The following is a 144,179-nucleotide window of genomic DNA, read 5'->3' on the forward strand; positions in this document are numbered from 1 at the left end:
AGGCTGCTGTGCTGGCCAGTGGGGATTCCAAGCCAGTAGGTCATAGCTTGCAGGGTTCTGTGGGAGTGTGATCCGCTGAGGAAGGCTATTTGGCCCTCTGGCTTCAGTTTCCTTCCCACAGTAGTGGACGAATCTCTTGCCTCACTGGAGTTCCAGCAGCTGCTGGAGTATACAAAAACTCCTGCAGCTCAGTGCCTGCCTGAGCGGCTGCTGCCCTGAGCAGCTGTCATGAGTCTGCAAAGCTTTGTGCTTGGGACCCAAGGCCCTTGTGGTGTGGGCTCATGAAGTAATCTCCTGTTCTGTGGGTTGTAAAAATCCGTGGGAAAAGTGTAGCTCTCCGGATGGGTAGCACAATCTCTCACCACCTCCCTTGACTGGGGGAGGGACGGCCCTTTTCCTTGTGCAGCTCCTGGGTGAACCATCACCCCACCCTGCTTTTTCTTGCTCTCTGTGGGTTGTACCAACCGCCTAGTCAGTCCCAATAAGAGAATCTGGGTACCTCAGTTGGAAATGCAGAATTCACTTACCATTTATTTCCATCACGGCGGGAGCTGCAGACTGGAGCTGTTTCTACTTGGCCTTCTTGGCCTCTCCTCTGCTCCACTTCTATTTGTTGGGAGATTTTGTGAAGCACTGGTTCTAATTCTTTTTTTACATGTTTGATAGAATTGAGTAGTGGAGCCTGGTGGTGCCTGGACTTTCTTTGTGGGTAGTTTTTGATTACTAATCCAATCTCTTTACTTGTTTTATATAGGTCTATTCCTTTTGAGCACATTCAGAGTCAAGTCAAATAACCAGGATTTCAGGAAAAGTAAAAAAAAAAAAAAAAAAAAAATGACAGTTCTCTGAAGATGGGGCTTTTGAGGAGCTCCAAACCATCTGTTTCCTCTGGATCCTGCTAGGCTGTTGGCTTTCATAGATACTGTGTACTGGGAAGAGGGAACTTGAAATAGAACAAGTTAAAATGCCAAAAAGCTATCATTCTTACTGAGATTCTATCATTTTTTCCTTGAATAAATGCTCCTTGAATTGTTGCAAGACTTAGGATCATATTCAGAGTCTTGATAATGGCAGAATTTGATAATTTCTGCCATTTTCTTATTGTTTTATGAAGAAGTGGATTTTTTGGTGGTCTTTAGTTTGCATACTAGAAATCACTATTGAATACATAATTACCAAGAGAAATAAGGAGCATATAATATCTATTTTCCCCACTTTAGATACAATTTATATACTCAACTAAAATAACCTTCAATAGCAATACAATGGGAAAATAATCATGTTATTGAATTCTATATTTCTATTCATTATTTTTGGAAAAATTTTATTTCTATGAGAATATTTATTGCGTTATTTAACAGGCTGAAAAATAGTAATTCAGTAAGACATTTTTGTAAAAATCATCAATAGAAAAACATATACCTAAACGTATTTACAGAAGTTATTCCTGTGTTAAGATTATGAGTCTTTGACCATAACCATAGTGGCTTTTTTTTTTTTTTTTTTTCTGACAGAGTCTTGTTCTGTCATCAAGGCTGGAGTGCAGTGGCATGATTACAGCATGATCACAGCTCACTGCAGCCTCCACCTCCTGTACTCAAGTGATCCTCCCATCTCAGCCTCCTGAGTGGCTTGGAACCACTCAACCCGGTTGACTGTTTTTTGATTTTTGGTAGAGATGAGGTCTTGCTATATTGTCCAGGCTGGTCTCCTGAGCTCAAGCAATCCTCCTGCTCCTGCCTCACCTTCCAAAAGTGATGGGATTACAGGTGTGAGCCACCATGCTGGACCAACATAGTGTTTTTGACATCTCCACAACGAGCATGCGTTAGGAAAACACAAATCTCCAATTGGTTCAATATTTTCAGACATCTGGGATACAGCACTGTGATAATGTTTAAGGGCCAAATATCAGAAAAAAAAAATTGTTAAGTAGAAGCTGTAGCCCTTGTTCCTAGTCTGGCAATTCAAGATTACAATCTTGTTATTTTATTTCCACACATATTAACTGATTGCGCTGATGATCAAAAGCCTCGGATGGTGTTTTTTAAAAATTTTTCTGGTGAATCAGTTTTCTTTTTCCAGCACTGTGCAGAGAGACCTTGGTGCAGTATAAAGAGCTTACATCTTATCTTGATCTGTTCATTGTTCAAATGTCTTTAAAACTCCTGCATGACATGACATCAACTTATAAAGTCTTTTTGTCCCATTAGGTTTTCTCATATGTAACAGTTTTTTATTCAGCACTCCACTGTAATGTAATGCACAAAGGAGTCACTGGCAAAATTCCTTTGATGTGTATTGTATACGGGTGAGTATAATGAAACAGATGGTTCACAGTTTACCCTCTAAGAACTAATGAAAAGGAAAACATTTGGAATATGAAGCTTTACATCATTAGAACCCTGGAGCGAGGTTGGTTTGCATAGTTTCTCTGTGCAATGATGAGGTATTTATCAATGCCATTTGGCCATTACAGATGCTCTGCTCAAATCCCCTGGGACCCCCCTTACTATTTCTGTTTGCCCCTCTCCCTGCTTGTGTGTGATGTGGCTTTCAGTGATACCAATTGGGCTTGGAAATTTAACAAATACTTCCCACTCTCATGATTGAGTGATTTGGGCGCATGAAAAGCCAGCTGTGTTTCTTGAGTCAGGGAAAAACTTGGAGGCAGGATTTAACTTTGGAGCTCACTTGAGGGTCCTACTGAGGCTAAGACTCTACCTTAAATAGCATTCCTGCTTGCTGTCTTTACCTTCTATGTCCTGCTTTTCTCCCATTCTCTTACTAGGAACACTTCTATAATAAATCACCTGCACATAAGTATCCTTGCAAAGTCCTGCTTTTGGGAAATCCAAGTAAGACATGGTAAAATGAGTTAAACAGAGCTCAGAGGTGATTGTCCCCATGATCATGTAGCTAGGGAACGGCAAGTCAGGACTTGAACACACCTTCTCACCTAATTGCCACCCCGCAGATCAGGGAATGCTTGCAGAAACAGGAATAGTAGCCAAATTACTCAGTTTTCAACTCTTTAAGATCAAATTAAAAAAATCTTAGCCTAAGTTGTTCTTTATTCTACATAACACCTAACTCTTCCCCCCTAATTTTGATAGCTTATATAAATCAAAGGGCTTGAATGGGCATAATTGTATTAAAATATTTTTTAAAAAGCAATAATTTAGATGTTTTCTTAATATACTATGGCCCTATGACTTTTGGGGAAATCCCTGAAACTTTGCTATATCTTCAGGATCAATGGATGGACGCTGTTCATCTTTTAGTAGTTTATGAATGACAACTTTTAAAAGAGCCAGGATTCTCAGTTTATACTTGTAAGAGATTGTCTTGGGGATTTTATTTAGCTTATCAGAGCTGACGTTTTCTGTTTAGAATACATTTTCCTATGGTAGGACTTTTTTTTTTTTGGACTAACACCCCTAAATGGAGGTTTGTTAATCCTTAAAAAAAAAGTCAAGTAGAAGGCAGAGAGGTAGCAGTGGTAGTAAGTCTACTACTGCTAAAGTAGAAGGAAAAAAATGAATTCAGACAAAATGAGACTTACTGGTTTGTTTATTTTTAAATGTAATCTGATGTGCAAATTGTGTCTTCTTTAAAACTTTCAGCTCATCATCTTTGGATACCACTTCAAGCACTATCCATAACAATCTTACAGAATTCCAGAATGACCCTCCCTCTACCAATTCTCTTTCTCCCTGGAACTTAACCAATGCTAGCTTATTTGGATTGACTCGGATTCCATATTTTCAAGACTCCTCGGTGAGGATCCTTAGAAGAGACAAAACATGGCAGTGTCCACATAGAAATGATCGTATTGACATAAGGAAGTAAAAGCTCAAATCTCTACTAAGGAGGGTATTTGTTGTTTAAATAGTGTCTAACTATATGAGGGGTCTCACATTACATTTCAATTCTGTTTAGAAAAAATGCTACTTCCATGTGTCTACATATATCCTGGTCTTGTCAATAAGTCTCCCTTTACCCTAGTTATAACAAATAAAAAAAATCTCTAGTATAGTTTAAACATAATCTGAGTCGATAAACCACTCACTTTAAATAGTACTCAGACACTTGAATAAAAATTTTCAACTCTTTCAACCCTTCCCGCTAATCTCTGGCACATAGTAGGTCCTCCATGTTCACCGGTCAATATATTAGTCAATGTGTTTATGTGCCAAGTTTATCGAGTGGTTACATTGGAAACTTTTTATTAACTACCTTTATTTTTTCTCTGTAGGTAGAGGCATCTCATCAGTCACTTCTACTTAATATGTCTCATCCATTAGTCCATGAGAGTGCAAATGTAGCTATATTCTAGGTTCTTCCATGGCTGTTGCTACAGCTTACTTAAAATTTAATTTTTGAACCACTCACTACAGATTTATCACTTTTTAGTGCCACTTCCTGAGAGGACATTGGGTTGGGATAGTGCCCAGTGCTTCATATGTTTTTAAAAAGTGTTCCTTTTAAACACAGGCCATGATGCCCTTGCATAGTCTCTTATAATACGATGTCTATGTCTAATTTGTATGTGGAGTTGATCTTACAAATAAAATGTGCTGTGCCTTTGGCTATACTTCTTGATGACTGGATTATAATCTCAAAACAGAACCTAGGCTGGGATGTTGGCATGGAAGGGTCTCTGTCCTCCACCTGCTGTTAGTGTACAAGTCATGTTTCAAATACAGTAGACTGATAATAATCCTACATAGTTGTTTAATTCCTTTAACAAAAATTTAGTATCCATGATAGAAATGAACACCATCAGATCAACCAGGAAATAGAGTAGAAAGTTTGACCTCCTGTAGGCCCATGGCTTTGGGAAACAGTGACAGCAGAATATTTCTGTATCTTTCTTCAAGATCAATAGGGTGAGACTAGTTTTTATTCTTGGCACTCTAGGAACTAAACCTTTAGTGATCCCTTAGGACCATCCTTCTTTATTTCAATGACCACTTTCCAGTTAGTAAGAACATCATTCTGAAACATGCCCATGAGGATCTTGAGATGTTTCTAACAAAACCTTTAGCTCAAGGTCCTGCCTGTGTGGTCCTATTCTTCATAGTGGGAAACCTTAGGCAATAGGGTTTATTGACTAGATATTTGTTATTTGAAAATAACTGGTTGAAGATAGACATCTTTTAATCTCCATCAGTGTTTCCTGCTGGCAGAACCTAAAGGTGAGGCTTGAAAATCTAATTTTTGAACTCTTGGCTCCAACATTGTAGGGCAGAGAGAGGCACACGTGGTAGTGAGACAACAGGTAAGCAACACACATAGGCTTGCTGCACCAACAGAGCTACTGCTTTCTATTTTAGTAAGGGGACCAGTAAGGATTTGTGTGTTAATTAGGACTAAAGTTGGTTACAGTTCATTTATTCATTCTCCCTTTCTTCCTCCCTGCCTCTCTCTCTTTCATATCTAGTATTCATTTGAAATGAACGAATCCCTGTTACTTTCGTAGAAAACATTACTTGACATTTTCATCATCCTTTAAATATAAACAGTATATTCAGACTCCTCCTGTCCTTCTTCAAAAAACCCCAGTAATTTAAGAATGCAAACAAGCTGGAAAACTCAGAAAATGGTGATAAAAGTGGGTAGTTTCCATTTCAGCAATGAAGACATGCAAGAATTTTTGTATTAATTAGTACAAAGAGTGGATAGAGTTTGCGTATTTAATCTCTGTCTTTCATACATAGCATTCATTTGGAATGAACTTATTACTTTCATTCATAAAATAATTCTTGTTTTTCCATTGTCCCTTAAAGTCAAAAGCCCACCAAGTCCAGAATGGGAGCCAGCGGTGGTAAAGGCAGACAGAGAGTGATAACCCTAATCACTGTCCTAAAGCTGTGATGCTTCATTCTTGAAAGGAGGATTCCCAGGCGTAATGGCTCACGCTTGTAATCCCAGCACTTTGGGAGGCCAAGGCGGGCGGATCACCTGAGGTCGGGAATTAGAGACCAGTCTGATCAACATGGAGAGACCGCGCCTCTACTAAAAATACAAAATTAGCCGGGAGTGGTGGTGCATGCCTGTAATCTTAGCTACTTGGGAAGCTGAGGCAGGAGAATCGCTTGAACCCGGGAGGCGGAGGTTGCGGTGAGTCGAGATCGCGCCATTGCACTCCAGCCTGGGCAACAAGAGTGAAACTCCTTCTAAAAAAAAAAATAAAAGATTTAAAGTTCTAAAGAGAGAGGCTAAGACGGGCGCAGGGCGCGCCAGCGGCCACTACTCTGCGGGCTGACGGTGGCGGCGCCGGCAGTGCGGAACGCGGGCGCCGTAAGCCATGGCTTCCTCAGGGAGAGCCGAGCTCTGGGCGCTGAACCCCTTGCGCTCGCTGTGGCTCACACTGGCCACCGCCTTCCTGCTGACCCTGCTGCTGCAGCTTCTGCCGCCCGGCCTGCTCCTGGGCCTCGCGCCCTTCCAGGACCTGATCCGCTTTGGGAAAACCAAGTGTTGGGGGGCCGCCGCGCCTCGCTGCCTGCCGCGCCTTTGATGTCCCCAAGAGATATTTTTTCCTACTTTTCCCACTTCTATATCATCTCAGTGCTGTGGAATGGCTTCCTGCTTTGGTGCCTTACTCTATCTCTGTTCCTGGGAGCATCTTTTCCATGCTGGCTTTATGGTTTGCTCAGAATTCTCAGGGCAGCACAGTTCCAGGGAGGGAAGCTGGCGCTGTCTGCATTCTTAGTGCTGGTATTTCCATGGCTGCACAGCTTACGAAAAGTGCTTCTACGTCAGTGTCTTCTCTAATGGCATGACTCACGTCGTGCAATACTGTTTTGGACTTGTCTACTATGTCCTTGTCGGCCTACCTGTGCTGAGCCAAGTGCCAGTGGATGGCAGGAATGCCTATGTAATAGGGGAAAACGCTATTGATGCAAGTGCGGTGGTTCCATATTCTCGGGATGATGATAGTCATCTGGCCATCTGCCCATCAGTATAAGTGCCATGTCATTCTTGGCAATCTCAGGGTAAATAAAGCAGGGGTGGTTATTCACTGTAACCACAGAATCCCATTTGGAGACTAGTTTAAATGTTTTCTTTCCTTACCTACTTAGCAGAGCTGATGATCTACATTTCCGTGGCTGTTACCTTTGGGTTCCACAACTTGGTGAATAGTGGTGACATATGTCTTTTTCAATCCTGCCCTGGCTGCCTTTCTCAGCCACAAATTCTACAGAAGTAGATTTGTCTCCTACCCGAAGCACAGGAAAGCTTTCCTATCATTTTTGTTTTAAGTTAACCTCAGTCATGAAGAATGCAAACTAGGTGATGGTTTCCATGCCTAAGGACAGTGAAGTCTGGAGTCCAAGGTACAGTTTCTGCAGAACTGCTTGAAACTCTCTGTTCCATTTCTATACCCCACAAGTTTTCACTGAATGAGCAGGGCAATGCCACTCAAGAAAATGAATCTCCAGTGTCTTCAAAGAAGAAATACTAATGGCAGATCTGCGATTTCTGTGTCTACTTTCTGAGATGCTGTATAAAAACCAACTGATAAAAAGTAGATGAGACTTCTCCAAGCTGCTTCACAAGCAAACTAACTAAAAATATACAAACAGTGTCACACATGCACACACACACACATACACAAAGGAAGAGATAGTGCAAGGCTCTTGTATTGGTTTGAAACCCAAGAACGTGCCAACAAACACCACAAGGCGGTGTGGAGCAACAGGCTGTTTTAATGAGCACCTGGGTGAAGACGGGCTGAGGCCTAAAATGGCGTCAGCCCCAAGTGAGGACGGGGCAGAGGTTTTATAGTTTCCTATAAACAGGAAGTGTCCCAGTTTGACGTAACTGCTACGTGATACCGGGATAGCCTCTCTCTCCAACTCCAGGAGGTACGTGTCTTCGGGCCAGCTCACTTCCTGCTTCTGCTATCTTACTGAGGTACACTGCTGGCGCAAGTCGCCTTGCACCTTGGGACTGGGCCTGAGGAGGGAGGAGTTACTCATCCCCCAAAGCTTTCAGGCCCTGGGGAGAATCTTTCAGTAAGATCATCAATGGCTGTAACAGCCTGGTAGGAATGGACTATATAATAATATAGCAGGTGCTCAATAAATATTTGTTGCATTTCAGTAAAAGCAGAATAAACTTTCAAAATAATAAAAGGCTGAGTGCGGCGACAGAAACCTGTAATCCCAGCGTTTTGGGAGGCCGAGGTGGGCAGATCGCTTGGGTCCAGGAGTTCGAGACCAACCTGGGCAACATGGCAAAATCCTGTCTCCATCAAAAAATGTAAAAATTCGCCAAGAGCGGTGGCACGCACCTGTAGTCCCAGCTACTTGCGGGTAGGCTGAGGTGGAAGGATCGCTTGAGCCTGGGAGGTCAAGCATGCAGTGAGTCAAGATCACACCACTGCACTCCAGCCTGGGCAACAGAGCAAGACACTGTCTCAAAATAATACATAATTTTACACCAAAAGTTTCAGGGAAAAATGAGTTGCTGGAGTTAGTTTATACTTTCATGCGTTACCACAAAGATCTCCAGTTATATAACTATCAATAGCCATTTCCACTCATCTTCCCCTCGAATCATAGCCTAACGGAATGTTTTGAAAGCTCCTTTAATATTTTTTACGTGTTTGAAGGGAGCACTTCAAAAGTGAAAGCATCAGAACATAAAATATTTTTATATTTATGCATAGCAAGCCTTCTTGAATGGAAATGACACACTCTGGATTGAATAATACTGTAGCCTCATTCATATGTAGTTATTTAAATTGGATTAATGTCTGTGTGAGTTTATTTGAACTAACAGAATGTGTCTGAAGATATTCAGGAATGAAGTTTATATTTAAAATAGCTTATGTTAAAGAAAATACCTGTGATTAATTCAGAGGGAAATAAATGCATGGTATAAAAGAAAACCCAAAACTTGAAAAATAATACTGTAGCCTGGACAACACAGTAAAAACTGCACATTTGCGCAGCATAAGATCTTCTGGCTTATTGGCTGAGGTGTTAAATTTATTCCTTTTATGCAGATATCCTATTACAGTCAGCCAAGCACTAAAGCTTTGCATTTATATGTACTTTGCTATGGGGGAAAGAACCTTATGATTAATAAGACACATATCAAATGCATACCAAATAATCCCCACCCCCATCCCTGGAGCTGTAACCCAAAACTGTTAAACTAAAAATCTTTTTAGTATATCTTTAAATACATGCATGTCAAGAACATTCAAAAGTTCTTACAGCAATTCTGATAGAACATTTTCTCTCCCAACAATTAACACCACTTAATTAAGATTAATCCATGGCCCAGTCTATTTAAATAAATCCCATATTTATTTTACTTATTTAGAATTTGCCATTCTCAGGAACAAAACTCTTTGTACACTGGAAATGAAAAGCATGTTGCAGTTTGCTCTTAATTTCCACGTGAATGTCACGCATAATTTTAAATAAATTATTTGGGGAAAAATGTATTTTATTTTTAGCATGCAATTTTATGCCCAGGTTAGACTAGGGATTTGGCTGATGTTCTGGAATCTCACTGTACTGTTAAGTAATGAGCATGCTCCATGACACACCCTGTCAGGGGTTGTGAGAAAGCTGTAGTGTTCAGTTTCCCACCCGTTTCCTTTTCCTACTGTCTCTCTCTGACTCATCCCTGCTTCTTACTTTCCCTTTTCCTTCTTTGCCCAAACATTACATTTCTAGGCAAAGATAAAAGAGGAAATAGTGATGTCCTGAAAGGGATTCAGAACAAAGAAGCATGGTGTTTGGTGAAAGCTTCACCTATGGGAAATAATTGAAAATTGTGCTGTGCTTGCAATGTCAGAATCAGTACTGTTTTTTTGTGTTGGTGAAAATATTCCATGTGCCTAAAGGGAGAGCATCAAAGAGTTTGCAAATTCTTCACAAGGATCCAGAAATAGCTTAGAGGTGGGGAGTCATGATTTTCCTGTTGGCTTAGTTGAATAGCCATAATCTTTCATTTTCTACTACCACTAAGTTAGGGGGAATGACATTGAACTACCTCATTAGCAGCCTTGCCTGGATTAACTACTGATTGGAAAAGTGTGCTGAAAATAGCCTTTGTTTTTGTTGAAGCTCATCCTACACACTAACATTTGCTTGCAGTAAGCATGGATTATTTTGTCTCTGCCAAGCTATGTTCTGTATTAGATTTTTACTTCAATGTGTGGTTATTGCTAGAATTCCTACAAAAATGCCTTTGCAGATATTTTTGTATGTAGTTTAATAGATATTTGGTTTATGGAGGCTGTTACATTTGCATAAAGTACCTGAAAACTCAAGAACCATTGATAAGTGAGATCTCTCAAAATGAGCTGATATATTAAAGAGGACCTTAAAACAGAAAAAAGTAAATATATATAAAAAAAAGTTCTAAATAGAGAAAAAAAGCACTTCCATTGATCCCCCGCCCCCCTGGATTGGTCCCATCCATGGGAAGTTATCTGTATCTTATACATTTATGTACATATCCTCCATTTTTGAAAGATAGGGTTATAAAAGAATAAAATTTCAGAAATAAATAGTGTCTAGGTAGGTAACATGAAAAAGAAAAATTATGAAAACTAAGGTAGTTTGGAAAGCCTAAACCATTTTTTGAGGGTATAGTCCATATTTAGCCAAAGCACAAATGTACATCTTCTAATTTTCAAAACAATGCAGAAGTTTAGTATAAAATTTCCAGCTTTTTAATGTTAGTTATAAAACATTTAAAAAGCAATAGTAATAGGAAAGAGTAGTCAATATTTGATCTTTGATAATGGAATAAATGAAGCAAAATGACTGTCGTATGGTAGCTGCTCAATACGTGTTACTTGGTTTACGGTTTATGGAGGCTGCAACATTTGCATAAAGTACCTGAAAACTCAAGAACCATTGATAAGTGAGATCTCTCAAAATGAGCTGATATATTAAAGAGGACCTTAAAAAAGAGGACCTTTTGCACACTAGTTCCAAAATACTTGCTGACTGCAGGACAGCTGTTTTGGTTGCTAAGCCCTGAACTTCCCTTCACACTCAGGCGGACTCTGGGAGTATTCACTTTATTGTCTGCCTTGAAGTTTCCATTTCTCTAAGGAGCTCTGTGAGTCTATGATGGCCCTTCAGAGAATATGTGACACAAAACACCACATTCTTTGCCAACTATTCATGTTGTATCTTTCTACTTTTTGACCTTTTACTCTTTTAAGAAACTGGCCATGTGTAGAAGCGGAACATGCTTTTCTTGCTTTGCCCTACCATTGCCTGATATATTCATGTAAGTAGCTCCAGACACTCCAGGGAGTTTACCTATGGAACCTTCCAGGAGAAGAGGCTCCCCCTGTGCCATTCTGGCTTGAAGCTTCCTCATATAAGGTGCTGCATCATTTGCAATGAGTAGGAAAACATGTAACAAATCTCCAGAGTCATCTGATTTCAGTATCTAATACCTCCAATCACTGGGTGACAGAGTTTAGTCACAGAAAGCCATCAGCTTATGATAGTTGAGGTAATTCAATGTCCGTCTTACATTTAAAAGAATGAGGCAAAATAATTTTTTTATGGTAATATACATATCTGGAACAGCCAAAGGGACTGGCTTTAAGTAAATTTAAAATAGTAAGAGAAATCAGTAAATTATCATTTTAAAAGTAATGACAGTCTATAGAATTAATGTGTTTAATATACATGCATATTAAACATAAAATATAGAAAATGCATGACATGTATGATATGTACTATATATAGAAACTACATACAATGATCACAAGCATAATAAGTACATTTCTTGTTCATTATAGGTTACAAATATTGCAGAAATGAAATTTTGGTCACAGTAGCAAACAAATATACAACATTTAGAAAAGAAATGTAAGACACATGCAGCACCTTTAAAGAGGAAGTCTTAAAAAATCTGGAATATAACAAGATTGAATAAAGAGAGATAATACATTGCTACTGGATAGGTAATACTATATAAATATGCCAAATTTTCTTTAGTAAATCTAAAAATTTTATGGAATTCCAATAAAAATAACAATGGGAACTTTTGGGGTAAACTAATACAATGGTTGTAAAGTTGATTCAAAAGAATAAACATAGCAGAAGTTCCAATAATTTTTTTTAAAAGGAAGTGAGACTTTTTTCTATATTAAAATATATTATAAAACTAGAGTGTTTACACACTTTGATAGTGATGCAAGAATAGATACTCAAAAGAGCAAAGAAACTTCAGGAACAGAACTAAATATATAATGAAATACTATGTAATTATTGGCTAATTAGAATCAATGGATGAGCCAGGTGCAATGGACTTTGTTCTGTGGAAACAGTTATATACATGTCCAACAAAATATATTTTAGGATATTAATGTATAATAATGAAAATATGAAAATTGCTGAAATATTCAAGAGATCATGGGTTAGTCATATATCTCTATAATATATTTTTATGCAACTTTAAAAAAGTGGTGGATACTTAGCTACTGGTTCAGAGTAGCCGTGGATCTGGAGCTTATATTCACAGTGTAAGCCTCCGCATGCTGCTCTGTCCAGAGCTGCAATCTAGTCCTGCCTCCTATTTATTTTTAATGGACAAAAATTGTATATATTTATGGTATACAAAGTGAAGTTTTGATAGATGTATACATTGTAGAATGGATAAATTGAGTTAATTAACATATTGGTAGTTCCACATACTAACCTTTATTGTAGTCATAACATTTAAAACCTCTCTTAAATTTCAAGTAGATAGGAGGAATAATTTCAAGAGATATATTATACGACATGGTGACTACAGTTAATAACAATGTATTGTATTTTGAAAATCACTGAGAGAAGGTTTTAAATGTTTTTTGCTGCAAAGCATAAGTGTATGAGGAAATGTGTATGAGGTATGTTAATTAGCTCAATTTAGTCATTCTGTATTTTAGGTTGATGCATAAGTAATCACGTTTTTTTTTTTTTTTGCCATTGAAAGTAATGGCAAAACACTGCAATTACTTCTGCACCAAACTAATGCATATTTTAGGCACGTTCAGGGTGGTGTGGCCGCAGACTACATATATGTTTTAAAACATCATGTTGTATATGATAAACATATACAATTTTTAGTTGTCAGAGAAGAAAATATAGTAAAGTGCTCGGCAATTTTCAAGAATACAATACCTTGTTATTAATAATTATATAATTGTATACAATTTTCAAGTACACAGTACATTGTGACATTGTTATAGTCATCAGGTTGTACAATAGATCTCTGGAACTTATTCCTCTTGTCTAACTGAAATTTTGTATCCTCTGACCAACGTCTCCCCAATCCCTTTCCTCCCACCCTCGACCCATGGAAACCATTATTCTACACTGTGCTTCTCTGAGTTTGACTTTTTAAGATTCTCTATATAAATGAAATCATGCAGTTTTTGTCTTTTTTAATTTTACTTTTAATTGGTAAATAATTATATATATTTGTCAGGTACAAATATATATATAATACCTGTGTACATTATGGAATGATATAATCAGGCGAATAAACATATCTATCACATACTTATCATTTCTTTGTGGTGAGAACATTTAAAATGATATTTTAGTAACTTTGAAATATACAGTACATTATTGTTAACTACAGTCATTATTGCTGTGCAAATGGATCACCTGAAATTACCCTTCCCAGCTGAAATTTTGTACCCCTTGACTAATATATCTCCCCTTTCCGTGTGTCCCTCCCCTCTAGTCTGGTAACCACTATGCTATTTCTGTGAGTTGGCATACTGACCTTTCTGGAGGGCTCACCTTAAATTTGAAATAATGACTTCAAGTGCATTATCAAAGAACTCCATTAATGAAGACAAAGCTCTATTGCATCCCTAAACTGATCCCACAAAGGGCCCTGTAAGTCAGTTGACCTGTGCATGATATCCTCTCAGGTATTTCAAAAGTCCCCAAGAAGCCTTGGGGTTCGTGGGCACCAATTCCTACTCATCCTTCAGTTAAAGAAATTGTCTTTTTTTTTTTTTTCTTTTAAATCACTTACCACTTAAAGAAGTTGTCTTTGTCCATTCAGGCTGCTATAACAGAATACCATGACTGGGTGGCTTAAACAACAAACGTTTATTTCTCACAGCTGGAGACTGGAAAGTCCAAGAGCAAGGTACCAGGACATACGGTGTCTGGTGAAGGCCCACTTCCTGGTTCATAGACAACCATCTTCTCACTGTGCCCTCACATGGCAGAAAGAGAGCAAGAAAGCTCTCTGGGCTCCCTCTTACAAGGGAACTAATCCCATTTATAAGCACTCCACTCTCATGACCTAATCACCTCCCTAAGGTCCCACCTACTAATACCATCACATTGGGGACTATAGTTTCAACATATGAATTTTGGGGAGACACAAACCTTCAGTCTAACGCACAAGTCTTGCTCTCATCTGCTCCCATCCCCACTAACAGTATAAGTACCTTTGCCTGTCCTATTGTACCCTATTCTTTTTTTTTTTTTTATACTTTAAGTTTTAGGATACATGTGCACAATGTGCAGGGTTGTTACATATGTATCCATGTGCCATGTTGGTGTGCTGCACCCATTAACTCGTCATTTAGCATTAGGTATATCTCCTAATGCTGTCCCTCCCCCCTCCCCCCACCCCACAACAGTCCCTGGAGTGTGATGTTCCCCTTCCTGTGTCCATGTGTTCTCATTGTTCAATTCCCACCTATGAGTGAGAACATGCGGTGTTTGGTTTTTTGTCCTTGTGATAGTTTACTCAGAATGATGGTTTCCAGTTTCATCCATGTCCCTACAAAGGACATGAACTCATCATTTTTTATGGCTGCATAGTATTCCATGGTGTATATGTGCCACATTTTCTTAATCCAGTCTATCGTTGTTGGACATTTGGGTTGGTTCCAAGTCTTTGCTATTGTGAATAGTGCCACAATAAACATACGTGTGCATGTGTCTTTACAGCAGCATGATTTATAGTCCTTTGGGTATATACCCAGTAATGGGATGGCTGGGTCAAATGGTATTTCTAGTTCTAGATCCCTGAGGAATCACCACACTGACTTCCACAGTGGTTGAACTAGTTTACAGTCCCACCAACAGTGTAAAAGTGTTCCTATTTCTCCACATCCTCTCCAGCACCTGTTGTTTCCTGACTTTTTAATGATGGCCATTCTAACTGGTGTGAGATGGTATCTCATTGTGGTTTTGATTTGCATTTCTCTGATGGCCAGTGATGATGAGCATTTTTTCATGTGTTTTTTGGCTGCATAAATGTCTTCTTTTGAGAAATGTCTGTTATGTCCTTCGCCCACTTTTTGATGGGGTTGTTTGTTTTTTTCTTGTAAATTTGTTTGAGTTCATTGTAGATTCTGGATATTAGCCCTTTGTCAGATGAGTAGATTGCAGATGAGTAGATGAGGCTTTGTCAGATGAGTAGATGAGTAGATTAAGAATAGGGTACAAAGGAATTGTATCAAGGACTGTATGAACAGCATTTTAAAACCATCCCTTTCTATGGGATACGTCTTGTATTCTATGACTGCAAGAAGCTCTCAGTGGCTGGGCGTGGTGGCTCACGCCTATAACCCCAGCACTTTGGGAGGCCGAAGTGGGGCAGACTGCCTGAGGTCGAGAGTTTGAGACCAGCATGGCCAGCATGGTGAAACCCTTACTAAAAATACAAAAATTAGCCGGGCATGGTGCCAGGCACCTGTAATCCCAGCTACTCGGGAAATTGAGGCAGGAGAATCGCTTGAACCCGGGAAGCAGAGGTTGCGGTGAGCCAAGATCGCGCCATTGCACTCCAGCCTGGACAACAGAGCGAGACTCCGTCTGAAAAAAAAAAAAAAAAAAAAAAAAAGTTCTAGGCTCAGTTAACCAGGCATAGAAAAATACTAGGGTGAGGTGCTGCCAAAAGACAGGGGAACTGATAAACAACCATCTCTTCCCAAGCATCTTCCATAACAATGGCAGGCAGTCTCATATGCCTAAAAAAGAGACTGAGTTTCGCCCTTGTTGCTCAGGCTGGAGTGTGGAGTGCAATGGCATGATCTCAGCTCATTGCAACCTCCACCTCCTGGGTTTAAGCAATTCTCCTGCCTCAGCCTCCCGAGTAGCTGGGACAGGCGCATGGCACCATGCCCAGCTAATTTTTTTGTATTTTTAGTAGACACGGGGTTTCACTGTGTTAGCCAGGATGGTCTCGATCTCCTGACCTCGTGATCCGCCTGCCTCAGCCTCCCAAAGTGCTGGGATTACAGGCGTGAGCCACCACCACACCTGGCCTATTATTATTATTAATTTTTTTTTTTTGAGAAGGATTCTTGCTCTGTTGCCCAGGCTGGAGTGCAGTGGCACAATCTCGGTTCACTGCAACCTCCGCCTCCCAGGTTCAAGCAATTCTCCTGCCTCAGTCTCCTGAGTAGCTGGGATTACAGGCACATGCCACAATGCCCAGCTAATTTTTTTGTATTTTTAGTAGAGATGGGGTTTCACCATGTTGGACAGGCTGGTCTTGAACTCCTGACCTCAAGTGATCCGCCTACCTCAGCCTCCCAAAGTGCTGGGATTACAGGCGTGAGCCATTGCGCCTGGCATATTATTATTATTATTTTGAGATAAAGTCTCCTCCGTCACCAAGGTTGGAGTGCAGTGGCACAATCACAGCTCAACTGCAGCCTCAACCTCCCAGACTCAAGTGATCCTCTCACCCTCAGCCCCCCAAATAGCTGGGAAAATACGTATGCACCACCACACCCAGATAATTTTTATTTTTATATTTTGGTAGAGACAGGATTTTGCCATGTTGCTCTGGATGGTCTCAAACTCCTGGGCTCAAGCAGTCCTTCTGCCTCGGTCTCCCAGGCAAGTGCTGGGATTATAGGCATGAGCCATTGTGTCTGGCCTACATTTATTATTTAATTTTTTTGAAGACAAAGTCTCTTTTGTCACCAGGCTAGAGTACAGTGGTGTGATCATAGCTCATTGTAACCACAAAACCCTGGGCCCAAGGGGTCCTCCCGCTTGGCCTCCCAAAGTGTTGGGAGTACCCCAGCGTAAGCCTCTGCACCCGGCTGTATTGAAGGTTGTTTGTTTGTTTTGCTTTTTAAATCATGATCTCCATGAAATATGCTTAAAGAAAGCTGTTTTTGGAAATAAACTGGAATAGGAATGAGACTAAAGACTGGCAGACCAATTAGTTACGCCAGCACAATAGTTCAGATGGGAGATAATGAAAATGGACCTTGGCTAGTACATGTGGAGGTAAAGAGGAGGGGCATTCAAATGAAGAGACAGAGCAGATAGTTGGAGACGAAGGTCAGAAGTGCCTATCTCATTAGGTCAAGGAGTTATTACTATTCTCTAAATAATGTGTTTCAAAAACTATCTCCACATTTTGATTTTGTAAAATTTGCACTTGTGTCTCCTAACCCCAGGCTGCCAGGCAGGATAATGACACTAGAGGCTGTGAGTGGTTTGCTAGAGTGGAATTAGGGTTTTTCTGTTTCTGTTTTCCGGTACATGTGTGATATTTGGGCCTTGGACAGCAGCAACACAAAGACCTTTTCCCTAAGAAAAGAGTTTTCTTTTGTTTTGTATTGTAGAGATGTGGGTCTCATTATAGCCCAGGCTGGTCTCAAACTTCTGGGCTCAAGCAATCCTCCTGCCTCAGCCTCCCTAAGTGCTGGGATTATAGGTGTGAGCCACCACACTTGGCCGAAAAGTTTTCTTACATTGAGTAACATGTTGGCGATAACAAGTGGTTCAGTGCAGACCAACCTGAAAGGGATGGGAAGAGGTGGATAAGGATAGCCTCTCAGGTGTCACAGTATCCCTGCTGAGATTACAGGTGTGAGCCACAGCACCCTGCCCCTTCCTGTGGGCTTCTGTGATCTTACTAAACAGTTGAGCTTCCCTCTTGTAGCCTCTTTCATCATCTTTTCACCCTCTCTCTAGGGTTAGGTAATTCCCCGTCACTCAGCCCAACCCTGCACAAGGAGAAAATTCCTGGTAAAGTTCAGGGTGGGGAGTCAGCACCATCTCTTCCTGGCTTTTCCTAGGTAGCCAGTCCTCTTCCACTTCTGGCCTTTTATATTTTTTCTTTTAAGTATGATTTTCTTTGTACCAAAATCATACCAAAAAATAGAAGCAGCAAAGTTCCACTGAAGCTAAAATAGTTTTCAGTTTGAGGTAGCTTAAGGTATATATTCTCACTTAAGCCATAGATTAGACTTTTTGGCACTATGGGAAACTTTTTATAATAGGTGACCATGGAATTATTACTTTAAAGGAAGTTTAACCAGAGATCAAACATAGTCTTTCTAAAGGGCCTCCCTTTATTCTCTTGCTCCTTAAGGCATTCTCTGATGTGGCTGTGCTGAGAACCAGGACGGGTTTTTTTTTTTGTTGTTTTTAAAACTTTAAAGGAAGGTTAGCTTGTAAAAATAAAACCAGAAAGGCAAACTACTCAATGCTTTTTTAGTGATGCAAGATCTTATAAAAATCTAAAATCCATATTTACTTCTAGGAACTTTAAAAATATTCGCACATTCATTATTTCATTCAACATTTGTTGGAGCTTCATTATGTTCTATGACCTGTGCCAAATGCTGAGGATAGAAAGAAAAATGAACAATATTCCTTTAAAAATGCTCTAGTGAATCCAGTGGAGATCTAGTGGAGAAGATACATAAGTGAACAAATAGTTACAATACATTGTGTTGACAGCATAAGAAATGAGCTGTGGAAGTGCAGACAAGGGACATTATTTCCGTGGAGTGGTTGGAAATGGCTACACAGGAAAGGTAACATTTGACTTGTGTCTGGAAAGAAGAGTAGGAGTTTTCCAGGTGAATGAGTAAAGAAAGGTCATTTCAACAGAAATATTGTAGGAGCAAAGGCAGGGAGGTGTGATAGAGAATATCATGATTGGAGAATTACAGGATTTAATATTGGCTATTGTGTTGGAAAGGGTGGAAAGGCCAGCCAGGCTCAGTGGCTCACACCTGTAATCCCAGCACTGTGGGAGGCTGAGGTGGGAGGATTGTTTGAGGCCAGGAGTTCGAGACCAGCCTGAGTAACAAAGTGAGACCCCATCTCTACAAAAATAAAAATAAAAATAATTAGCTGGGCACAATGGTATGTGCCTATAGTCCCAGCTACTTGGGAAGCTGAGGTGAGAGGATCGCTCGAGCCCAGGAGCTTGAGGTTGCAGTGAGCAAGATCACATCACTGCACTTCGGCTTGGGTGACAGAGCAAGACTCTGTCTCAAAAAAAATAAAAAAAGAAAAAAAAGGCTGGAAATAAGGCTAGATAGGTAGATGGGGATTAGATTTTTTTTTTTTTTTTTTTTTTTTCAAGACAGAGTCTCACTCTGTTGCCCAGGCTGGAGTGCAGTGGCCCGATCTCGGCTCAATGCAAGCTCCGCCTCCTGGGTTCACACCATTCTCCTGCCTCAGCCTCCCGAGTAGCTGGGACTACAGGCGCCCGCCACAATGCCCGGCTAATTTTTTGTATTTTTAGTGGAGACGGGGTTTCACCGTGTTAGCCAGGATGGTCTCGATTTCCTGACCTTGTGATCTGCCCGCCTCGGCCTCCCAAAGTGCTGGGATTACAGGTGTGAGCCACCGCACCCGGCCAAAAAAAAATTCTAGTTGTTTTGGGAATCCTTACATCTTCGTACAAAGGACTAACCGTCTCCTTCTTCCTTCTTTTTCCCTTTCCCTTCACCTTACCTACCCCAGAGAGTGTATTAATGCAAAGATGGATTTGTATTTTTTTTTTTTTTTTTTTTTGAGACGGAGTCTCGTTCTGTCGCCCAGGCTGGAGTGCAGTGGCGCCATCTCGGCTCACTGCAAGCTCTGCCTCCCAGGTTCAAGCGACTCTCCTGCCTCAGGCTCCTGAGTAGCTAGGATTACAGGCATGCACCACTACGCCCAGCTAATTTTTGTATTTTTAGTAGAGACGGAGTTTCACCATTTTGGTCAGGCTGGTCTCAAACTCCTGACCTTGTGATCCACCTGCCTTGGCCTCCCAAAGTGCTGGGATTACAGGCATGAGCCACCGCACCCGGCCATGTATCTTATTAGATTGTATTTACCTGGACTAGACAAGGAAAAAAACTCTCTGGCTGCCAACCTGCCCTTTTGCAAACCTGTAGTCACAGTCCCATAAAACAGATGAAGCACAGGTACGGAAATGAAACAGCTCACCACTTACATAACATTATGTTAACTAGGTACCTTCTTCCTGTCTCTGTTCCTCATCTATGAAATGGGTATAATGATCCTCAGCCTCATAGGGTTATTGGAAAGACTGAATGAACCCATATACCCATAAAGAACCAACCTGGCACATACTAGCATTTGATTGATTTTTTTTTCTTATTTAAAATTTCACTTCTAAAACCCCAATAGCATTTATTAGGCAATAATCCATCACTGTACTGGAGGAGGTATGGCTGGTCCATTATATTTCCAAGCATAATTAATTGTCATATCTGTGTTACCTCAGTACTTTGCACACAATTCTGGTATTTCACTTACCATACTAGATATTAATTATTTGTTACTAGATACTAATTATTTTTTGCTATTATTTTGATTGAGTTCCTCAAGGACTGAGATCCTGACTGATTAATTTATTCCAGCATCTAGCACAGGACGTGGAAATCTGACTTCTAATCTCAATTTAAGAGATGATTGGCCGGGCCTGGTGGCTCACGCTTGTAATCCCAGCACTTTAGGAGGCCGAGGCGGGCGGATCACCTGAGGTCGGAGTTTAAGACCAGCCTGACAAACATGGAGAAACCTCATCTCTAGTAAAAATACAAAAATTAGGCGGCCGTGGTGGCGGGCACCTGTAATCCCAGCTACTTGGAGACAGGAGAATTTCTTGAACCCGAGAGGCGGAGGTGGCAGTGAGCTGAGATCGTGCCACTACATTCCAGCCTGCGCAACAGAGCGAGACTCCGTCTCAAACAAACAAAAAAGTCAGATCTGTGCTAGACGCTGAAAGGAATTAGACAGGATCTCAGTCTTTTAAGAACTTTCAAATACAGAGAAGAGGTGGTAACAAATCATTAGTGTATAATATTGTAAGCGAAAAATCAGAATTGTGTGCTACGTACTGGGGTAACACAGAGATGGTAATTAATTCCGCCTGGAGAAACAGCAGTGAAAAGTGACAACCTGAGTGAGAGACGAAAGCAGGAGAATTTCTAGACGCTGAATTTCAGAAGCTTCCGCAACTAAAATGATGCAGAAGTTGAGTGAGTCTCGGTGGGATATTGTTGCTGCACCTGGTCAAGGCCGTTCCGTCAGTGTTTTCAGACGCCCTGGGAACGCGGCTGCAGGGGCGGGTCTTCGGTTTGCACAGCTAGAGGCCGCGCAGCAGCAAAGGATGAGCAGAACCTTGGAAAAGGTAACGTAGATTCCACGCACGCGGGGCGCGGGGAGGTGGCTAAGGGTGCAGAGCGGGGAGGTGGCGGCGCGCGGACATCCGGGGATGAGACACTGGGGCACCCAAGGTCCTTCCCAGCAGCACATGCGGCTGCCTGGCGTTGAAGGGGCTGAGGAGATTCCTTTCCACCAGGGGCGAACTCTGCCGAGCCAACCCGTGCCACGCCCACACCACATGCCACTCTCTGCACCCAGTGCCTGGAAAAGGGAGAGCTCTGCGATGGGAATCACGACACCAGGATACGGTCCCGATTAACTGTGTGACCTTGGGCAGGTCATTTTATATTTGCATTCAGTTATCAACTTCCAGAATTTTTTCTAAGAATACCATTTTGACTTGCTGAACTGATGAGGATGTGAAGCTACCTGGTAATAAGGAAACAGTAGTAATAAACTACGTTTTCGTTCTTTTCTTTTCTTTCTTTTCTATTTTTTTTTTTTTTTTTTGACTGATTTCGCTCTGTTGCCCAGGCTGGAGTGCAGTGGTGCGATCTCGGCTCACGGCAACCTCCGCCTCCCGGGTTCAAGCAATTCTCCTGCCTCAGCCTCCTGAGTTTAGCTGGGATAACAGGCATGCACCACCATGCCTGGCTAATTTTTTTTATTTTTTTTTTTGGAGACGGAGTCTTGCTCCATCGCCCCAGGCTGGAGTGCAATAGTGTCACCTCAGCTCACTGCAACCTCCGCCTTCTGGGTTCAAGCAATTCTCCTGCCTCAGCCTCCCGAGTAGCTGGGACTACAGGCACCCACCACCACACCCGGCTAATTTTTTTGTATTTTTTTAGTAGAGACGGGGTCTCGCCGTGTTGCCCAGGCTGGTTTTGAACTCCTGAGCTCAGCCAGTCCGCCTGCCTCGGCCTTCCAGAGTGCTAGGATTACAGGCATGAGCCACCGCACCTGGCCTCATGCCCGGCTAATTTTTGTATTTTTAGTAGAGACAGGGTTTCACCATGTTGGCTAGGCTGGTCTCGAACACCTGGCCTTAGGTGATCCACCTGCCTCTGCCTCCCAAAGTGCTGGGATTACAGGCGTGAGCCACTGTGCCTGGACTTCATCTCTGAATTTTTTTTTTTTAAAGTATAATAGCAGGATCCAAGCAAGTCTGAGCAGTCATAAAAGTTTTCTTGTGACTCTTTTTTAATAGTTAAAAAATATAATTCATGTATTATAAGATTCGCTTTTTTTTTTGAGACTGAGTCTCACTCTGTCACCCAGGCTGGAGTACAGTGGCGCGATCTCTGCTCACTGCAAGCCCCGCCTCCTGGGTTCACGCCATTCTCTTGCCTCAGCCTCCCCAGTAGCTGGGACTGCAGGCACCCGCCACCACGCCCAGCTAATTTTTTTTTTTTTTTTTTTTAGTAGAGATGGGGTTCCACTGTGTTAGCCAGAATGGTCTCGATCTCCTGACCTCGTGATCCACCCGCCTCAGCCTCCCAAAGTGCTGAGATCACAGGCTTGAGCCACCACACCTGGCCTATTCACTTTTAAAGTAGATAATTTAATGGTTTTTAGTATATTCACAAAGTTGTACGACTATTTAATTCCTGAACATTTTTACCATCCTAAAAGGAAACTCCTTACCCATAAGTAGTCACTCCCCATCCTGCCATCTCCCAGCCCTTAGCACCCACTAATCATCTTTCCGTCCTATGATTTGTCTATTCGAGTCATTTCATATAAATGAAATCGTGTAATATTGATGGCAGCAGTGGGCCATCTGGATTGGCCGCTGCCATCACTCTGGCTGCAGCAGGGAGGCGTGGCCAGAGCCAGTCAGAGCCAGGGACAAGTGGGAGCCCTGCCCCTTCCGAGTTGGGGCGGTGCCCAAGTCATGGCTGTGGATCTAGGCCTCCTGCTCCACGGAGCAAGCAGGAGCCCCGCTCTTCGGAGTGCAATTACGGCCTCCCAAACCGTGACTGCGGACCCAGGCATCTGTGCACTCTTGTGGGGCCCAGGAAGGCTGCCCCAGCCCTCGCAGGCTCAGAGGTGTCTGCTCCCGCTGCCTGGCTTCTCCCTGCTGTCGGCACTAGCTCTGATCTTGGAGCAAAGCTGGGGCTAAGCCTAGGTACTGTCGCAGCCTGGCCAGGTGTACACACATTCAGGGCAGTGCTGACATGCCAGCTTCTTGCCTCCTTGGCCCCCTCTGGACTTTGGGCACCAACAAGCATAGGAGGGAAGCCAAAGGGGGGCTGAAGGCAGCTCAGCAGTGGCCTGCCCGTGCCCCCTGGCACCTACAGGGCACTATGAATGGCAGTGGAAGGCAGACAGCTTCCCAGCGAGGCCCCACCTTCAGGCCAGGGAGTGCCTGAAGTCTGGTGCTGGGGCTGCCAGTCCCGTGGACAGGAGTGGGAACTTACGGTACCTTTTCCAGGCCTGCCCATGGCCACCCATGGACAAATCAACATGTACTTCCTCCCCTCTGAGGCTCATAAAAACTTTGGGTCTGGGTGTAGTGGCTCATGCCTGTAATCCCAGCACTTTGGGAGGCTAAGGCAGGCAGATCACCTGAGGTCAGGAGTTTGAGACCAACCTGGCCAACATCGTGAGACCCCATCTCTACTAAAAATACAAAAAAATTAGCCGAGCGTGGTGGTGGGCGCCTGTAATCCCAGCTACTTAGGAAGTCAAGGCAGGAGAATCCCTTGAACCCAGGAGACAGAGGTTGCAGTGAGATCATGCCATTGCACTCCAGCCTGGGTGAAAAGAGTGAGACTGTCTCAAACAAAAAGCAAACAAACCAACCTTGGGCTCAGCTAGAGCTGAGCAGACATCGGGACAACCGGCTGCAGAGAGGAGCTATCCACTCTAGAGCCTTCTCTGCTGAGAGCTGGGAAGACATTCAGACGACCTGCCTGCAGAGAGGAGCTGCCCACTCCAAGGGCGTCCTCTGAGCTATTCTGCCACTCAATAAAGCTCTTCTTTGTCTTGCTCACCCTCCGCTTGTCTGCATACCCCATCTGTTCTGGTTGCAGGACAAGAACTTGGGGCCCGTTTAATGGCAGGGCTAAAAGAGCTGCAACAGAAACAGGGCTGAGATGTGCCCCTTTTTCACCAGGTTGTGGGTGAAGAGAAGGAAAGAAGAGCTGCAGCCCTTCAGGGAGCCCAGACCTGGGAGCTCCCTGAGCCAGGGCTGTGACTCCCTCCTTGGAGCCCTGTGGTTGCTGGCATCTCCAAGCTTCTGAGCGCTACGTGTTCCCCAGTGCCAGCTGTGAAAGCTGCTTGCGGTGCACCTGGTCCAGCCTCGCAGAGAACCAGTGCCTGTGCCAGCACCTGGAGCTGCCCGCCCTGCTGCAGCAGCCGGCATGTCTGACTGTGCATATTGGCCAGACCCCGTGCTCACTCACATACCCCTCACCGGCCCATGCCTGACTTGCCCTTGGCAGGCGTGGGACCCAGGCTAGTAGCGTGAGCGGAGGACAGCCTGCCAAGACAAGTGGGTGAAACAAGCCCAGTGGACCAGAGCAAAACTCGGGCAAAGATGCCACCAGCCACAGACTTTTCTGGCCAGAAAAATGACACCCCAAAAATCCCGTAACAATATGTGAGGCCAGCTGACTTTCCAAGGATTGTACAGCTAGTAAAATGGAAGTGCTGATATTCAAACACAAATTCGTGTTTGGGTTTGGATATAAAACTTGTGCTCCTAACAGCCATAAGGACCCAATCCAAAGGCAGACTTTGATAGTCAACATAAATATGTTTAGAAGGTTATGGCTAAAGGAAAGACTGGAAACAAAAAACAATTTTTTTTTTCTTTTTTGAGACAGAATCTCACTCTGTTGCCCTGGAATGCAGTGGCACAATCTCGGCTCACTGCAACCTCTGCTCCTGGGTTCAAGTGATTCTCCTGCCTCAGTTTCCTGAGTACCTGGGATTACAGGCGCCCACCACTGTGCCTGGCTAATTTTTGTATTTTCACAAAATACAAGATACAGCCTTTTACAAAATACAGCCTGTTGGCCAGGCTGGTTTCGAACTCCTGACCTCAGGTGATCTGCCCGTCTCAGCCTCCCAAGTGCTGGGATTACACACGTGAGCCACCTCGCCCGGCCAACAAAAACAATTTTTAAAAGAACTTGAGAAAACCTGGAGGCAATGATTATTGCCTTCAAATACTTGAAGGGTTTGACTTCCTGAATGAAAAACAAGAACTGAACTTAGTTTGTATGATGTCAGAGTGGGGAACTAGGCACAAACCATAGAAGTTATAGGGAGATGGGTTTGGGTTTTCTATGTGGGAGAACATTCAGATAGTTAGCAGTGTCTGAAAATGTTTCAGTTTTGACCAGGGAGGTATTTAAGTAGCAGATGGATCATTATAGACAGAGAGGCTAGTATTGGTTGTGTGCGTGGGAAAGGTAGTGGTGAGGCTGGATGTGGTGGCTCACACCTGTAGTCCCAGCACTTTGGGAGGCCGAGGTGGGTGGATCACGAGGTCAGGAGTTTGAGACCAGCCTGGCCAACACAGTGAAATCACGTCTCTACTAACAATACAAAAAATTATCCGGGCTTGGTGACGGGCACCTGTAATCCCAGCTACTCAGGAAGCTGAGGCAGGAGAATTGCTTGAACCTGAGAGGTGGAGGTTGTAGTGAGCTGAGATCGCGCCATTGCACTCCAGCCCTGGCAACAGTGCAAGACTCTGTCTCAAGAAAAAAAAAAAAAAAGAAAAAGGAAGGTAGTGGTGGACACTGAGAGTGGAAAGCCAGTGAGGAGAATTTGAAGCTTCTGATAAATGAACTTAGGCAGGGACTGGGCTTTTCCAGGATGCCTAAGATGAGAGTAACCTCCTTACAAGCTTTGGAATGTAGAGCCTGGGCAACATGGCAAAACCCCATCTCTACAAAGAAAAAATTAGCCGAGTGTAGTGGCGCACATCTGTAGTCCCAGCTACTTGGGAGGGTGAGGCAGGAGGATGGCTTGAGTCTGGGAGGTCGAGGTTGCAGTGAGCCATGATGATGCCACTTTGCCCCAGCCTGGGTGACAGACCAAGACCTTGTCTCAAAAACAAAAGAACTGGAACGTAGATCAAGGTGTTGTTCATCTCAGGGAAGAAAATAAGAGGTGTCATGTAATAGCCGACTTGCTTTGCAACAGGAGTATAGGATATAGTATATAGTAGTGGAGAGAGCTCTGATTGTGGGGTCAGCTAGATCATGACTTGTTAGTTGTGTGCATTAGGCATGTTAATTCACTTTTCTGAGCTTTGATATCCTCACTATAAAATGCGGTAGAAATATCTACTTCACAGGAGTGGAATCATAGACATTGGAGACTTGGAAGGGTGGGAAGGTAGGAGGGGGATGAGAGATGATAAATTACTTAATGGGTACAATGTTCATCATTTGAGTAATGGTTACACTAAAAACCCAGATTTCACCAATAAGCAATGTATCTATTTAACAAAATGGCACTTGTACTCCCTAAATCTATATAAAAGAAAATACAAAGAACTATGCCTCACAGAATGGTTGTGAGGATTAAAGGATATGGTGTTTGGTATATAGCAGGTGCTCAGTAAATGGCAGGATTATTGAATGGCTATTATCATTAGTTATGAACTTCATTAGTATAAATTGGTATCAGTTTTTTGAGAGGTAGTATGGAAGAATAGAAAGGATGGACTTTGGATTCAGGCAGACCTGGGTTTGAATTTCTCTTACCAAACCTATAAGTTTGGGCAATTTACATAAACTTCTTTTTTTTCCTGTGTAAAATAGAGCCAGTTATCTCAATAATGCCCCGTCAGAGAGGGTTGCTGTAATGATTAATTGAAATAATATGGGCCAGGCCTGGTGGCTTACTCCTGTAATCCCAGCACTTTGGGAGGCCAAGGCAGGAAGATTGCTTGAGGCCAGGAGTTTGAGACAGCTTGGGCAATATAGTGAGATCCGGTCTCTTAAAAAAAAAAATTTAAAAAAACAAATAGTATGTGTAAAGTGCCTAGCAAATGGGAAGTACTCAATAAATGGTAGTAACAATGCTATTTTAAATAATATTTATTAATACACAAATATATTCTCTTACTTTCATGAAACAGCTCTCAGTTGCTTGCATCAAAGACCCTGACCCACTGCTCTCACCACCCACCCCAGACTCTGATGTCTTAAGCTACTCACATGCTATAGATTTTGCCCTGTGACTTCAGTTTTTTGGCAGTTGTGCAGTCCTTGCTTGGTTCCTGGCTCATGGGAGTATTTTTGTTACCCACTGCAGCATCTGTGTCCTCATGCATTCATTCGCTGGCGTCACCATCTTCCTCTTCCACTTGCAGGGCCAGAGCTGCTCTTCATTTGCTGATGGGGAGGAGAGGGTAATTGTAGATACAGTCTCAAAATAGATTACTTGTGTCCAGATAAATAATGCCAAGCATTGCAGGGGACAGGAAGCACATTTCCCAGAGCTGACAGGGAGAGTTCATACCACAATTTGAATGTCTTCCAGAAAGTTGTCAACTCTTTTTTTTTTTTTTTTTGAGATGGTGTTTCACTCTTGTTGCCCAGGCTGGAGTGCAATGGCGTGATCTCGGCTCACAGCAACCTCCGCCTCCTGGGTTCAAGCCATTCTCGTGCCTCAGCCTTTGGAGTAGCTGGGATTACAGGCATGCGCCACCACGCCCGGCTAATTTTGTATTTTTAGTAGAGACGGGGTTTCTCCATGTTGGTCAGGCTGGTCTCGAACTCCAGACCTCAGGTGATCCGCCCGCCTCGGCCTCCCAAAGTGCTGGGATTACAGGTGTGAGCCACCACGCCCAGCCGAAAGTTGTCAACTCTTAAGCCTGGCTTTTAGATAATTAAAACCTTAGTTATTGTAGAGACTCAGAAATCTGAACAATTAAAATGAGAAAGCAGTCTCATTTTGATCTTTTTTTCCCATCCAGTCCCTCTTCTATATGAAGTGACCTATTTAAAAATATATTCTGTTCACTCTCATTTCTATTCTGTTTGTCATGGTTAATAGATCGTGGCCCTGGAGGGACTTTAGAGTCATCTGATCTAACTTCAAGGTACATGGCTAGTAGTTGGGGGAGCTGGCCTGACCTCTCCTGGGGCCCCAGTTTCCTACTCTGTCTTTTATGCTGACCAATATTAGGTTAAGTATATTGCACACATACTTTACAAAGTCTTTTAGTACCTGATTCAATTGTGCTTTTGGGATCATCTGCACATTTTGCCCTTCTGTCTATTCACATCCTTCCCAATCTTCATGGTCTTACATCCTCTGGGAGACTTTTCCTAAGTTTTATCTTTCCCCCTCCTAATTTCCTAAGCACTAACACCTTCATTTATGTGAGAAAAGGTGTAGAATAGTGGGGAAATTATGGATTTTGGTGTCAGAGAAACCCAAGACCCTATGCTAGCTTCGATAGTAGTTGTTTTACTTTGGGTAGGTTACTTAATCTGTTTCCTCAACTGTAAAGTGGGGATAATAATGCTTATCTTGTAAAGGTATTGTGATTTAGACACATGGTAGGTGCTCAACAAAGTAGATGTCAGTGCTTAATATATGGTAGCAATGATTATCATTTATTCACTTCTTTCTAATCATTTATTCATCAGAACAAACCTTGATTGTCTACAATGTGCCTGAGAGGAAAGTGACATGACTCTTGCTCTGAGGATCTCTTGGTTTAGCATAGGGGTTCTTAGGTGATGATAAGAGTTTTGGTGAATCTCCTGAAGTAACAGGCAAACTCTTTGTATATCCATGCTTATATGCATTTGTCTAGGAAGAGGGTTCATGACTAAGCAGATCCTCAGCAACGTCTATAACTCTGCAAAAGCTAAGGATTTCTCCTAGCCATCTCCCCCTGGATTTCCTGCCAGGTGTGCTTGTTGTTCATACCACCTATTTTGACTTCATACAATGCCTGCAGTATTGCTTAGCTGTTTAATACAAATGTATGTCTATGTCTCCAGCCATCCAAATGCCTGAAGGACAGAGATTGTGCATACATTTTTTGATAGCTTTATTGAAATATAGTTCACATAACCTACAATTCACCTATTTAAAGTGTGGAATTCAGTAGCTTTTATTATATTCCCAGAATTGTACAACCATTACTACAATCAGTTTGAGAACATCATCCCCCCAAAAAACTCCATACCCCTTAGCAGTCATCCACAGCTCCCCAGACCTTCCAGCCCCAGGCAGCCACTAATTGACTTCCTTTCTCCATAGATTTGGCTATTCTGGATATTTCACAGAAATAGAATCACATAATATTTGGTCCTTTGTGACTGGTTTCTTTTATTTAGTATAATGTTTTCAAGATTCATCCCTGTAGTTACATTTTGTTTTTATATTCTCTTTAACATTCAGCATAGCAGTTGGCATATAAGCTTTTCTTTTCTTCTTTTTTTTTTTTTTAACTTGAGACAGGGTCTTATTCTGTCACCCCAGGCCGGAGTGTAATGGCACAGTCACAGCTCATTGCAGCCTCAGCCCTCTGGGTCCAAGTGATCCTCCTACCTCAGCCTCCTGAGTAGCTAGGATCATAGGTGTGCACCACCACGCCTGGCTAATTTTTTGTTTTGTAGAGAAAGGGTCTTCCTGTGTCGGCCAGGCTGGTCTCAAAATCCTAGGCTCAAGTGATCTTTCTACTTTGGCCTGCCAAAATGCTTGGATTGTAGGCGTTAGCCACTACACCTGGCTTATAATAGACTTTTTAAAAATTAGCTTTATTTTAGAATAGTTTTAGATTTACAGAAAACTTGCAAAGACAGTACACAGAGTTCCCATATATCCCAAGTTCCCCTATTACTATTATCTTTACATTAGTGTGATTTATTTATTTATTTTTTGAGACAGAGTCTTGCTCTGTTGCCCAGACTGGAGTGCAGTGGTATGATCTCTGCTCACTGCAACCTCTGCCTCCCGGGTTCAAGCGATTCTCCTGCCTCAGCCTTCTCCCAAGTAGCTGGGATTACAGGCACGCACCACCACCCCTGGCTAATTTTTGTATTTTTAGGAGAGATGGGGTTTCACCACGTTGGCCAGGCTGGTCTTGAACTCCTGGCCTCAAGTGATCTGCCTGCCGCAGCCTCCTAAAGTATTGGGATTACAGGTGTGAGCCCCCGCACCCGGCCTAGTGTGATTTTTTTTTTTTATAATTAATGAGCCAATATTGGTATATTACATTAGCTAATGTCCATACTTTATTCAGATTTCCTTACTTTTTCTCTAGTGTCCTTTTTCTGTTGCAGATCCCATTCAGGATGTTATATTTTATTTAGTCGTCGTCTTTTCTGTAGGCTCCTCTTGACTGATAGTTTCTCAGATTTTCCTTGTTTTTGCACACTAGACTTTTCATACATCCATGTTGAAAGAATTAAAATTGTTATCCATAGTGGGCAGGAGTTTCCTTTTATGTTATGGGACCTTAAGAACAGACTTTTTTTTGTTTCCTTCCCGTAAAACAAACAAACAAAAGAACAGACGTTTGTTTGGAAGACTGAGGCAAGGGAATTGCTTGAGTCCAGGAGATCGAGGCTGCATTTGCTATCATTATATTTGTTTTTTTGTTCTTACCTCCATTCTGAAGTATCATTATCACTGTCATTTTTTATTTTTATTTTTTAATTTTTTTTGAGACAGAGTCTTGCTCTGTTGCCCAGGCTAGAGTGCAGTGGCGAGATCTCGGCTCACTGCAACCTCCACCTCCTGGGTTCAAGGGATTCTCCTGCCTCAGCCTCCTGAGTAGCTGGGATTACAGATGCCTGCCACTATGCCTGGTTAATTTTTGTATTTTTAGTAGAGACGTGGTTTCACAATCTTGGCCATGCTGGCCTCGAACTCCTCACCTCGTGATCCACCCACCTTGGCCTTCCAAAGTGCTAGGATTATAGGCGTGAGCCACCGTGCCCAGCCTATCACTGTTATTGAGAGACAGTGTACTGTAATAGAGGCATAGCTTTTGTAGTAAGTCAGTCCTCTTTTTTTTTTGAGACGGAATCTCATTCTGTGGCCCAGGCTGGAGTGCAGTGGCGCAATCTCTGCTCACTGCAACTCTGCCTCCTGGGTTCAAATGATTCTTCTGCCTCATACTGCTGAGTAGCTGGAATTACAGGCATGTGCCACCAAGCCCGGCTAATTTTTGTAATTTTAGTAGAGACAACACCATGTTGGTCAGGCTGGTCTTGAACTCCTGACCTTGTGGTCCGCCCGCCTCAGCCTCCCAAAGTGCTGGGATTACAGGCATGAGCCACCGCACCTGGCCATTAAGTCAGTCCTCTTAGCAGCTTATTAGGTATAATTTTTTGGAATATAATCTCTCTGGGTCTCAGTTGCTTTACTTGTGAAATTGTCTTGCAGTGTTTTCAGAATTAAAGAAGATTTAATAAAGCCCCTCTCATGACGCTGTGCATGGCAGATGCATAGTAATAATTGATTGATATTAGAAAAAAAATAGATTAAGTTGGAAATGGTAAACAGTGAGAAAGCAGTGTGGGGGGGGCGGGGACTTTGTTTTTTGAGCATTTACTGTAGTGGGTGGAATGAGAATGATGACCTTGGTTTGTTTGCATGCTTGGTGTTAATTGTAGGGTAGCCTCTTTGCTAGATAAGAGCCTTTTTGTCCTTTTTTGGTTTGTGTACTGTGGGTTTCTTGCCTCTCTGAGAAGACATACTTGGAGGTCTATAAATGCTTAAGATTGTCCTAACATGGCTGTTTTGCTGTAGGTGCTGTGCCTGAGGAAAAATACCATTTTTAAGCAAGGCTTTTCTTTCTTAAGGTAAGCATATTAACAACAATAATTAAATATAGGTAACATTTGTCTTTGGCTTCATAGTTCACACAGCATTTTTTCATCATATTTACTTGCATGTCTATAAGCACATCATGCATCTCGCCTGCCACCTTGCTCCTTCCCCATTCTCGGTTGATAGCATCTCCATTCATTTAGTTGCTGAGGCCAAAATACTTGCAGTTAATCTTTGATGCTGTTAATTCTTTTTTTTTTTTTTTCTTTTTGAGATGGAGTTTCACTCTGTCACCCAGGCTGGAGTGCAGTGGCGTGATCTTGGCTCACTGCAACCTCTACCTCCCAGGTTCAAATGATTCTCCCGCCTCAGCCTCCCAAGTAGCTGGGATTACATGCACCTGCCGTCATGCCCAGCTAATTTTTCTGTTTTTGTAGAGATGGGGTTTCACCACATTGGCCAGGCTGGTCTTGAACCCCAGATCTCAGGTGATCTGCCTGCCTCAGCCTCCCAAATTGCTGGGATTACAGGTGTGGGCCCCCGTGTCCGGCCAGATGCTGTTAATTCTTCAGCAAAACTTGTTGGCTTTACTTTTGAAATACAAACAGAACCATTTTTTTTTTTTTAATTGAGACAGAGTCTACCTCTGTTGCCCAGGCTGGAGTGCAGTGGCATGATCACAGCTCACTGTAGCCTTGACATCCCACGCTCAAGTGATTCTTCCACCTCAGCCTCCCAAGTAGCTGGGACTACAGGCATGTACTAGCATGCCCTATTAGTTTTTGTATTTTTTGTAGAGACAGGGTTTTGCCATGTTGCCCAGGCTGGTCTTGAATTCCTGGGCTCAAGTGATCTGCCCAAAGTGCAGGGATTACAGGCATGAGCCACTATGCCAGACCTAGAACCATTTCTTTCTCCAGTTTTTGCCTCATGCTTTCTGTTTTGCTAAACCACTAGGGGCCAGCTCCTTATCTTCTCATTGCCTTTACTACCATCACTTGGCCTCCCAACTGGTCTCCCTAGTTTACCTTTGTCTTCTATTCTTCGCAGTAAAGCAGAGTGATTTTTTTTTTTTAAAGAGACCTAACATTATGAACATAAGAATGATTCTTTTAAAGCCAAGTTAGCTCACATCACTCCTTTGCTCCAAATTCTCCAGTGGTATCCCATCTTACTCAAAATAAAACCTGCAATCTTTACCGTGGCCTATAGGACCTTCCATAATCTGTATCCTCATTTTATACTACTTACTCAGCATTAGCTGCACTGTGGTTTCCTATTCCTTGATAATCTAAGCACCTTCCCACCCCAGGATCTGTGCGTATTCTTTCCTCAGATATCCATATGGCTTGTCCTATACTTTATTCAGGTTTCTGTCCAAATGTCATCCCATCCAAGAGGCCTTCCCTGACTACTCTATGTAAAATATACACCCCTCCATCAATCTCTCTTCCCTTATACTTTGCTTTATTTTTCTTTATAGCAGATGTCACCATCTGACTCATTTTGTATATATAAAAATGTTTAACTGTCTTTCCTTGCCCCTTAAAAATAAGCATCATGGGGATACGGACTTTTAGTTTTGTTTATTGCCCTATTCCTAGGCCTAGAATGGTATCTGACACATAGTAGGCATTTAATAAATATTTGTTAAATGAATGAATTGACCTTCATAGTGACCTGGTAAAACAGATGATATTATCTCAATTTTATATAAATAACTGGGGTCCAGAGAGTTTAATCTGTTGTTTTAATATGATGGAGCTAATTTGGGTTGGAATTAGGATTCAAATCCAAGTTGTCTTTTTTTTTAAACTGTTCTGTGTATAGAATGCAACCTCTCCATTGTTTTTCTTTTTTCTTTATTTTTTTGAGACAGAATCTCTTTCGCCCAGGCTGGAGTGCAGTGACACTATCTCACTGCAACCTCTACCTCCCAGGTTCAAGCAATCCTCCTGCCTCAGCCTCCTGAGTAGCTGGGGTTACAGGTGCCCACCACCATGTCTGGCTAATTTTTCTATTTTTAATAGAGATGCGGTTTCACCATGTTGACCTGGCTGGTTTCAAACTCCTGACCTCAAGTGATCCGTGCTCCTCAGGCTCCCAAAGTGCTGGTATTACAGGCATAAGCCACCATGCCCAGGCTCCCCATTGTTTTTCTCTAAGTCTGATGAAATACATTTGGGGGTTTATTTCTCTGTTCAGCAGCAAATATGCACCAAATGTCTTTTGTGTGACAGCCATAGGATATAAAATAATGTATCGTATATCTTCCTGAACTACTCGGCACTCATGATCCTGGATGATTTCTTGAGTCCTTAACATTTATTGAGGGCTTTCTCCCTTTATTTCCCTTCCATCTTCTTATTTTTTTTTTTCTTAATCCCAAATGTGATAGTATCCCCTTCCTCTTAATCTATTATCCCATCTTAATCAGTCAACTACTATTTGATAAGCACCTCCTATGGCACCATACTAGCTATTTTTCGTTATCTCTAATCTTCACAAAAAACACTACAAGACAAATATAAATATCATTTTACAAAAGAGGAAACTGACTCAAAGTTTAAGATACATTTTCAGTCCCATGAGATTGTAGTATTATTATCTTTTTTTTTTTTTTGAGATGATGTTTCGCTCTTGTCGCCCAGGCTGGAGTGCAGTGGCACGATCTTGGCTTACTGCAACCTCCGCCTCCCGAGTTCAGGTGATTCTCCTGCCTCAGCCTCCCGATTAGCTGGGGTTACAGGTGCCCACCACCAAACCCAGGTAATTTTTTGTATTTTTAGTAGAGACAGGGTTTTGCCATATTGGGTAGGCTAGTCTCAAACCCTTGACCTCAGGTCATCTGCCCGTCTCAGCCTCCCAAAGAGCTGGGATTACAGGCGTGAGCCGCTGCGCCCGGCCACTTCGTTTTTTAAAACTCACCGTAAAATAGTTTCACCTCCCTAGTAGAAGTGACCATACTTTCCTTTGTGTGCTATTTAATTTTGTACGTTTCTGTTCCAGATCAATACTATATTGTGGCTCACATTCGTTTACCAGCACCTTTCCCAACTAGACCATGGATAGAGACATCTTACTTACATTTACATTCTCAGGATGTGGCACTTTGGCACACATCAGGTGCTTACTAAAGTTTGTGGAAGGAAGAAAGGAAAGAAGGAGTAAGGAAACAGCATTGATGCATCTTTAGTGATAGAATATAAATTTTGCAAACTATGCAAATAAAATATGGGTTTCTAATTGTATTGAACATACTTTCTCCCTCCTTTTAGGTTTAGAACTTCAGGAGAGAAGCCCACCTATTCTGTAGGTAAGCAGTTTTTACCTGATGTAGTTGGCCTGCTTTAAGTGACCCTTTAGCACTCTATAATAATTTTGCCTAGAAGGAAGCCTACCATATCTTTGAGAACAGTAGCCTGAACCAAACCCCACCCCTCCATGTGAGCATGGAATCGAATCATGGGTGAGAACATAAAGTAGTGGTTAAGAGCAAGAGCTCTACAGTAAGTTTGGATTCCAACTGTACTACATATTTATTTGATCTTTGGCTATTTCTCTGTAGCTTGGTTTCCTCACCTTAAAAAATGAGCAGGCTGTGAGGCCGGGTGCAGTGGCTCACACCTGTAATCCCAGCACTTTGGGAGGCTGAGGCGGGCGGATCACCTGAGGTCAGGAGTTCGAGACCAGCCTGGCCAACATGGTGAAACCCCATCTCTACTAAAAATACAAAAAATTAGCTGGGTGTGGTGGCAGGTGCCTGTAATCCCAGCTACTCGGAAGGCTGAAGCAGGAGAATCGCTTGAACTCGGGAGGCGGAGGTTGCAGTGAGCCGAGATTACGCCATTGTACTCCAGCCTGGGGGACAAGAGCGAGACTTCATCTCAAAAAAAAAAAAAAAAAAAAAAAATGAAGAGGCTGTGCAGCGTGGTGAGACCCTGTCTCTACAAAAATTTTTTAAAAAATTAACTGGGCGTGGTGGCACAGGCTTGTGATCCTACCTACTCCAGAGGCTAAGGCAGGAGGATTGCTTGAGCCCAGGTTACAGTGAGCTATGAATGTGCCACTGCACTGCAGCCTGGGTGACAGAGCAAGATCCTGTCTCTTAAATTAAAAAAATTTTTAAAAAGGATAATTATAATACAAACTGTAGTGTGCCATTTGAAGATTCAGTGAGACAAAAGATATAAAGTGCTTGGTGGGGTGTGGTGGCTCACACCTGTAATCCCAGCACTTTGGGAGGCCAAGGAGGGCGGATCATGAGGTCAGATCAAGACCATCCTGGCTAACACAGTGAAACCCCATCTCTACTAAAAATACAAAAAATTAGCCAGGCGTGGTGGCACGTGCCTGTAGTCCCAGCTACTCGGGAGGCTGAGGCAGGAGAATTGTTTGAACCCCGGAGACGGAGGTTGCAGTGAGCCGAGATCGCACCACTGTACTCCAGCCTGGGCGACAGAACGAGACTCCGTTTCAAAAAAAAAAAAAAAAAGATAAAATGCTCAAAAAGTAGCAGCTATAATTATTATTATTAATACTGCTACTATTCCAGAACTGCCTTGTATGTCCATCGTCAGGCTAGGGCTTTTCTCACACTGTTTAATCCAAAATGAATGTCCATTCAGTCTGATTAACTCAATGGATTTCCATCTCTGTTTCAACCCAATTACTTGCCATCTTTGCTTTGTCTATTATGTGAGAAATTTCAATGGAGTTGTTGGATTTTAATGACGTTTGTCATGTGTCTAACAAGTATCAGAGATAAAGGAATGGAAGTAAGGAAGGGAACTAATATTTTTTACTCAATGCCTACTGTGTGCAAGGAAGTGTGGAAGAGGCTTTTTACATATGTTAATTATTTTAGAAGATGGCAGCAATGTGTAGGGAATCACCATTTCTACTGCGCCCAAAGCCTAACATCTCAAAATAATGGGCTTCTTTTTATTTATACATTCTCTTGACAAACATGTATCTTACTAGACTGTGTGTTAGATGCTGGCGATACAAAATTAAGAGGATATAGTCCTTGCTATTTAGTAGTTTTAGCTTATTTTTTCCCCAGGAATAATACAATGAACATTTCTTTACCCACCATTTAGATTCACCTTTGTTAACACTTTGTCACGTTAGCTTCTTAAAAATTAGACATCATGATACTTTACCCTTGAATACTTTAGCTTGGGTTTTTAGAAATAAGGATATTTTCGGGCGGGCACGGTGGCTCATGCCTGTAATCTCAGAACTTTGGGAGGCGGAGACGGGTGGATCACCTTAGGTCAGGAGTTCAAGACCAGCCTGACCAACATGGAGAAACTCCGTCTCTACTAAAAATACAAAATTAGCTGGGCGTGGTGGAGCATGCCTGTAATCCCAGCTACTTGGGAGGCTGAGGCAGGAGAATCGCTTGCACTCGGGAGGCAGAGGTTGCAGTGAGCTGAGATCGCACCATTGCACTCCAGCCTGGGCAACAAGAGTGAAACTCTGACTCAAAAAAAAAAAAAAAAAAGAAAGAAGGATATTTCCTTTTTTTTTTTTAATTATAATTTAAGTTCTGGGTTACATGTGCAGAACGTACAGTTTTGTTACATAGGTGTACACGTGCCCTGGTGGTTTACTGCACGCATCAACCCATCACCTACATTAGGTATTTCTCCTAATGTTATCCCTCCACTAGCCCCCCACCCCCCGACAGGCCCTGGTATGTGATGTTCCCCTCCCTGTGTCCATGTGTTCTCATTGTTCAACTCCCACTTATGAGTGAGAACATGCAGTGTTTGTTTTTCTGTGGTTTTTGTAATAGTGTAGAGTGCCTGCAAAGGATATATTAAGCAACCCATTGGATACACTGATCTTGAGCTAAAAATTTAGGTCTGAGTTGAAACTATACATATGAAAGTCATTGCTTTGTCAATTTTAATTGAAGCCATGGGAATGAATGTGATCAGTTAAGGAGAAAAGGTGGAGAAGAGACCCAGGGATCATACCCTGAGGAATTTCAACCTTAAAAATCTGGGTAGAGGGAGAAAGGCTAATGAAGCTGAGAAAGAGAGACCAAAGTGGAGGAAACCTGGATAGTATAGTATCATGGCAGGCAAGAGGAGAGCGTTTCAAGAAGGAAAGAGTGGCCAACCATGTTACAGTTTCAACTGTGCTACCGAGAGATCAGGAAAAACATGAACATGATAGTATCCTTGGATTTTAGCAATCTAGAGGTCACTGGTGACCTTAGGGAGGGTAGTCTAGGTAGGTGGGGTGGATGGGTTGTGGAAATTAACCTTGAGGTGACAAGTGAATGAAAGTCCAAGAGTTAGAAAAAAAACGACTGTAGACAATGCTTTAAAAAAGTTTGAGACTGAATGGGTCAATAACATATTGGCAGGAACTGAAGAGAGATGTAGGGTGAAGGAAAGATTTTTTAAAAAATTGTTTATCCCTTAATTATACTTTTTATTTTGAGAGATATAAAAAATATAGAAGAGTAAAAGAGTAATATGTCAAATAAACCCAGAATTGGCAACTATTAACATTTTGTCAGACTTTCATTGTCTTTTTTGTATTAAAACAAAAAGATCTATGTTCAAGTCGTCATTATTCTCTAGCCTTGGTCTTATCCCTTACCCTTCTCAACCATAGGCAAAGTTTATTTTGAATTGGTATATATTCTGAGGAAAGTCTTTTAAAACAATTATTAGGTTGGTGCAAAAGTAAAAATGATGGCAAAAACTGCACTTACTTTTGCACCAACCTAATACTATTAAAATTATCACCTGTTAAAAATTTGAAATGGATGCATATGGGAAGAATAAGCTTAAACTGTACAAAAGGGTATATGATGAAAAGTGAAATTTTATTCCCCTTTCCCAGTCTTTTTTTTTTTGAGATGGAGTCTCGCTCTGTTGCCCAGACGAGTGCAATGGCGAGATCTCGGCTCACTGCAAGCTCTGCCACCTGGGTTCACGCCATTCTCCTGCCTCAGCCTCCCAAGTAGCTGGGACTACAGGCACCTGCCACCACGCCCCACTCATTTTTTGTATTTTTTAGTAGAGACGGGGTTTCACCGTGTTAGCCAGGATGGTCTAGATCTCCTGACCTTGTGATCCAACTGCCTCGGCCTCCCAAAGTGCTGGGATTACAGGTGTGAGCCACCACGCCCGGCCCTCTTTCCCAATCTTAACTCCCTCATGATATCCACTGATAGCAATTTCTTGTGTAACTTTCAGGAAGATTTTATGTATATATGAAGATTTATATTATGTGTGTGTATGACTGTAGCTTAATGCTGGACATTTAGGTTGTTTTTAGTTTTTTGCTGTTTCAAAAAATGGTACACCAGCCATTTTGGTATGTCTTTGTAAACTTGTTCCTGTACATTTGTAAGATAAATTCCTGGAATTGAAATCGCTGAGTCAATGCATTATGAATTGGAGATTTTGATAAGTATTGCCAGACTATCCACTAGAGAAGTTGTATTAATTTACATTTCTATTTTCCGGCCCAAACTGGGTTTTATAAAACATTTATTGTTAGCTGGAAGCACTGGCATGGACTGGTAGTCCCAGCTACATGGAAAGCTGAAGTCCCAGAACAGTCCTTTGAGCCCAGGAGTTTGAGGCTGTACCGCACTTTGATTTTGCCTGTGAATAGATGCCATACTCTAGCCTGGGCGACAGAGCAGGATCCCATGTCTAAATATATATATATATATATATATTTATTTATATATTTTTTTGAGACTGAGTCACGTTCTGTCACCCAGGCTGGAGTACAGTGGCACGATCTTGGCTCACTGCAACCTCCACCTCCTGGGTTCAAGAGATTCCCCTGCTTCAGCCTCCCAAGTAGATGGGACTACAGGCATGTGCCACCATGCCTGGCTAATTTTTGTATTTATTAGTAGAGACAGGGTTTCACCATGTTGGCCAGGCTGGTCTCTAATTCCTGACCTCAGGCGATCCACCCACCTCGGTCTCCCATAGTGCTAAGATTACAGGTGTGAGCCACTGCACCTGGCCTAAAAAAATAATTTTTTTTTGTTAGTGAAAATTATGTCTCATTTTAATTTTTGTGTCTTGAATTTGTCATCTTTTCATATAGTTACTTGCCATTTGTATTTGTTTCCTAATGAATTGCCTATTTATTTATTTATTTATTTATTTATTTATTTTTGAGACAGAGTCTCACCCTGTCACCCAGGCTAGAGTGTAGTGGCATGATCTCGGCTCACTGCAACCTCTGCCTCCTAGGTTCAAGTGGTTCTCCTGCCTCAGCCTCCTGAGTAGTTGGGACTACAGGAATGTGCTACCACGCCTGGCTAATTTTTTTGTATTTTTAGTAGAGACAGGGTTTCACCATGTTGGCCAGGCTGGTCTCTAACTCCTAACCTCAGGTGATTCACCTACCTTGGCCTCCCAAAGTGCTGGGATTACAGGTGTGAGCCACCGTGCCTGGCCCATTTATGTTTTTTTGTCAATTTTTCTATTGGATTGTTTACTTTTTCATTTTTGATTTGTAAGAACTTTTAATATAGTTCTTATATATTAAGGAAATTAGCATTTCTGTGTTACATATGCTTGTACTTTTTCTAGTCATTTATCCCTTGACTTTATGTTTGTGTTTTTTCCATTAAACAGAAGTTTTAGATTTTTATATAGTTATGTTTATTAATCTTTGATTTCTAGATTTTGTTTCATGCTTAAAAAGATCTTTTCTACCATAAGATTATTTTTAAAAATCCATGGCCGGGCACGGTGGCTCATGCCTATAATCCCAGCACTTTGGGAGACCGAGGTGGGCAGATCACAAGGTCAGGAGATCGAGACCATCCTGACTAACACGGTGAAACCCTGTCTTGAGACCATCCTGGCTAACACAGTGAAACCCCGTCTCTACTAAAAATACAAAAAATTAGCTGGGCGTGGTGGTGGGTGCCTGTAGTCCCGGCTACTCTGGAGGCTGAGGCAGGAGAATGGCGTGAACCCGGGAGGGGGAGCTTGCAGTGAGCCGAGATCTCGCCACTGCACTCCAGCCTGGGCGACAGAGTGAGACTCCATCTCAAAAAAAAAAAAAAAAAAAAAAAAAAAAATTCCTTCATGTTACCTTCTGATAAATATTTTTTCTTTTCAATATGTGGTACAGACCAGTTATAGTGGCTTACGCCTATAACCTCAGCACTTTGGGAGGTTGAGGGGAAGATCACCTGAGCCCAGGAGTTCAGGCTGGACAACATAGGGAGACTCCATCTCTACAAAAAAAAAAATAATTAGCCTGGTGGGATAGCGAGTGCCTGTGGTCCCAGCTACTCAGAAGACAAAGACTGAGATGGGAGGATTGCATGAGTCAGATTGAAGTTGCAGTGAGCTATGATTGTGCCACTGTGCTCTAGCCTGGAAGACAGCACGAGATCATGTCTCAAAAAGAAAAAAAAAAGTGAGGCTGGGCGCGGTGGCTCAGGCCTGTAATCCCAGCACTTTGGGAGGCTGAGGCCAGTGGATCACCTTAGGTCAGGAGTTCAAGACCAGCCTGGCCAATATGGTGAAACCCTGTCTCTACTAAAAATACAAAAATTAGCCAGGCATGGTGGTGCATGCCTGTAATCCCAGCTACTCAGGAGGCTGAGGCAGGAGAATTGCTTGAACCTGGGAGGCGGAGGTTGCAGTGAGCCGAGATTGTGCCATTGCACTCAAGCCTAGGCGACAAGAGCGAGACTGTCTCAAGAAAAAAAAAAGTGAGGCTGGGTGCCCTGGCTCATGCTTCTAATCTCAGCACTTTGGGAGGCCGAGGCGGGTGGATCACTTGAAGTCAGGAGTTCCAGACCAGCCTGGTCAACATGGTGAAACCCTGTCTCTACTAAAAATACAAAAATTAGCCGGGCATGGTGGTCACACACCCATAATCCCAGCTACTCGGGCAGCTGAAGGAGAATCCCTTGAACCTGGGAGGCGGAGGTTGCAGTGAGCCGAGATGTCTTGCCACTGCATGTCAGCCAGGATGACAGAGCAAGACTTGGTCTCAAAAATAAATAAATAAATAAATAAATAAATAGAATAAAAAAGTGTTCCATCTGGAATTATAAGTGGAGCATGGATACAGTTTCTCCCCCTTAATGAATGAATGAAGTCAGTTGTTTCAACATTTATTAAAATATCCATGTTTTTGGCTGGGCGTGGTGGCTCATGTTTATAATCCCAGCACTTTGGAAGTTCGAGGTAGGTGGATCACCTGAGATCAGGAGTTTACGACCAGCCTGACCAACATGGTGAAACCCCATCTCTGCTAAAAATAGAAAAATTAGCCGGGCGTGGTGGTGCTCCTGTAATTCCAGCTACTCAGGAGGCTGAGGCAGGAGAATTGCTTGAACCTGGGAGGCGGAGGTTGCAGTGAGCCGAGACTGCGCCATTGCACTCCAGCCTGGGCAACAAGAGCAAAACTCCATCTCAAAAAAAAAAAAAAAATCCTTGTTTTTCCTGGAGGTTTGAGAATGTAAACTTTATCATATTCTAAGTTCCTGTGTAGATCTGGGATTTTTAAATTTTTTATTTAGAGTCAGGATCTCTCTTTGCTGCCCAGACTTTGATGCCATCACAGCTCACCACAGTCTTGAGCTCCTAGGTTCAAGGGATCCTTCCACCTTGGCCTCCCAAAGTGCTGAGATTACATGTGTGAGCCACAATACCCAGCCTAAGTCCAGGACTATTTTTTTTTTTTTTTACTTAAAATTTTTAAAAATAGAGACTAGGCCTCCTGCCTCGGCCTCCCAAAGTGCTGGGACCGCTTGCTCTGTCACCCAGGCTGGAGGGTAGTGGCACCATCACAGCTTACTGCAGCCTCAACCTCCCAAGCTCAAGCCATCCTCTCACCTCAGACTCCTCAGTAGCTGGGACTACAGGCCTGTGCCACCATGCCTGACTTTTTATTTTTTTTTATAGAGACATGGTCTCCCTACGTTGCCCAGGCTGGTCTTGAAGTCCTGAGCTTAAGCAATCCTCCTGCCTTGGCCTCTCAAAGTTCTGGGTTCACAGGCACGAGCCACTGGGCCTGGCTTGCAACTACTTTTTAAACTTCATCTTGTTTCATTGATCTGTATATGTACTTGATGCCAGTATGAAACTGTTTTAAAGCTTTTTGGTTACTATAGTTTTTTAGTATATTTTAGTTTTTTATGTTTGAGATGGAGTTTTGCCCTTGTTGCCCAGGCTAGAGTGCAATGGCATGATCTTGGCCCACTGCAACCTCCACCTCCCGGTTCAAGCGAGTCTCCTGCCTCAGCCTCCTGAGTAGCTGGCATTACAGGCATGCGCCACCATGCCCGGCTAATTTTGTATTTTTAGTAGAGACGGGGTTTCTCCATGTTGGCCAAGCTAGTCTCGACCTTAGGTGATCTGCCCGCCTTGGCCTCCTAAATTGTTGGGATTACAGGCATGAGCCACCGTGCCCAGCCGGTGGTATATTTTAGTATCTGGTAGCTACCTAATTCGGAGGTCATTTTTTGTTTATTTATTTATTTTTTGAGATGGAGTCTCACTCTGTCACCCACGCTGGAGTGCAGTTGTGCCATCTCGGCTCACTGCAACCTTTGGCTCCCACGTTCAAGTGATTCTCCTGCCTCAGCCTCCCAAGCAGCTGGGATTACAGGTGTGCACTACCATGCCTGGCTAATTGTTTTTCTATTTTTTTAAATAGAGATGGGGTTTCACCATGTTGGCCAAGCTGGTCTTTAACTCTTGACCTCAGGTGGTTCACCCGCTTGGGCCTCCCCAAGTGCTGGGATTACAGGCGTAAGCCACCATGCCCAGCCTGTTTGTTTTTGAAGTTGGCATCAAATAGGGCATGTTAAATTGCTATTGGAAAAGATCCAATAGGAATCATTTTGAAAAGATATGTGGGGATAGTAGCATAATTTTTTCAACATTTTTCTATTTGGAGAAATTTAAGTTGTTACCAAGATTTTGCAATGGAAACAACACTGTGATGAACATTCTTGGGCAATATTTGTGCCATTGTCTGATTACTTAGGGTACATTTCTGAAAGTAGAACTATTGGGTCAAAGGAAATACACATTTTTAAAGCTGTTGTTGTGTATTAACTAAATTGCTCTCCAGAAAGATTGCACCATTTTATACTTCTCTATTTGAGAATCCCTTTTTACATACTCATCAACATCGAGTATTATTTTTAATATTTGCTAATATTGTAGGTTAAAACCTGCTTTCCCTTGTGTTTGGAATTTTCATGTCTTTACTAGTTGGTTGAACATATTTTTGTACATTTACTTGCTATTTATTTATTCTTTCCTTTGCCCACGTTTCAACTGTGACTGGAGAATACTAGTCCCTAGAAGGTTCCAAGGCCCAGAATAACTCACTAATATTGGCTCACCAAGATAATTTCCACTTGAAAGCACACAGTTTTGTTGGTATTTTTTATAGGTTCTTTCAGATATATATATTTTTTGTTGTTGTTGTTTTTGTTTTTGAGAGAGAGAGGGTCTTGCTTGTGGCCCAGGCTTGAGTACAGTGGCATGATCATAGCTCCCTGCAGCCTCGAACTCCTGGGTTCAAGCAATCCTCCTGCCTCAGCCTCTGAAGTGGCTGGGATTACAGGTATGCGCTACCATGCCCAGCTAATTTTTTTATTTTTTAAATTTTTTGTGAAGACAGGGTCTTGCTGCGTTGCCTAGGCTGGTCTTGATTTCCCGGCCTCAAGTAATCTTCCCATCTCAGCCATCCAAAGTGTTGGGATTACAGGTGTCAGTCACTGCACCCAGCCTGAGATATCTTTAAAGTCAGAAATTACAAAATTGAATTACAATGATGTTCACAAAGGAAGAGTGGGGAAAGTGCCCCATTTCTGCCTTCACCCATCCACTCCGTGTGTGGGCTCTGGGGACCATTCCAGCTGCTCTATCCAAGGAGGGGCTTGATTGTGGTGACCATCTTTTTCTTATTGATTTAAAAATAGACAGATAGAAGTAAATATATAAAACTAGATCTAAAGAGACAAGATGAAGGGAACTTAGAGTGCTCTCATTACAGCATGAATAAAAAGGTAGAAGCAGAGAAGCATGGTATATTCAGATCCAAGTAGTTCAGTGTAATTAGAACAACTGAAAGAAATTTGAAAAGAAATTTTGAAAAATGTGGGCAGCTGGCAGGGACAAATCATTGCAGATTGTTTTGGTAAAATATCTTAAGAACCATTTTTGTTTTGTTTTGTTTTGTTTTTAAATATACACTTACTGAGCACATACTGTTTGCCAGGTGGTGGCATTGTTTCTGCCCTGGAGGGCCTTACAGTCTGTTTAGTGGAGAGAATAACCTGTAATTAGCTTCTTGGCTGGGGGCTACCTCAATTTTTTTCTTTCCCTACCTGCATAGCCCTGCTAAAAATGCTTATCCCATTTCTGAATGAGAAAGAATTAAAACAAAGTTGTTTATCCCCATCCTGGATTGATGGGTTTAGTTCTCAGTTTAATAAACAAGAACATTGAAGGACAGTTGTCTCTGGCATATGTAAAGGAAAGGGGAATGCTGTGGGAAATGTCATTGCGTGATTACATCTTATAATTGTGATAATTGAAAGATTTTTAAAGCCTCCATTTGAAACCCTGGGGTTTCGTGTCTTTCTTTAGTAAAGAGTTGCCTTTTCTCTCAGGAGGCTGCAATGTTAATGTGACAGCAGGAAACCCACTTATTGACACGACACAGGGGAAAAGAATTCAGTTGAACTTATTGGAAATCAGAGGCTTTTAAACTTGTAAATTTTATAATTAAAACAACTGGCTAATTAAGCCGTTTAACCACTGGTAATTTGACCAAAACCTTTCATTTAAGGGGAAGAATGGTTCATTTAACAGTGGTTTGAATCAGCTTCTTAATTAAGCAGCTGCTCTAATTACAGGAATTGCTCCAAACTGAATTTAAAAATGCCTCCTTGCCAAGGAATTCCAGTAGCTAAGAGGCTGAGGCAAACATTTGCAGTACTTTCACCTACGATGTGTTATCATTGCAAAGATCCTTTTTGGTTCTGCTTTTTGAAATTACAGATAGATGATTGAGTAGGTACCACTTAAAGATGGTGATTGACATATGAGTTTTTTTATTTATATAAAACATTTTATTATATAATGGAGGCATGATAGAGCTATCACTATGAATTAAACTCTTTGTGATCTTTGTATATTTAGGGCAGCAGAAGAGTTTCACAGAGATGGTAACATTTGAGCTGGCTCTGGAGGCTGTGTAGAATTTCACTGTCCAAGAGGTGTAGTCCCAGCAGGGTGAACAGCTGAGGAAGGCACAGAGGCATGAAAACTGTAGCAAGAATAGCTCTGTGGCTAGGGAGCAGGGTTTTAAAAATCTAGAGGAGTGGGAGAATGAGATGAAGTAGTTAGATCTAGTTTATAAAATCAAGATCCTTAAGTGCTTACCTAAGAATTTCAAACTTTGGGCAACAGAAAACCATCAAAATTTTACCTTCTATCTTGTTCATTGTTGTCTTTACAGTGCCTGGTATAATGCCTGACAAATAGTAAATACCTATATTTTAAAACAATTGTCCAGCCTGGGCAACATGGCGAAACCGCATATCTTTTTTTTTTTTTTTTTTTTGAGACAGAGTCTCGCTGTCTCCCAGGCTGGAGTGCAGTGGCGTGATCTCGGCTCACCGCAAGCTCCGCCCCCCTGGTTCACGCCATTCTCCTGCCTCAGCCTCCTGAGTAGCTGGGACTACAGGCGCCCGCTACCACGCCCAGCTAATTTTTTTTGTATTTTTAGTAGAGATGGGGTTTCACCGTGTTCTCCAGGATGGTCTCGATCTCCTGACCTCGTGTTCTGCCCGCCTCGGCCTCCCAAAGTACTGGGATTACAGGCGTGAGCCACTGCGCCTGGCCGAAACTGCATATCTACAAGAAATCCAAAAATTAACCTGGTGTGGTGGCACGCACCTGGGACAAATTAAACTGGCATGGTGGCATGCCCTGTAGTCCCAGCTACTCGGGCGATTGAGATGGGAGGATCACCTGAGCCTAGGGAGGTCAAGGTTGCAGTGACCAAGATCATGCCACTGCCCCCCAGCCTGGGCAACAGGGCGAGATCCTGTCTCAAAACAAGCAAACAATTGTGTGTGTGCAATAAATGGTTGTGCAATAAATAAATGGTTGGATTAATGAAAGAGAATAACATGATTAGATTTTTATTTTACAAGGATTAATCTGTCAGCTCTCAAGGATGGAATAGAGGAGAGGGATGTTGGAGGGTGTAGGTGCCCATCAACAACTTAGCAGGGGCTACCAATCTAATCTCCCTACTTCCTTCACATAAGAATCAAAATGATCTTTTAAAAATATATATCAGACATATACTTTCCCTGCTTATGGCCGTTCAGGATGAAATCCAAACCTTTAACAAGGCCAAGCACGGCTGATTCCGACCACTACTCACTCTGGTATCTTTCTTTTTTGAGACAGTCTCACTCTGTTGCCCAGGCTGAAGTACAGTGGCTCAATCTCTGCTCACAGCAAACTCTGCCTCCCGGGTTCAAGTGATTCTCCTGCCTCAGCTTCCTGAGTAGCAGGGACTACAGGCGTGTACCATCACACCCGGCTAATTTTTGTATTTTTAGTAGAGACAGGGTTTCACCATGTTGGCCAGGCTGGTCTCAAACCCATGACCTCAAGTGATCATCCGCCCCAGCCTCCCAAAATGCTGGGATTTCAGGTGTGAGCCACTTGCCCAGCCCACTCTCATCTCTTAGGTGCGTTCTGTCCCTCTCACTTTGCTTCAGTCACACTGACAGCTTTTCTGTTCCTTGAATGTCCCAAGCTGTGTGCTACATTAGGGGCTTTACACATGCTGTTTCCTCTACCTGGAACACCCATCCTCCATTTTTTTCATCCAGTACACCTCTATTTGCCTTTCCAATATCTTATTTATTTTTGAGTGGATAATATATATATATATATATATATACACACACACATATATATATATATATATAGAGAGAGAGAGAGAGAGAGAGAGAGAGAGAGAACAGATTTTAAAAGGTGCAAAGGATGTAAGTAACTCTCTTGCCTTTCTAGCTGCTTCCCCCCCACTATCCCCCCTGGGGTTAACCACTATTATAATTCTCTTCTGAATTCTGGTTTCAGTTAAAATCTCATTTTTTCAAAGAGGCCTTCCCTGATATTCTATTCTAAAAATAGGTCTATCTGTTGTATCACCACAGCCCTCCCTGTACTTTTTGTTTTCATCACTTATCAGAATTTGTAATTACTTTTTTTAGGAGAGAGGGTCTCGCTCTGTTGCCCACACTGGAGGACAGCAGCACGATAATAGTTCACTGCAGCCTTGCACTGGGCTCAAGCAATCCTCCCACCACAGCCTCCTGAGTAGCTAGGGCTATAGGCACATGCCACCATGCCCAGCTAATTTTTTTTTCCTTTTTGTAGAGACAGGGTCTCTTCTACGTTGCCCAGGTGGTCTTAAACTCCTGGCCTCAAGTGATCCTCCTGCCTCAGCCTCCGAAGTGCAGAGATTACAGGCATGAACTACCACACCTGGCTACAATTTGTAATCTTATATTTACTTTGTGACTATTAGTCTAATGATTCTCTCCTCCCACTAGACTATAATCTCCATAAGCAGAGTTTTGTTGGCCTTGTCCCTAACCCTTTGCACAGTGCCTGGGATATCATTAGTACTCAATAATTAAGCCCTTCCTAAGCCTTGCCTGTTTCTCTAAGCTCATCTCTTGCCACCTTGATCCTCTTGCTCTACTTTAAAATTCTCTCTGGCTCTTTCTCTGCCTATACCATGTTTTCTCCTAACTCCTACTTATCCTTCAAGTTTTACTTAAAAGCCACTCTAAGAATCCTTTCCTGGCACTCAAGTTCATCTTAAGTGCCCCTCCCATGTACAATGCTTATCATAGACAGCCCTTATCACCTTGCATTGGTATTAGTGTCTGTCTTCCTAGGTGGCAAGTTCTGTATTGCAGGGACTTAGTCTTTGTTCATTGTTATAGCCCCAGCTTCTAGGGCAATGCATGGTACCTATCAAGCCTGCCATGGATATTGGGTTGGTTGTACACTGCACAACTCTGGTGTGTGCCATTCATATGGTTGTGTGGTATAATTGTTGCTGCCTACCCTGATATTAATAAATAGTTGTTGAATGGATGATCATACTTTGGAGAGGTCAGTGCTTTTTAGGAGGTCTTACTTTGAGTCATAATAAAATCTTCGATGAGATTCATTTTCAAGATCCTGGCCTGAGGATCACTGTATACCCATCAAAGAGATTTGGTTATCAGCTCCATGGGTGGGTCCTCAGGTTGGAGAGTCTAGAGCCCAAAGTCACAAAAGGTCAAAGGTCTTAGATTCAGAGAGATGAAACTGGGGCAGCAGTCAGGAAGATACCTTGGTTATATTCTGTGCTCTTTGGGAACCTCTGGCAAAAAATACCTCCCTATTCCTTACATGGTAAACTCTTACTCTGCTTTCAAGAATGTAGCTGTTTCCTCATCTGAACCTATTCCCCTGCACCCTGCACCCCCACCCCAAAGGCAAAGTTAGTTCTTTCTTCCTCTGAGCACCTATGACCTTGCTCACGTGTCCATTAAAGTACTTAGTACACCGTAAGATGATTGTCTGCTTTCCCATCTTCCTTTCATAGTATACCTCGAGTATCTCAAGGGTAAGTAGCATATTTTGTCTTTGTAACTGTCTCAGTGTCTATACAGTTATTGGCATGTAATTGTAAATGTGGACTAATGCATATCGTGGAAGGGATCCATGATATTTCTGGGTTGTCTTGATGAAATAGTGTGGATTGTAAATGTGGGGAAGTTCTCTGAAGCCAGGACTGTCTCTGATAGGCCTCACACAGAGCAAACCTACTTGGAAGCCCATTTTAGAAAAGAGAGGCCTAAGAAAACTTTCACTTGATGTCACTTAGATCAGGAATCCCCAAACCCCAGGCCATGGACCAGTAAGTGGTCTGTGACCTGTTAGGAACCAGGCCACACAGCAGGAAATGAGGGGCAGGTGAGCCAGGGAAGCTTCATCTGTATTTACAGCCCCTCCCAGCCACTCCCCATCACTCAAGTTATCACCTGAGCTCTGTCTCCTCTCAGAGCAGCTGTGGCATTAGATTCTCATAGGAGCATGAACTCTTTTGTGAACTGCACATATGAGGGATCCAGGTTGAGCACTACTCCTTATGAGAATCTAATGCCTGATGATCTGTCACTGTCTCCCATCACCCTCAGATGGGACTGTCTAGTTGCAGGAAAACAAGCTCAGGGCTCCCACTGATTCTACATTATGGTGAGTTGTACAATTATTTCATTATATATTACAATGTAATAATAATATAAATAACATACACAATAAATGTAATACGCTTGAATCATCCCAAAACCACTTCCCCATTCCTCACATCTGTGGAAAAACTGTCTTCCATAGAATTGGTCCCTAGTGCCAAAAAGGTTGGGGACTGCTGACTTAGACTTCGTCACACCATCTTGTGTTTAGTACCCCATAGAGTGGTGACCCTGAAGAAATGAGGGCAGGACCACAGCAGCTTGAAGATCCCTCTTCAAGGAAGGACTTGCTGCCCATATCTTGATGCCATATACACATACATATAGATATACACACATACACGTTATCCTTTAACCCTCTTTATTATCCTCATTTATAAATAAAGAAGAAATAGTAGCTCAAAAAAATTTGGTGAAAGTAACCAGAAAGAAACAGGTAGGACTTCTATTTAAACTCAGGTCTATCTGACTGAACAGCCTGTGTCCATAACCACTAGGTTATAACACTTGATTTCTAGAGTACAAAAATCTAGCTAGACCTGATCAGATTTCAGTTTCTTATCTCTACCCTATCTTTTCTTTTCTTTTTTTTTTTTTTAAATTTAGAGACAGGATCTCCTTATGTTGCCTATGCTGAAGTGCAGCAGCTATTTGCACTACAGCCTCAAACTCCTGGTCTCAAGCAATCCTCCTGCCTCAGCCTCCTGAGTAGCTGGGACTACAGACACATGCTACCACTATGGCTATCTGGGTCTACCACAATGTATATGTATATAAAGACCCCCCCTTTTTTTTTTGAGACGGAGTCTGGGTCTGACACCCAGGCTGGAGTGCAGTGGCATGATCTCGGCTCACTGCAGCCTCCACCTCCCGGGTTCAAGAGATTCTCCTGCCTCAGCCTCCTGAGTAACTGGGATTACAGGCGTGCACCACCATGCCCAGCTAATTTTTGTATTTTTAGTAGAGATGGGGTTTCACCATGCTGGTCAGGCTGGTTTTGAACTCCTGACCTCGTGATCTGCCTGCCTCAGCCTCCCAAAGTGCTGGGATTACAGGCGTGAGCCACTGCACCTGGCCAAGACCCTATTTTTTTAATCCAGTAGTAGCATACCTACATACTGTTCTACACTTTTGGTTTTGGTTTTTGTTGTTGTTCACTTAACGATATTTGTTGGAGGCTGTTTTCAGATCAGCACAAATAAATTAAGTTAGATGTTTTGTAAAACTTTATGGCCAGGCGCGGTGGCTCACGCCTGCAATGCCAGTACTTTGGGTGGCCGAGGTGGGCAGATCATGAGGTCAGTTTGATACCAGCCTGATCAACATGGTGAAACCCCGACTCTACTGAAAATAGAAAAATTAGCTGGGCGTGGTGGCGTGTGCCTGTAATCCCAGCTACTCAGGAGGCTGAGGCAGGAGAATCGCTTGAACCTGGGAGGCGGAAGTTGCAGTGAGCTGAGATCACACCACTGCACTCCATCCTGGGTTACAGAATGAGACTCTATCTCAAAAACAACAACAACAACAAAAAAAAAACAGAACAAACAAAAAAAACTTTATGGAACTCTATGCTCTTCCTCTTTGCTGGCTATTTTTGCTGCCTGTCTCTCTATATAGTCACAGTTAGAAAACTTCAAAAGGGAAAGGGAAAGGATTTTTTTTTTTTTTTCCAAAGAAAAAAAGAAAACCTCAAAAGGATTATTGCCTGTTGAGGAACAAGAAGAGATGAGAGCCCTCTGAGAATGTATTTTACCCCTTACTGCCAGTGGCTTTATCAGGAGAGAATTTCTCAAAGAAAGATGAGTAGCGGGGATCGCGCATATTCTAGGAGGCAAAAGGAGAGAATAAGGGGACAAACAGAATCAGTCCAGGATCAAGAAATATCTATGGCTCCTTAAACCAACAACAGATCAGCTACCACCAAATCTTCCCAGTCCTGCAGTGGAGAATTTTCCCCCTCAAATCATCTGCTGTTCTCAGAGGAGCTTAGAAAGAGGTTTTAATATAGTTATTGTATGTTAAGGAAATTAGCATTTCTCTGTTACGTATGCTTTGTACTTGTCATCTATTCCTTAACTTTATTTCGTGTTGAACAGAAGTTTTAACTTTTTATATAGCTAAGTTTATTAATATTTGATTTCTAGATTTTGTTTCATGCGTAGAAAGATCTCCGAGATTATTTTTAAAAATCCTGTTACCTTGTTTTATATGTGTGTGTGTGTGTATTTTTTTTCTTTTTTAAATTTGTAGTCCAGGCTAGGCGTGGTGGCTCACACCTGTAATCCTGGCACCCTGGGAGGCTGAGATGGAAGGAGCTCCAGACCAGCTTGGGCAATACAGCAAGCCTCCGGCTCTACAAAAAATAAAAAATATTAGCTGGGTATGGTAGCACATGCCTGTAGTCCCAGCTACTTGGGATCAGGGGGTGGGGCGTGGGCCGAGGCAGGAGACTGTCTTGTACCCAGGAGGTCGAGGCTGCAATGAGCTATGAGATGGCATTACATCCCAGCTTGGGTGACAGAGCAAGACCCTGTCTCTTAAAAAACAACAATAATAGCAACAACAAAAAAATAGGTTGGTCTTATTTTCTCTCTTTTAGGTGGAATTCTACTAAGTACCAGTCGGCCCTACAAGACAAAGCCCACCCACGGCACTGGAAAGTACAAGCACTTAATTAAAGCAGAAGAGGTAAGGGGCAGGGGGAGTCTTTGGAAAAGGATAATGTGCAGCTTTTGCAAAAACCTGAAGATCAGATATGTATAGTTTTGATAATATTGGAGCTAGAAATGATAGAGTTGCCCCTCAATCCTTGCCAGTTATTAATCTGGAATTTCCAGACTGGAGATGTTTCTACCAACTTCCAATCTTATCCCTAGGCCAGGTTATAATAGTAAAAAGCAAATGGTTTTAATTTTTTTTTTTTTTTTGAGACAGGGTCTTGCTCTGTCCTAGGCTGCAGTGCAGTGCATGATCACGGCTCACTGCAGCCTTGATCTCCTGGGCTCAAGCGATCCTCCCACCTCAGCCTCCCAAGTAGCTGGTACTACAGGCTCTTGCCACCATGCCCACCTAATTAAAATTTTTTTTTTTTACAGAGACAGGGTCTTACTGTATTGCCCAGGCTGGTCTCAAGCTCCTGGCCTCAAGTGATCCTCCTGCTTCAGCCTCTGGAAGCATAGGGATTACAAGCATGAGCCACCATGGCTGGCCTGATTTTATTATTTGTAATACTTAAAAAAAAATCTTCCTAGTAGTGTACTTACTTCAGTATGGACCTCATAATGGAAATGATAATTCAGTTTAGTTGAGTGAATGAGTTGTGGCAAGTAGAGGTAGATTGATATTTTCAGCCATATAACTGATTCTTTTTTGTTTGTTAGTTTTTTTGAGATGGAGTCTTGCTCTGTTGCCCAGGCTGGAGTGCAGTGGCGTGATCTCAGCTCACTGCAAACTTTGCCTCCCGGTTTCAAGCTGTTCTAGTGCTTCAGCCTCCCAAGTGGCAGGGATTATAGGTGTGCGCTGCCACACCTGGCTAATTTTTGTATTTTTAGTAGAGGTGGGGTTTTACCATGTTGCCCAGGCCAGGTCTTGACTCCTGACCTCAAGTGATCTGCCTGCCTTGACCTCCGAAAGTGCTGGCATAACTGATTCTTACTGTATTTTCTTTTGTTTTTTTTTGAGACGGAGTTTCACTCTTATTGCCCAGGCTAGAGGGCAATGGCACGATCTCGACTCACCGCAACCTCCACCTCCGCCTCCTGAGTAGCTGGGATTACAGGCATGCACCACCACACCTGGCTAATTTTGTGTTTTTAGTAGAGACAGGGTTTCTCCATGTTGGTCAGGCTGGTCTCAAACTCCCGACCTCAGGTGATCTGCCTGCCTCAGCCTCCCAAAGTGCTGGGATTACAGGCATGAGCCACTGAGCCTGGCCTCTTATTGTATTTTCAAATCTAAAATAGGCCGGGTGTGGTGGCTCACACCTGTAATCCCAGCACTTTGGGAAGCTGAGGCAGGCAGATCTCTTGAGGTCAAGAGTTCAAGACCAGCCTGACCAACATGGCAGGAACCCCGTCTCTACTAAAAATACAAAAATTAGCTGGGTGTGGTGGCGTGTGCCCGTAATCCCAACTACTCAGAAGGCTGAGGCACGAGAATCGCTTGATCCCAAGGAGGTGGAGGTTGCAGTGAGCTGAGATCACGCCACTGTACTCTAGTCTGGGCAACAGAGTGAGACACTGTCTCAAAAATAAATAGATAAATTATGTGCTTCTTGAATCCTTTATCACAGGTAAGTGGATATTAGTTCTAAGTATTATGAAATTATTTAGCCCATTTCTTTGGCTCCAGTTAGATTTATGTGTGCGTGCAGAGGATTTTCTTTTGGGGTGGATACAGCATGCAAGGTATAAGATCTGGCTTTCAATCTCAAGCCTGTCACTTCCTGCAAACAGTACAGTGGGGGAGATTTTGGGGAGACTTCAACATCTCTTGGTTCTTTAGCTTATTTTAATGCTCCCACACAACCACACATATTTCCTATTTACCTCTCGCTTCTTGGCAAGGTCCAATTCCACTGAATTTGGGCCTTAGAAAACACTAACCTTGCCGTGTTCTTCTGAGCTCATCCTTACAGAAAAGAATTTCAGGAGAAGAACATTACCACTTACCAGGCCTGTATTAGGCAGGCTCCCAGCAGGAAACAAATGCCCTACTAAAATTGTTCCTTTGTAGTGGGAAGTCTACTAAAGTAGGAACAAGGAAACTTGTGTTCTAGGCTTGGTTCTGCTGCTTTTCTGCCTTGTGATTTGGGTAAGTCAACCTTCCCTGTCTAGGCATGGCGGGTCCTGAAATTATATGTAAAATGTTTGTTGTAGGTGAATTTTTCTGGGAAGAGAGTCCATAGTTTTTATCAGACTTTTCACAAAGGTTGAGAAATTCTGGATTAGAATATCTCTAAGACTAGAATTTCAACTTGTATGTCATGTAACTTCACGATGCTGTGCAATATTTATTGAATATCTATTATGTGCTAGGAACTCTTGATGCCTTGCCTATTCGAGTGAGTTGCAAAATAATTCTTTTTTTTTTTTTTTAAATAGCATCTCTCTGCTGCATAGGCTGGAGTGCAGTGGTGCAATCTCGGCTCACTACAACCTCTGCCTCCTGGGCTCAAGAGATCCTCCCATCTCAGCCTCCTGAGCAGCTGGGACTACAGGCATGCACCACCACACCCAGCTAATTTTTGCATTTTTTTGTAGAGACAGTATTTTGCCATGTTGCCCAGACTGGTCTCGAACTCCTGAGCTCAAGTGATACACCTGCCTCAGCCTCCCAAAGAGCAAGGAATACAAATATGAGCCACCATGCCTGGCAAGCAAAATAATTTTACGAAATGGATGAACAAGACATGGTTCATTCTCATAGGGAGCTGTTAAACCAACAGAGATAAGACAGAGACAGTATACTTCCAGGCATAAAGTGACAAGTGCTAAAAGGAAGATACAAAGCGCTATTAAAAATTCGGAAGGAATGATTTACACCCTTTTGGAGTTGTGACACCTTAAATTGAAGTTGTTTTGAGATATCCCCCCTTTTTTTTTTTTTAAATACTAAGCATTCTTTTATTTGCTGACACCATTACAAAAACATTACATTTACAACAAAAAAGTGTTTTCTTCAGTTGAAGTCAGAGGCAGTTACTTCCCAAAATATTAAGTAAAACAGTACATCAGTGAGACATCCCCCTTCTAAAAGTCCCACATAAAATAGTGGGAAATAAAATTAGTTTTGTTTGAGGGGGACTTTTTTGGCTGTTTTACAAAAATGTCTTAGAATCTTCTCTCTCAGATAATTTTCTGCATGTCATGCTCTGACCCACTCCATTAACATGGTATAAAAGGAAGCTTAATGCCATCTGTACCCCCCTTCCTCTCCAGCCTCTTCTCCACTCTCCTGGATACCACACTTCAACTGTATTGGGCCTCTTGTTTTTCCTCCAAGTCATTATACTTTTTCAAGGCTCACAAGCTGTTCTGTCTACTTGGAAGACCTCCCATTCTTCACCTGGCTAATTCGTCTTCAACCTTTAAATTTCAGTGAGAAAGCAGGGTGAGGAGGGACACAAACAAATTTATCCTTCTAAGAAACCTTCCTGGATTCCCTGCACTGAGTTACTTTTCTTTCTTTTTTTTTTCCTTTTTAAATTTGAGACACGGTCTCACCCTGCTGCCCAGGCTGGAATGCAGTAGTGTGACCATGGCCCACTGCCCCTTGAATGCCTAGGTTCAAGTGATAGTAGCTGGGACTACTTGGTGGCACATGCCACCAAGCCCGGCTAATTTTTAGAAATTTTTGTAGAGATGGGGTCTCACTATAGTGCCCATGCTAGTCTTCTGGTCCTGGGTTCAAGTGATCCTCCCACCTTGGCCTCCCAAGGGCTGGGATTACTGGTGGGAACCACCATGCCCAGCCCTGAGTTGCTTTTCTTACCATGAGCTGCCAGAGTTCTTGTGCTTCCGCTGTCCTAGGAAAACTGCTCTATGTTTTAATCATCTGAGTGTTTTTGTTGTTTTTGTTTTTGAGACAGGTTCTCGCTCTGTCACCCAGGCTGGTCTTGAACTCCAGGACTTAAGTGATCCACCTGCCTCAGCCTCCCAAAGTACTAGGATTACAGGAGTGAGCCACCGCACCTGGCCTTAACCGTCTGTTTTGATGACTATGTTCCCTTTTAGATTACGAGGTCCCTAAGGGTAGAAGTCTTATTTTTCTTCATATCCTTAGTGTTCAGCACAGGGCCTGGCATCAAGGAGAAGACAGTAAATATTGATTGAGCTGAACTGAAATGTGGTTATTGGAGCTGCCCTGTGGTTTTATAAATCAGATTTCTCAAATATAACCCACTATCTGCAAACACCTGGCTCCAGATGACCTTGGTTGCTTGAATGGATTGGATGCTCCCTTTGTTTAGGGCTGTAGGCTTTTCTCTGATGTTATTCAGTGTCCCAGGGTGGCTAGTACAGTAGTGCTGGATACTGGAGTAAGTTGCTCTAGCCTCCTGGCTTCCTGCACGGGACAGCACAGTGAAAGCTTTCATCCACCACCTTACAGACGCTCTGTCCTGAGTTCCTGTCTCTTATCCCATTGGGGAACTGGACTAGTTAAACTAGATGGAATCTTTTGTGCCCTCCTTTCTTTCTTTCCCTAAGCCTAGAAAAAAATAAGTTGGCCAGATTCCCATTTATTCCTCTCTGGGTCTCAGTCTGGCCCCTCTACTCTTGCGAGCCCAACATCCCTAAGAGTAAATTCTCATGCTCATGCATAAAGTATCCAACCCTTGTCCCATTTCTGCTGGTATAATCCCTTCATTCCTCCTTCGAAAGGTCCCATACTCAGTCTTATGACTTATGCATCTTGGGAAGGAAAGGAGGGTATCTACTTCATCTCAGCTTTCCTTGTTAATACTGTTTTTATCTCTTTCTTTTCTTTTTTTTTTTTGAGACAGAGTCTTGCTCTGTTGCCCAGGCTAGAGTGCAATGGCGCGATCTCGGTTGACTGCAACCTCCGCCTCCTAGGTTCAAGCAATTCTCCTGCCTCAGCCTCCTGAGTAGCTGGGATTACAGGCACACGCCACCAGGCCCGGCTAATTAGAGATGGGGTTTCACCATATTGGTCAGACTGGTCTCAAACTCCTGACCTCGTGAACCCCCCGCCTCGGCCTCCCAAAGTGCTGGGATTACAGGCATGAGCCACTGTGCCTGGCCCTCATTTTTATCTTTTAAAAATTTTGTTATTATTTTTTTCCAGAAATGAGGTCTTGCTCTGGTGCCCAGGCTGGAGTGTAGTGGCACAATGATAACTAACTGCAGCCTTGAACTTCTGGGCTCAAGTGATCCTTCTGTCTCAGCCTCCCAAGTAGCTGGGACTATAGGCACATGCCACCACATCTGACTAGTTTTTTAAAATATTTTTTTCCTTCCTTCCTCCCTTCCTTCCGTCTCTTTCTTTCTTTTCTTCCCTCTGTGGCCCAGGCTGGACTCTGCTCGCCTCGCTGCAGACTCCCTGCCTCCAGCTCCCGTGATTCTCCTGCCCCGGCCTGCGGGCTGCCTGGGCTTGCCGGCGCGCGCCACCACTGCTGCCTGCTTTTTCTCCTTTGGCTGGAGGCGCAGTTTCGCCATGTTGGCCAGGCTGCTCTCCAGCTCCTGACCCCGAGTGCTCTGCCCGCCTCGGCCTCCTGAGGTGCTGGGACTGCAGACGGAATCTCGCTTGCTCAGTGCTCAGTGTTGCCTGGGCTGGAGTGCGGTGGCGTGGGCTTGGCTCGCTGCAGCCTCCGCCTCCCAGCCACCTGCCTTGGCCTCCCAGGGTGCTGGGATTGCAGCCTCTGCCCGGCCGCCCGTTGTCTGGAACGTGAGGAGTGCCTCTGCCCGGCCGCCCATCGTCTGGGAAGTGAGGAGCATCTCTGCCCGGCCGCCCCGTCTGGGAAGAAGTGAGGAGCGCCTCTGCCTGGCCGCCGCGTCTGGGACGTGAGGAGCGCCTCTGCCCGGCCACCCCATCTGGGAAGATGTGAGGAGCGCCTCTGCCCAGCCGCCCCGTCTGGGAAGAAGTGAGGGGCGCCTCTGCCCGGCCGCCCCGTCTGGGAAGTGAGGAGCGCCTCTGCCTGGCCGCCCCCTCCGGGAAGTGAGGAGCCCCTCTGCCCGGCCACCACCCCGTCCAGGAAGTGAGGAGCAACGCCCCGTCTGGGAAGTGAGGAGCGCCTCTGCCCGGCCACCCCGTCTGGGATGTGGGGAGGGCCTCTGCCTAGCTACCCCGTCTGAGAGGTCTACCACGGAGGCCAGAAGCAATGTGGGGGCTGGACGTGGTGGCTCACGCCTGTAGTCCCAGCACTCTGGGAGGCCAAGGCAGGTTGATCACTTGGGGCTAGGAGTTCGAGACCAGCCTGGCCAACATGGCGAAACATATGAAAAATACAACAGACAAACCAACCAACCCAGCGACAACAAAACAGGTCACTTAGAAAATTGGAATTGTACCATGGAACTTCATAATAGATTCTCTGGGAGCAGACGAGAAGCATCATCTTAAAACCACAGCTCTTGCCAGTACATTTTTCTTTACAACTAGTTTTTGATACAACTGCACTGAAGTGTTATTCTTGATGTTGAGCTTTCTTCTTTTAGAAGCATATTGCGCGGCTACATTTTGTTAAAAAAAAAGTATGATCTTACGCTACTTCATTGTGACTGGAAGACTGCTGGAGAATTCAGAAAGTATATAGTATTTCTGTGTTAGAGCAAGTTGGCTTTGTAGCACATTTTACAAATGTGTGGCATTGAATACTGCACAGTGATGGAGTGGGAGGCAGATTTCCAGAGTTAATCCAAAATAAAATTAATCTGTCATTGATTGCCTAAAAAATAAATAAATAAATAAATAAATAAATAAAAGATGGCTGGGCGTGGTGGCTCACGCCTGTAATCCCAGCACTTTGGGAGGCCGAGGCAAGTGGATCACCTGAGGTCAGGTGTTGGAGACCAGCTTGGCCAACACGATGAAATCCCATCTCTACTAAAAATCCAAAAATTAGCCAGGTGTAGTTGTAGGCGCCTGTAATCCCAGCTACTTGGGAGGCTGAGGCAGGAGAATTGCTTGAACCTGGGAGGCAGAGGTTGCAGTGAGCCGAGATAGCGCCAGTGCACTCCAGCCTGGGCGATAGAGCAAGACTCCACTTCAAAAAAAAAAAAAATATATATATATATATATTTATTTATTTATTTATTTTAGAGACAGAGGTCTTGCTCCGTTGCTCAGGTTGGTCTCAAAATCCTGGTGTCAAGTGATCCTCCCAACTCGGCTTCCCAAATTGCTGAGATTATAGGCATGAGCCACCATGCCCAGTTCCATTTTTTATCTTCACACCTTATCATCTCAAGCTGTGAGCTATTTTAGGGTAAGAACCATATGTCTTCTACATGTCGAGGCTTCCCACAGTCTCCAGCACGGTGTTAAGCATGGAACAAGCACAGAGTAAAGACTGAAGACTGAGATAAAGAAGGGATAAACAGAGGGTGTTGGAGATCAACAGCATCAAGAGGTGGGGACTTAGTGGGCAACCTGTGGGATACCAGGCAGGGTCTTGTAGGCCAAGAGGATATAAGGGAAAGGGTTTTGAGAGGTAGGGGCTGGTAGAAGGACACAGCCCAGTGTGGTGGCTCACGCTTGTAATCCCAGCACTTTGGGAGGCTGAGGCGGACGGATCACCTGAGGTCAGGAGTTTGAGACCAGCCTGGCTAACATAGTGAAACCCCATCCCTACTAAAAATGCAAAAATTAGCCGGCATGGTGGCAGGCGCCTGTAATGAGAATCGCCTGAACCTGGGAGGTGGAGGTTGCAGTGAGCCGAGATCATGCCACTGCACTTCAGCCTGGTTGAGAGAGTGAGACTCCATCTCAAAAAAAAAAAAAAGAAAAAAAAAGAAAGAAAGACATAGATAAACAGGACCTGGTGAAGGAAGAGGAAGACTAGGGTGGTCTTGGCTTACCATAGATGACATCCTGCTGCTTCACCACCTCCTTTTTTTTTTGCTGCTGCAGGAAGCTGCTGTCCACAGCAAGGCTCCAGCAGTCAGCTGCAAAGTCCTTCTCATCCATCTCAAAGTCACTCATCAGCTCATTGTAGATTACCTCTGCTGGACATCTGCAGGACAAGCAACTCAGAGGTCTTGAGTTCCCTTCCCTGGGTCCCTGGCCCTTCTCTAGATCCCTTCCCTCCTTGCCCTTCCAGGCTACTCCTGCCAGCCGCTCATCCCCAGCCCCTCTTCATCTTCCTCAGGGCTCCCCTGGGCCCAGGCCTGCTCACCTTCATCAATGAGGGATTCCACGGATACGGTTCGGTTCCGCATGTTGAGGGAGTCTGTGGACTGTGAGAGGATCCAGTGCAGCCCCGGGGAGACTCATCATTGAAATGTCTGAAGAAAGTGGAGGCTGTCTGCATCACCCCCAGTTGGGCAAAAGATCCCTTCCCAGGTAGGGAACCAAAGCCAGGATCCAAGAGGCGGTCCCCCTAAGTTCTCCTTATTTGTCTGTCTACAGTTCTGAACTCAGGGATGGAAAGGGACCTCTCAGCACCCCCTTGGTCTCCACTGCCACACTCTCTGGCTGCCCCTTTCCCAAAATAGAGGCTCACCCAGCAGTGTTGGTGGTGGAAACACTCTTGGCTAAAGACAAGGGGGAGCGGCCATGGCAGGAGCCTAGGAGGGACTGCGGAAGCTGTCGGAGGGGTAGATGGCCGAGCTTGGCCGCTCCCGGATGGTTGTTGTGGGGGAGAGATGCCCAGCAGACAAACATCAGACTCTGGTGCTTCCCAGGATTGAGGCCTCCCAGGCTCCTCAGTGAGGAATGAGGCATCCTCTCACTCCACCTCAGCCCCTCTAGTCAAGAAAGATGATAATGAGAATGCTACCTTACATTTGTGTCATACCCTAATGTTCATAAAGAGCTTTTTCTTATCTCCTCCCTGACATAAGCCTATAAACAAACAGGAGCTCAGAAAGGCAAAAAGACTTGTCCAGGGTGACTTGGGTAATGGCTAGTCATGGCTCTGCTCTTTATACCTAAGGGCCATGCTCTTTCTGTTACACCAAAGCTGTCTGAATTGACACTTGACAGCTACTACCAACACTCCCAAAATGCAGTGTAAATAACTGATAAAAATGCAGGCTGTGGCCAGGCTCAGGCGACCACCCATCCCCAGCCCTCATCCCCATTCGGACTCTCCCCTCCTGCCTCTAAATTCAAGAGTCTGAACCATCCCTTAGGCCCCCACTGTCTGCTTCCAATTGAGAAGAGGAAGGTGCTGTGCCTGGGAACAACCTTAGTGGGGCAGCAGAGCCCATGGGTTGAGCAGCCTGGGGTCCAGGGTCTTAGGGGACCTCCTCCACTCCCCAACTACTCACTCTTACTTCGAAGAGAGATGGACTGCAAGGCAGTGTTGTTCTTCAGCAGGGCCGCTTTCTGTTGCTGTGAGACAGAGAGCAGGAGAGAGATACCAAGAATGGCTGTCACCCAAGGATCACCCCCAGAGGCATGGGGCAGGAGCTAGGTGGCCTGTCCCCCCTTAGGAGAAAGCTGGCACTATGGTTAAGGGGATCAGGGTGATTGAGCCCAGTGCTTCGAGGACATGTCTGCAGCAACAGGCCTGGCCTACTTGGGGCCTGAGGCCTGGGGTTGAGGGTCTGGGCTGCCCCTTGGTGAGGTGGGTGGTGAGAAACACAGGGTAGGGAATGAATGGAAAAGGCATGAGGGTACCGCACACTCACTACCCTCTCCCCCAGCCCTCTGCCCTCCCTGCCGTCTCACCTTCTGCTTGACCTTCGTACAGCTGGCGAAGGTGTCTTTACAGCGGTTGTGGATAGTCACGTTACAGGCTGGGAGGGTGGGGTAGAGAGGGTGAAGGGAGGGCCGGGTGGTACAGGAGGGGACATACCCACATGCAGACACCCATCTCCTCCTGGCCACGCAGTCCTCGGGGACTCTCCCCCGCTTCCCCGACTTCTGGGCCATTACCACGCTCCAGTCCCTCTCCTCCCACCTCCCTCTTCCTTCAAGAAGGAAATGAAGTGAGGGGGTATAGGTGCTGAATGAAATTAAACAATCAAGTGGGATGGGCAATCCTGACCCCCAGGTGGCCTGAAGGGTGGACCAGAGGGGAGCAGGGGTCACTGGCTGCCAGAGATGAGCTCAAGAAGCACGAAGGTGGTTGCAAATGGCAGATGGAAGAGAGGACTCCCACAGAACAGAAGATGGCACAGAGGCAGCCGGGATGGGGGCTAGGGGCAGAGGGGAAAGTTACATTCCCTGAGCTTTTATAATAGTAAATGTTCCACATTTACTTAATCCTAACCACCCGTGGAGGGAGGTTCAGTTATCCTCATTTCATGTATGAGGAACCTGTCCTGGAGTGGCTAAATCATCCATCAGAGGTCATATGGCTAGTGGGAGAGCTGGGGTTTACACTCCGGTGGGCCTGAATCCAAAGGCTGTGCTCCTTCCCTTGTACCACATGCCCTGGACTCTGGCTGGGCCTCAGCAGCTCCAAGGCTGATGGCTCTAGTGGTAAAGAAGGGACAGGCAACTCCCCACCAAGCCTGGCCTTCTCTCTTCCAGGCCCAGGGAGTCCTGTTCCCCCAACTCAGGCAAATCCACAGCTCCCACACTCCATCTGCTTCTCTGCCATCCTCCACCCCACCTTGCCATAGGGTAGGAGAGAAGAAGAAAGGAGGATTCGCTGAGCTTAGGCACTGGGACCCCGGCCGTACCCTTCTCAGACATGCCCTCAGCTCCTGGCCCTCTCCAGCTTCCCCTCCCGCATCCAACAACACCGGAAACTCTGCTAACTCTTTCAGACAATACCCAGCACCATACTCACTTCCACAAATACAAGGCAAACAGGGTGGAGCAGAGGGGGCAGACAGAAGTGGGGGTTGCAGCTGCCCCCACCCCCCTGGAGCTCCCTTCTCCTACCCCCAACACTCAGTGTCTCTGGATCGAACTCCACTTTCCACCTGCTCTCAGAATAGTGCTGCCCGCCTCCCCTGTTCCCTGGCAACAAGCCTCCGGATTGGGAATTTTGTCAGGTCTCTATAGGGATCTAGATTGGGGTTCCCTCCTCATCCTCACAACTCTAAATTGAACAGTGAGGAAAGTAGGGAGACTTCACTGTTTTTTTTTTTTTTTTTTTTTATGAGCGGCAGCAAGCTTTATTGTGAAGAGCAAAATGACAAAGCTTCCACAGCGTAGAAGGGGACCCGAGCGGGTTGCCCATCACTGGTTCTTTCTGGGGGTTCCTTCCCCAAGTTTCATAGGGATTTACAGGCTAGAGCTTTTGTCCGCTATTCAGTAGCAGGTCACAATACCGTCAATCCTGCTCTAATCAGAGGCATCTCTGCCATAACTTCAAGAGGAATTGAGGGAGAGGGGGCAGCAGGAGCCCTCTGTCTACTGGGGAAGGAAAGAATTCCTGGCTTATACTCCCTAAAGACAGGGCTACACTCAGATGTGGATGAAGAGCAGGAATTCTAACCCCTGCCCCTCAACACACACATCCCTGCTACATTCCCTCTTTCTCACTAGAAATTTGAGATAAAGGGTCCTAATCACATCTTCTGCTTGCAACAGCAGAGATTTCAAGCTCCACCCATAGTCAATAGAAAGAAAGGGGCAAGGGGACTGTGAAATCCTGAATGCCCAGCTCTGCCCAGGAAGACAGGCAGAGCCAGCTGCAAGGCTGGCAGCTTTCCACCCAGTTCCTCTATCACCCCCCACCCCACCCCCTCCACGCATACAACATTCCTGCTCCTTCTCCAATCAGTTCCCCTAACCCTTAGCAGCTGTTCGGGGAGCAAGGGGGGTGCCTGGTGGATGACAGCTGCAAGAGGAGCCAGCACAGCCTCCCCTCCCCCACATTCCCAGATAGTCCGGCTTATGCCATATTCCAACAGCCACCACCCCTCAGCGTGAGGACAGGGAGCAAGGGATCAAGCATCTGGCCCTGGCATTTGGACCCAGCTGGGGATCAGAGAAGACTGACCCTCATGGATCCAGGCAGAAAAAACAGATGAAAAGATCAGGGTCAGTGGGCACCGAGTCTGGGTGACTTTCAGGGTCCAAACAACTTACTTAGGCAGATGAGGGCTTCCTTGGCTGTGATGCTCTTGTTACAGGCATAGCACACGGTCATGCCTGAAACTGAGATGGTGGTGAAGAGGTGCCCATTGGTATAGCGGGCATCCTTGGCTTCCTTCATCTTCGTCTTTTCCCGGCTCTGTGGAAGGGATGAGAGGGACAGGAAGTGAGGCTGGAAAATGCCAGGGTGCCTGGAGTCCAGAGAGACAGGCTGGGGGCAGAGGCAAGGAAGAAATGCCAGCCTGAGGATGCTGGAAAGACACCAGTTCCTAAAGCAGAGCCTGCAACTGGGTGTCAGAGGCAGCTGTCCAGGAGTGACCAGGCCAGGCTCTGGGGCAGCCAGCCCAGATGGGTTCTGGGTCCCTGACCTACCTGGCCCCTGCGGCTGGGCTGCCTCCTGTTGCCACTCATCTCCCTGGCTCTAGGTCTCTGCGTCCTCACTCCACCTTCCCAGCCCTAGCTCTGCTCGCCCCCGAGCTGCTGTACTCTCTTCTCTGTGCTAGGGGGAAGATGTGCAGAGACGAGGGGAGAGCAGGTGAAGCGGAGGGTGCCAGCTCACCAGCGCTTTCCAATCTGTGGGAGTTAGCTCCTCTTATAACCATGACAACCAGTGTTGGATTCCGCTGTCTCTGTGACAGTCACAGTGGGGGGAGGAGATCCCCTTATTTGATTGGATGAAGGGGGCAGAATGCCTCCCCTGCCACCCCCAACCCAGGGGTCAGGATCCCAGACCTCTAACTCTTTTCACTAACCCTCAGCCATGGCACACAGGGCCTGTCTGGGAGGCAGCATGTCCCCTACTAACCCTGAGGCAAAGGCAGCTGCCTTTGGGTCACTCTTCCACTCTGGGATCTTTAAGTAAGGAAGGTCAGCCAGCCATCTCGGTTGCTTCCAGCAGAAAATCTCTCCTGCAGTCTAACTTTTATCCCTCTCATACTACTCTCCAGAGTTAAAACCTAGGAGAGTTTCCTCTATTGCTCCTCACCCAACTGGTCTCTCCCATCCTAGGAAGTCCTTTCTGACATCTACCCTCCATCCTTCAGTGTTGATCTCCACAGAGATGGTGCACGCCTTCCTCGGAGCCTCTGAGCCGCATTTTCCATCTCTGCTGTCTCCCATTTCCCCCAGTGCCCCTGCCTCTGCAAGTGAAGTCATTCTCCCTGACCTCCAATCCGTCCCTCTTCAAGCCCCTGTGATTCCCAAAAAGCCTGAGAAGGTAAGAAGAGGGTGATATCACTCTTCCCACTATTCCAAGACCTTCCTTAGTTCTGACCTCCGATCTCTGGATTTTTCCTCTGCCCTTGGAGCAGGACTAGAAGCTGAGAAGATCACTCCCTCCAAGGTTTCCTAGCCTCTCAGAAATCAAAAATCAGGATCCAGATGGCTGAGGGTAGAAGCCCCAAGTCAGAGGACCTGGGCTGGGGACAGAGGATTACAGCTCAGCGGGAAGCACTTAGCCCGGACTCTAGGAGACCAGTACTGACTCAGCTGAGGCCACGAGGTAGCAGCTGAGAGGTGGAGGAGGGGAAGAGATGCACGGGCCTGGTGCTTGGGGCAGAAAACGGTAGAAAGAAAGGGGAAGTGTGGAGGGACTGAGTCCACAGTGCAGGGACAGACGGCATGGGGCTGCAGTGCCTAGGCCCAAGATCCTTCTCTTTCCTGCCTCTCTTCCCAAGCTCCAGGTTTGCCTGATGATGTCCAGAGCCCAGAGGTCTTGGGGTCAATCCCTTCTCCCCTCATGCATCCTCCCCATCCCCAATCATCCATTGTTCGCATCCTCCTCCTGTCTCCTACTCTCTCTATGTCCTCCCTTCTCCTCTCAGGGTCTCCCTCCTAGGCTCCTCCCGCTCTGCCTTCCCTTTCTCAGCCTTGCTTCTCCGCCACTGTTCTCCTCTCCCGCCCACAGCCTCTCCTCCCCTCCTCCTCACGCAGGCCAACTGCTCCTCTACCTAGGCTTATTTAGGAAGCTGAGCTGCCTCTAGCCTCGAACTCAAACCTCTAAACTGTTCTGGCCTCCTTTTTTCTATTCTGGTACCTACCTACCTGGACCACTAGAAAATGCTCCCTTTGGTCTAACCTCCACCTATCTTGCGCCAAATTATACCTTTTTAGAAGTTTGAATTCAGGCTGGGTGTGGTGGCTCACACCTGTAATCCCAGCACTTTGGGAGGCCAATGCAGGAAGATCATGAGGTCAAGAGATCAAGATCATCCTGGCCAACATGGCGAAACCCCGTCTCTACTAAAAATACAAACATTAGCTGGGCGTGGTGGTGCGTGCCCGTAGTCCCAGCTACTCAGGAGGCTGAGGGAGGAGAATCGCTTGAACCTGGAAGGTGGAGTTTGTGGTGAGACAAGATCGTGCCACTGCACTCCAGCCTGGGCAACAGAGCAAGACTCTGTAAAAAAAAAAAAAAAAAAGAAAGAAATTATTCAAGCCAAATATCAAACTTAAACTTTTGCCATTTAATGTTTCACTCAGAAATTAAACTTTCATAACCCAGTGCAAGCTGCATAAAGAAAAAGATAATTTGGGCGGTGGCTCACGCCTATAATCCCAGCACTTTGGGAGCCCAAGGTGGGTGGATCACAAGGTCAGGAGATCAAGACCATCCTGGCTAACACAGTGAAACCCCGTCTCTACTAAAAATACAAAAAATTAGCCGGGCGTGGTGGCGGGCGCCTGTAGTCCCAGCTACTCAGGAGGCTGAGGCAGGAGAATGGGGTGAACCTGGGAGGCGGAGCTTGCAGTGAGCCAAGATCGCGCCACTGCACTCCAGCCTTGGCGACGAAGCCAGACTCCGTCCAAAAAAAAAAAAAAAAGAGTGAGAAAAACACACAAGAAAAGCTGTTTTAAAATTCAATTCAAAACCAGATAGAACTCTCTACTTCTCTGGCAAAGAATTCCCAAAGATTCATAACTTCACTTTGTATTATGAGATAGATATATTTTTTTTAGACAGTCTTGCTCTGTTGCCAGGCTGGAGTACAGTGGCATGATCTCGGCTCACTGCAACCTCCGCCTCCCGTGTTCAACTGATTCTCCTGCCTCAGCCTCCCAAACAGCTGGGACTACAGGTGCATGCCACCACGCCCAGCTAATTTTTTTTATTTTTAGTAGAGACGGGGTTTCACCGTGGCCAGGATGGTCTTGATCTCTTGACCCTGTGATTCGCCTGCCTCGGCCTCCCAAAGTGCTGGGATTATAGGCGTGCACCACTGTGCCTGGCCTGTATTGATATTTTTAGGTTAATCCATATGAAAGTGTCATGAGGTCAAAAGTAGTGGAATGCTGGCAATTTCTTTACCAATAAGCACATTCCAAGGGCAAAAACCATACCTAATTATTTTTCTATTTTGCCAGTGGCTTGGCACAGATTCAAAATACAAAATGAATGCAAAAAAAAATTTATCAATTAGAAAGGAACTGGATAAATTAACATCTCTAATACTCCCCAAAATGTACTTTTTGGGAGGATAAGAACCATACCTAAAAGGCCGGGCGCGGTGGCTCACATCTGTAATCCCAGCACTTTGAGAGGCCGAGGCAGGCGGATCACAAGGTCAGGAGATCGAGACTATCCTGGCTAACACTAAAAATACAAAAAATTAGCCAGGCATGGTAGCAGGCGCCTGTAGTCCCAGCTACTCAGGAGGCTGAGGCAGGAGAATGGCATGAACCTGGGAGGCGGAGCTTGCAGTGAGCTGAGATCACGCCACTGCACTCAAGCCCGGGTGACAGGGCGAGACTCCATCTCAAAAAAAAAAAAAAAAGAACCATACCTAGTCATTCATATTTTATTGTGAATTAAGTAACTTGATTTCAAACCAATTTTTAGAGACCAGATCTGGCCTCTACATCTCGCTCTTATATGCCATATGAAAACCTGAGGAAAAGATCAGGCCAAACAGCAAAGAGGCCCACAAAATTACCTACTCCAAAATATCTTATTTAGAAGAGCCTAAAATAGCAGGCTGAAGAGAAGAGCTATGACTAGCTTCCCTAGACGCTAGGCAAAAGCAAACTTATGTTTGGGAAGAAGCCACTTTTTTTTTTCCTTTGAGACAGAGTCTCACTCTGTTGTTACCCAGGCTGGAGTGCAATAGTGCAATCACGGCTCACTGCAGCCTCTGCCTCCCAGGCTCAAACACTCCTCCCACCTCAGCCTAGCAAGTAGCTGGGACCACAGACATGCGCCACCATGCCCAGCTAATTTTTTGTATTTTGGTGGAGACAGAGTTTCACCATGTTGCCCAGGCTGATCTCCAACCGCTGAGCTCCAGCGACCCACCTGCCTTGGCCTTCCAAAGTGTGGGGATTATGAGCATAAGCTACCACGCCCGGCCTGGAATATTCTTTACCCTAGGCTCCTGGGGTTCTAGGTGGCCAAGGGCATTGTCCAATATCAAAATAACTTTAAAATGAATTCAAAAACAAAGCATCAATGGAACCACTCCAGAAAAAGAGTTCTTGTCCAGACCTTCTTGCTGTACAACAGAAAATTGGCAGCTGGTGTGTATCTTTTCCCTTCAAGGCTTGGGGTGGGGGGTTAGCAGCTTTATAGATAAGGGCAGTCCTGATAATAAACTCAACTGCATTTGCACAAAAGAGTAGAATTAGCCTAGCCCTTCTTGCCTTAAATGCTGGTGCTTGCTTCTCTTCCTTACCAATAAATGTCCTTTGTGGCATTTTTCCCCCAGACAGGGTATATTTGTCTGCATTAAAGACCTGTTCAGGCCGGGCATGGTGGCTCACGCTTGTAATCTCAGCACTTAGGGAGACCGAGACGAGTGGATCACTTGAGGTCAGGAGTTCGAGACTAGCCTGACCAACATGGTGAAACCCTGTCTCCATTAAAAATACAAAAATCAGGCCAGGCGCAGTGGCTCACGCCTGTAATCCCAGCACTTTGGGAGGCTGAGGCAGGCGGATCACGAGGTCAGGAGATTGGGACCATCCTGGCTAACATGGTGAAACCCCGTCTCTACTAAAAATACAAAAAATTAGCTGGGCATGGTGGCGGGCACCTGTAGTCCCAGCTACTCGGGAGGCTGAGGCAGGAGAATGGCGTGAACCCAGGAGGCAGAGCATGCTGTGAGTCGAGACTGCGCCACCGCACTCCAGACTGGGCAACAGAGCGAGACTCTGTCTCAAAAAATATATAAAAATAAATAAATCAGCTGGGCGTGGGGGCATGCACCTTGTAATCCCAGCTACTGGGAGGCTCAGGCACCAGAATCGCTTGAATCTGGGAGGCAGAGACTGCAGTGAGCTGAGAGTGCACCACTGCACTCCAGTCTGGGCGACACAGTGAGACTCTGTCTCAAAGCAAACAAACAGACAGACCTGTTCAGGCAGCTATCCTTTCTCCTCAATGATTTTCTTTTTTTTCCCCTGAGATGATGTCTTGCTCTGTCACCCAGGCTGGAGTGCAGTGACACAATGTCGGCTCACTGCAACCTCCACCTCCTGGGTTCAAGCAATTCTCCTGTCTCAGCCTCCCGAGTATCTGAGATTACAGGTGCGTGCCACCACGCCTGGCTAATTTTTTTACTTTTAGTAGAGACAGGGTTTCACCATGTTCACCAGGCTGGTCTCAAACTCCTGACCTCGTGATCCGCCTGCCTCGGCCTCCCAAAGTGCTGGGATTACAGGCGTGAGCGTCCACGTCTAGCCTCAATTATTTTCTTCATGGCATCTGGAAACTTGTCTTGGTTGGCAGAAGCTGCTTCTGCTGTTACATTGATTTTTTTTGTTTTGTTTTAAGCCAAGTCTTTCAAAAATCATCAAGCCATCCCTTGCTGGAATTAATTCTCCAGCTTCAGATCCTTCACCTTCCTTTTAAGTTGTCATATACTGATTTCACTTTTTCTCAAATCATATTACAGTCTATATTCTTATAGCAATTCTGCACCCATATAAAAGCTGTATTTTAGGCCAGGTGCGGTGGCTCATGGCTGTAATCCCAACACTTTGGGAGGCTGAGGCGGGCAGATCACCTGAGGTCAGGAGTACGAGATCAGCCTGGCCAACATGGCAAAACCTCATTTCTACTAAAAATACAAGAATTAGCTGGGTGTGGTGATGTGCGCCTGTAATCCCAGCTACTCAGGAGACTGAGGCAGGAGAATCGCTTGAACCCACGAGGTGGAGGTTACAGTGAGCCGAGATCATGCCACTGCACTCCAGCCTGGGCGACAGGGTGAGACACCATCTCAAAAAAAATAAAAAAATAAAAAAAAATAAATAAATAAATAAAGAGAATGGACACATTGTGGCATAGTCATACAATGAAATATTACAATGGCAAAATATCCTAACATGTAAAACTATATGAACAAATTTCAGACACTACATAGAGTGAAAGAGGCCAGATACAAAAGAATATATACTCAGTAATTCTATTTATATGAAGTTCAAAACTGGTAGAATTAATGCTGATAGAAGTCAGAAAAGTTGTAAGGGGTTTATAACTGAGAAAGGGAGCCAAGGAATCTTCTAAGTGCTGGTATTAATCGTTACAAGGGTGAATAAAAAAGTAAAATTTCCAAAAAGCCATATATTTAAGATTTGTCTACTTTATGCCCTTTACTGGATGTTATACCGTAAAATAAAATCTTTTTCTCAAAGAGTAAAACACTTTACTACATATGTATCATTCCCAATAAAAAGTGTATATATGTATGTGGCTATCAAGAACCCCTGATACCCTGTGACAGGAAGGGCACTTCACCTTGTGAAGTGAGAAAAACTCCAGTTTAATAGTGGAGAAAAATTTACCCAGTTTATCAAGTTTTTGTTTGTTTTTGAGACTGAGTCTCGCTCTGTCGCCCAGGCTGGAGTGCAGTGACACGATCTCAGCTCACTGCAACCTTCACCTCCTGGGGTCAAGTGATTCTCCTGCCTCAGCCTCCTGGGTAGCTGAGATTACAGGCGCCCGCCACCACGCCCAACTAGTTTTTGTATTTTTAGTAGAGACGGAGTTCCACCATGTTGGCCAGGCTGGTCTCGAACTCCTGACCTCAGGTGATACACCTGCCTCAGCCCCCCAAAGAGCTGGGATTACAGGCTTGAGCCACCGCACCTGGCCAGTTTATCCAGTTTAATAGTGAGAAAAAAAACTGACAAACCCAAATTGGAGATAAATCTACAGCAGCAGTCACCAATCTTTCTGGCACCAGGGACCAATTTCATGGAAGACAATTTTTCTGTGGGTGTGGGGGAGGAGGAATGGTGGATGGTTTCAGGATGAAACTGTCCTACCTCAGATCATCAGGCATTAGATTCTCATAAGGAGCATGCAACCTAGATCCCTCACATGCACAGTTCACGATAGGATTCTCACTCCTATGAGAATCTAATGCCAGCACTGATCTGACAGGAGGTGGAGCTCAGGCCCACTGCTTACCTCCTGCCGTGAGGCCTGCTTCCTAATAGGAGAAATCTAAAATCTAGGAGAAAAAAAAACTAAAGGACAGTGTCTCTCAGTAAAAGTAGGTAGGAACAAGACAACTACAAGTTGAGTATCTCTTAACCAAAATGCTCAGAACCATAAATATTTCAGATTTTAGAAAATTTGCATTATACTTGAGCATCCTTAATCCAAAAGCCTGAAATAAGAAATACTCCAATGAGCATTTCCTTTGAAAGTCATGTCTAAATATAAAATTTTGATGCATGTATTTGTAAATCATCTCTTAAAAACTACATTTGCATTCACTATGCTGCCTCAATGCAACCTCCAGAAACAAAATAGAAATTCTAGCACAATTTCAACATTTACAATAACATTCCTAAAATCACACCATCTGCACCATGCTAATTACACACACTTGCAATTCTGTGAAGGCCAGACACGACAATGATCTCAGTAGGATTCACATTCCATTTGACTGTATTAATAACCACTGGCAAACAACTTGGATATAAATTCTTATTCAAATGATAGGGCTAAATCTTTGAAACATTTGTAGCCCAGGGCAAATATAATAGAAAAATAATCCTACTCACTTATATTTCTTCCTTTTAATGAGAACATACTAAATGCCAGGGACTGAAAAACGCTGGGGATATAAAAACAATCAGAACATAGTACTTGCTAAGGTTAAGTCAGAGAGACAAAAAGTTACTGTAGTGTGATAAAAAGTACAAGAGCATGTTGTGAATGGGGGCAGTCTTCTATTATAAGGCTAGAAGGTAAAGAAAAACTTTCCAGAGAAAAATGACTTTAAACGTGAGGTCTGAAGGATACTTTAGCTAGAAGAAAAAGAAGATATCTCAGGCCTTTAACAAGTACCATGAGTATTAGCTAATTTAGGAAGCTTTATTTATTTTTCCAATCTTATTTGGAAAGAAATAAATTTAAATATGTAACTCTACTTATATATGAGATTACCTAAATTCTTCAACAATAAATCAGACAAGTAAATCTGTAATGAGCCATATGCAGGACATAACCTTGAGGATTTTGCTGCTAATATCAAACCTATCCCAACCTCAAAAGTCTACTTGAGAGAATAAGTAATATTTGATGAGGCAGTTTCTGGAATCCCAACCTTGCCTTAAAAGAAAAAAAAAAAAAAAGGGACAGAGATAAATCACATACCATACAATTCACCCACTTTTTTTTTTTTTTTGGGAAACAGAGTACAGTGGCATGATCGTGGCTCACCATGGCCTCAACCTCCTGGGTTGAAATAATCCTCTGACCTTAGCCTCCAGAGTAGCAGACGATACAGATGGAAAGTGCTGGGATTACAGATATGAGAAATTCACCCTTTTAAGGCCGGGTGCGGTGGCTCATGGCTGTAATCCCAGTACTTTGGGAGGCCAAGGCGGGCAGATGACTTGAGGTCAGGAGTTTGAGATCAGCCTGGCCAACATGGTGAAACCCCATCTCTACTAAAAATACAAAAATCAGCTGGGTGTGGTGGCAGAGACCCGTAATCTCAGCTACTTGGGAGGCTGAGGCAGGGGAATCACTTGAACCTGGGAGGCAGAGGTTGCAGTGAGCCGAGATTGTGCCACTGCACTCCAGCCTGGGCAACAGAGAAAGACTCTGTCTCCAAAAAAAAAAAAAGAAAAAGAAATTCACCAGTGAAAGTAATTCTAGATGAAGGTATCTCCTAATTGAAAACAAGTACAGTTGGCCGGGCACGGTGGCTCACGCCTGTAATCCCAGCACTTTGGGAGGCCAAGGTGGGTAGATCACCTGAGGTCAGGAGTTTGAGTACAGTCTGGCCAGCATGGTGAAATTCTGTCTGTACTAAAAATGCAAAAATTAGCCAGGCATTGTGGCTCATGCCTGTAATCCCAGCTACTCGGGAGGCTGAGGCAGGAGAATTACTTAATCCTGGGAGGCAAAGGTTACAGTGAGCCAAGGTTGTGCCACTGCACTCCAGCCTGTGCAACACAGTGAGACTTCGTCTCGAGAAAGAAAAAAAAAAGCTAGCCAGGTGTGGTGGTACATACCGTTGTCCCAGACACTTGAGAGGCTAAGGTGGGAGGATTGCTTGAGCCCAGGAGGTCAAAGCTACAATGAACCATGATCATGCCACTGCAGTCCAGCCTGGGTGACACAGTGAGACACTGTCTCAAAAAAGAAAGAAAGAAAGAAAGAAAACAAGTGCTGGGACACAAAGCAAGTCTCAACAAATTTCAAATGTTTGAAATCATATACAACGTATTCTCTGCCCTCAGTGAAACAAGAAATTTATAACTAAAAGATATCCAGAAAATGTTGAAATGTTTGGAAATAATGTAATGTACTTCTAACCCAGAGGTTCAGGAAGAACTCACAATGGAAATTTAGGCTTGGTGTGTTGGCTTGTGTATGTAATCCCACCACTTTAGGAGGCTGAGGAGGATCGAGTAAATACAGGAGTTCGAGATCAGCCTGGGCAAATAAACGAGACCCTATCTCTACAAAAAATTTAAAATTTACTAGAGTGTGGTAGCATGCACCTGTAGTCCCCTACCTGGCAGGCTGAAGCAGAAGGATTGCTTGAACCTAGGAGTTTGAGGCTGCAGTGAGCTATGATCACACCACCGCACTCCAGCCTGGGTGATAGAGCAAGACCCTGTTTCTAAAAATCATCATCATTTGAGCTAAATGATAATGAAATCATTATAACATATGGCAAGCACTACCCATAAGAGCCAAAGTGCAGAAACAAGCCAAATGTCCATCAACTAATAAATAAAACGTGGTATATAGATACAATGGGATGAAGTATTGATAATATGCTTCAAAATGAATGAACCTTGAAAACACTACACTAACTGAAAGAGGTCAGTCACTAAAGACCACATATTATTGCCGGGCATGGTGGCTCACGCCTGTAATCCCAGCACTTTGGGAGGCCAAGGCAGGTGGATCATGAGGTCAGGAGTTCAAGACCAGCCTGGCCAACATGGTGAAACCCCGTCTCTACTAAAAAAAAATACAAAAATTAGCCGGGCATGGTGGCGGGCGCCTGTAATCCCAGCTACTCAGGAGGCTGAGGCAGAGAATTGCTTGAACCCGGGAGGCGGAGGTTGCAGTGAGCCGAGATCACATCATGCACTCCAGCCTGTGCGACAGAGGGAGACTCCATCTCAAAAAAAAAAAAAAAAAAAAAAAGACCACATATTATTATTATATACTAAAAACCACTAAACTGTATACTTGATACAAGTAAATTATATGATATGTAAACTTTAGCTCAATAAAGTTGTTATAAAAATTTATGCAGGTGATGGTTGTACTAAATGTGAATGTTATTTTTTACTTATTTATTTATTTTTAATAGAGACAAGGTCTCACTAAGTTGCCCAAGCTGGTTTTGAACTCCTGAGCTCAAGCAATCCTCCCATCACGGCCTCCCAAAGTACTAGGATTACAGTCGTGAGCCACCACGCCTAGCGGGTACTACAATGTGAATGTTCTTAATGCCACTGAACTACACACTTAAAAATGGCTAAAATGGTCAGGGACAGTGGCTCTTGCCTGTAATCCCAGATACTCGGGAAGCTGAAACTGGAGGATGCTTGAGGCAAGGAGTCCAAGGCTAGCTGGGCAACACAGCAAAACTCCATCTCTAAAAACATTTAAAAAGAAATTTAGCCAAGCATGGTGGAGTAGACCTGTAGCCCCAGCTATTTGGGAGGTTGAGGCAGGAAGATTCAAGCCCAGGAGTTTGCAGCTACTATAAACTGTGATAGTGCCACTGCACTCCAGCCCTGGCAACAGGGTAAGATCCTGTCTCAAAGTAAAAAATAAAATAAATATCCAATATTGAGGCCAGGTGTGGTGGCACTTTGGTAGGCCGAGGCAGGCAGATCACTTGAGCTCAGGAGTTTGAGGCCAGCCTGGGCAACATGGCAAAACTCTGTCTCTACTAAAAATACAAAAATTAGCCGGTGTAGTGGCACACACCTGTAGTCCCAGTTACTTGAGAGGCTGAGCCCACATGATTGCTTGAGCCTGGGAGTCAGAGGCTGCAGTGAGCTAAGACTGTGCCACTGCACTCCAGCTTGGGCAACAGAGTGAGACTCCTGTCTCAAAAAACGAAACAAAACAAAACTAAACTAAACTAAACTAATATTGGGGCTGGGCACGGTGGCTCATGCCTGTAATCCCAGCACTTTGGGAGGCTGAGGTGGGCAGATCACTTGAGGTCAGGAGTTCAAGATCAGCCTCGCCAACATGGTGAAATCCTGTCTCTACTAAAAATACAAAAATTAGCCAGGTGTGGTGGCGCATGCCTGTAATTCCAGTACTCAGGAGGCAGAGGCACGAGAATCACTTGAACCTGGGAAGTGGAGGCTGCAGGGAGCCAAGATCACAGCACTGCACTCTGGCCTGGGAGACAGAGTGAGACTCTGCAAAAAAATAATAATAATAATTTCAAAAAAATATATAAAAATACTGGAATACCAAAGATAACTAAAAAGTAAACTAAAAAAAAGGTTGATTAAAAAAATTTTTTTTAAGAGATGGGGTCTCACTATATTGCCCAGGTTGGTCTCGAACTCCTGGGCTCAAGTGATCTTCCCGCCTCAGCCTCCCAAATGCTGGGATGAGTCATGAGCCACCAATGCACTCAGCCTGATTTTTTATTTTTTATTTTTTTGAATCAGGGTCTTGTTCTGTCTCAGGCTGGAGTGCAGTGACACCAATCATGGCTGACTGCAGTGTCAAGTCCCTGGGCTCAAGAAATCCTGCCACCTCTAAGGTTGATTATTAAAAGTTAGATAAACTAATTATTGGGGCCTCAAGAAAACCAAGAGATATTAATTTAGAAGATAAGTTTTGTAGGTGGTAAAGTAAGTCCTCACATAATATACTCTTGAAGGATACCTAGGATTAACGGAATCTAAGACTGGTATTTGCATAAAAAAGAGAAGTCTCAGGCCTGGCTCGGTGGCTCATGCCTGTAATCCCAGCACTTTGGGAGGCCCAGGCGGGCAGATCGCAAAGTCAGGAGATGGAGACCACCACCCTGGCTAACACAGTGAAACCTCATCTCTACTAAAAATACAAAAAATTAGCCGGGCTTGGTGGCACACGCCTGTAGTCCCAGCTACTCAGGAGGCTGAGGCAGGAGAATCGCTTGAACCTGGGAGGCAGAGGTTGCAGTGGGCCGAGATTGTGCCACTGCAGTCCAGCCTGGGCAACAGAGCGAGACTCCATCTCAAAAAAAAGAGAGGCCTCAATTAGTCTACAACCTATAACTATGATAAATTCTGACTTGCTTCATAATTCTTGGTCAATAACATCGGCCAGATAGTATTGAACTAGACCAATTAGATATTTATATTTTTTACTTTTTCCCACAAAAAAACACTATAAAAATTAATCCGCTATGATAATGGTAGCTTAAATCATATGCTATGATTGTAGTAACAAAGCTAAGCAAAAGACACTATCTAGTCATTGTTCCATCCTGGTAACAAAGACAGTTGAGAAAAGTACCTAGGGATCACAACAGAAAAGCTCAGCTGCAAGCAAACCTCACTGCAATATCATATCCAAGGGCGTCTCACCCAGGTGATGCAATTCTAGAGGAAAACAAAATCAAATAAACCAAGCTAATGCTACTTCAGTGTAACTTACCTAGTCAATAAAACTAAAGTTTAAAAATCTAGTAGCTTTTCTCGAAAAGACTTAAATTGAATCAATTTTTTTTGTTTCTCCTAAAGTTAATTTTTTAAAAAAAACTAGCTGGCCAGGAGCGGCGGCTCACGCTGGTAATCCCAGCACTTTGGGAAGCCAAGGCAGGCGGATCACCTGAGGTCAGGAGTTTGAGACTAACCTGGCCAACATGGTGAAACCCCATCTCTACTAAAAATACAAAATTCGCCAGGCGTGATGACACGCGCCTGTAATCCAGCTACTCGGGGGGGCTGAGGCAGGACAATCGCTTAAACCTGGGAGGCGGAGGTTGCAGTGAGCCGAAATCATGCCACTGCACTCCAGCCTGGGCGACAGAGTGAGACTCTGTCTTTAAAAAAAAAACAAAAAAAAAACTACACCACACCTGTACAGTCGTATTTAAAAATGGAGAGAATGAATGTGGTTGTATAGAAAATTTGTTAAAATAAGTAATTTCACATCTATGGCTCAAAAGTTGGCTGGGCACGGTGGCTCACGCTTGTAATCCCAGCACTTTAGGAGGCCGAGGCGGGCGGATCACGAGGTCAGGAGATCGAGACCACAGTGAAACCCCGTCTCTACTAAAAATACAAAAAATTAGCCGGGCGTGGTGGCGGGCGCCTGTAGTTCCAGCTACTCGGAGAGGCTGAGGCAGGAGAATGGCGTGAACCCGGGAGGCGGAGCTTGCAGCGAGCCGAGATCGTGCCACTGCACTCCAGTCTGGGTGAGAGAGCAAGACTCCATCTCAAAAAAAAAAAAAAAAAAAAAAGTTGTTTTTAATAGAAGTGGTTTCTCCACAATAATATTTATTAGATCTACAGTATGAGTTTCCAGCATGATGAAATAGAGACATCCAAAGTAAAAACAAAAAATATTTACCTGACAAAACAAAATATACTCCTTCTTCCCCCACCCGCCCAATGGAGTGTTGCTCTGTCACCCAGGCTGCAATGTAGTGGCGCAATCTTGGCTCACCGCAAGCTCCACCTCCCGGGTTCACGCCATTCTCCTGCCTCAGCCTCCGGAGTAGCTGGGACTACAGGCACCTGCCACCACGCCGGGCTAATTTTTTGTATTTTTAGTAGAGACAGGGTTTCACCGTGTTAGCCAGGATGTTCCCAATCTCCTGACCTCGTGATCCACCCACCTCAGCCTCCCAAAGTGCTCTGGGATTACAGGCGTGAGCTACTGCACCCGACCCTCCTTTTTTTATTTTCTGGAGTGCAATGGTGCCATCTTGGCCCACTGCAACCTCCGACTCCCAGGTTCAAGCGATTCTCCAGTGTCAGCCTCCCAAGTAGCTGGGATTACAGGTGCACGCCACCACGCCTGGCTAATTTTTTGTATTTTTAGTAAAGACGGGGTTTCACCATGTTGGCCAGGCTGCTCTTGAACTCCTGACCTAAGGTGATCCACCCACCTCGGCCTCCCAAAGTGCTGAGATTACAGGCGTGAGCCACTGTGCCCGGCCCAAAATATACTCTTACCATATGATCCAGTGACCATGCTCCTTGGTATTTACCCAAAAGAACTGAAAACATGTCCACACAAAAATCTGCACAAGAAAAAAAAGGATGTACATGGATGTTTACAGCTGCTTTTTATTAGTAACTGGCAAAACTTGAGAGCAATCAAAATGTCCTTCAGTAGGTGAATGGATAAACAAACTGTGGTATATCCACACAATTGAATATTATTCAGCACCAAAAAGAAATAAGCTATCAAATCATAGAAAAACATGCCACAACCTAATGTGAACTATTAAATGAAAATATCCTATCTCAAAAGGAATGCATACATGATCCAACTACATAATATTCTGGAAAAGACAAAACCGAAGAGACAGTAAAACATCAGTGTTTGCTAGAGGTTGGGACTGGGGAGAAGTAGACAGAGCAGAGGATGTTTAGAGAAGTGAAAATATAGACCGGGCGCGGTGGCTCACGCTTATAATCCCAGCACTTTGGAAGGCCGAGGCGGGCGGATCACGAGGTCAGGAGATCAAGACCACGGTGAAACCCCGTCTCTACTAAAAATACAAAAAATTAGCCGGGCGTGGTGGCGGGCGCCTGTAGTCTCAGCTACTCGGAGAGGCTGAGGCAGGAGAATGGCGGGAACCCGGGAGGCGGAGCTTGCAGTGAGCTGAGATCGCGCCACTGCACTCCAGCCTGGGGGACAGAGCGAGACTCCGTCTCAAAAAAAAAAAAAAAAAAGAGAAGTGAAAATATTCCATATAATACTACAATGGTAGATACATGTCATTATGTATTTGTCCAAACCCAAAGAATATACAACACCAAGAATAAATTCTAATGCAAGCAATGAACTTTGGGTAATTAATGATGTGTCAGTGTCAGCTCATTGACTGACTAATGTACCATTCTAGCAGGGGATGTTGATTACGGGGGAGATTAATACATGTGTGGAGGCAGGAGATATACAGGAAATATCAGTAAGTTCCTCTCAATTTTGCTGTGAACCTAAAACTGATCTAAAAAATTAAATCTTAAAAAATTTCATTTCATTTTAATTTTTTATTTCTTTTAGACAAGAAGGGAATGTGATTTTAAAAGAAAAACAAAATTAAAAAAGAAAAAAATAAAATAGGCTGGGCATGGTGGCTCATGCCTGTAATTCCAGCACGTTGGGAGGCCGAGGCAGGTGGATTGCTTGAGGTCAGAGGTTCAAGACCAGCCTGGTCAATATGGTGAAACCCTGTCTCTACTAAAAATATAAAATTAGCTCGGTGTGGTGGTGGGCACCTGTAATCCCAGCTACTTGGGAGGCTGAGGCAGAATTGCTTGAACCCAGGAGGCAGAGGTTGCAGTGAGCCAAGATTGTGCCACTGCACTCCAGCCTGGGCGACAGAGCGAGACTCTGTCTCAAAAATAAATAAATAAATAAATAAATAAATAAATAAATAAATAAATAAAACAAAATAGAAACAGGGTCTGGCTATGGCTGCCCAGCCTTGTCTCAAACTCCTGGATTCAAGTGATCCTCTCGCCTAAGCTTCCCAAAGTGCTGAGATTACAGGCGTGAGCCATCACACGTAGACAAAAAAACTTGTTTAACTACATAAAAGCTGCAGACAAGAAAGATACATAATGGTAAAGACAGACTACTGATTACTCTTACCAAAGAAAAATGGGCCGGGCACGGTGGCTCACGCCTGTAATCCCAGCACACTGGGAGACTGAGGCAGGTGGATCACCTGAGGTCAGGAGTTCAAGACCAGCCTGACCAACATGGAGAAACCCCGTCACTACTAAAAATACAAAATTAGCTGGGTGTGGTAGCACATGCCTGTAATCCCAGCACTTGGGAGGCTGAGGCAGGAGAATCGCTTGAACTCCGGAGGTGGAGGTTGCAGTGAACCGAGATCGCCCCATTGGCTCCAGCCTGGGCAACAAGAGTGAAAATCCGTCTCAAAAAAAAAAGTAAACAAATACATCAATGCTCAAATGGCTGTTTATTTCTTACTTCATTCCAAAACTATTAAATGCTAGGAAACAAGGAGGTTGGGGGATAAGAATGCAAAAACCAATGCAAGTAAAGCCCTGACCTGAAAGGAGCTTACAATCCACTGAAGAAAACAAATATGCACACATACAAGAGAGTGAACAAGATAAGAAAGCACTGTAAGGCCGAGCGCGGTGGCTCACGCCTGTAATCCCAGCACTTTGGGAGGCCAAGGTGGGCAGATCACTCAGGAGTTTGAGACCAGCCTGGGCAGCACAGTGAAAGCCCATCTCTACTAAAAATACAAAAAAAAAAAAAAATTAGCCAGGTGTTGTGGTGGGCACCTGTAATCCCAGCTACTCCAGGGGCTGAGGCAGGAGAACTACTTGAACCTGGGAGGCGGAGGTTGCAATGACCCAAGATTGTGCCACCGCACTCCAGCCTGAGCAACAGAGCAAAACTCTGTCTCAAAAAAAAAAAGAAAAAAGAAAGAAAGAAAGCACTGTGCAGTGTCCAACCTCCATACTAGCAGAGGTATCCTTCTTCAATTTATAAAACATTGCAGGGGTCCCCAGTATCCGTAAGATAATGTTAAACTTTTAGCAGGTCATCAAGGACCTTTATGTCAAACTTGCATTTGAAGCCAGGTGTGGTGGTGTGTGCCTGTAGTCCCAGCTACTCAAGAATATCAGGTGGGAGGATCACTTGAGCCCGGGAGACTAAGGCTTCAGTGAGCCATAATCACTGCAGCCTGGGCAACATGGCGAGATCCTGTCTCAGAAAAAAACAACCAACTAAAAAAAAACACTTAATTCTGAGCCTAGCCTCCAGTCTCATCTCACACCTTTGACAAACATAAACCTCATCTGCCAATTACAGAAAGCTATTCATTATTCTCCAAGCATACCATGTACTTTAGACGCTCTGAGCCCTTGCTCATGTAACACAATTTTGTGAAACTTTTCTTTCCTGGTTACATTATTAGCTCATAAAATTGCTATCAGATACGGTTCTGCCTGAAGGAAAAAAAACTAAATTATCTTTCTAAATTACTTTCAGCCTAAGATTGCATCTCTCTAAGAATTTTAGATCAGCCAGGTGCCGTGGCTCATGCCTGCAATCCCAGGACTTTGAGAGGCTGAGGCAGGGTGATCACTTGAGCCCAAAAGTTCAACATGGACAACATGGCAAGACCCTATCTCTACAAAAAATTTTAAACTGAACGGGCGCAGTGGCTCACGCCTGTAATCTCAGCACTTTGGGAGGCTGAGGCAGGTGGATCACGAGGTCAAGAGATGGAGACCATCCTGGCTAACACAGTGAAACCCTGTCTCTACTAAAAATACAAAAAATTAGCCGGGCATGGAGGTGGGCGCCTGTAGTCCCAGCTACTCGGGAGGCTGAGGCAGGAGAATGGCGTGAACTTGGGAGGTGGAGGTTGCAGTGAGCCGAGATCGCACCAATGCACTCCAGCCTGGGCGACAGAGGGAGACTCCATCTCAAACAAACAAACAAACAAACAAAAACAACTTAAATTAGCCACATGTAGTAGCGCATGCTTGTGGTCCCAGCTACTCAGGAGGCTGAGGGAGGAGGATCACTTGAGCCCAGGAGGTCAAGGCTGCAGTATACTGTGATGACACCACTGCACTCCAGCCTGGGCAACAGAGTGAGACCCTGTCTCCAAAAAAAAAAAAAAAAAAGAATTTTAGATGGCAGTAGGACTTTTATTTTATTCCTACAACAAAGTCAACATACTTTTATAATTGTATCATAAGGACAAAAAGAGAAATCAAAATAGTTTGCACTCTAAAAGCATATTCCAGTGGAAAGTTCAAAATAAGTACTGGGGCTGGGCACGGTGGCTCACGCCTGTAATCCCAACACTTTGGGAGGCCGAGGTGGGCAGGTCATGAGGCCAAGAGATCGAAACCATCCTGGCCAACATGGTGAAACCCCATCTCTACTATAAATACAAAAATTAGCTGGGTGTGGTGACGCACACCTGTAGTCCTAGCTACCCGGGAGGCTGAGGCAGGAGAATCGCTTGAACCCGGGAGGTGGAGGTTGCAGTGAGCCGAGATCGCGCCACTGCACTCCAGCCTGGCGACAGAACGGGAATCCATCTCAAAAGAAGAAAAAAAAAAGAGTAAAGAGTACTGGCATAAGACTGACTACTAGCACAAGACTCACTTTATCAGCATTATTTCACTCAAACACTTAAGTATAGAAATTTTAAATAAAGCATGATCCATCTTTTCTTATGGGAAAAAATAAGAAAAACTGGTAATGTAATAAACACATTAACACTATCTCAAAGTATCTTGTTAATGCATTTATTTACTAGTTTACCTCTCTCAACTACACACGATAAAATAAGAAACAAGAACTGTATTTTTCTTGTTCACAGCTGTATACTCAGAGTCAGTTTCTGCCTCGCACTGAATGAATTAATTAACCAATGGAGAGAAACTTCACCAAGTAGACTTCATTCAGTACTTTAGGCAGTTAATGTGGTCCAGAGTTTGGCCTAAAACAACTTTGCATTCTTAGAAAAATGAAAGTGGATACAACTCACAGAGACATAAAATTAGCCTTAAGAAATAGAGATACAGGCTGGGCGCAGTGACTAACGCCTATAATCCCAGTACTTTGGGAGGCTGAAGCAGGTGGATCACTTGAGGTCAAGAGTTTGTGACCAGCCTGACCAACATGGTGAAACCTCATCGCTATTAAAAATACAAAAATGAGATGGGTGGATCATCTGAGGTCAGGAATTTGAGACCAGGCTGGCTAACACGGTGAAACCCTGTCTCTACTGAAAATATAAAAACTTAGTCAGGCATGGTGGCGTGTGCCTGTAATCCCAGCTACCCAGGAGGCTGAGGCAGGAAAACTGCTCGAAACTGGGAGGCGGAAGTTGCAGTGAGCCAACATCACTCCACTGGACTCCAGTCTGGGTGACAGAGCGAAACTCCATCTCAAAAAAATTTAAAAAATTAGCAGGGCATGGTGGCACGCGCCTGTAGTCCCAGCTACTCAGGAGGCCGAGGCACAAGAATCGCTTAAACCCTGGAGGCAGAGATTGCAGTGAGCCGAGACTGCGCCACTACACTCCAGCCTGGGCGAGAGTGAGACTCCGTCTCAGAAAAAAAAAAAAAGAAAGAAAGAAATAGAGATACAAAACAACGAAGATCAGTCAAGTGCAGAGGTCACACCAGTAGTCCCAGCTAACTACTCAGGAGGCTGAGGTGAGAGGATCACTTGAGCCCAGGGAGTTCAAGAGCAGCCTGGCCAACAGAGGCCACATCAATTTAAAAGAAAAAGAAAAAAAAAGCTGTTGTAAGCTAAAGAGAGAAAAGAAAAAAAAAGAGTCAAATTTTCTAATTTATAGTAAGAAATAACTTTTGTAAGAATGAGAATATTCATCAATTTTTCTCATTCAAGCTGTATATTTATGATTTATATGCTTCTATGTATACTATATATCAATCAAACATTTTCTCTATACATACACATAAAAGATAGCCAGGCATGGTGGCACATGCCTGTAGTCCCAACTACTAGGGAAACTGAGGCAGAAGAAACACTTGAGCCCAGCGGTTCAAAGTCAGTGTGCTATGATTGTGCCACTACACTCCAGCCTAGGTGACAGAGCGAGACTCTGTCTCTTAAAAAAACGCAGCACTTTGGGAGGCCAAGGCAGGAGGATCAATTGAGCACAGGAGTTCAAAACCAGCCTGGCAACACAGCAAGACCTCATCTCTGCTAAAAATAAAAAAATTTAGCTGGGGATGGTGGTACACACCTGTATTCCCAGCTACGGTGAGAGGATTGCCTAAGCCCAGGAGACTGAGGTTGCAGTGAGCAGTGATCACACTACCATCACACTCCAACCAGGGAGACATAGCAAAACTCTGCCTCGAAATAAATAAATAAAAAAAAATTTGAGTTGTAGAACCAGACTACTGGCTTGAAATCCCAGCTTGCCTACTTACTAACCACGCAGCCATGAGACAAGTTAGTTAATCTCTCTGTGCCTCAACTTCCTCATGGTAAAATCAGAGTAACAGTAGTACATGTAGTAGGACTGTTTTTTGTTGTTGTTGTTTTTGAGACGGAGTCTCGCTCTGTCACTCAGGCTGCAGTGTGGTGGTGCAATCTCGGCGCACTGCAACCTCCGCCTCCCGGGTTCAAGCGTTTTGGCCTCCCAAAGTGCTGGGATTACAGGCATGAGCCACCGCAACCAGCCATAGGACTGTTTTAACATTCTATTTGGAAATTTTTTAGCTTATAGAAAAGTTATAAAAATAGTACAGAGAATTTCAGTACACCTTTTACCTGGCTTCCTGTAAGATAAAATCTTTCTTTTTTTTTTTTCTGAGACGGAGTCTTGCTCTGTCACCCAGGCTGGAGGGCAGTGGTGTGATCTCGGCTCACTGCAATCTCCACCTCCCGGGTTCAAGCAATTCTCCTGCCTCAGCCTCCCGAGTAGCTGGGATTACAGGCACCCACCAGCATGCCCAGCTACTTTTTGCATTTTTAGCAGAGACCATGTTGGCCAGGCTGGTCTTGAACTCCTGACCTTGTGATTGGCCCACCTCGGCCTCCCAAAGTGCTGGGAATTACAGCAGTGAGACACCATGCCCGGCCAGCCTCTAAGATAAAATCTTACATAACCACAGCACAATTATCAAAACTAAGAAATTAACAGTGATATAATGTTATTAACTAAACTATGCAACTTATTTAGAATTTCACCCGTTTTTCTACTAATGCCCTTTTTTTGTTCCAAGATGTCATCCAGGATCCCACATTGCATTTAGTTGTCATGTCTCCTTGGTCTCCTCTGATTTGTGAGATTTTTGCCATTTTCCCTTGTTTTCATGACATGGACACTTTCAAATAATACTGGTCAGTTGTTTCATGTAATGTTCCTCAATTTGGATTTGTCTGATGTTTTCTCATGATTAGACAGAGGCCATGCATTCTTGGCAAAACTACCACAGAACTGATTTGCCTTTCTCAGTGCATTATAACAGAGGATACATAATGGCTCATTATCTTACTCCTAACGACGTTAACCTTAATCACTTGGTTATTGGTGGTGTCTACAGTGTTTCTTCACCCTAAAGTTAATGTTTTTCCCTTTGTAAATAATAACTATTGGGGAAGATACTTTGAGACGATGCAAACATTGTGTTCTCAAACTTTTGCCCACCAATTTTAAAATTCATCAAAGGGATCTTACCTGCAGCAGTTATTACTGTGGTATTCTAATGGTGATTTTTAAATTTACCTCATTCTGTCTGTATTTGTTAATTGGAATTCTTTTAAAGGAAGAGCTGTCACTTCTTTATATTATGAACTCATGGACATTTTAATTCTCTAATATAGAGATCCTGAAATATTAAGCTCAAAAACATGTAAAGGAATGAACAGTATCCCAAAAATAAAGGCCTCTATGAGCAATTATATATATAAATGTCAAGAATATTTCAATAAGGAGGTCAGCCTAGGTGACAGAGTGAGACCTTGTCTCTAAAAAATAAATAGATACATAAAATAACCCACTTTGGTACAGACATTGGGAATGCTATATAGATGAAAAAAAATTAAGATACGAGTTAATAATTATTAAAGCTGTGTAACAGCTAACAGGGGCTCCTGACACTAGTCTCTTTTTTACACGTTTAAATTTTTCCATAATGAAGAGTCAAAAAATATTTTAAGGACCCCAAAACACAGTATTTAGTTAAATCACAAGTCCACTTTTCAAATATGCTATTTACACCTGTTGTCTATTTCTGAATCCTCCTTCATCCCCCAAAAATTCTACCAAAACTAACTTTAAAGAATTATGGATTAGGCTGGGCGTGGTGGCTCACACCTGTAATTCCAACACTTTGGAAGGCCGAGGTGGGCAGATCAATTGAGGTCAGGAGTTCGAGACCAGCCTGGCCAATATGATGACACCCCGTCTCTACTAAAAATAAAAAAATTAACCAGGCGTGGCAGCACACGCCTGTAATCCTAACTACTTGGGAGACTGAGGCACGAGAATCTCTTGAACCCAGAAGGCAAAGCTTGCAGTGAGCCGAGATCGCGACACTGCACTCCAGCCTGGACAACAGACAAAGACTCTATCTTAAAAAAAGAAAAAAAAGAAATGTGGTATATATCTACCATGGAATACTACTCAGCCATAAAAAGGAACGAAGTAATGGCATTTGCAGTGAGTTGGAGACCATTATTCTAAGTGAAGTAACTCAGGAATGGAAAACCAAACATCGTGTGTTCTCATTTATATAAGCGGGAGCTAAGCTATGAGAACACAAAGGCAAAACAATGACATAATGGACTTTGGGGACTCACGGGGAAGTGGGAGAGGGATAAAAGACTACATACACACTGGGTAGAGTGTACACTGCTCGGGTGATGGGTGCACCAAAATCTCATAAATCACCACTAAAGAACTCTTCCATGCAACCAAACACCTACCACCTGTTCCCCGAACACTACTGAAAAATAAAAGGCAGAGACATGTTCTGTACAGTATACAACTTAATGACAATTTAAGAAACCAAACTAGGTTGGGCTCAGTGGCTCACTGACTGTAATCTCAGCCTTTTGGGAGGCTGAGGCCAGAGGATCGCTCGAGGCCAGAGCATTGCTCAAGGCCAGGAGTTTGAGACCACTCTAGTCAACAAAGCAAGATCTATCTCTATGAAAAAACTTAAAAATTAGCCAGGTGTGGTGGTATGTGCCTATAGTCCTAGCTACTCGGGAGGCTAAGCCAGGAAGACTGCTTAAGCCCAGGAGTTTGAGGGTGCAGTGAGCTATGACCACACCACTACACTCCAGCCTGGGTAACAGAGCAAGACCCTGACTGTAAGAAAAAAACAAACTGGCAGGGTATGGTGTCATATGCCTGTAGTCCCAGCTACTCGGGAGGCTGAGGCAGGAGAATCACTTGAGCTCAGGAGTTCAAGGCCAGCCTGGGCAACATAGCGAGATCTTATCTCTAATTACAACATTTTTAACACAAATTTTAAAAAACAATTTTTTTAAAAATCTGCCTTATAGTAACAGGTAGAGATGAGTGTTAGAAGTAAGTGAGAGATACGAAGGTAGAAGTCAGACCATGAAAGGCTTTAACTTAGACAAGAGAGTTTGGATTTCATCTCAAAAGTAAAGTTTGTTGGGATGTTTTGGCAAGGTTTAGTCAATCTCACAATGGACAGGATAACAAGGAGGTTTATTTAGTACTTATTAATTTTAAAAATCATAAAATATTTGTCCTTTTGTGATTGCCTTATTTCACTTAGCATAATGTCCTCAAAGTTCATCCACGTTGTAGCATGTGACAGTCACACTCTGTTGCCCAGGCTGGAGTGCAGTGGCATGATGTCAGCTCACTGCAACCTCCACCTCCCAGGTTCAAGGTTCAAGCAATTCTCGTGCCTCAGTCTCCAGGGTAGCTGGGATTATAGGCATGTGCCACCGCACCCAGCAAATTTTTGTATTTTTAGTACAGGCAGGGTTTCTCCATGTTGGCCAAGCTGGTCTTGAACTCCTGGCCTCAAGTGATCCTCATGCCTTGGCCTCCCAAACTGTTGGGATTACAGGCATGAGCCCCCACACCAGCCCAAGACTTCCTTCCTTTTTAAGGCTAATATTCCATTGTATGCATGTGTCACATATTGTTTATTCATTCATCTGTGGATGGATACTTGTTTGCCTCTACCTTTTGGCTACTATGAATAATGCTACTATGAGTATGGGGTAAATAAGTTGGTTTTAATTTTATAAAATGTACTTTTTTTTCTGAGGCAGGGTCTTGCTCTGACTCCCAGGCTAGAGTGAGGTGACACAATCAAGACTCACAGTAGCCTCAACCTCCTATGCTCAAGCCAGCCTCCCAAGTAGCTGGGACTACAGGCATGTGCCACCACACCTCGTTAATTTTTTAAATTTTTTGTAAAGATAGGGTCTCACTATGTTGCCCAGTCTGGTCTTGAACTCCTGGCCTCAAGCAATCCTCCCGCCTTAGTGTCCCAAAGTGCTGGGATTACAGGTGTGAGTCACCATGCCCCCAGGCCAAAATGTACTTTTAAAAAAGAAGAGAGTCAGGCTTAGTGGCCTGAGTCTATAGTCCCAGCTACTCAGGAGGCTAAGGCAGGAGGATCACTTGAGCCCAGGAGTTCAGGGCTGTAGTATGCTATAATCATGCCTGTGAATGGACTGCTCTCCAGCCTGGGCAACACAGAGAGACCCTGTCTCAAAAAAACAAACCAATCAACCAACCCTAAGCAAGTATTAAGTGTTTGTCTCAGAAAATCTGAATCATCCAAGTTAGAAGGTAGAAAGCAAATGGAAAAGTAGTAACTGACCTAACAGACTCAATAATGATCAACTTTAAACCGACAATGGAAAGCTGAGAAAGCTGATTTGGATCACAGAACCCCCACTGACTTAGGAATTGTCTGGGCCAAGTACATCTAGAAATAAAGGTGAAGATGGAGCTAAAAACAGAAGGAAGGGATGAAAGCCTATTTAACAAGTAGATTAACACTCTCTTCTATTCCCTCTTCCGTTCAACACGGCTGAAAATTAGAAGATAATGCTGCTGAGAAAGAAAAACAGGGTTTCTGTACTAGGGATTACAAGGTACAGCTGAGGGATAGGGTACAAACAATATTAAAAGCAAGAAGACTAAATGCATTTACTGTGTTGTGACTTCAAACCCTCTCTCCATTCACCTCTAAGAACACTGACAACCAAGATTCTCTCCAGCAGTGCACTGAGTAATTCTTCTTCAGGGAATCTGACCAGCAAAAAGACTTAAAGACCTAACATCAGAGACTCCCAAAAAGGAACTCAGCAAGATCATTCTGCAGTAAATACCCACAAACCCACACAAGAGCTTAAAAAAAAAACACAACTGTCAGTGCTCAACTCTTAAATAGAAGCAAATAGCCAAGAAACACTAGTTTTTTGAGGACCACAAACAGGAAATAGAGAAACTAAAACAAGCAGAGATGAAAAACAATTTACAAAAACTAAATATGCAGGAAGAAAAAAGTCATGTATCTTATTAATATCTTCAAAATGACAAGAAAAGGTAAAAATGGGGAATTGAAAAGATGCTACAGAAGACTGGGTGTGGTGACTCCCATCTGTAATCCCAGCACTTTGGGAGGCCAAGGGGGCAGATCACTGAAGGTCAGGAGTTCGAGACCAGTCTGACAAACAAAGTGAAATCACGTCTCTACTAAAAATATAAAAATTAGCCAGGCATGGTGGCAGATGCCTGTAATCTCAGCTACTCAGGAGACTGAGGTATGAGAATCATTTGAACCAGGGAGGCAGAGGTTGCAGTAAGCAAAGATTGCACCATTGCACTCCAGCCGGGGTGACAGGGCGAGATTCTGTCTCAAAAAAACAAAAAACACATGCTACAGAAAAGGAACATTCAGAAGATGAACAAAAACACTCTTTGAAATTAAAATGATAAGAACTGGCACGGTGGCTCACGCCTGTAATCTTAGCACTCTGGGAGGCCGAGGCCGGGCAGATTGCATGAGCTCAGGAATTCGAGACGAGCCTGGGCAACATGGCGAAACGCCATCTCTACCAAAAATACAAAAAATCGCCGGGCTTGGTAGCGCATGCTTGTGGTTCCAGCTACTCAAGAGGCTGAGGTGGGAGGAACACTTGAGCCTGGAAGGCACAGGTTGCAGTGAGCTGAGATTGCACCACTGCACTCAAGCCTGGGTGACAGTAAGACTCCAGCTCAAAAAAAAAAAAAAAAAAAAAGAAATTAAAATGATAGTAGAAAAAAATAATAAAATGGAAGAAAGTTGAGAAAAATCTTATGAGAATTAAAACAGAAGCATAAGGAAATGGAAGAGACCAGATGAAATAAAATCAGGAAGTCTAATAAAAAGTCCAAGCCAGGTGAGGTGGTGCATGCCTGTAATTCCAGAGTCAGGAGCTTGAGGCGGGAGAATCACTTGAGGCCAGGAGTTAGAAAGCAGCCTGGCAACACAGCAAGACCTGGTTTGCTAAAAAAAAAAATTTTTTTAATCAGCCAAGCGCAATGGCGAATGCCTCTAATCCCAACAGCTCCAGAGGCTGAGGTGGGAGGATCACTTGAGCCCAGGAGCTCGTGGCTGCAGTGAGCTATAATGGCACCCCTGTACTGCAGCCTGGGTGAGAGAGCAAGGAGTTCAAGACTGACCTGGCCAACGTGGCCACTCACTGCAGCCTCCGCCTCCTGGGTTCAAGTGACTCTCCTGCCTCAGCCTCCTGAGTAGATGGGATTACAGATGCATGCCATCATGCCCAGCTAATTTTTTGTATTTTAGTAGAGACAGGGTTTCACCATGTTGGCCAGGCTAGTCTCCAACTCCAGACCTCGCCAGGCGCGGTGGCTCTTGCCTGTAATCCCAGCACTTTGGGAGGCCGAGTCAGGCGGATCACGAGGTCAGGAGATCGAGACCATCCTGGCTAACACTGTGAAACCCTGTCTCTAATAAAAGTACAAAAAATTAGCCGGGCATGGTGGCGGGCACCTGTAGTCCCAGCTACTCCGGAGGCTGAGGCAGGAGAATGGCGTGAACCCGGGAGGCGGAGCTTGCAGTGAGCCAAGATTGCACCACTGCACTCCAGCCTGGGCGACTGAGCGAGACTTTGTCTCAAAAAAAAAAAACAAAACAAACAAACAAACAAAAACCCCAGACCTCAAGTGATCTGCCCACCTAGGCCTCCCAAAGTGCTGGGATTACAGGCGTGAGCCACCACGCCCAGCCTTAGCTCTACTTTTAAAAGCAGCTGCACTCATCATGCTATATTGTATTAGGTATTGTGTATTTCTTCCCTGATAAAATGTAAATTCCTTAAAAGTCAACACTACCAAACCACCTGACACTGTAGCAATTTTCAATAAATATTTGTTAAATTAAAACACTTTCTGAGCACTTCTCATGTGCCCAGCACTCTTCTAAATGTTTTGCATTATTTGACTAGTTTAAATGTCACAATAACTCCATGATAGGTCTATTATCTTTATGTTATAGATAAGGAAAAATGGGGCATAAAGACATGTTGAGTAATCTGCCAAAGGTCAGTAGCCACTGCTAAAACATGAAACCTAGACTCACACTCTCCATCTCTACCAGTCCTCTAGTGCTCTAAATCATTAACTGTATGTACCACTTAGTTTTAAGGCTTCAGAACAAGATATGAAAAACTGGCAACATTATAACAGGAGATACAATTGACTTGATATTACCTAACCCAGCAGTTTACAAAGAGTGGTCCACTGACCCCTTAGGATCTCCCAAGACCCTTGGGGAGGTCCACAAACTCCTGGATGTCAAAGCCATTTTCAAAAGATTAAGATGTTATTTGAATTTTTCACTCTTACTCCTTGAAATGTATTGTGGAGTTTCCCAGTGCCTATATGATGTGTAATATTACAGGATTGAATGCATAAGCAGCTATGCAAATCCGATTGTCCTCTATTAAGTCAGACATTAAAGAGATTTGCAAATATGTAAAACAATGTCACTCTCACTAAATATGTTTGGAAAATAGTTCTTTTTCATTTCAGAAATGATGTTAACATGAAGGCTGGGCACGGTGGCTCATGCCTGTAATCCCAGCACTTTGGGAGACCAAGGCAAGCAGGTCACTTGAGGCCAGGAGTTTGAGACCAGCCTGGCCAATATAGCAAAACCCTATCTCTACTAAAAAGTCAAAAAATTAGCCAGGCATGGTGGCGTGTGCCTGTGGTCCCAGCTACTCAGGAGGCTGAGGCATGAGAATCACAAACCCGGGAGGCACTCACTCCATCCTGGGCGACAGAGGGATGCAGTCAAAAAAAAAAAAAAGGTATTAACATGCAATGAGTTTATTATTATTATTATTATCATTATTTTTTTTTTTTTGAGACAGAGTTTTGCTCTTGTTGCCCAGGCTGGAGTGCAATGACGTGATCTTGGCTCACTGCAACCTCCACCTCCCGGGTTCAAGCGATTCTCCTGCCTCAGCCTCCTGAGTAGCTGGGACTACTACTGGGACCGTCCACCACTATGCCAGGCTAATTTCTTTGTATTTTTAGTAGAGACAGGGTTTCACCATATTGGCCAGGTTGGTCTCAAACTTCTGGCCTCAAGTGATCCGCCCGCCTTGGCCTCTCAAAATGCTGGGATTACAAGCATGAGCCACCACGCTCGGCCCTATTATTTTTTAACATATTAAATATTTTGAAATTTTCTTTTTCAGTACAGTAAATGTTGATATATTTATTCATTTATTTTGAGACGGAGCCTCACTCTGTTGCCCAAGCTGGAGCACAGTGGCACGATCTTGGCTCACTGCAACCTCCACCTCCCGAGTTCAAGCGATTCTCCTGCCTCAGCCTCTCGAAGAGCTGGGACTACAGGCACGCACCACCATGCCCGGCTAATTTTGTATTTTCAGTAGAAATGGGGTTTCACCATGTTGCCCAGGCTGGTCTCGAACCCCTGACCTCAGGTGATCCACCCACTTCGGCCTCCCAAAGTGCTGGGATTACAGGCATAAGCCACCGTGCCTGGCCTAAATGTTGATATAAACTACATAAACAAAAGCCAGGCACAGTGGCATGTGCCTACAGTCCCAGCTACTAGGGAGGCTGAGGCAGAAGAGCTTGAGACAAGGCTGCAGTTGGCCATGATAGCCCCTGTGAACAGTCACTGCATCCAAGAAGCAGGAAGGAAAGGGGAAGAGGAAAGGAGGAAGGAAGGGAGAAAGGGAAAGGAAGGGGAAGGTGGAAAGAGGGAAGGAAGGGAGAAGGGGGAAGTGGAAAGGGGGAAGGAAGGGAGAAGGGGGAAGGAAGAGAAAGAAGAGGAGAAAGAGGAAGAAGAAGAACAAGAGGAGGAGGAGAAGGAAGAGGTGGAGGAGAAAGAAGAGGAGGAGGAAGAAGAGGAGGAGGAGGAAGAAGAGGAAGAGGAGGAAGAATAACAATAACAACTACATTAACAGAGCTCTTCAGGATCCTCAAAAATTTGTAAGAGCAGAAAGAGGTCTTGGGGAAAAAAAGTTTAAAAACCACTGATCTAGCCAATATAAAATGTTCAGTACTGGCCAGGCATGGTGGCTCACACCGGTAATCCCAGCACTTTGGGAGGTTGAGGCCGGAGGATCTCGCCAGCTCAAAAGTTTGAGACCAGCCTGGGCAACATGGTAAAACCCCATCTCTACAAAAAAATATAAAAATTGGCCAGGCGTGGTGGTACATGCCTGTTGTCCCAGCTACTTGGGAGACTGAAGTGGGAGGATCACTTGAGTCTGGGAGGTGGAGGGTGCAGTGAGCTGAGATCACACTACTGCACTCCAGCCTGAGTGACAGAGGTAGACCCTGTCTCAAAAGAAAAACAACTGGTCAGTACTGCTAGTCTCTGACAATAAGACATTTTTTCCTTATCTAACATATTGCAATTTGATCAGCATTGATGGAAAAAAAGAAAAGGCAATATAAAGTGAAAAAAACAGTAGTAGGCTGAGTATGTGCTTCTCTCTGCCATTAGATCTCCTAATTTATAATTGGTGACACGTATATACAGTAAAATCTTCTACTGTAAACCACTGAGTGACATTACTAAAACTGCCTCTGCATCTCAAGACAATAGCCAGAGGTAGTAACAAAACAGACTCCTCAAGGAAACGTCCAATTGTGTATTTCAACATTCCTTTATTTATTTATTTATTTATTTAGAGACGAAGGAGACGAAGTCTCGCTCCTGAGGCCCAGGCTGGAGTGCAGTGGGGCGATCTCAGTTCACTGCAACCTCCACCTCCTGGGTTGAGCAATTCTCCTGCCTCAGCCTCCTGAGTAGCTGGGATTACAGGCACATGCCACCACGCCCAGCTAGTTTTTGTATTTTTAGTAGAGATGGGATTTCGCCATGTTGGCCAGGCTGGTCTCGAACTCCTGACCTCAGGTGATTTGCCTGCCTCAGCCTCCTAAAGTGCTGGGATTACAGGCGTGAGCCACCACGCCCGGCCAAACATTCCTTTATTAAACCGTAAGAATTTATCCAAGGTTAAGATTGATGTCATTAACTCAATCTGCTTCATGTACTGACACAATTCATTTTCATTATAGAGCACAGTATCTTAAATATACATATATATATATATATATATATATATATATATATTTTTTTTTTTTTTTTTTTTTTCTTGAGACGGAGTCTCACTCTGTCGCCCAGGCTGGAGTGCAATGGCATGATCTCGGCTCACTGCACCCTCTGCCTCTCAGGTTCAAGTGATTCTCCTGCCTCAGCCTCCTGAGTAGGTGGGATTACAGGCCCCCACCTGCCATCATACCTGGATAATTTTTGTATTTTTGTAGAGACCGGGCCATGGGGCGGGTGGGCCGGGGACTCCACCATGTTAGCCAGGCTGGTCTTGAACTGCTGACCTCACCTATCACAGCCTCCCAAAGTGCTGGGATTACAGGCATGAACCACTGTGCCCAGCCTAGTATTTTAAAATTTTTGATAAGCCAAATAAAACCTAATTTCAAATCAGTTCCATGAGCACATGAGCACATCATTGGTATAATTTGAATACTTTTCATGTGTTATATTAATAGCAAATAATTTACCCACAACTTTAACAAAGGAAGACTAATTTTGCTCAACTCAAAAAAAAAAGTACAAAATTCAGGTCAGTCCTATTTTTTGAATGAAATAGTTGGGCCTCTAAACGACTGGTTTCTCTACCCCCTTAAGTATCTGATATATTCCTGTATACAATCAAACGATGTAAGTTTTAAGTGTTATTGTTAAACTATCAATTGCATAAGGAAAAAATGTGAACTTCACCATGTCAAAGAGTGTAATATAGGCTACTGGCTTCCGTTACTATTAGATTCAGCCATCGTTCATTCACCCAACATGTCTGAGCTGCTACTATGAGCCTGGCTCTATGCTAGGCAATGGGGATACACTGAACAAAAAAGAATAGTTTTTATCTTCATGGGAGTTGCATTCTTCTGTGCGAAATAAAAACAAACACACAAAAAATAAGATAATTGTAAATGTGGTAAATGCTATTAAGAAAAAACAAGGCTTTGCCATAGATTACAGTCTTTGAAAGCTGTATTGTGGAATTCTAACAGACCTAAAAATAAATAATTCATGAAGAGTTACATCAAAACGACATGGAGTCTACAGACCTCTACTAACGCATAAGAAAACTATAGACACTGACCATGAAAACAGAGATCAATCTTTCATTGTCAAAGCTAATGAATGGCATTACTTGACAATACAGTAACCTCAAAAGATAATTAACTTCACATCCTGAATTGAATGCTGAAACAGAAAAAGGACATTAGGTTAAAACTAAAAATCTAAATAAACTATGGACTTAAGTTAATAATAACATCAATATTAATTCATTAATTGTAACAAATGTGTCATACTAATGCAAGATGTTGGTAACAGGGGAAACTAGATGTGTGGGTATATGGGAACTCTGCACTATCTTTTCAATTTTTCTGTAAGTCTAAAACTGTTCTAAAAAATGAAGTCTATTAAAAAAAAATCTAACCAGGCTTCAGTAATGGAGGGGGGAGGGTAGCAGAGGCTTAAACAAGGTACGAAATTAGAAGCCATGAAACTCTCCATTATGCATTAGAACATATACAAATACTCAAGAAATTCAAAGGAAACCTGAAGATACTTAGGAAGTTAAGCACTCCATTCATGCTAAAATCTTTTTAGACAGGGAGATGAATAGGTTTTTTCATGCAAACTAAATAGCTGTGCATCACAACATAAGGAAGGCAATAATATCCTTAGAATGCACAATAAGCACTTTGGATCCTTTTTATCAATAATAACCAATAAACTATATTTTATATTTGGGAACTATCCGGATATTGACATATGAAAGCTGGACTAGAATCAACTCCATAGGTTCTACCAAGTTACTCACGTAAAGACACAAGTTTATACTTACTTCAGGAAAATATATAAGCAAAAAGGAGGGAGATTATATTTTTCTCCCCAAAAGGGAGGGGAAGATAATCTACATATGAAAGGAGAAAAATGATTTCCCAGTTCTAACTGGAGGCAATTTTGCAAGAGTATTAACCTCTGTGATGGCATACAAATTAGTATAAATAGTTCAAAGTAGTAATAAAAGCTATGAATTTATATCACTTACATGCCTTCCAGTCAAAACAAATAACTAATGTTTTCTATAACCTCACCTAAAACACCTAGTAGGTACTCAATGTTTGATGACTCAGAACTAATCTCTCAATGTCTGAATTTTAAAGATGGTCATGCAAAGTATGAGAAAAACAAAGGAGGGTAATCATCTCTGAATTGTCGAGTGTCAACTTTGTATAATACAGCATAAAACTGGAATTACTACAATCGTAGAAACAACCATCACAAAATTAGGATCTAGTATCTAATACAAAAGTACAGTAACAGCAGAACCTGACCAGGTAAATGACATAACAATTTCACTCATCAGATAGTACGGAATATTAAGCATAAAAGAATTATTTAGCCCAAATGGTATTTAAATCTAATTTAGGTAACTAGATGATGAGTCTATTCCTACTCTACTCCATTTTTCAAAGGAAATCCGACAAAACAAAGATGTTGGTTATTCCAAGCCTTCTCTCACATGAATCCTCAATATATCATTGGAAAATACTCAAGAAGATATGAATAATTAACATTTCCCCAGTAATTCCCTTTTGTACCACCATGAGACTCAGACGCTGCTTCATGTTGAAAAGAGAAAAAGGGGAGGTGAGACGAGAAAAATTCCAAGTAAAATGATCATGACATAGCATCTGGCAGAGACTGAAAAATCATCAATATTGCCAAAAGAATTGTCGGTGGTGAAAGTCAAGAGAACAAAATGAGGTTTTCCGACAAGCCACAGCCCCATCTAACCTAAGGGGCAAAAATCTCCACTGCCGACGCTACCCCTTTCACCCCCAACCACCCCATGCTCAAGTCGTCTCCAATTCAGATGTTTCCTCTATGGCCCAGACTAGTTTCCCACCCACGTGAAAACCATTTAATAATTTTTTCAACGACCACCTCTTCCCACCTTCCACGACATCAGCACTTCTCAGGGCCAAGCCTCTGGGGAAAACAACGCCCAGATTCCACCCTCCTTGGCCAAGGTTGAAGAGGGCCCGCTCTCGGGAGTGGGGCTTCCCTGAGTGGGCCTCACAGAGCTGAGGAACTGGGAAAAGAGCAAGGAATAAGGGTGGGGCCCAAGAAAGGGGGCCGGGGTAGGGGCAATGACCGAGACCGGAGGAAGAAAGGGATAGACAAGACGCTAGGCGGGGTGAAGGCTGGGGAGGGAGGGCAGATCGACCGGAGATGGCTGGACTGCGGGGAACGGAGCCTGCGAGTCGAGGATTGAAGAACCCGGGGAACAGAGTAAAAACTCGACCGACAGATCCAGGCGGAGAACCAGTGGCACCGGGGGGGCACATCGGGAAAGGCTGCGGTGGCAACGAGCGCGGACGCGAGGCGGGCAGGGAGCCTCCGCGGACGGAAGGGCCGCACCGGGGGCGGTGCAGGGACGCTGCGGCCAGCTGCCAGGAGTAGGGGAGCCAGGCACTCACCGCTTTGCTCCCCCAGGAACACCAGCCTGAATTTCCTCAGCGGATTCCCGAAGTCTCCGCCCGCAGACATGGTGGAACTAGAGGAACTGCCGCAGCCTCAGCCCAGAGACCTCCCGGACCGATGCTGCTCCAGCCGGCTGAGGAAAAAGGCGAGCGGAAGGGCGGGCACCGAGCTCTCTCGGCCCCTGCAAGGCCCGGTGGAGGAGCCCGGCTGGAGGGCAGCAGGACTCTCCACAGACTGGCAGCCGCCGGCGCCTCCCAGCAGAGTAGCCTAACACCGAGCGAGGCCGGCGGCTGGGAAGGGAAGGAGGGCGGTGTCGGCAGGAGCCAGTCCTCTGGATTCCCAAAGCTAGGGCCGTTCCCTCCTTCCGCACTCGGCTCCCAGACCTGGGGGAGAGAAGCTGAGGGTGGCGGAGTCGGAACTGCAGGCGTATCCGGGACCTCTCACGCGCAGCGCCTCAGCTTCCACGGCTGCCGCAGCCGCAGCCCAACCTACTGAGTGCGCGAGCCTCTGGCGTGTCGCGGGGCGAGCCCGGGCGCGAGCCTGCGGCTCCGCCGGCCGCTGGCGTGCGTGCGTGCGTGCGCGCCACCGCCATCGCCATCGCCCTCCTGGTTTGAACAGCTCTACCGGCTCCTCCCGCACGGCGGAGACGGGGTAGGTTAGGTTTCCACTGGCGTCAAAAGAAGCCAGGAGGAGGCGGGGCAAGCCAGGGATAAGTTAGTGGGAGGCTGGAGCCCTACGTCACTTACATAATGAGCCAATCGGAAGGGGCTGAGGGCGAGCTCACACGCGAGTGAGGTGGCGCGGTGAGAGCGCGCGCAGCCCTCGAGCAGTGGAAAGCGGAGCACTGTGGCGGCCATACGAAGTGTGGCGCTTCTCAGCCTGAGGGGAGGGGAGGGGAAGGAAAGAAAGGGGAGGAGGAGAAGGGTGGGGCGGAGGCGGGGCCGGGACAAAGGTGGAATATGATCCCCCAAAAAGTGTGGGTGGGGTCCTATAGCCTTAAAATTTGTAATAGGAGCCTCTTTCCTGAGCCCTCAGCCGTGCCTCACGGTCTTCAGATCCGTTCTTCACCAGTGCACACACCCTACCTTCTCCATCCTCTCATCATAATTCCTCACAGCCATCTTACTAAATAACATTCTCTTCCATTGCTCCCAGGAATTTTATAACTGTCAGAATCATGGCCTCCCAATTTTGCAGATGAGGAAACTGAAGCCTAGAGGGAGTAAATGACTTGCAAAATCCATAAAGCGGGCTGGGCGCGGTGGCCCACGGCTGTAATCCCAGCACTTTGGGAGGCCGAGGCGGTAGAATGGCTTGAGCCCAGGAGTTCGAGACCAGGCTGGGCAACAAAGCAAGACACTATCTCTACAAAAAATAAAATAATTAGCCGAATGTCGTGGTGTGCTCCTGTAGTTGCAGCTACTCAGGAGCCTGAAGCAGAAGGATTGCTTGAGTCCAGGAGTTGGAGGCTGTAGTATGGCACCACTGCACTGAAATCTGGGCGACAGAACAAGTCCCTGGCTTAAAAAAAAAAAAAAACTTTTCTAAGTGAATAATAAAAAATATGTCCTTACATTTGTGTATAGTATCTTATATCATTCACAAAAACATTTATGTACATTTTCTCATTATTGGGGAGTTATTTGCTTAGCTATAGAAATGACAGGATCGAAAAAGTGCCTTCTCAGGCCCAGGGATGAATTGCTGACCTAGAATAAATTACAGGGAAAAACCAAAGTTCTTAAAATATCATCTATTCTGGCCTATCAAGACAATAGCTATATCCTCAAACCATCTCTGTCAAAATTTACTCCCTTCTGGTTCCTCTCCCAGCCATGTGCGGGTAGAACATGCATCTAAAATAAAATGGTAAAAACCTGGCTTGTAGCATGGACATTTGATTTTACAAGTAGTTTGTCAGGTCTAACAGGGTCCTCTCCACATTAATCCAGAACCCTGGCATATACAAAGAGCAGCTTAAACCAAGAAACTTTTTTAAAAGATTAAGCAAACAAAAGTGAGTAGCTATTTTCTTTCTGATGAGTACCAAGTTTTCATTATGCTTCCTGAAATAGACTTTAAAGTAACATATGAGGATTGGAACTACAATTACTTTGTACTTCCTACAGAACTTTATGAATCAGTCCTCCCTGCTGCTTTGGTCTCTGTAGTCACCTAGACAGGTGGTACTATTCCCTGTCATTTTGAAGGCCTTATGGTCTAGTCCACCTCTTACCTAAAATGTTTTAATGTTTTAAGCTTTCATTTTGCATTGACACATACACAGCCTCATTATCCTCTGAAGCTGCCTTCGTATTTACCAGGTACTCTGTGTAAGTTTTGTTTTCGGAGACTTTATGGCCTAAACATTGCATATTAAGTGCTGTAGGCTATAGCAAATGGAAAAATTACTCAGGAGAAAGAGGAATTAGAGAGGCCCTTTTCAAGAGTATTTTCACCAACATTTTCACCTTCATGATTTCCTACACTCACTTCTCTTTACCGCAAACACTCTTCCCCTCCCTTCCCCACTCTTGCTATTTAATTGTATGGGACGCACATTGACTTTTTAGTACCAAAGTTGCCACAAAATGTTATTTTCTAGAGGCTAAGCGATAGTGGTGTAAAAGTTTTCTTTTGGTGTGTGCTTGCTGTAGGAGGTAATTTCTTATACTTGAACAATGTGACAGGCATCAAATCATGTGAAGCGTCCCAAACCTTAACCTCCTTCTGTTTTCTGAACAGCCCTTGCTGTGAGCTTTAGCAAGATGAAGACCTCTATGTGGTTAAAAGGGTGGATTCTTTTTCTTTCCTTGGTTTTTACTACTTCTGGGCTATTGTCAGGTAGGTGAGAAACTTGGCTTTATGGTGGTTTGATTGCGTAACTGCCAAGGGATGGGGTTTCTAGTCTGGTATTATTGACCGGATCATTTGTTGCTAATATCCAAGGCCAGAGGATCTCAGTCTGACCAGGTAACTGGTTAATGTCTTTGGAAAACAGTGTTTTTTTCAAGTTCATCACTCTATTTGGTTTATGCCTTCCTGAATTCTTTTGAACTATCTTCTTAGCCCATCTCCTTTCATTGGTTTTCCATTTTAATGCTCTGATCAAACTTCTACTTTAAATCTTCCTCCCTTTGACACCAAATGTCTGACTGTTCCTCTAAGGCTGTCACAATATTTTGTGATCTGGTGAAGTGTGAGTGATCTCTCTCAGGTAGCTAAAGAAACTCTAGCTAAAGAGAGAACTCAGGTGCCATCAGCATGTTTTCAACCCTTTCTTTGAACCTGGAGAATTATTTTTTTGGGAGGCTGCCATGGACTAATTGGAGGATTTATTAATTAATTGCTTTTTTCACTCTCACACTCATTCAGAAAATACTTGAGTACTCGTGACATGTCAGGTACCATGCTCAGTGCTTGGAATTCAAAAGGGTGTGGCTCCTGTCTTAGGGGAGTTTGCAGTCTAGTAGGGGAGACAGACATTAATTGAATCGTCCATATGTAAACTGCTAAGGATCAGAGTACAGGGAAATGTGAACACTTCAACAGGAGGCTTGACTCACTCTGGAAGGACCATTCTCCTTGGGAAATGATGAGTTAAGATCTTCAGCAAAAGTGGGAGTTGAGTTGGTTGACGTGCAGGGGAGTGGATGGGAGGCAAGTGCCAGGCAGTGGGAACAGAAGGTACAGGAGCCCTGAGTTGGGGATGTATGTGAGGTGGTGCAAGATAAAAAGTATGGTGGGCTCATGGAGAGAAAGGGGAGCTGCCATGAGATGAGACTTGCTTTGTAGGCAGTGCAGAGATGGCTGGAGGTGGCAGTGGCACAAAGACAGACCATTCTCCTTTAGCTTACTTTTTATTTTTCTTTTTTTGAGATAGAGTCTTGCTCTGTCACGCCCAGGCTGGAGCGCAGTGATGCCATCTTGGCTCACTGCAACCTCTGCCTTTTGGGTTCAAGCGATTCTTCTGCCTCAGCCTCCTGAGTGGGATTACAGGTGCCTGCCACCATGCCTGGCTAATTTTTTTCTACTTTTAGTAGAGAAGGGGTTTCACCATGTTGGCCAGGCTCGTCTCGAACTCCTGCCTCAGGTGATCCATCTGCCTCAGCCTCCCAAAGTGCTAGGATTACAAGCGTGAGCCACCTTGACAGGCACCTTTAGCTTTTGACAATGGTACACCTTGTCAATAATGACACATTTGCCTAGTGCCTGGCCCACTGATTGTGATTTTGTGATCCTATTGCTAGTGTTTCTCAAAGTGTGGTCAGTGGAGCATCTAATTTGAGTGGTGGCAGAGAATACTTACAGGCCATAAAAAGGAGAGGAAAAAAAAACCAACTCAGGTTGTAGAACCAGGAGAAATAATAAGATAAACTCTAAAAGAATTGCCTAATCGGCATCTCCACTGAGAAGTGGCAGGCATCTTAAGAAGCTGAGAACTGAGGCCGGGTGCGGGGGCTCCCGCCTGTAATCCCAGCATTTTGGGAGGCTGAGGCGGGCAGATCACTCAAGGTCAAGAGATCGAGACAATCCTGGTCAACATGGTGAAACCCTGTCTCTACTAAAAACACAAAAATTAACCGGGTGTGGTGGCACACACCTGTAGTCCCGGTATTCAGGAGGCTGAGGCAGGAGAATCACTTGAACCCAGGAGGTGGAGGTTGCAGTGAACTGACATCACGCCACTGCACTTCAGCCTGGCATCAGAGCGAGACTCTGTCTCAAAAAAAAAAAGTTCAGAACTGAATTTGTAATTTTGTCCCCAGCCCCAGCCTGCTCCCCTCCTGGCTCCTCTCCTGTATCTCAGTACATGGCAGCTGTGTTCATCTCTACACCATATTCAGTCTGTCAGAAAGTTCTGTGGCTTCTACCACTACTAACTTGCGACAGGCTGCTGTATTTCTCAGATAATTGCAGCTGCTGCCTAACTGGTATTTTTTCCTTGGTCCTTGAGAATCTATTAAATATTCTCAAAACAGCAGCCAGAGCCATTCTGTTAATACCCAGTGTATTTATTTTCCAAAACTGCTGTAACAAAGCACCACAAACTGGGGGGCTTAAAACAACACAGGGTACTTAAAAAAACTGGGGGGCTTATTCTTTCACAGTTCTGAAGGCTTGAAGTCCAAAATAAAGGTGTCAGCAGGGCCATGATTCCCCTGAGAATCTTAGAAGAGTCCTTTCTTGCTTCTTCCTAATTTCCGACGTTCCTCCAATCCTTGGCTTCCTTACCCTGCAGCCATATCACTGCAATCTCTGCCACTTACCACATGGTGCTTTCCTTTGTGTGTCTGTGTCTTCACGAGGCTGTGCTCCTTCTTCTTATAAGGGCATCAGTTACATTGGATTAAGGGCCCACCCTACTCCTGTATGACCTCATCTTAACTAATCACATAGGCAATGACCGTATTTCCAAACAAGGTCATATTCTAAAGTACTAGGGGTTAGGACTTCAATATATCTTTTTGGAAGACACAATTCAATCTATAACACCAAGTTAGACCATGGCATCCTCTGCAGAAGACCCCTCATTCTATATCTATCCAGCTCACAGTAAAAGTCATATAGTCTTTATTACGGCCCACAAAGCCCTAGCACTCTGTATTGTCTCCCAGGGAAGAGGGCTAGAAAGTGCCATCCCTTATCTACCTTGCTGCTCCATCCTCCTAACTCAACCTTAATTACCTGATGTCCTTGCCATTCATTGAATGCATGCTCCTGCCTTAGAACCTTTGCATCTGATGTTCCTTCTGCCTGGAATTCTCCTTGGCCCTCTGTATTAGTCTATTTTCATGCTGCTGATAAATACATACCTGAGACTGGGCAATCTACAAAAGAAAGAGGTTTAATAGACTTACAGTTCCACGTGTGTGGGGAGGCCTCACAATCATGTCAGAATGTGAAAGGCACATCTCACATGGCAGCAGACAAGAGAGTTTGTGTGGGAAACTCCCGTTTTTAAAACCATCAGATCTCGTGAGTCTTATTTACTATAATGAGAACAGCATGAGAAAGACCCTCCCCCGTGATTCACTTACCTCCCACCAGGTTCCTCCCATGACACTTGGAAATTTTGGGAGTTACAATTCAATATGAGATTTGGGTGGGGACATGGCCAAAAGATATCATTCCACCCCTGGGCCCTCCCAAATCTCATGTCCTCACATTTCAAAACCAATCATGCCTTTCCTACAGTCCCCCAAAGTCTTATCTCATTTCAGTATTAACTCAAAAGTCCACAGTCCAAAGTCTCATTTGAGACAAGGCAAGCCCCTTCTGCCTATGATCCTGTAAAATCTAAAGCAAGTTAGTTGCTTCCCAGATACAGTGGGGGTACAGGCATTGGGTAAATACAGTCATTCAAAATGGGAGAAATTGGCCAAGACAAAGGAGCTATAGGACTCATGCAAATCCCAAATCCAGCAGGGCAGTCAAATCTTAAAGCTCCAAAATGATCTCCTTTGACTCTATGTCTCAAATCCAGGTCACATTGATGCAAGAGGTGGGCTCCCACAGTGTTGGGCAGCTCTGCCTCTGTGGCTTTGCAGGGTACAGCCTCCCTCCTGGCTGCTTTCATGGGCTGGCGTTGAGTGTCTGTGGCTTTTCCAGGTACACAGTGCAAGCTGTTGGTGGATCTAACATTCTGGGGTCTGGAGAATGGTGGCCTTCTTCTCACAGCTCCACTAGGTGGTGCCCCAGTAGGGACTCTGTGTGGGGGCTCTGACCCCACATTTCCCTTCTGCACTGCCCCAGCAGAGGTTCTCTATGAAGGCCCTGCTCCTGCAGCAAACTTTTGCCTGGGTAACTAGATGTTTCCACACATCTTCTGAAATGTAGGTGGAAGTTTCCAAATCCCAGTTCTTGGCTTCTGTGCACTCACAGGCTCAACACCACATGGAAGCTGCCAAGGCTTGGGGCTTGCATCCTCTGAAGCCATGCCCAAACTCTGCATTCAGCCATGGCTGGAGTGGCTGGGATGCAGGGCACCAAGTCCCTACACTGCACACAGCATGGGGACCCTGGGCCCCCAGCCCACAAATCCACTTTTTCCTCCTAGGCCACTGGGCCTGTGATGGCGCCATGAAGTCCTCTGATGTGCCCTGGAGACATTTTCCCCATTGTCTTAGGGATTAACATTTGGCTCCTCATTAATTATGCATATTTCTGCAGCCGGCTTGAATTTCTCCTCAGAAAATGGGATTTTCTTTTCTATCACATTGTAAGGCTGCAAATTTTCCAAACTTTTATGCTGTGCTTCTGTTATAAAACTGAATGCCTTTAACAGTATGCAAGTCATCTCCTGAATGCTTTGCTGCTTAGAAATTTCTTCTGCCAGATACCCTAAATCATCTCTTTCAAGTTCAAAATTCCACAAAGCTCTAGAGCAGGGGCAAAATGCTGCCAGTCTCTTTGCTAAAATAAAATGTTAAGAGTCACCTTTGCTCCAGTTCTCAACAAGTTCCTTATCTCCATCTGAGATCACCTCAGCCTGGAATTCCTTGTCCATATCATTATCAGTATTTTGGTCAAAGCCATTCAGCAAGTTTCTAGGGAGTTCCAAATGTTCCCACATTTTCCTGTCTTCTTCTGAGCCCTCCAAGCTATTCCAACCTCTGCCTGTTGCCCAGTTCCAAAGTTGCTTCCACATCTTCAGGTATCTTTTCAGCAGTGCCCCACTCTACTGGTACCAATTAACTGTATTAGCCCATTTTCATGCTGCTGATAAAGACATACTCCAAGACTGGGCAATGTACAAAAGAAAGAGGTTTATTAGACTTATAGTTCCACATGGCTGGGGAGGCCTCACAATCATTGTGGAAGGTGAAAGGCAGGTCTCACATGGTGGCAGGCAAGAGAAGAGAGCTTGTGCAGGGAAACTCCCATTTTTAAAACCATCAAATCTTGTGAGACTTAATCACTATCACGAGAACAGCACAAGAGAGACTTGCCCCCATGATTCACTTACATCTCACCAGTTTCCTCTCACAACATGTGGGAATTGTGGGAGTTACAGTTCAAGATGAGATTTGGGTGGGGCCAGAGCCAAATGATCAGTTCCCTTGACAATTAAAGAACTCTGCTTAAATTTCAGCTTCTTAGTGAGACCTTCCCTGACTAAAAAAATTACTTAAAATCCTATCCTCTGTACCACATTAAACTTTTCACCTACCTTATTTTTTCATAGTATTTATCACCATCTAATGTGATATATAATTTCCTTATTTTTTATTGTCTGTATTCTTTCATTATAATGTCACCTATGTGAGATTTCCAGTGCATAGACCAGAACTGGCACATGATATATTTCATCCATTCTAACATGGACAGTTTTTTACACAGTAAAAAAAAAAAAAATCAGAATTCTAGAAAGTTTATAGTCAGCTATATATAATGATTGGTCAGTGGACAGGAATGCTGTAGCTGTCATCATTTGCACATGGAGAACTTGGTCTGAAACTTTCTGTTGGCCCCTTTTGGTAAGGCCAGAGAGTGCTGGCCTGAAAATTTGAGAAATAAGTACCACCAATTGGCATACAACCTGGAGAGAAGAATGAAGCATTCTTTTAAGAGATATTGCATCACCAATGGTGGTGATGGCTCAAAGAGAGATATATTTGTGGGGAAACAGGAACATTGATGACTGTGATCCAAGAAGTGATTTAGAAGAGTGAGACTCACTGTAAAAATATTTTAGGGTTACTTTAACCAATTAATTTTGTTTATACTTGCTTTTGTATACAGCACAAGAGTGATAGGATTAAAAATGTCCGTAAGAACTCTTTCAATTTTTATAAAATGATTCAAAGCCTAAGTAGTAAATTGTGCCTGATTCATTGGTAGTTTCTTTAATCTTAAAGATATAAAGTTTCCTTAATCTTCGTATGAAAAATAGTGGTATAGTTAAAGCTTAGATTCAATGAAAAATGGGAGGAGATGCTCAAATACTTGTTAGATGAGTGAAATTCACCCCAGACTTTTTTTTCCCTTCCAAAGGGCTCTGTGGCTTCCTTCCTCTAAACCCATTAAACAGTGCCATCTGCAGGGAAGGCAGCTCATGACATCATGTTTAAATATTAGAACATCCTCCCTCCCTCCCTCCCTCCCTCCCTCCCTCCCTCCCTCCCTCCCTCCCTCCCTCCTTTCTTTCTTTCTTTCTTTCTTTCCTTCCTTCTTCTTTCCCTCTGTGGCCCAGGCTGCAATCTACTCAGCTCGCTGCTGCCCGCGCCGCGGACTGCCTGGGACTGCCGCCGCATGCCACCGCTGCCTGCTTTTTCTCCTTTGGCTGCAGGCGCGCGGTCGCCATGTTGGCCACGCTGCTCGCCAGCTCCTCACGCCGAGTGCTCTGCCCGCCTCAGCCTCTCGAGCCCCTGCCCGGCCACCGCCCCGTCTGGGACGTGGGGAGCGCCTCTGCCCGGCCGCCCCATCCGGGAAGAAGTGAGGAGCGCCTCTGCCCGGCCGCCCCATCCGGGAAGAAGTGAGGAGCGCCTCTGCCCGGCCGCCCCGTCCGGGAAGAAGTGAGGAGCGCCTCTGCCCGGCCGCCCCGTCCGGGAAGAAGTGAGGAGCGCCTCTGCCCGGCCGCCCCGTCTGGGAAGAGGTGAGGGGTACCTCTGCCCGGCCGCCCTGTCTGGGAAGTGAGGAGCACCTCTGCCCGGCCGCCCCGTCTGGGAAGTGAGGAGCGCCTCCGCCCAGCCGCCCCGTCCGGGAAGAAGTGAGGAGCGCCTCTGCCCGGCCACCCCGTCCGGGAAGAAGTGAGGAGCGCCTCCGCCCGGCCACCCCGTTCGGGAAGAAGTGAGGAGCGCCTCTGCCCAGCCGCCCCGTCCGGGAAGAAGTGAGGAGCGCCTCTGCCCGGCTGCCCCGTCTGGGAGGTGAGGAGAACCTCTGCCCGGCCATCCATCGTCTGGGAAGTGAGGAGCGCCTCTGCCCGGCCACCCACCGTCTGGGAAGTGAGGAGCGCCTCTGCCCGGCCACCCACCGTCTGGGAAGTGGGGTGCGCCTCTGCCCGGCCGCCGCGTCTGGGAAGTGAGGAGCGCCTCTGCCCGGCCGCCCCGTCTGGGAAGTGAGGAGCGCCTCTGCCCGGCCGCCCCGTCTGGGAAGTGAGGAGCGCCTCTGCCCGGCCGTCCCGTCTGGGAAGTGAGGAGCGCCTCTGCCCGGCCACCCACCGTCTGGGAAGTGAGGAGCACCTCTGCCCGGCCACCCCGTCCGGGAAGAAGTGAGGAGCGCCTCTGCCCGGCCGCCCCGTCCGGGAAGAAGTGAGGAGCGCCTCTGCCCGGCTGCCCCGTCTGGGAGGTGAGGAGAACCTCTGCCCGGCCACCCACCGTCTGGGAAGTGAGGAGCGCCTCTGCCCGGCCACCCACCGTCTGGGAAGTGAGGAGCGCCTCTGCCCGGCCACCCACCGTCTGGGAAGTGAGGAGCGCCTCTGCCCGGCCACCCACCGTCTGGGAAGTGAGGAGCGCCTCTGCCCGGCCACCCTGTCTGGGAAGTGAGGAGCGCCTCTGCCCGGCCACCCATCGTCTGGGAAGTGAGGAGCGCCTCTGCCCGGCCGCCCCGTCTGGGAAGTGAGGAGCGCCTCTGCCCGGCCGCCCCGTCTGGGAAGTGAGGAGCGCCTCTGCCCGGCCGCCCCGTCTGGGAAGTGAGGAGCGCCTCTGCCCGGCCACCCACCGTCTGGGAAGTGAGGAGCGCCTCTGCCCGGCCACCCACCGTCTGGGAAGTGAGGAGCGCCTCTGCCCGGCCGCCCCGTCAGGGAAGTGAGGAGCGCCTCTGCCCGGCCACCCACCGTCTGGGAAGTGAGGAGCGCCTCTGCCCGGCTGCCCCGTCTGGGAGGTGAGGAGCGCCTCTGCCTGGCCGCCCCATCCGGGAAGAAGTGAGGAGCGCCTCTGCCCGGCCGCCCCGTCCGGGAAGAAGTGAGGAGCGCCTCTGCCCGGCCACCCACCATCTGGGAAGTGAGGAGCGCCTCTGCCCGGCCACCCCGTCTGGGAAGTGAGGAGCACCTCTGCCCGGCCGCCCTGTCTGGGAAGTGAGGAGTGCCTCTGCCCGGCCGCCCCGTCTAGGAAGTGAGGAGAGCCTCTGCCCGGCCACCCATTGTCTGGGAAGTGAGGAGCGCCTCTGCCCGGCCACCCATCGTCTGGGAAGTGAGGAGCGCCTCTGCCCGGCCGCCCCGTCTGGGAAGTGAGGGGCGCCTCTGCCCGGCCACCCACCGTCTGGGAAGTGAGGGGCGCCTCTGCCCGGCCACCCACCGTCTGGGAAGTGAGGAGCGCCTCTGCCCGGCCACCCCGTCTGGGAAGTGAGGAGCGCCTCTGCCCGGCCGCCCCGTCTGGGAAGTGAGGAGCGCCTCTGCCCGGCCGCCCCGTCTGGGAAGTGAGGAGCGCCTCTGCCCGGCCGTCCCGTCTGGGAAGTGAGGAGCGCCTCTGCCCGGCCACCCACCGTCTGGGAAGTGAGGAGCACCTCTGCCCGGCCACCCCGTCCGGGAAGAAGTGAGGAGCGCCTCTGCCCGGCCGCCCCGTCCGGGAAGAAGTGAGGAGCGCCTCTGCCCGGCTGCCCCGTCTGGGAGGTGAGGAGAACCTCTGCCCGGCCACCCACCGTCTGGGAAGTGAGGAGCGCCTCTGCCCGGCCACCCACCGTCTGGGAAGTGAGGAGCGCCTCTGCCCGGCCACCCACCGTCTGGGAAGTGAGGAGCGCCTCTGCCCGGCCACCCACCGTCTGGGAAGTGAGGAGCGCCTCTGCCCGGCCACCCTGTCTGGGAAGTGAGGAGTGCCTCTGCCCGGCCACCCATCGTCTGGGAAGTGAGGAGCGCCTCTGCCCGGCCGCCCCGTCTGGGAAGTGAGGAGCGCCTCTGCCCGGCCGCCCCGTCTGGGAAGTGAGGAGCGCCTCTGCCCGGCCGCCCCGTCTGGGAAGTGAGGAGCGCCTCTGCCCGGCCACCCACCGTCTGGGAAGTGAGGAGCGCCTCTGCCCGGCCACCCACCGTCTGGGAAGTGAGGAGCGCCTCTGCCCGGCCGCCCCGTCAGGGAAGTGAGGAGCGCCTCTGCCCGGCCACCCACCGTCTGGGAAGTGAGGAGCGCCTCTGCCCGGCTGCCCCGTCTGGGAGGTGAGGAGCGCCTCTGCCTGGCCGCCCCATCCGGGAAGAAGTGAGGAGCGCCTCTGCCCGGCCGCCCCGTCCGGGAAGAAGTGAGGAGCGCCTCTGCCCGGCCACCCACCATCTGGGAAGTGAGGAGCGCCTCTGCCCGGCCACCCCGTCTGGGAAGTGAGGAGCACCTCTGCCCGGCCGCCCTGTCTGGGAAGTGAGGAGTGCCTCTGCCCGGCCGCCCCGTCTAGGAAGTGAGGAGAGCCTCTGCCCGGCCACCCATTGTCTGGGAAGTGAGGAGCGCCTCTGCCCGGCCACCCATCGTCTGGGAAGTGAGGAGCGCCTCTGCCCGGCCGCCCCGTCTGGGAAGTGAGGGGCGCCTCTGCCCGGCCACCCACCGTCTGGGAAGTGAGGGGCGCCTCTGCCCGGCCACCCACCGTCTGGGAAGTGAGGAGCGCCTCTGCCCGGCCACCCCGTCTGGGAAGTGAGGAGCGCCTCTGCCCGGCCACCCCGTCTGGGAAGTGAGGAGCGCCTCTGCCCGGCCGCCCCGTCTGGGAAGTGAGGGGCGCCTCTGCCCGGCCACCCACCGTCTGGGAAGTGAGGAGCGCCTCTGCCCGGCCACCCCGTCTGGGAAGTGAGGAGCGCCTCTGCCCGGCCGCCCCGTCTGGGAAGTGAGGAGCGCCTCTGCCCGGCTGCCCCGTCTGGGAGGTGAGGAGCGCCTCTGCCCGGCCACCCCGTCTGGGAAGTGAGGAGCGCCTCTGCCCGGCCGCCCCGTCCGGGAAGAAGTGAGGAGCGCCTCTGCCCGGCTGCCCCATCTGGGAAGAAGTGAGGAGCGCCTCTGCCCGGCCGCCCCATCCGGGAAGAAGTGAGGAGCGCCTCTGCCCGGCCGCCCCGTCTGGGAAGTGAGGAGCACCTCTGCCCGGCCGCCCCGTCCGGGAAGAAGTGAGGAGCGCCTCTGCCCGGCCGCCCGGTCTGGGAAGTGAGGAGCGCCTCTGCCCGGCCGCCCCGTCTGGGAAGTGAGGAGCGCCTCGGCCCGGCCGCCCCGTCTGGGAAGTGAGGAGCGCCTCTGCCCGGCCGCCCCGTCTGGGAAGTGAGGAGCACCTCTGCCCGGCCACCCATCGTCTGGGAAGTGAGGAGCGCCTCTGCCCGGCCACCCATTGTCTGGGAAGTGAGGGGTGCCTCTGCCCGGCCACCTATCGTCTGGGAAGAAGTGAGGAGCGTCTCTGCCTGGCCGCCCCGTCTGGGAAGTGAGGAGCGCCTCTGCCTGGCCGCCCTGTGTCTGGGAAGAAGTGAGGAGCACCTCTGCCCGGCCGCTCCGTCTGGGAGGTCTACAATGGAGGCCAGAAGCAATGTGGGGGCTGGACGTGGTGGCTCACGCCTGTGGTCCCGGCACTCTGGGGGGCAAGGCGGGTTGATCACTTCGGGCTAGGAGTTCGAGACCAGTCTGGCCAACTTGGCGAAACATGAAAAATACAACAGACAAACCAACCAACCAACTCAGTGACAACAAAACAGGTCTACCCTGGAGTCATACTCTAATTTTTTCTATTTTCCTCCCTTTCTGATCTTTATCCCACTTTCTTTTTCTTCCTCTTCCTTCTCCCTCTTCTTTGTCAAATAGAGGATTGAGTTATTATCACTGATCCACATAAAGTCCCTCTCTACCTTATTCTAACTCCCACCCCCCATTTCTATTCCCTGACTTCCCATGTGTAACCTTCCTAATATGTTTGATACGCATCTTTTTGTTTGTATGTATTTTTAGAAAATGTTTATTGTTTTTGTGTGCAAAAAAAAATTAATAAAAAAAAAATATTAGAACATTAACAAGGTAAAAAAATTGGCAATGCCACCATTCAACTCTCTGTGAGTATCTCTTAAAACTAGAAGTTTATTCTGACCCATCCATGAGTCAGATCTAAGATGAGCAGTTATTATCCTTAGGCAAGACTGAGTCAGCACATCAGATAGATAAAGGAAAGAGAGAGAAAGAGTTAAAATATCTGTCCAGCCTGTATTTTTCTGGCTAACAGCCACTAGGAAAAGCTGGATTGAGAAAGACCTACATTAACTTTCTTGTGTTCTAGTAACTACACTTTTGGGCAAAGCCTAAGAGTGTCCTGTTTAAACCAACTGTTTCTATCTAGTAAGAAATTATAATGATATGGTACGATGGCAAAGCTATTTTTGAAGCCTGGACTCTCCATTAACCACAGCAGTTTAGCAGAAAACAAGGTCTCTGCCACAATCCATTATCCTAAATTAGCACGTGAGTGTTGAGGTTGGGGGATGGCATGACAGCTCCATATGAGTATTAGGGGTTAATAAATGGAAAAGGCTGCTGCTGCTAAATCCAGCCCTGTAATTACGTTTTTGTCTCTGGGTCAGTTCCAGGTCACTAGCATCTCAACTAGCCTAAAACCCATATAATGCTTATTTGTAATTTTAATTTTTAGTTCCATATTAATGGCATTTTATATGCCCCCCAGTCATAATGCAACAAGAGTGAATTTGGGCATCAGAAATGCTGATTTTACTACTGATAGAATCTCAGGCCTACATGCTGTCTGAATGCTCATGTAATTGTTGTAGTAACTGTACTTTACCTTTTAGATGGTGAGGGTGTTGAAAAGGTATTTTTTTCATTTCCATATAGATGCTCTTATGACCATAAAATCAGTTTTATAATTAAAGTGATGCCTAGATTCCTGCAGTGCATCTCTTTTCAAAAGCTTTGTTTAGTAATCTCTACATGCAATAAAGGAATTGCATCTCTCTCTTTTGTGTCTGTCATGGACTTTCTTCCTTCCCCTGGTGCCCTCTGCTGCATTCTTCCTTCTTTGACAGCCAGTCCTGGTTTCTGACAGTGTAACCTTGGCTGGAACTTAGGTGATGATTTTGCTTTCCTTGTTTGGTTGAGTAAACTTGTAACCCCAGGAACACGTGGAAAAAAATAGGTATAAAGTGTGCATGTTGTGTTTATAGGGATGTGGTGAAACATTTTCCAGTCATTATGCCGCTTTATGGGTGCTGTGACTAAAGATGCTTAAGGAGATTTGAGCTACTAAATATCTAAGTTTCAGTTTGTATTTATGAGTGTGATTTAAGTCATTGGGAGAGTTTATTCTAATTAGTAAGTCTGCTTTGTTAGAAATTTGAAACATTTGAGAGAATCAGATATATTAAATATGTAACTATACTTAAAATATCTAAGGATATTGACATTAAATCACATCAAATGAGTAGGGAAGATATCATTTGTAAACTTGGATTAATTGTACATTAATCAAAGAAAAAGTCAAAAAACGTAATGATTTTAATACTTGAAAAAATAGGATTTATAGGTTGAGATACTTTAAAAAGTTTTACATATGTTTAATCAAAATAATACTGATTAGAACAAAATAAAATTAAATTTTTCATGCACAGAAATGCCTTTAAGATAGTAAAATGTCAGTAACAAATATCACATACTTAAAATTTAGTTCCATAGAAATATGTGATCTGGGAAACTGCAGTTTCTTAACCAGCCTGTGCTATCTTGGAGAAAATGTTTGTCTAAAAGGTAATAGCTTCATGAAGGAATAAAGGATTAATACATCCTGAGTATGGAAACAGGACATTCATAGCTAGGAACACCTTCTCCAAAAATGATGGGTATCTTACGATGCCTTTGGGAAAAGGCGTCTACTGAGGTGGTTCATATGATTATTCTTTTTTATTCTATTTATAGTCACTAGAAATTGTCATAATTTTCACTGGATATTGAAGCCTAGATTGTTATTTTTTAAGTCAGCATTTTGAACATGAATTTTTTTCTACTGTTCTCCCTATTTCCTTCTGATACATCAGCCTTCATTCTTATTACTCTACTATTTGTAATGTGTCTGTATTAGTCTGTTCTCACACTGCTATAAATAAATATCTGAAACTGGGTTACTTATAAAGAAAAGAGGTTCTGCAGGCAGTACAGGAAACATGACTGGGAGGCCTCTGGAAACTTACAATCATGACAGAAGGTGAAGGGGAAGCAAGCATGTCTTACGTGGTGGGAGCAGGAGAAAGAAAGAGTGAAGTGGGAGGTGCTACACACCTTTAAACAACCAGATCTTGTGAGAACTCACTCACTATCATGAGAGCAGCAAGGGGGAAATACATTAGCATGATTGAATCACCTCCCCACCAGGCCCCTCCTCCAGCACTGGGGATAACAATTTGACATGAGTTTGGGAGGGGCCACAAATCAAAGCCATATCAGTGTCTTTTTAAAAAAAGCTCGGGAATCTTTATATATTTCTTGCTTGCAGCAGGAAAATTGTCTTTGTACTGGCACTTTAGTTTCACCTTGTATAGGCATTGCATTTCTCCATCAGGTGGGCAACTTCTGGATGGTATGGTTTATGATATGACCTGTGGAACTCTTGATCATGTGTCCTGCCCTGCAGTTCTTGTTATAAATGTGTCCATTGGTCTAGCATGATGTTATCTGGGATCCATGCTGGTGGTGAATTAAATACTCTAAACCCTTGGATAGTAGTGTTGACTAAGGCCCTGCAGGCAAACCTATACCTGGTAGGCATATGATGTGGTCAAATTGTCACCAAGTTGCTGATCGGTCTCTTCCAGTGATATGTGATCTCAGGGACTTAGGGTTATTGTCAGGTTGGACATTTGGTAGCAGCAGTAGCTCGATTAGTTTTAAGTCAGAGCCCATGCTATTAAGCCAGATATAGCCTCCATCCTTGCCACCACAGCTATTCTGTTCGTGTTCTCTTGTGCTAACAGTGGCATGGCTAATGACAGAAACTGGCCAATGTCAACTGGCCAAGTCATTTTGTCCACCTATTTGTATAGAAATTCTTCCATGGTGGATGCTCCCTGGTGGATATTAACAAGGGTTATGCTTTCATCTTCATGGTGGGAGATGCAAGACACAATTATTTGTCCTTTACAGGAAATATCCCAGCATGTTCCAGACCACTGGACACAAAAATTTCAATCTGTTTGCACCTCTGAAACTTTATAGGGTTTATCTCCTCTCTTTGGAACTAAGGTGTCTTACCAATTCTTCCAATGTACCAGCTACTTCTTGCTTATCCAGCTCAGTTAGTACAATATTGTCAGTATAGTGTGCCACTGTGATATTCCTTGATATGTTCACATGGCCCAGGAATCTTTGGAATATATTATGGGAGGGGGTAGGAGTGTTAATATATCTTTGAGATAACACTATACATGTATAGTGTTGTCTGTTCCAAGTAAATGCAAACAGTTTCTGATTGACCAGATCCAGGCAGCAGCTGCATACTATGTCATTGAGTTTGGGGTATCATCTCTAGCAGAAATACCACCCTTGGCACAGAACTGCAGTATGTAGTGAAGGTGGTATTATTTCCAATCTTCAGATGTACAAGGTCACTTTTAAGGAGGACTGCAGTTTTCAGGTGGGAACTTGTGAGTGTTAGAGCTATGGCTCCAGAAAGGTTTAATTCTTGCCTTAGCACTGGGAACTGAGCAAATGGGTAACCAAAGTATCACTCGATTAGAATCAGGGACAGTAACTAAACTAATAAAGGTTTTTTGTGAGCATGCAAATTTCTATTTCATACCAACATCCCAACCTAAAAGTTTCCACCAGGCAGATTTGTTTGGAGAGGCAGTGGAAGAGGAGGGAGAGTGGGTAGAGAGAGCGTGAGCTTTTACTTGGGCTCTAAAAGGAAAAAGATTGCTCAGGTTTCTTAACACAAGGAGACAGGTGTTAGAGAGACAGGTAGAGTTTGGTTGCCTATGACTCCAAGTCTTCCTAAATATACTCCAAGGGGTTCTCCCTTGCAAATGTGACAGGTATGTGCCAGTTCTAAGTTGGAAACTTTGGCCTGGCCTATAGAGTCTTTGCTCTTTCATATGATGTGTGTCCCCTTTAGTGACTTTGAAATGGGGAACTCTTACATTTTTTTTTATTATGGACACTTTCAACCTTATAATAGCCTACATTTATGTATTGAATCCCCATATACTTATCACCAAACTTCAAAGTTAAAGTATATCAATACTTTACCAGCCTCATTTTATTCTTTCTCCTTTGCAATTTTATCTCTATGCCTACTTCTCTCTGTAGCTGCCACAATATTTTCTTTCCTCCTGTTATAGCTACACTACTCTGAATGTTGCCAATGCTCTTTCCAATTCCTTTCTTCCCCTTCTCTCTTAAACTCATTTCAATTGGACTTTCACTCCCACCCTGCACCCAAACTGCTTTTTATTAAAATCACCAATTGCTCTCCACATTGCTTCACCAATTACCCTCCACATTTGCTAAGTCCAGGAATTGCTTTGCAGTCCTCATCTTGCTTTATCTATCAGTAGCACTTGTCTATTTTCACTACTAGTATTCTATCTTGACTTCCAGGCTGCCACACTTTCTTAATTTCCTCCAGTATAACCTCACTGACTTCTTAGTGTTTGCTGGTTCCTCTTCATCTCCCTGACCCCTAATATTAGAAGGCCCCAGAGCTCAGCCTTTGACACTTAATCCAACTTTTACTAAATTATAGACAGTAATGATAGACATCTAATGAGATAAAATAAACTTTATTCATAAACATTGTCTTATATAAAGTTAAAAATGAAGAGAGTGCCTACTAAAAAGGGATTGTGAAAAGGTACCTGGCTATTGGGAGCAAGCCCCCAAAGTCTGGCCATAAACTGGCCCCAAAACTGGCCATAAATAAAATCTCTGCAGCACTGTAACATGTCCATAATGATCCTGACCCACAAGCTGGAAGGTTGTGGGTTTACGGGAATGAGGGCAAGGAACACCTGGCCCGCCCAGGGTGGAAAACTGCTTAAAGGCATTTTTAAGCCACAAACAAAAGCATGAGCAATCTGTGTCTTAAGAGCATGTTCCTGCTGCAATTAATTCAGCCCATCCCTTCATTTCCCATATGCGATAGCTTTAGTTAATTTAAAGCTATAGAAACAATGCTAATGACTGGTTTGCTGTTAATAAATATGTGGGTAAATCTCTGTTCAGGGGTCTCAGCTATGAAGGCTGTGAGACCCCTGATTTCCCACTTCACACATCTATATTTCCATATGTGTGTTTTTAATTCCTCTAGTGGCGCTGGGTTAGGGTCTCCCTGACCGAGCTGGTCTCAGCAAGTGGCGTCTAACATGGGGCTCGAATCCAGGTCAAAGGGTCACCTGAGTGACGGTTGGAATGGAAGGCACCCAAGTACTCTTAAAGCAGTCCCCATAGTGAGTAAGAAGGGGAGCTCAGAAGCATCAGGGTAACAATGGGACAGGTTTGGGGTCTGGTTTATTCCATCTTGGAACTTTTTCACAGTGATGAGGAGAAAGAACAAGAGTATAGTGAAGTAACAGAAGAGGTTACAGAGCATGTTTATTTGCCAGCTAAAGCTAAAGTGGCAAAGGAAGGAGAGGTTCATCCCTACCCTTCTGCACCCCCTCATTATTATTTTGAAGAAAATGACCCCCGAGATCTTTCTTTTCTGGAGGACACTGGGTGAAAAGTAGTTGCCCCAGTGACTGTTTGAGCAGCACCTCAAGCAACGGCTCTTAGTTCTATTCAGGCAGGAATTCAGCAAGCTAGACAAGAGGGTGACTTAGAGGCTTGGCAGTTCCCTGTTAGAATACACCCCCCCAGATCAAGAGGGAAATATTACAGCTACATTTGAGCCTTTTCCTTTTAAATTACTCAAAGAATTAAAACAAGCCAAAATGAGTATGGACCAGGTTCTCCTTTTGTAATGGGACTGTTAAAGAATGTTACTGTTTCCAGTTGGATGATTCCTACTGACTGGGATGCTCTTACTCAAGCTTGTCTAACTCCTACTCAATTCTTACAATTTAAAGCTTGGTGGGCAGATGAAGCTTCCATTCAGGCTGCTTGTAATGCCCAGGACCAACCTCAAATTAATATAACTGCAGACCAACTTTTGGGGGTTGGCGGCTGGGCTGGTTTAGATGCACAACTCGTCATGCAGGATGATGCCATAGAACAGATATAGATAGAACATAGCCATAGAACAGAGTGTGCATTAGAGCTTGGGAAAAAATCACTTCAGGCGGGGAACAATACCCTTCCTTTAGTGCTATAAAACAGGGACCTGGGGAACCATATGTTGATTTTATAGTTTGGTTACAGCAGTCTCTTGAAAAGATGATTGGAGATTTGGCTGCTCAGGATATAGTGTTGCAGTTATTAGCTTTTGACAATGCTAATCCCGATCGTCAGGCTGCTCTGTGACGTATTAGAGGGAAAGCACATTTAGTTGATTATATCAAGGCCTGTGATGGTATCGGAAGTAATCTGCATAAAGCTACTTTGTTGGCACAGGCAATGGCAGGACTGAGAGTGGATAAAGGAAATACTCCATTTCCTGGAGCTTGTTTTAACTGTGGGAATCATGGTCATACTAAAATTAATGTAGAAAAAATCAGCAAGTCAGGCTGCCAGATAGGTGAAAAAAGAAAACTTTTGAGCCTGAAATATGTCCAAAATGTAAAAAAGGAAAACATTGGGCTAGTCAGTATCACTGTAAGTTTGATAAAGAAGGGAACCCAATTTCGGGAAATGCCATGAGGGGCCCGTCCCGGGCCCCATTCTAAACCGGGCCATTTCCAGCTCAGGCCATTCCCTCAACCCATGCAGTATCTGTCACCTGCCACAGCCGGCAGTGCCACAATAGATTTATGCTGCACAAAAGCTGTAAGCCTTCTGCCTGGGGAACCCCAGCAAAAGGTCCCAACAGGAGACTGTGGACCCTTGCCAGCGGGGACAATAGGATTACTTTTAGGAAGGTCTAGTTTAAGTTTAAAAGGCATACAAATACATACAGGAGTCATTGATTCAGATTACAATAGGGAAATTCAAATTGTCGTATCTACTTCTGTTCCCTGGAAAGCAGAGCCAGGAGAGCGCATAGCACAGCTCCTGATTGTGCTGTATGTGGGAATGGGAAAAAGTGAAATTAAACAGATAGGAAGATTTGGAAGCACAAATAAACAAGGCAAAGCAGCTTATTGGGTAAATCAATTACTGATAAATGTCCTACCTGTGAAATAACTATTCAAGGAAAGAAATTTAAAGGTTTGGTAGATACAGGAGTGGACATTTCAATCATTTCTCTACAGCACAGGCTGTCCATGTGGCCAATTCAGCCCACTCAATTTAACATAGTTGGAGTTGGTAAAGCTGCTGAAGTATATCAAAGTAGTTATATTTTGCATTGTGAGGGGCCCAATGGACAACCTGGGACTATTCAACCAATTATAACTTCTGTACCTATAAATTTATGGGGAAGAGATTTATTACAACAATGGGGAGCACAAGTTCTAATTCCAGAGCAATTATATAGCCCTTAAAGTCAAAACACAATGCATGAAATGAGGTATGTCCCTGGTACGGGACTAGAAAAAAATTTGCAAGGTTTAAAAGAACCGCGTCAAGTGGAAAAACAAAGTTCCTGCCAAAGATTAGGAAATAATTTTTGATGGTGGCCATTGTTAAGCCTCCAGAACCTATACCTTTAAAATGGTTAACAGATAAGCCAATTTGGATAGAATAATGGCTACTAAGTAAAGAGAAACTGGAGGCTTTAGAGAAATTAGTTGCTGAACAATTAGAAAATGGGCACATAGCTCCAACATTTTCCCCTTGGAATTCTCCAGTTTTGGTAATTAAGAAAAAAATCAGGTAAATGGAAAATGTTAAATAACTTAAGAGCCATCAATTCAGTTATACAACCTATGGGAGCATCACAGCCAGGATTGCCTTCTCCTGCTATGATTCCAAAAAGTTGGCCTTTAATAGTCATAGATTTAAAAGACTGTTTCTTTACTATCCCCTTGGCTGAGCAAGACTGTGAATGGTTTGCATTTACAATTCCTGCAGTAAACAACCTGCAGCCTGCTAAGTGTTATCATTGGAAAGTGTTGCCACAGGGCATGTCAAACAGCCCAACAATTTCCCAGACATATGTGGGGCAAGCAATTGAACCTACTTGTAAAAAATTTTCACAGTGTTACATTATTCACTATATGGATGATATACTTTGTGCTGCCCCCACTCGAGAAATATTATGCCAATGTTATGATTACTTGCAAAATTTGATTTCTCATGCTGATTTAATTATAGCTCCTGACAAAATTGAGACTACTACTCCTTACTCCTACTTGGGGACCTTAGTAAATGACACTACCATTGTGCCACAGAAAGTAACCATATGTAGGGATCTACTAAAAACACTAAATGACTTTCAGAAATTACTAGGGAATATTAATTGGATACGACCTGCTCTAGGCATTCCTACCTATGCCATCAGTAATCTGTTTTCTATCCTTAGAGGAAATCCTAGTCTCACTAGCCCTCAGCAATTAACAAAGGAGGCGGAGGCAGAGTTAAACAACTGATTGAGAAGCAAGTCCATAAAGCTCAGATAAATAGAATAGATCCAGAGAAGACTCTAGATTTGCTCGTTTTTTCAACTCAGCATTCACCTACTGGTGTTATTGTCCAAGAACAGGACTTAGTATACTGAGTGGCTTTTTCTTCCACATACTAATTCACGGACTCTAACTCCTTATTTAGATCAAATTGCTACTGTGATAGGGATTGGGAGAACTCAGATTGTTAAATTACATGGATATGATCCTAGAAAAATTATTGTCCCTCTCATGAAAGCACAAATACAGCAAACTTTTATAAATAGTCTTACTTGGCAAAAAGTAGCTGACTTTTTGGGTATTCTCGATAAACATTTTCCTAAAACGAAATTGTTTCAGTTTTTGAAATTAACTAATTGGATTCTCCCTAAAATAACTAAATTTAAATGAATTGAAGGTGCTGAGAATGTTTTTACAGATAGGTCTAGTAATGGTAAAGCTTCTTATTCTGGCTCAAAAAATAAAGTTTTTCAGACGTCCTATACTTCAGCTCAAAAAGCAGAGCTTGCAGCTGTAATTGAGGTATTGACTGCTTTTGATATGCCTATTAATGTGATTTCTGATTCTTCATATGTGGTTCATTCCACACAGTTAATTGAAAATGCTGTTATATTTCATACAGATAAACAACTAATGATGAAAACAAAAGAGGAAGAAGAATAGGAATTACAGGACAGCCCATACACAATTGAATCAGCATTATTTGGTGAAAAGATCCAATAACAAAAAGTTGGGAAATAGGTAAAATAATAACTTAGGGTAAAGGTTATGCTTGTATTTCTCCAGGCCAAAATCAACAGCCGATTTTGATACCATCAAGACACCTAAAACCTTATCATGAGCCAGATGCCAAAGAAGAGATTCCAGGAGGTTCCCAAGGACCTCCTGGTTGCAGCCATGTTGAGACTGATGCTGAGGAGGACCCCAGCTGTCACGAGCAACACCAGTCGAACACAGCCACCCATCTGGGCACAGATCAAGAAGCTGTACAGATGACAGAAGAAAACCTGAGGAAAGCAGGACAACCAGTCACAATGAATAATTTAATGGTAGCTATGATAGTTGTTATCACCACTGCCGTTAAGTATTCCTTCATTAAGGGCTGGCAATAATGCCTGGATGCAATAACTCTATGACACAGTTACACACGCTTTCTGATCTCAGTATTTACCATAATAAATCTGCTCCTATAATTGAGGCATACCACCCTCAAAAACCTACTTGTAAACAGGATTGGACCCAGTAAAAAAAAATGAATGTACTCGTTTAGGAAGATTGCTTTGCAGAACAGGCAGAGGTGCTGCACAATGATTCCTATGGAATCATTATTAATTGGTCCCCTAAGGGGATGTTTAGCTTGAATTGCACCTCTCAGTCTGCATGCCACGGTCACACTATGTTCAGATGATCTGAACAAAATGGTCAGATGATAGCTATAATAAAAAGTACAGCAAAAGTTCCTATTATCAGGAACCATGGCAATATAGTGGCATCTCAACCTCAAATGATATGGCCCACTCTAGGAGCTAAACATAAGGATTTGTGGAAACTATTAAATGCTCTTAATAAGATCAAAATTTGGGAAAGAATAAAAAAGCACCTAGAAGGACACTCAACAAATTTGTTTTTGGGTATAACAAAATTAAAAAAAAACAAATATTTAAAGCATCCCAGGCACACCTGACCTTAATGCCAGGAACTGGAGTGCTTAAAGGAGCTGCAGAAAAATTAGCAGCTAGTAACCCATTAAAATGGATAAAAACACTTAAAAGCTCTGTGATTACAATGATAATGGTGCTTTTAATCTATGTTGTTTGTCTTTATATAGTTGGCAGATGCGGATTCCGACTCCTGCGAGAAGTAGCTTACCATGACAAAGCGCCCTTGCCTTTATCCCTTTGCAAATCAAAGAAGGGAGACATGTTGGGAGCAAGCCCCCCAAAATCTGGCCATAAACTGGCCCCAAAACTGGCCATAAATAAAATCTCTGTAGCACTGCAGCATGTCTCTAATGGCCCTAATGTCCAAGCTGGAAGGTTGTGTGTTTACAGGAATAAGGGCAAGGAACACCTGGCTCACCCAAGGCAGAAAACCACTTAAAGGCATTCTTCAACCACAAACAAAAGCATGAGCAATCTGTGTCTTAAGAGTGTGTTTCTGCTGCAATTAATTCGGCCCATCCCTTCATTTCCTATAAGGGAACTTTTAGTTAATTTAATATCTATAGAAACAATGCTAATGACTGGTTTGCTGTTAATAATTCTGTGAGTAAATCTCTGTTCAGGGCTCTCAGCTCTAAAGGCTGTGAGACCCCTGATTTCCCACTTCACACCTCTATATTTCTGTGTTTGTGTCTTTAATTCCTCTAGCACCACTGGGTTAGGGTCTCCCCAACTGAGCTGGTCTTGGCACCTGGCCATCTAATTTAAAAGTAAATTATTTTCTCAAGTGGAAGACAGCCTATGGAATAATTAGTCCCAGCTTCCTGAAAATGACTAAGTAGCTCATCTGATGCATAATCCTTAAGCAGTGATGGAAATTGGTGTCAAGATACGATTTGGTCAGAGTTGTATCTTAAAAAAATATGCAATGATGTTTCGGAGAGGAAGAGAGGCAATTGGTTAAGGGAGGTCAGTTAAGAATGTGTGGTTGAGATACCAGCAATGGCAAGAGAGTGTCCTGTGGAAGAGCAGATAGTCCAAGGATGACTTGGTAGGAAATTTTAGTAGCTGACAAGTAGGAAAAAGTAGGAGGAGAAGAGGAAATACCAGTTCTGAGAAACCTCAGAGAAAATAAGAGAAACTTGAGTGGAACACTCTCTTTCACTCAATGGTATTAGCTGGACCCCAAGGGGAAAAAAAGCATGGGACTAAGAAGAATTATTGAGTTCCAAACCTTTAGGATGGAGCCATCAGGTTCTAGCAACTACAAGCCCCATGACTCATGGTCACTGAGAAACTACCCCTTCAAGGCACCATAAGTCAAGGTCCACTCTTACACCCTGCCCAGAACACATCCAAGTCAAGGAAACAAGTAGAAATAGCAGTCCTCCTAATACCGCCAGAGTCTTCATTATGCTGGATCATGGGCTAAGACCTCTTGAGGCAACAGCAGTTGGAAGGTGCTAGAAAGCCTGAAGTGTTTTTAGAGCCAGTGCCACACTCAGATGTATTCAATTAATCTAATTCAGAGACAAGAGAGAAAATCTTTCACATATTGTCAACTCCACCCCCTAACCTTTTCTTGATCACTTTGGTATAGGAATCCATAGTGTTATAATAAGGGGACACAACAAAGCATTATGTAGTGCCCGTAGAACTGTTATTTAAGCACTTTTGAAATGCTTAAATAGATGTCATTTGCTGGCCAATTTTTAATACTATATAAGCTCATTTAGAGATGCATCAAAACTTTGACCTGATGATGTACTTGTACTTCACTACCCACTGCTAGAGCCATTTTTCACAGTCTCTGAATTATATTGTATCTATCTCTATAATGATAATATATATTCATCTTACATGAACACCTCCCCTGTAAGATTAAGAACTTACTTAGAGGCTGGGCATGGTGGCTTACGTCTGTAATCCCAGCACTTTGGGAGGCTGAGGCAGGCGGATCATGAGGTCAGGAGATCGAGACCTCCTGTCTAACACGGTGAAACCCCATCCCTACTAAAAGTACAAAAAATTAGCCAAGCATGGTGGCGGGTGCCTGTATTCTCAGCTACTCGGGAGGCTGAGGCAGGAGAATGGCGTGAACCTGGAAGGAGGAGCTGGCAGTGAGCAGAGATTGCACCACTGCACTCCAGCCTGGGCGACAGAGCGAGACTCCATCTCAAAAAAAAAAAAAAAGAAAAAAGAATTTACTTAGAATGCTAGTAGGAGCTGCACCAGTAGCTGCAGAATTTACCTAATATTTGCAAAAGTCATCCTTGAAGAGTCCCATTCACTTAAGTGATTTCTGAATGTCCTCCTCGAGTCTAACCCTTAGATTTCTTTTTCTTTTCTAAAAAGGATTTACATATCCCAGAGACATTGTGGTGTGCGAGACACTGATGGATGCTTCTAGGTGAACAATGTGTATCTCCTGAAGAGTCTGTTTAATCTGAAGATTCTCAAAATTCCTATTCTATGAAAAGCTTAAGTTTCCTTTAAGTTGATTCCTGTGAAAATATTTATTAATTCCTCCAGTAGTGTTCCTTTTTCTACACTGAGATTTGTACAGGCTCAAGAATATGCTGTCACTGTGTTTTGGGATCTTTGGGGTGTCAATTTTATTTCCAGAAATTTCTGTGGCTGGTGGTGCCTTTGCCTGGGTTCTTGTCCTATGTTGAGGAAGAATGAGGTGTGCAGACAAGTGAAGGGTGAGGAAGACCACAGGGAACTTTATTTAGTGTTAGAACAGCTCAGTGGAGACTGACAGTAGGTAGCTCCCCTCTGTAGGCAGGCAGGTCATTTGTGGAGCATTCCGCTTTCAGCAGGGAGGGTAGCTTCTCTCTGCAGCTGGTCCTCTGGATGGCTACTGCTCTCAGCAGAGAGGAGGTCCTGGAGAGGGTAGCTCCTCTTCACAGGCAGGTTGTTTGGTTGTCTCTGCAGGTCTCTGAAGCTCTCAGCAGAGAGGGTAGCTCCTCTCTGCAGCTGGTCATCCTGTGTCTGTTCAACTCTGGCTGAACCCAGGGCTTTTATGGGCCTCAGAGGGGAGGAAGTGCATGCCAGTTGGCCCATGGGTGGCCATGGGTGGGACTGGAAAAGGCACCAGCTCCCTCTTGGGTCTGTGGGACTGGCAGCCTGGCCCCCAATCTTCAGGCCCTCCCTGGCCTGAAGGAGGGACCTTACTGGAAACCCACCCCCTTCCACTTGGAACTCCGTCTGCCTCCTGCTGTTCATGGTGCCTGGGCTTGGCCTGACTTTGCTCTGAGATTGGAGCAGGTGCCAACAGCAGGGATAAGCCAGATGGTGGGGGCAGGCACTTTCGAGCCTGTGAGAGCAGAATGGGGGACCTTTCTCAGGCCCCAAGAGTACAGGCATGCCTGAGGCTGCAGCCACAGTTTGGGCAGTTGCAGTCCCACCCAGGAGGGCAGGGCTCCTGCCTGCTGAGTGGAGCATGCAGCCCTGGTTGTGCCTCCCTGCTGCAGCCGGGATGATGGCAGGCGAACTGGAGTGGCTGCCACCATCAATTGTACCACAATATAGTCAAAGAATGGATATGGCAAAATTTCCCAGAGAGTCTATTAAGAGAGTTGCTTAATGACTCATTTGGACAATTTAAAATGTTATTTAAAAGGTAAATTAAAAGGATGCTGTTGTAGAAAGGAAAGGAAGATGCCTATGAATAATTAGAATAAAACTGTATTTTAAGCATGCTGCTTCCAGCTATAACCCTATACACTATGTTGTTTATCTTTTTTCATTTCAGAAATAGTTAAAAAGCATCAGATAAGTAGATCTGAAAATGTCCTTAATTTTAGAAAATGATTTAAAAGCTATATCAGGTGAAGCAAATCCAGTACCTAAGTTTTAAGTATATTTCAGTCAGAAGTTGGGGGCAGGGGAAGTACTATTGAAGACAGGTGGCTTTAAGAAAATTCATGAAATAATATAAAATGCAAACAAGACAAAAATGTTAAAGATAAAAAATTAAAGTCTCATCTAATACATTCCTTGGTGATAGCCATTGTGATAAATTTTTCTAAAGGTTTTCATAGTGTATGTATGCATATATATAAAATTAATATAAATTTATATATAAGTTATATAGACTAATTTATATATTAATTATATTATATCTTCTATGTTAACATTTAATATATTAATATTCACTATATTATATATAATAAATTATATGTAATATATAATATATATAAAATTAACAACATAGCTCTTGCTAAGAAATATGTATACATACTGTAGAAAACCTTGTATATATCTGTGTATGTGTACTGTATATATATGTATACTATAGGTATGTGTGATAGGCATATATGTTATATATGTTATATATATACTGTAGGTATATAGATTTACTTTGCCATTTTTAATTGCTGAATATCAGTGCATTGTATTCATATACCACAATTGATTTAACTCATATCAAATTATGGATTGTTGAGTTGATTCTATTTTGCTAATATTGCAAAGAGTACGGTAATTTATATCTTTTAAGATAAACTGTTGCAATCTCATATCAGTATTTCTATGGGACAAAATAATACATTAGGAATTGCGATAAAGAATAAACATACTAAAAACAGTATTTATTGCTAAATTGTCCCTGGAAATTTATCAATTTACTTCATCATAGGAAGTAAATGATATTATTTCTCTTCTAAGAAAACTGTCATGACTGAATGTTAACAAATCTCTTAAACATTTTTCCTCAGAAGGGTGCAAATGATACCTATTTATTTAAATTTGATTTTTTTTGCCTATTGTTTTTGCTCAGCAAGTTTTTTTGTAGCACAGATCCGTTTCATAAAGGCAGACCCATCCCTGAGTTGTTTTTTCCTTATAGGTTTGATTTTCATGTCATTGAAAATGTTCTTCTCCAGTTAATTTATTAAAATAGTCATTGGTTGTTTTTAGGTCTTTTTTGTTACATTAAAAATCATTTAGAGGTAACTGTAAATTCATACACAGTTGTAAGAAACAACACAGAGAGATCCTATGTACTTTTCACCCAATTTTCCCCAATGGTAACATCTTGCAAAACTAAAACACAATGTCACAACCAAGATATTGACACTGATACAGTCAAGACACAGAACATTTCCATCACCACAGTGATCCGTAATATGACCTTTTAAGAGCTACATCTACTTCCCTCCTGTCCCCATCCCCTCTTAAACCCTGGTAACCACTAATTTACTCTGTTTCCACGTTTTCATTTCAAGGATGTTATATAAATGGAGTTGTATAGCATATTACCTTTTGGGATTGGCTGTTTTCACTCAGCATAATTCCATGGAGATTCATGCAGAATGTTCCAATAAAGCAATAATTTGTTCTTTTTCTTGCTAAATAGTATCCCATGGTATAGATTCTATAGTTCGTTTAGCCATTCATTAAAAAAAAGGGCATCTAGATTGTTTCCAGTATTTTGCGACTATGAATACAACTGCTAGGAACATTGGTGTACAGGTTGTTGTGTGAAAAATAAATTTTCATTTATTTGAGACGTGCCCCTGACATATCATTTGCATAATAGATATCTTTGAATAATTGAATTAATAAATTGTGAGAAGAGAATAGAAAACAAAGTGTACCACGTGTAGTTATTTTCATTAATTTTCTAAAATACCTGTTTGTGAGAATTTACTGTTCCATTAAAGAGGTCATTAATAGGTCACATTTCTCTATAAAAACACGAATCTTACCACCACAGTTTGTATTCTCTGTGCTGAAGATCCCAAAGGCACTGCAGTGAATGCACAGGGGTACCAGGGGATATTTTTAAAATTTCGGGGAGACAGTGAGTGATACTTGACAACTGTCAGACATGACGCAAATGACCAGCTCAAGGTAGTCCACAGTTCCACTTTGGTGGCACTACGTTATTTTCCATTAGTCCACAACTTTGTGCAGCTTGGGATCTAGTGGTTGCTGTGATGAAAAGCCAAAGCAGTCACTGTGGGAAAAATCCATGTGGAACAAGAAATGAAGATGGTGATGCCCAGTCTGATTTCAAGAGCTGAGATGCTGTGCAGTGTCAAACAGTCATACACATATTATTAGTGATTGTGGTTATTTAAAGAATAAAATAAAAATATTTTCTTCCAATGTATGTGTTTCAGTGTTTTCAAATGGCTACTAAGTTGTCAGCACAAAAATACTTAAGTTATTTTGATGTAACAACATAATAAATGAAGCTGTTATGTATTTCTTTTGATGAAAGGATGCCACAAAAAACAAACAAACAACAAAAGTTACTGTATCATTAAGAGAACTATGTGAATGTTTGGAAACCTTTGCTATAACTAGTCACATATCCTAAAAATTTTCTAAGGGAAATACTTCTTTTTGTAAAAAAAAGAAAATTTGGCAAGATAGAAGTGTAATTCTCTAAACCTAAGGCAAGAAAAGAGAATGCAGATGTGTATAGGAGAATTACCCAGTATCTTCAGCCTCTGAAAGAGAAGGCTGGTTGAGCCCCAGTCCAGAGATTTATTGAGAGTGAGACTGAAGTATCCTGTTTCTCTTAGTCAGGGAGACACTTCTGTAGGCCAGACCATTGAACACCTTAGCTAGTGAGAGGATTCTTTCTTATTTTTTTCTGTCTGAATACATGTGTAAATGGGGACATAACTGCCATATTTTAGTGTTGCTAGCCATTTAGCTGAGAGTTAATTTGAATCAGTTAGGTGTCTGGGGATCCCCCTGGATAGAGACAAACAAATGACACAATTAGTAGTGAATTACCAGCCCTGTACTGGTCATACTCCAGTCGAAGTAAAATGCTCAATGTGTATTTAGCCTGCTTGTATTAATTATTGTATTAAATAGGTGTAATCGAGTCTGTTGTAATTATGACTCAAGTTCCAGAAGCAATAAGTAAAATGTGACCAAATAGAATCTGAAGCAAAAATTAAACTTTGATGGCAAAAATACCACAAGCAAAATCAAAAGACAAATGACTGCCTAGGAGGAAAATATTTGCGCTTATTTCACAGATAAAAGGATAATCTCCCTATAAAGAGCTCTAAAACATAGAAAAAAGTAGGCAATGGAAAAGCTGTAGAAATGTTCTTAAGATTATAAGATTTTTAACTTCATTTGTTCTTGCCAAAAAGGTTTGAATCTAATTATGAGGAAATAATCAGATTCTGAATGAGAGTCTTTACTCAAGATAGCTAGCCGAGACTCTTCTGAAAAGACATTTCCATACAAAACAAAAGTCATGAGGTACAACTCAATAAGATGAAAAATAACTCAATAAAAATGAATACAATGTTTGAATAAATACTTCCTTAAAAGGATATACACATGGCAGGCCGTGCACAGTGGCTCACGCCTGTAATCCTAACACTTTGGGAGGCTGAGGCAGGCGGATCACCTGAGGTCAGGAGTTTGAGACCAGCTTGGCCAACATGGCAAAACCCCGTCTCTACTAAAAATACAAAAATTAGCCAGGTGTGGTGGCAGGAACCTGTAATCCCAGCTACTTGGGAGACTGAGGCAGGAGAATCGCTTTAACCTAGGAGGCGGAGGTTGCAGTTAGCTGAGATTATACCACTACACTTCAGCCTGGGCGACAGAGGGAGTCTCTGTCTCAAAAAAATAAATAAATAAAAATAAAAAGAGAATCATATGAAAAGTTGTACAATACCATTAATTATTAGGAAAATCTAAACCACAAAGGGAGACCACTACGCACCTCCTAGAATGGCAAAACTTAAAATGGCCCACAACACCAAGTGCTGGTGATGATATAAAGCAACTGGAAATTGCCATGTTTCTGGTGAGATTCCAAAATAATGCAGTCACTTTAGAAAACAGATTAGCATCTACTAAAATTAAGTATATATAACCCAGCAATTCCACTCCTGAATATTTACCTAAGAGAAATAAACACATATGTCTATACAAGGATCTATATATATACAAATATTTATAGCAGCCTTATTCTTAAGGGCCAAAAAGTGGAAACAGTCTAAATGACCATAAACTTACAAGAGATTATACAACTTGTGGTACAGCCACACGATGAAATACTCTATGATAATGAAGAACAACCTATAGTTACCCCTAACAACTTGGATGAATCTCAAAAGCATTATGAAACCAAAAGAAGCCAGTTACAGAAGTCTACACATTATATGATCTAACCTCAATGACATTTTGGAAAAGAAAAATTATAGACACAGAAAACATGCAGTTGCTTGGGGCTGAGGATTAGAGAACAGGTGACTACAAAGAGACATGTAGGTACCTTTTGGGGTGAAGGAAATGTTCTATATCTTGATTGTTGCGGAGGTTAGGTGACTGTATACATTTATCAAGATTCATGGAACTGTGTACTTAAAAAGAGTGAATTTTATTGTTTGTAAATGATGCCTCACTTTAAAAAAAGTAAAAAGAATAAAAATTTACACTGGAAAAGGAAGTCGGGTGTTAGACTTTAGTATGTTATTGAAAATTGAAGTGATATAATAACTGAAAACAACGCATGAATCTTTATTGTAGTCAGAATAAAACAAATAACAGTAAATAGCTATTAAAAGACTGGTGGGGGAGGAAATGGGGACAAGTAGGTCAAAGGCTACAAACTTGCCATTATGTAAGATGAATAAGTCTAGAGATCCAATGTACAGAGTGAGGAGTATAATTAATAACATTGTATATGTACTAAAAATTTTCTAAGAGATAAGATTTTAGGTGCCCTCCCGACAGACGAGGTACCTATGGAAGGGGATGGTTATGTCAATTTGCTTGTAGTAATCATTTTGCTATGTATATTTATATCAAAACATCAGGTTATATACCTTAAATATGTACAATAAAAAGAAGACATATTGAGAACAATGGGAAAACCTTAAATTTGGTTTTTATATTAGATAATCACCACCCCCAATAAATCTGGAGGTTTCTAGCATTTCAAAGTTGGAAAAGAGGGGTAGGTCCTATCTTGACTTTCAGCTATTTCCTATGCTACCTCTTTTTTAACAATTTTGCTCCAAAAATTGAAATATTTTTTCATTAAAATATGTATTATTAATGGATTTAGTGTTTGTAAGTATTTAAAATGTAGTTTAAAACATTAAAAAAGTTTATTTTAAAAAGAAGACTTTTTTTCAGGACATGAAAGCAATCATAGATTTATTATAAAACAAATTGAAAAAAGATGAAAGCCTGAAGACAGAGGCTTGTCAGGTTCACAGCTACGCCAAATGTCACGTTGAGGTCTGAAGGGAGTGGGTGGATGAGCAGAACACTCAGGGGGGCTGTAGGCAGGTGAAAGATGATTTTATTTAGCAGCAGCTCTCATCAAGAGCTTTCTCACACTGTCTGCCCTGTCTCGGCTGCTTGGTCCAGAGGCTTCCACACAAAGGCGCACGACTGGCTCTCCTTTGCCTTCAGGGTCAGCTCAACTCTTTGTCTGGGCACGAGCAAGCTGAGCTGTGTCCTGGCTCCCCTCTGTCCATCTGCAAAGATGGACAGCTTTGGTTCTCTCTCTTTCTCTGGGTGCCAGCACGAGCAAATGTACAGCGTTAGCAGGGCAATTATACCTTTTACAGACAATAGTGGCTTAGAGCCAAGCGGTGGTCTTCCCGTGTTATGGCTACATGGCTGTGGTAACAACGGAGTTATACACCTGTGCCCTAAACTCGCTGAATCACGAAGGGTGTTAACATCCTACCTTGGCTTATCCTTGACTAAAGCACAGTCATGTTCCTTACAAGGCTCATGGGTAGAAATAAAAAGGATAATAGAACTTTGGGCAACCGCCTCTTCAATGCTTCCATCCTCACCTTGAAAGTATTGCTCTTCCAGTGATTTAACCAGGTAATTTTAAGATTCAAACCACCTATTCTTTACTAGTTTATTGACAATTTGATAACAATAGTAGTTTTGCAGATTGTCAGATACAGGAGGCTAAGACTGGGTGGCTGAAAGTTGGAGACATTGCCTTGTGCATCCTTAGGTACCTGTGGACAAGGTTTTGACATTCATTTGGACTGAACCTTAGCACTGTCCACCTAGATAGCAATATATCTGAAATGATGTTTTAATGTACTTTTCATCTCAATACACGTTAAATTTAAAAAGCATAATTATTAAAATTAAAATATATTTGTGTCTTTAACACAAGTGAAATGTAAACATTTCAAAAACTTAAAAAGAGGCCAGGCACAGTGGCTCACACCAGTAATCCCAGCACTTTGGGAGGCTGAGGCAGGCAGATCACTTGAGGTCAGGAGTTCGAGACCAGCCTGGCCAACTTGGCGAAACCGCATCTCTACTAAAAATACAAAAATTAGCTGGCCATAGTGGCGGGCGCCTGTAATCCTAGCTGCTTGGGAGTCTAAGCAGGAGAATCGCTAGAACCCAGGAGGCAGAGAGTGCGGGGAGCTGAGATCATGCCATTGCCCTCTAGCCTGGGTGACAAGAGCTAAACTCCATCTCGCAAAAACAAAAACAAAAAAAAAACAAACAAAAATTTTTAAAAGGAACAAATGCTAACTAATTAATTCTATTTTTTTCTTCTTTCTCCTGCCATCTTTTATTGGGCACCCATTTTGTGAAACTTGGGACACACAAAAATACAGGAGAATGGTCTCAACCTTTGAAGAGCTCATCATTTAATGGCATTTTAGAACTTTTAGAACAGACTAAATTTAATGATAAAATTCAGATAATATCAAGGATAGTTAAATGCATTTATATAGTCTTTTCTATTTGTCTTTGGTAAGCTTCTACTTTCCATGTTCTATTAACGTAGGACACAGTTGCTAAACTCTAATAACTGGTTATTAGCGAAAAAAATCAGAATATATTTGAACCAAACATTCATTTAGGCTTGTTTTGGTAATGAGATTTTGAATTTCTCATTTTTAAGTTGGCATCTTCTGTTTTGAAAAAAGGAATCTAAACGTGAGTAACTATTTACACGCATTGCTACTCACAACGTAGTCTCCAGAGCAACATCCCTGCAATCTTAAAATACAGAATCTTAGCCTTCACCCCAGACATTCTGAATTAGAATCTGCACTATAAAGAGAGCCTCAGGTGATGTGTATGCTCCTTAAAGTTTGAGAAGCAAACATCGCTGCTAATGGGCATCAACACAGCATGCACTCTGAAGGCAAAACCCTGTAGACCAGGGATTCTCAAAGTGTGGTCCCTGGGTGGTCAGTATAAGCATCGCCTGGGAACTTGTGAGAAACCTCAATTCTCAGGTCCCAGCCCAGTCTTAGTGAATCAGAAAACTAAATGACACTCAGCTGTGCTTCAATAAGCTCTCCTGGTGATTCTGATATCTATTAAGTTTGAGTACCACTGTTTAGTTGGTGAAAACAGGTGAAAGTAGATGAAATCTTTCAATTCCCATGTTCTCAGGGCTTTGCCTGCTGAGATGCACAGAACAATTAAATTATCCAGTTATTTCTTTCATGTTCAGTTGTGGAGACAGATGTTATAGGATGATAGGAAGTTTTAATAAAGTAAACCTTAGTGCATTAAAATAACTATATCTGATGCTTTGGACTCTAAAGCAAGTGAAGCCTTCTATTATACTTCTATTGCACATTTTGCTTTATCTTTGCTCTTGTTTTTTGACATTTGAGTAAAAAGTGTAACATCTTAGAAAATGAAACAAAATTATATTTATGGCACGTGTGTGCTGTCCAAAGTTGTAGTTAATTACCCACACCTGTGTGTGGCTTCAGGCATTTTGGCATATAAGGCTATCTATTCTCCCCAACTTCCTGTTTCCTGAGTGAGGTTTGGTTTTCAATCTGGGCAAATGAAGACCATTCTGGGGTTCAAAGGGCTCTTTTATCTGCATTCCTTGATATGGACCTGTGCTGGGGACTGGTCAGGTATAACTTATGACTTGGGGAATAGAAGTTTCTTAAAGAGGGCTGAAAGATGTCGCTTTGGATTCTTTACAATTGTGGTCTGGTTGAATCTTAATAATAGCCAAGGACACATGGAGGGGTGGTGCCTCTTTTTGATGTGCAATCTTGAGATACCATGTTTTTCTCTTGCATACCGGCACTGAGACTGGGGAGTGTGCCCTAACCTGAGACTGTCTTTCTCCAACTCCCCTTTCCTTTTGATCCTATTCTGACCATATCAATTCTTGGGGCTCAAGTACTTGAAGTGGGTTTAATATAAAGAGTGTGGAGTGGCCTGGAAAGCAGAGGAATGGGTGGTGGTAGGAACTCGGGACTCTGTGGTGTGTCACATAAGGGAAGAAAGCCTTATAAGGCTTAGCCTTTCTTTACCTTATACTTCACAGATCCTTTTCATTTCAGAGGGAGCAATCAGTGCCCCCTAAGTGCGGTGAACAGTGGTCCAGGTTTTCCCATTACTTTTCCTGTGTCAGCCCCAAAAACCTCCTGTTCGGAGCAAACCAGAATGATTGGTAGCCCTGAGTATAAACTTGGGCTGTCAGTTTCTCTCTTCCTGTTTTGCTGCTTCTCTTTCTCTTTTCCTTTCTTTCTCTCCTCCCTTCTTTCTCTCTTCCTTTCTTTCTCTTTCTCCCTCATTCCCTCCTCCCTCCCTCTTTCTTTTCTTTCCCTTCCTTCCTCCTTTCCTTCTTTTCTTCCTTTCTCTTTTTTTGAGACAAGAGTCTTGCTGTCACCGAGGCTGGAGTGCAGTGGTATGATCTGGGCTCACTATGGCCTCTGCCTCCCGGGTTCATGCGATTCTTGTGCCTCAGTCTCCCAAGTAGCTGGCACTGCAGATGTGCACCACCACATCCAGCTAATTTTTAGTATTTTTAGTAGAGATGGGGTTTTACCATATTGGCCAGGCTGGTCTCAAACTCCTTGCCTCAAGTGATCTGCCCACCTCGGTCTCCCAAAGTGCTGGTATAACAGGCATGAGCCACTGTGCTGAATGCTTTTTTCTGTTTTCTTTTCTTTCTCTCCTCTCTTTTTCTTTTTTCCCTTCCCTTTCTCTTCCTCTTCCCTTTCTCTTCCTCTTCTCTTCCTGTTCCCTTCCTTGTCCCTTGCTCTTCCCTTCCTCTTTCTCTTTTTCTCTTTTTTCTTTTTCTCTTCTTTCCCCTTCTTGCTCATCTTTCTCTTTTCTTTTTCCCTTTCTCTTCTGTTTCTCTTCTTTCTCTTCCTCTTCTTTCTCTTTCGTTTTCTTTCTTTCTTTGTCACCCAGGCTGGAGTGCAGTGGTGCCATCATAGCTCACTGCAGCTGTGAACTGCTAATTAAAAAAAATTTTTTTTGTAGAGACTTGCTATGTTGCCCAGGCTAGTCTCCAACTCTTGGCCTCAAGGAATCCTCTCACCTTGGCTTCCCAAACTTTAGGATTAAAGGCGTGAGCCACTGCTTCCTGCCTGGGCTGTCAATTTCTAAGGTTAAGATTTCAGAATTGCAATGAAAAGTTGTGTATACTTGTCAAGCTACCTGTTCAACAAGACAACCTAGACCTGACATGGGTACATGTTAGAATCTTAGTGTATTCATTATGCTTTCTTTTTTAGGAACTATTTAAAATAGATAACTAAGTTTAAAAAAGCAGGTAACTATAAGGAATCATATCAATATCCACTGACCCCCTCTTCAGCTTTATTAAATCCATAATTTGCTACATTTCCTTACATTTTATTTTCTAATAGAAGTTCAGGTAGAGTTGAAGTCCCTGTGGTCATTCCTGATCCTATTCTCTTCCCTCTTTGCCCATATGTGAGTTTGGTAATTATTCATTTTCCTGTGTGTTTTACAATTTTACGTCAAATTTGTGGATCTGTAAATATGTTTTGCAGGCATTTATCTTCTATTTCTATTTAATTCTACAGTTTTTTTGTTGTCCATCACTTGGAGATTTACATTTGTAGCTTTGGTTTATTTTAATTACTATTTAGCATTCCAATGAATAAATGCATTGCAAATTGTTTCTGTTCTCATGTTGATAGAATTTTTCCAGTGTTGGGCTGTTAAAAATAATGTTTGTATTTGAGTGGTTTCTTTTTTTTTTTGTGCATATCTAGGAATGGAACTGTGAGGCCACAGGTGCAGATCTGAAAAGTAACTCTCTTGCTCAATTGTTATTTAATGCTAATTGGTGCTCACAGATGTCTTACTTTTTGCTAATGTGGGTATGAATAACTGGGGCTTTTACATTTAAGGAAAGTCTTATTTTTAGGTAATTGTAGATTAACATGCAGTGTAAGAAATAATACAGAGATCAAGTATACTATTTATTCAGCTTCACACAATGGTAACATCTTGCAGAAATATAGTACAGTATTACATTGGGATATTAATATTGATGCAGCCAAAGGACAGACATTTCTATTGTAATCAGGATGCCACTTTTAGAACCACTTCTACTTTCCTCCTGAACCACTCATGCCAAACCTCCTGTCTCCGCTTTCCTTAATTTTTGTCAAGCACAGATCTGTTCTCCGTTTCTACAATTTTGTCATTTCAAGGGTGTTATATAAATGGGCTCAGAGTTTGTAACCTTTTGGAATTGGTGCTTTTTTTCCCTCAGTGTACTTCCTTGAAGTTTCATCCAAGATGTTGCGTGTATCCATACTTGATTCTTTTTATTGCTGAGTGGAATTCCATGGCATGATTGTACCATGGTTTGTTTAACTATTCACCCACCAAAAGACATCTGGGCTGTCTTCAGTTTTTGACTATTACAAATAAAGCTATTGTTAACATTTATGTACTTTTTTTTTTTGAGACAGTCTAGCTTTGTCGCCCAGGCTGGAGTGCAGTGGCGCCATCTCGCCTCACTGCAACCTCTGCCTCCCAGGTTCACGTGATTCTCCTGCCTCAGCCTCCTGAGTAGCTGGGATTACAGGCACGTGCCACCATGCCTGGCTAATTTTTGTATTTTTTGTAGAGACGGGGTTTCACCATGTTGGTCAGACTGGTCTTGAACTCCTGACCTGGTGATCCACCCGCCTCGCCCTCCTAAAGTGTTGGGATTACAGGAGTGAGCCACCTCGCCCGGCCCATTTATGTACATTTTATGTGAACATACATTTTTATTTCCCTGGGATAAATGCCGAGGAGTTTAATTGTTGAGTCATATGGTTGTTGTATGTTTAGTTTTTAAAGAAATTGACAAACTGTTTTCCGGTGTGGTTGATACATTTCACATTGTCCCAGCAATGTATGAGTGACCCAGTTTCTCGGCATCCTCACCAGCATTTGGGGTCTTCACTATTATTCATCTTAGCCATTGTGATAGGTGTGTAGTGATATTGTGATTTGAATTTGGATTTCCATAATGGCTGATGATATTAAACATCTTTTCATATAGTTATTTGTAATATGTATAGCCCCTTCTGTGAAAGGATTGCAGATTTATATTGCTTCAGTTTCTCTGCTGAGTTTTCAGTATCTCCTGAGAACTCAGGCTCCTTCTAGTATCTTAAGAGCAACTGATAAAATTTTCCTTTAGTGTAGTCTAGAAGAATAGCCAAACTTACTCTTAAAAAAAACAAAAACAAAAAAACTCATGCCTACCCAGTCTCATAATTTCTAGTTTGTTCTAATTCTCTTTGCCTGGGACCTAATCCAAGTAGCAGATTATATCAGAAACTTATTTCCATTTTCAGAGTAAAAACACTTAATGTCCAGATATTTCAAGATAGAAGGGAAAGGATAGCACTGTTTTCACTCAATTTCTATAAAAGCCTGGTTTCTAGCATGAGTTTTCTGGACAGGTCTTTATATATCATGAAACTGTGGGTATAAAAATGGAAACTTGCTTGCTTCCATAAAAATGGAAGGGCTTGCTTCAAAGAGCTTCAGGTGAACAAGGGAGACAGAAAATGCTCTATACTTAGTATAAACATTATAATATAGATATAGTCTTGTGATTCTAGCTCTACAATAAGTGACTTTGGAGGGTTAGATGAAATCGTATTTTGTATTGATTTTTCCCCCTACATATAGATTCACTAAAGAATGTGTTTGAAGGATGAGTATATGTGTGAATATTTTTAGGGGATGAAGTAATAATACAGAGACCATCTTTTGCAAACTTGTTCACCTCTTAAGACATTTTGTTTTAGTAAGGGATGATCTCTTCATTTGTATTAACAGGGTATGCTAAATTTTTTTGAGCTGATCTATGTAATTGCATACTAACAGAAAGTTTTTCTGCTTTTCAGCTATTCAAGTACACTGCACCCAGTTTTGGTTCTTTGCCAGGATTAAACCCACGATATTTTACAATTTGTATATGAACCCCGATGAAGTGTTTCTAGGAGATGGCTGCCGTGTAACCCATGTTTTGCCAAATGTCTACTATGAGTTTTTCTACCATCCTCATGACTGTGGTATTGTAACTCAAGTAAGAGAAATGGCTATCTTACTTAAAACCCAAGTGTCCCCGTGTGTGATGTTCCCCTTCCTGTGTCCATGTGTTCTCATTGTTCAATTCCCACCTATGAGTGAGAATATGCAGTGTTTAGTTTTTTGTCCTTGTGATAGTTTGCTAAAAATGATGGTTTCTAGCTTCATGGGGCCTGTTGTGGGGTGGGGGAGGAGGGGAGGGATAGCATTAGGAGATATACCTAATGTTAAATGATGAGTTAATGGTTGCCGCACACCAACATGGCACATGTATACATATGTAACAAACCTGCATGTTGTGCACATGTACCCTAAAACTTAAAGTATAAAAAAAAAAAACAAAAAAAAAACCCAAGTGTCTTATGGTTCCTTCAACATACCTACAAACTAGAAGTCACTAATTGTCTATTTGTAATATGGCTAGACTCTTTAATGATCACATTTAGGACAGAAGCAGTTAAGAAAGGAGATGCTAAATGCTTTTTTCTTGTTAGGTGGTAATTGCAGACATGAATTATTCATTAATGTTTAATGAAGAATACAAGGCCAAATGATATGGTTTGGAATCTGTGTCCCCACTCAAATCTCATGTTCATTGTAATCCCCAATATTGGAGGTGGAACCTGGTGGGAGGTGATGGGGTCATGGGGGTGGACCCTTCATGAATGGTTTAGCACAGCAGTCCCCAAACGTTTTGGCACCAGGGGCCAATTTTGTGGAAGACAATTTTTGCACTGATAGGGGGTGATGGTTTGGGGATGCAACTGTTCCACCTCAGATCACCAAGCATTAGATTCTCATAAGGAGTGCGCAACCTAGATTCCTTGCATGCGCAGTTCACAATAGGGTTCGTGCTCCTATGAGAATCCATGACAGCAGGAGAGTTGAACGGCAGGCTGGAGAGTTGAACGTTTTGAAGGAAGGAAGGAAGTATTTTCCATGCATCACAAGGTTTTTCAACAGTTTCTCTAACTAATTATTTATTATAATTCATGAAGTTTGGTCAATTGCAACCAAAAGGAGGGAGTAACACTAATCAAGCACCAGAAGCCTTTTTAAAGTAAATACTCAGTAATCTCCCAGCCCTAGCCCCTACTCACCAGATATTTTGGGTATACTAAGTCATTGTGTATATCACTGATAAAAGTATAACTGGAATTTTAACTTAATTTAAAAAGTTTTTAAAGTTAGTAAAATCTTGCTGTATTACTTATTTTTTTCATTATCTCAAACAAAATGCTAAGAGAAGTAATAGAACTTGATCAGGTTTAGATAAATTCCACAGATTGGGTAACATAGAAAGCAAAAGCAAAATTTGAGGTAGAGTTGAGTGTGCGGAATATTAAGAAGTGCTTTTGGGAGAAAGAAGATTGGGCAAAGGGCAAAGCTGAGCTGTGATGCTGGCTCAGAGACAGCTTTGGCTGTCCCTGCACAGGGCTTCACATTCTTGCTGGGTAGGTGATCAGAAGTGGGCCAGGGAGAGGAGTGTGGCCAGGGGTAAGACAGCCCTCAGCAGCTACACAATGCCTGGATGGGGTGAGAGCTGAAGGCTGAAGGCTATCTGGTAACAGCATATCCGGCAGCTGGGTCAACAAGCCCTTATGGGATCTGGGAAGCACATTAGAGGTCTAATATACCACAGCATGTATTAGGGGGGCACTATCAACCTTGATATAAATTAGGGGGGCGGGAAATATTCAAACGTTAAGAATCTGGGTGGTGGTAGTATGTTAATTTCATTTTATCTATGCTTATATTTTCAAATTATCCAAAGACAGCAGGATATATCTGAGATAGGAACATTTAAAATTATGTAATGAATATGGGTATCCCTGAATCATCGTATCCTCCTATGCTGTCAAAGACTGGGCCTTATATTGAGAACCATATGCTAAATGTTCTTAGAAAAAAATTAACTCCATTCCGCCCCACCCCACTGAAAACAGCTATTCTTCCTGTTAGGTATTTACTATATGCTGATAACTTAATCACTATTATTCTTTACCACCATAATTATTGCTTTTTTTTTTTTTTTTAGAAATAAGAAAACAGACCTAATTGTTTAAACACGGTTTCCAAGATTCATGATGAATAGAGGCAGCTCCAAGATTCCAAACGTGATTCATATGATCTCAAAGCCCATGCTCGCTTTGAATAAGCAATGCATCACTACAACTGTGTGTCTCAAAAAGAGGTGTCAATTGCTTTCTTGAATGTGAATCACAAAGCTCCTTTCTCTTTTAACTAACAAGTATTGCTTGCCTTTTATGTACAAGCACTGTGCCAGATTTTAACCCATCTGTCAGTTTGGAAACTGGTCCTGTTTCCTGTGAAGAGATGCTGTTTATAGTTTAGCGAGAGTGTGACCATTTTTAGAAAGCTTGATGTATCTATAAATTCTTATTTAAATGCCTGTAAGTTTCCTGAGATACTTGAGACAAACATGGGTTGAAAACCTCTCTTTGTCTTGTAGCCTCTCCGGGGAGTTCTTCTGCTTAAAACTAAAATCAAGTATATCTCAAGAGACTCTACTGTCCGATCTGAAATGCCTCTGTCGTGTGTTGTCCACAAGTGAGTATGGAATGCCAGACCCCTGCCCTAGCCCCTGGCTTCATTTACTGTCCAGATAAAAATCCCAAATCTGAAAGGTTAAATGGTACAACCAGTGATGGGAGTGTGGGAGACACCAAACCCTAATGGGAACACAGATCTCTTGATCCTTGGTGTCTTAGTCCTCTGTTGCATTGCTATAAAGAAATGCCAGCTGGGCGTGGTGGTCACACCTGTAATCCCAGCACTTTGGGAGGCCGAGGCAGGAGGATCATGAGGTCAGAAGATCGAGACCATCCTGGCTAACACGGTGAAACCCCATCTCTACTAAAAATACAAAAAAAAAAAAAATTAGCTGGGCGTGGTGGGGGGGCGCCTGTAGTCCCAGCTACTAGGGAGCTTGAGGCAGCAGAATGGCGTGAACCCAGGAGGCGGAGCTTGCAGTGAGCTGAAATCGTGCCATTGCACTCCAGCCTGGGCAACAGAGTGAGACTCCTTCTCAAAACAAAAAAAAAAGAAAAAGAAAAAAAGAAATGCCGGGTAATTTATAAGAAAAGAAGTTTAATTGGCTCATTGTTCTACAAGCTGTACAGGAAGCAAGGCTGGGGAAACCTCAGAGTTTTTTACTCATGGTGGAAGGCAACAGAAGGCAAAGCCGGAGCAGGCATACTGACATGGCTGGAGCAGGAGGAAGTGGTCGGGGGAGGTGCTACACACTTTTAAAAAACCACATCTCCTGAGAACTCTATCATGAGACCAGCACCAAAGGGATGGTGCTAAACTAGGGGTCCATAACCCCTGAGCTATGGACATGTAGTGGTCCCTTGCCTGTCAGGAACCTGGCAGCACAGAAGGAGGTGAGCAGCAAGCCAGCATTACCACTTGAGCTGTACCTCCTGTCAGATTAGTGGTGGCATTGGATTCTCATAGGAGCATGAACCCTATTGTGAACTGCGCATGCGAGGGATCTAGGTTGCGCACTCCTTATGAGAATCTAATGCCTGGTGATCTGAGGCGAAACAGTTGCATCCCCAAACCATCACCCCCTATCAGTGCAAAAATTGTCTTCCACAAAATTGGCCCCTGGTGCCAAAACGTTTGGGGACTGCTGTGCTAAACCATTCATGAAGGGTCCACCCCCATGACCCCATCACCTCCCACCAGGTTCCACCACCAATATTGGGGATTACAATGAACATGAGATTTGAGTGGGGACACAGATTCCAAACCATATCATCACTTGGCCTTGTATTCTTCAAAAGTTGTTACAACTGGTCCCCTAGAACATAGGAATACTAGGAATATTATTGAAAAGTGAAATGATGACTTATTTTTTGATATAAGTGTCAGGGTCCCTGAAAACCTGATAGGTTTTCACCAACCAAATCAAGTTATTTAGGTTATTTAAACTTGAACCCATATGCAAGTTTCCTGAAGGCAATAGAGAAAGCGTAAAGAAGTCTAAAAGACACTGAACTCATCAGGTTGTCAAGATCAGCATGTACTATGCAGGGCTGACAGTGTTGGGAGAGAGACATCTTAAAACAGGATTTGTGGGTTAAGATTGGGTCTTTTTTTTATTAATTGACATCTTGAGAAAGTCTAAGTGCTTATTTCATATTATATGCCTGTATCAAAATATCTTGTGTACTCTATCATCTATCTATCTATCTATCTATCTA

General features: G+C 43.8%; 1 protein-coding gene and 1 pseudogene across 6 annotated transcripts; one reads left to right on the forward strand and one right to left on the reverse strand.

Annotated features, from left to right (window-relative positions):
• The first annotated feature begins 6,313 nt into the window (after positions 1–6,313).
• LOC100592366 lies at positions 6,314–7,268 on the forward strand (annotated as a pseudogene).
• A 20,311-nt stretch (positions 7,269–27,579) lies between these two features.
• On the reverse strand, positions 27,580–99,491 carry LOC115834764 (rho guanine nucleotide exchange factor 2-like). 6 transcript variants are annotated; one of them, XM_030810872.1, is made up of 8 exons: positions 99,423–99,491; positions 65,158–65,302; positions 62,839–62,906; positions 62,436–62,499; positions 61,667–61,910; positions 61,340–61,448; positions 61,023–61,177; positions 27,580–27,757 (listed from the first exon to the last, which is right to left on the reverse strand). In XM_030810872.1, exons 2-7 carry the CDS (start codon positions 65,282–65,284, stop codon positions 61,151–61,153), a joined length of 639 nt encoding a protein of 212 aa, XP_030666732.1. In that variant the 5' UTR covers positions 65,285–65,302; positions 99,423–99,491; the 3' UTR covers positions 27,580–27,757; positions 61,023–61,150. The 6 variants fall into 6 exon arrangements, with proteins under 6 accessions (XP_030666732.1, XP_030666733.1, XP_030666729.1 ...); XM_030810873.1 differs by lacking the exon at positions 27,580–27,757 and adding an exon at positions 45,595–46,521 and having other exon boundaries at positions 61,340–61,423; XM_030810869.1 differs by lacking the exon at positions 27,580–27,757 and adding an exon at positions 45,595–46,521.
• Between the last annotated feature and the right edge of the window lie 44,688 nt (positions 99,492–144,179).

This window comes from Nomascus leucogenys, chromosome 4 (assembly GCF_006542625.1).
Source record: "Nomascus leucogenys isolate Asia chromosome 4, Asia_NLE_v1, whole genome shotgun sequence".
Classification (NCBI taxonomy): domain Eukaryota; kingdom Metazoa; phylum Chordata; class Mammalia; order Primates; family Hylobatidae; genus Nomascus; species Nomascus leucogenys.

Bases quoted from the DNA above. Each gene is read 5' to 3' on its own strand.
- LOC115834764 (XM_030810872.1), bottom strand. From the start codon at position 65,284: ATGAAGGAAGCCAAGGATGCCCGCTATACCAATGGGCACCTCTTCACC. The intron at 61,911-62,435 runs GTGAGTAGTTGG...TTTCTTGACTAG, and splicing joins CATCTCTCTTCGAAGTAAGA to AGGGGCTGAGGTGGAGTGAG. The intron at 61,449-61,666 runs GTGAGCCTCTAT...CACTTTCTTCAG, and splicing joins TCCACCACCAACACTGCTGG to ACATTTCAATGATGAGTCTC.